We start from the raw sequence: 134,672 nt of genomic DNA, 5'->3' as shown, positions 1-134,672 counted from the left end.
TTGTTGTTTTACTCCTGTTTAAATGTTATTTAATTATTTATGCACGTTGTAAATGTGATATATACCTTTGACTTAAAAGTCCAACATTGCTTGGAGATGCTGGGGATTGAACCCAGGACCTCATACATGCGAAGCATGCGCTCTACCACTGAGCTACATCCCCTCATGGTGATAATGGTGTTCTGTTGTTTACTAATATGTCCCTTTAAATCTAAATTAACTGGTGATAAAGTTGAACAATGGAATGCATGCACATGCAGTTCAGATGTTTAAGAAACAAATGGAAAGTTCCATATTGCTTGGAGATGCTGGGGATTGAACCCAGGACCTCCTACATGCAAAGCATGCGCTGTACCACTGAGCTACATCCCCCGATTTAGCTGTTGTTTTTGTCCTGTTTAAATGTTATTTTCCCAGATGCTGGGGATTGCAGATGTTATTTTCATCTGCAATAAATGTTATTTTTATTTTAAAAATAAATGTTATTTTCCCAGATGCTGGGGATATTTTCCCAGATGCTGGGGATTGAACCCAGGACCTCATACATGCAAAGCATGCGCTCTACCACTGAGCTACATCCCCTCATCTTGACAGTGGTGCTCTGTTGTTTACAAATATGTGCCTTGGAGATACTGGGATTGAACCCAGGACCTCATACAAGCAAAGCATGTTCTCCACCACTGAGTTAAATCCCTTGATTTAGCTGTTGTTTTTCTCCTTTTTAAATGTTATTTTCTTTATGCATGTTGTATATCTGATATATACCTTTGACTTAAAAGTCCAACATTGCTTGGAGATGCTGGGGATTGAACCCAGGACCTCATACATGCAAAGCATGCGCTCTACCTGTGTGCTGTTGCTGTGCTGTTGCGCTGTTCTGTTGTTTACTAAATCTAAATCACTAAATCACGTTGTATATGTGATATATACTGTAAGCTCGCGCTAAATCAGCCCAAAGTCCGGCGTCCGACCAGCGCGGAAGGTCTTAACGTGTTACTGTCCTTATCTCGAGGCAAAGTATTTTTTTAATTAAATGCAATACATTTGAATATGTATTCTCTCGTTACTTCATGTGACTCCATAAATGAAAAGGCACTGAGCTACATCCCTTAATTTAGCTGTTGTTTTTCTCCTGTTTAAATGTTATTTTCTTTATGCACGTTGTATATGTGATATATACCTTTGACTTAAAGCTACACTGTGTAATATTTTAAGTTGATTTTTAGCAAAAAACACTTCGTTCTTTCAATATTGTACGTTCTCATTAATGTGTAATCACTTCAACCAACTAATTAAGTATTCTCGTAAGTGTATAATCTGCCATTTAGAATACATACGAGCGAGTCGCTCGAATGGCGGGAGCCATGTTGCGCATCCATCTTGAAAATATATTAGACAAAGAGGGACACACCTGGAAATTCAAGCTTCGCCTTTCTCGTTTTTACACTCAGTGGCACCGAGACGAATGCGAGAGGGAGATTACTAGCGACTGCCGGCAGATTTGAAATAATACGGCCACCGTAGGAGTTAAAACGCCCTCGGAATGGGAGGGGCTAGAAAGTAATATTCAGTTGGTATTCATAAACAATTTCATTGCTAAATGGGAGTAAATCCTACACAGTGTAGCTTTAAAATTCCAACATTGCTTGGAGATACTGGGGATTGAACCCAGGACCTCATACAAGCAAAGCATGTTTTCCACCACTAAGTTAAATCCCTTGATTTAGCTGGTGTTTTTCTCCTGTTTAAATGTTATTTTCTTTATGCACTTTGTATATGTGATATATACCTTTGACTTAAAAGTCCAACATCGCGTGGAGATTGAACCCAGGACCTCATACATGCAAAGCATGCGCTCTACATCCCCTGATTTATTTGTTTTTCTCCTGTTTAAATGTTATTTTCTTTATGCACGTTGTATATGTGATATATACCTTTGACTTAAAAATCCAATATCGCTTGGAGATGCTGGGGATTGAACCCAGGACCTCATACATGCGAAGCATGCGCTCTACCACTGAGCTACACCCCCTCATGGTGATAATGGTGTTCTGTTGTTTACTAATATGTCCCTTTAAATCTAAATTAATTGGTGATAAAGTTCAACCCTAGAATGCATGCACATGCAGTTCAGATGTTTAAGAAACAAATGGAAAATTCCATATTGCTTGGAAATGCACCCAGGACCTCATACATGCAAAGCATGCACTCTACCACTGAGCTACATCCCCTCATGATGACCAGTGTGTTCTGATGTTTACTTACATTTGCCTTTAAATACAATTTATAGGTGATAAAGGTCAAACTTGGAATGCATATATATGAGGTTCTGAGGTTTAAGAAATAAGCGAAGAAATTATTGGATAGTTCCACATTGCTTGGAGATGGTGGGGATTGAACCCAGGACCTCATACATGCAAAGCATGCGCTCTACCACTGAGCTACATTCCTTGATTTAGCTGTTGTTTTTCTCCTATTTAAATGTTATTTTCTTTATGCACGTTGTATATGTGATATATGGCTTTGACTTAAAAGTCCAACAATGTTTGGAGATGCTGGGTGTTGAATGATTGACACATAACTCAGTTTAGTATAACGTTGATTCTTTACTGGAGAACTGAATATATTAATCACATGTAGTTTTAAACCAACTACCACCGTACGTGTTTCACGTCCTAACTACGGATTACCCAAAAGTACAATAGCGATTCATATATAACTAAGAACATATAATCAATGTTCTACGTCCCCTTTCTTTAGTAATATCTCATTAGCTTATAACAACAAATATCCACATCAACTCAAAATCAAAGCATGTATAACCAAATATGCTATTGGCACTTAAAGTGTCACATTTTATGAACAAACAAAACTCAGAACATTTTACTCCAAATGCTTTAACAGTCTCTAAGTAGGTAACTAGATATACTTTAGATTTGGTTTCGAGATTCTGCCTGAGCGAGTCACATAATGCTTTTTTTCAGATTCTTTGGCAGGTACAGTGGCTTCCGATTTTAATTTAGAGTCAGTAGCAGTCACTTGTGCACTTGGGTGATCAGAGAGGAAACTGTTCTTTTCCTGGTGTACAAACTTTTGGATGTTCTGCTGGGTTGTATTCATCATTTTGTGGTGGCAAAGTTTCAGGGACTGGTAAGATGTGTCTACGATTCCTTCTATAATCCCTCCCCTCTGATTCCACCAAATACGATCTTGGTTCCTTGCAGATGTCTTTGATGACTCCCACTTTTTTGTACCCTTGAGGTGTTTGTAACCTGACTACTTCACCTTTGAAAAGAGGACGGAGTGGCTTACTGCTTTTGTCATAATACCGCTTCTGCTGATGACGCTTGTGTGCAAGTCGATTTCTGACCATGACATGGCTTTTGGTGGAAGGGACTAGCAACTTTCTGTCAATTGGGAGTGTTGTCCGTGTTTGTCTTGACAGAAGTCTTTCTGCTGGTGATAATAATTATGCCAGCAGCCATATCACCCTATAGCCCAAGACTGGTTGCCCGCTGAGCCTGGTTAGTACCTGGATGGGAGACCTCCTGAGAAAACCAAGTTGCTGCTGGAAGAGGTGTTAGTGAGGCCAGTAGGGGGCACTCACCCTGTGGTCTGTGTGGGACCTAACACCCCAGTGTAGTGATGGGGACACTATACTGTCAAAGAGCACCGTCCTTCAGATGAGGTCCTGACTCTCTGTGGTCATTAAAAACCCCTTGGCCTCTGTCCATAATGGCCTCCTCATCATCCCCATATACTGATTGGCTTCTATCACTGTCTCCTCTCCACCAATAAGCTGGTGTTTGGTGGGCATTCTGCCGCAATATGGCTGCCGTCGCATCATCCAGGTGGATGCTGCACATTGGGGGTGGTTGAGGAGATGCCCCCTTTCATGTAAAGCGCTTTGAGTACCTAGAAAAACGCTATATAAATGTAACAAATTATTATTATTATTACCAGGTAAAGCAAACTTTGTTTTAATGATTACTTCATTGTTAATCACAAGGTTCAAATTTAGTCATCTGTCTAGTTTAAAATCCCAAACTTGTTATTTATACACTCACACAACCAAAGTCAAAAGAGTATGGCAAAAATACAACATCCAAAAACACAGGACAGAACGTTTTAGTACATTGTGTTTCAAAGTGTTATCATGTTAGGCCTAAAAAAAGAAGTAATGTTAGATGTTAGGAACATGGTTAGTTTAATATACAGTTTACTATTTTATCTATTCAAAATCTACCACACTTGCAAAGCTTGAAACTTCATCTGCTGTCACATAATGAATTTCTTTGTTGAACAAGACCAGTTTCATTTGTAAGCAGTCTGGCAGACCTATCAATGGTTGCACGTTTCTTTTTATCATGTAAAACGAGAGGTTATATGCCCTTTCTGATAAGTGGCAGATGAAAGTAGCAAAGCCTGCTGTGGTTATCTCCTCACCTCCATAGCTATGAGCTTGGTCTTCTTCGATGAGCTTAAATCCTCTCCATTTTTTATTTTCATGAACAAAGCCTCAGAAATGACATTACATTTGGCTACTGTGTCTACTTTAAAATCAACTGAATGACCATTGATGTACACAGTGCTAATTAGCTCAGTCTTTTGAGGGGTTTTCTTTTCCTCAGTTCGTACAGCAGCCTCAAGTGACACTCCATCCACGTATAGGATTCATCTGCGCTATCTGTGGAAGTTTCTTTTGGTTTGAGCTGGTCTACAGCTCTTCTCCGTCTATTCGGCATGTGCTTTGGTGTAGTTTTACAGCACTTCTTGAAATGATTCAATTTTTTTTACATTTGTGGTACTGTTAAACCATAAGCTAAGCATTTATCCTTTTTTGCTTCATGCTTGCCTCAACAACTATTACAATTTATGATCTGAGAGCTTGTTCGATCAGAGTTGGATCTTTGTTTATAACTTTATATGCTTGTGTAATTTTAGTCTTCGTCTTGTTTAGCCAGATGGTCTGCCTCTTCATTTCCTTTCACTGTCCACGTTAGTGTTGCTTTTAGGCGCTGCAGATCTGTCAGTTCGTGGATTTGACACAATTCTATTGCTTTGGCTAGTGTTAACTCACTGTCTCTCAATATATTTTTTAACATACCATCATTGGTCACGCCACACACGAGTCTGTCCCTTATGAGTTCATCTGTTAGATCACCAAATCGGCACGTCTTTGCTTTGTTCCTTAAATCACACACATATGCTTCTATGGTTTCACCGGGTTTTTGGTTTCTCATTTTAAACTTATGGCGTTCCATAGTTACATTTGTTTATGGGTTGCATAACTCACGGAATTTTCGTTTTATACATTCCGGGTTCTCTCTGGTTTCAGCCTCCGCGATCATACGTCGTTGCTCTCCTCCCGTATACACGGCATCCATGCGAAGCATGTGCTCTACCACTGAGCAACAGAACTTAAACCAACTTCTTTATAATGTTCTTTATTAACATTTTCATTTCTTTTTACCTTTGTTAGGGGAAATATGGTGCTATTAAATTATGAATAAATTAAACTTAATTCTCTTTATTTACTCGTCTTTAAGTGCAGTTTATTTATAACACAATCCAAAGTTGTGGCCCACTAAGCAGGCAGAAGGTCAGAGCACAGTAAATCAGTCCAAACAATCCAGAGAGCAAGACAGGAACGGGAAAACCAGGGTTATATAGGTAGAGAGACACAAGCATAAAGAGGTGATGGGAACTGAGTCCATGATGTGTGTAGTGTCAGTAGTAAGAATGCCCTCTGCTGGTGTTCAAGGGCACTCGCAGCTGGCAGATGTAACAAGATCAGTGGAATTAAGCAAACATCAAATCATTTGGGAGTCTGTACTGGAATGATGGCAATACTCTTGGCATTGCAGTGGGTAGAGGAATATAAACCTGGAAATGTTTTAATTTGTTCTGACTCAGTTTCAGTCTTAAAGAGCTTGAGATCTTTTAAATCTAGCCACCAAGATATTCTCTTTAGTATATTACAAATTCAGGAATTGTTCAAAATGTTATCTCAGTCAGTTTTATATGGGTTGCCAGCCGTTGTTAAAAACCAAGAAGAACAGTGTGATTCATCCCAAAAAAAAATCCAATAATGAATATTAAAATGTTTGGACAATAATTGGAGCAAGTGTCTAATCAGATTCCTGTGAATGTGGATGGATTCAAAACTGAATTTATATCCCTTTTTTTTTTTTTTTTTTTTTTTTGACAAATGTAAAAAAAAAAAAAGCAATAAATGTAATGAGGTGTTTGGCAGGAGTTGAATGGGGAGCATTTCATCAGTCTCTTAAAAGTATATATTGTGCACTGATAAGAGCAGCCATTTATTACAGTATGATGTACAGTTCTGCATCTAAAACAGCTTTTAAAGATTGAGGCAATTCAATCACAGCAAATATGTTGTGGACTAATAAGATAATCTCCAATAACAGCAGTACAAGTATACTGGATTAATATAAAAGGACACTTGGATAGTCATCCAGTTAAGAAAGTTCTGAATGATTGCTGGGAATATGAGTAGGCCTATAAAAAAAGCTACCAAGCTTTGGATGGACTGCCAATGAGGAGGCACATCAATATTGCCCCTTCTGCATGTGGTAACTTCAGCAATTCCTCCTTGGCTTTATCCTATGCCTGTAGTTGATTTGCAGTTATATGAAGAAAAACATAAGGAAAGAAATAATGTTAACAAGTATAGCTGTCAGCAGACAGAAGGGTACAAAGGTGAACAAAGGGTAGACACTTTCATTTACATTTAAGAAAAGGTATAGGTCTAGAAAGAAGAAATTTTGGCAACAGGAAAGAGGACTTTTTTAATCTCAAGAATGCATATTGGACATTGTTCATTAAATCAGTGTCTGCATAGAATGGGCAAAAGCATGAAACCGGAAACTGTGACAAATGGGGTCAAGCAGAATCAGTAGAACACATAGGCTATTTATAAAGTGTGATGCATATTTTCATATCAAAGAGCAAGATTTCAACTAATTCAAGCTTAAATATGTTGAAAATAATTTGTCACTTCAGGTACTGTTGGGAAATGGCCCAAAAACAATCACGAATATTTCATGAATTATTAATTTTCTTAACCCTCATGTGGTGTTCAAAACCCTATAACACCTGTGGTGTTCCCGGTCAAAAATGACCGGCCTATAAAAAATAGCTTATAAATCACTCATTATACCATATTTTCACCCAATCTTGGATTCAATCTTTTTGTCAACATGTTCTCTTTCAATTAGGACTGGTTTTATATTTTGATTTGCATCTGAATAATCATAGGCCTCATTTATTTGAGAGTAGGCATTTCATTTTTTGAGTAATTTTTTTTTTATTTTTGAATAATTTTGGAAATATTAAATAAAATCTGAAGAAAATTGGTATTGTTGATCACACTAGTCTACTCTAATGTTTCACCAGGAATTTTGTTTTGAAACTTTTGTTTTGTAAAAAATATGGCACATAGTCACACTTGTGGTGTTCCCGGTCAAAAATGACCGGCCTATAAAAAATAGCTTATAAATCACTCATTATACCATATTTTCACCCAATCTTGGATTCAATCTTTTTGTCAACTTGTTCTCTTTCAATTAGGACTGGTTTTATATTTCTGTTTGCATCTGATTAATCATGGGCCTCATTTATCTGAGAGTAGGCATCTCATTTTTTGAGTAAAAAACTAATAATTTATGAGTAAATTTGGAAATATGAAAAAAAAAAATGAAAAAAATTGCTACTGTTGATCACACTAGTCTACTCTAATATTTCACCAGGAATTTTGTTTTGAAACTTTTGTTTTGTAAAAAATATGGCACATAGTCACACTTGTGGTGTTCCCGGTCAAAAATGACCGGCCTATAAAAAATAGCTTATAAATCACTCATTATACCATATTTTCACCCAATCTTGGATTCAATCTTTTTGTCCACTTGTTCTCTTTCAATTAGGACTGGTTTTATATTTATATTTGCATCTGATTATTCATAGGCCTCATTTATTTGATAGTAGGCATCTAATTTTTTTAGTAAAAAACAAAACATTTTTGAATAATTTTGGAAAAATTAAATAAAATCTGAAGAAAATTGGTTTTACCAATTTAATGTTTCACAAGGAATTTTGTTTTGAAAAACTTTTATTTTGTACAAAATGGCACAGAGTTACTCTTGTGGTGTTCCACTGGGCCATTGAGGGCCATTGTTTCAGTTGGCCATTGAAAGTGAATGGGAGAGACATGTGTTAGAAGTCCAAGAGGAATATCTTTAGATATGAGTGATGGATTATGGTGAGTTTGGGCTCTTTTTAATCTTAACAATCTCATGTAAATAATGATGTGCCATTTTCCACAATTTATGCATGCTTCATTGAGTTATGAGTTAAAACGCGACATAAGTGCTAGGCTACATCTATATTCAAGGCTCTGTGTGCGCCTGTTGGGGTTTGTGTGTTACAACTCCATTAGGAATATCTTTAGATCTGAGTGATGGATTATGCTGAGTTTGGGCTGTTTTTAATCATGATAGTCTGCTGAAAATAATGATGTACAGTTTTCTACGATCTGTGCATGCTTCGTGAAGTTATGAGCGAAAACCAAACGCGAGTGCTTCATGAGTATATACTTGGCTAGATGCGTCTGTGGTATTTTCTGTGTTAGAACGCCATGAGGAATATCTTTAGATCTGATTGATGGAATATATTGAGTTTGGGCTCTTTTTAATCGTGAGCTCCTGCTGTAAATAACGATGTGCCATTTTTCATGATTGATGTATGTTTCATGAAGATACGAGTAAAAAGGCCAAGTCTAAGCTACCTTAATTGGCTACGTGAGTCTGTGCGTCTGTGGTATTTTTTGTGTTAGAACTCCATGAGGAATATCTTTAGTTCTGAGTGATGGATTATGTTGAGTATGGACTCATTTTAATTGTAAGCATCTGCTGTAAATAATGATGTGTCATGGTGGGAACACCACAAGTGTGACTATGTGCCATATTTTTTACAAATATAATAACGATATCTGCACTTCTGTATGCTGTATATTTGCCGCACCTTGAACGGATCGACGGACTGCAACCGCGTGCAGTGTGAAAGCTCTAACCTGTTAGCATGGGTACATAAGGAGCATTGCTGTGTGCCACTTTGCTCTGCTTAAAGTCGCTAACAGCCATTTGAGCTTCAATTTCGCTCACAAAACCTTTGCATTCTATTACGAGCGAACGCATGCATACATGCATGTGTGTATTTATATACAAAATAATTATACACAGTACACACACATATATTATGTAAACACAAACTTTTATTCTGGATGCCATTAACTGCTGCACAGCCCTAATTGAAATATAGATTTAGAAAAATTTTGTGACGACCCTTAACCGTCTAGTATGAAAGCCCATTTTCACCACATAAAAAAACATCAATAAAAATATGACATAAAAAGACGATATTATGATATACTAATCCACAATTATGAGATGAAAAGTCAAAACTTTGACTTGCATATTCATAATAATGCAGCTGAAATTGACATACTAAGCAGAAATCATGACATTAAGTCATAACTATGACATTAAAAGCCGAAATTATGACATACGACAATTTACTTCAACAAGGCGACATAATGAACAACACACGTCTCATTCGTGGAGGTGGAAAAACAAGTTCTTTGTGACATGCAAGATTTATTTTAATAAAATTTATGGAAAAGAAAAGGCATGAGAGTCGGCTGTTTTTGTCAATTTACAGTTAAATATTTGGCCACTTGCTTGAGCAACTTAATAAGTAATGCATGGAATAATAATAGCACCACGTAACGTTGTTTAAATTGTGCTTAAATGTGCATGCGTCCATTAAAGAGTGTATATGTGTACAACGAGAATCGCAATGCTGACAAAACTTTTTTAAAATAAAAGTTGCAGCGTAACTTATGGATTTTAAATAAAAATAGTAAGTGTTTGTGGTACTGCCGTGAATCAGTTATTCACTGCAAACGCATCATAATGTGAAGCATATAGCGCGTGCTGCTCCTGCACCGCACGCACACACACACACACACACACACACACACACACACACACGGCATAATACGGCCGTTAGATCCACCTACAGTTCTTAGAAACTTAGATGTGTCACGCACATTATATCTCTTTATTTCGTACAACAGCAGCACTCATCTTGTTTGTTTACATCGGATGCCGATGAAGCGGCCGTAAACCGGAAACTGATATGCCAACTTCTGACAATAGCGGAAGTTCGTCGCGACGCTTGTGCACATAGCCTATAGGCATGATTTCTAAATTTATTTCTAAATATTATACAGATATCTATTAGGAGAAGATCAAGATAATTCAATAATTTAAGGACATTGCAACAAAAATTTAATCACCCAAGTTTTTCAAATAAAAAATATGGGACTATATTGAATATACTTGTTTGATTTTTTAAAACATTTTTAATCCAATACATTTTTAGAATTTGGTTTTTAATTCCCAAATAGGAAAATAACTCAAAAGAAACCATTGTAGGCTATATTACCTTTTATAACACCGATCTCACAATATACTTTGAAACTGTTTCAAACATGAGATTACAAAACAAAAAGCTTATAAAACAATACTATTTTTAAAGCTTTTCAAATTCATGTAACTGCCCTAATATTATATAGGCCTAGCACTTTTTATTCCAATATTTTTTTTTTTCTTTATTAGTAGTTTTATTTTTTATTTTTACATACATGTTCATTTTATATTTTAGTTGTTGTTGTTATTCTTTGTTTATGCACTCTTTGTATTTGTCTTGTATTTTTTGCATTGTGCGTGTCTAATTGAACTAAATAAATACATAAAAAAAGAACAAAAATATACATCTACAATTGCATTGATAAACACAGACAAATAAGTATTAAGCAGGGCACATATATGTTAAATAAAAATATAAAATTACATATATTTGAAGAATTTTTTTTTTTTTAAAGAAAGAAAGAAAGAAAGAAAGGGTCTCTTCATTAGAGACCATGCAAGCTCTTATTATTCCAACACATTTCTGGGCCTTTTTAATTTTCATACAATACAATGAGGGAAATTAATGACAAATAAAGTCTCTTTTGAATACAGAAAAGGTTTCATCTTCATACATTTGCATTTATAAATGAAAAATTTGCACAGAATCAACGTTAGGCTACATTAATAAAAAATTCATTTAAATTATTATTTTTTTAATCATCCAACAGTATTTCAAACATAATAGCCTATTTTTCCTAGCAAAAGTGGGCAGTGAATGAATCGTTGTCTCCAACCAATAAGACAGAAAATATTTGAAAACACACAAGAAAAAAAGAAAAGAAGATGATCACTTGTCTATGTCAACTTGACAGAAAATACAGGCATTAAGAAGAAGATCATTGCGTCCATTGGAGCTTTCCAATGTTAATTGTACATTTTGGATTAGAAGATTTCTTATTAATCAGCTGTCATCCCAAAACTTTTTTTTTTTCAAATGGAAATTAAATGATCCTTCTCTTTCTACTATTAATATATAGACTGGCATTAATAAGTTTCTGTTACCTAACAAGTGGACAGAGCTTCACTTTAAAATTCTACATCATTACTATCCCTGAACTCTCTTCTTTCTAAGTTTAAGTTAGACATCTCTTCACAGTGCACATTCTGTAACTCTAATCTTGAAACAATACCACTTTTTTTTTATTTTATTTTTTATGTGATTATGCAAAGGAGTTCTGGAAAGAAGTAGCCTGGCTTATTTTCTCTGCTTATTACAAACTTTTTACTTTTGAGATTATGAATGTGCTGTTTTTGATTTGGGACTCCGGGTCAAAGGAGATGGATGACAGATTAAAACTGCTAACTTTATGTGGCGAGTTTCATCTTCATAAATGTAAAGTCACTGATTCTAAGCCCAATTTTAGGCTTTTTTGTATTGATTTAAAGTTATTCTATTACCCGCTAAAACTGCTCTGTTGCTCAAAGAAATTATCCTGATTTCCTGAAGATGACCATTTTTGAATTATTTCTTCTCATGTTATTTATTTCTATTTATTTGTATTAATTTATTGTATGTTTAGTTTCTATTGGTTGACATGTTTTGTGAATTATTATTATTATTATTATTTTTTTTTAAGTAGACTATCTCTTACTGTATGTAGTTTACTGCCTTGCTTTACCCTGGGTTTCTTATCCTATTTTTCGTGTGATAGCCTACATGTATCCCCTGTGTTCTTTGTTCAAAAAATAAATAAAAATAAAATAAAATAAAATCATTGCGGATAGCAATCTGTACAGTCCTCCAGTATCCCATGATACCACCTGCTCAGCGCCGTGACCTCCCATGTAGGTTCTGTAAAGGAAGTGAGTGTGTGAGTTTGCGCGTTAGCTGAGTGCTGCTGCGTGGATGATGGCTGCGTCGAAGCCCGTAGAGCCTCAGTCCGGGAGTGGGCTCCCCCGCTGGCAGCTGGCACTCCTAGTAGGGACACCGATCGTCCTAGGCGTCGGGGCTGTTTACCTGTGGAACCGAAGTCGCAGCAAGGGAAAGCAAGGGAAAAAGAATGGAGAGAGGAAAACTCCCGAAGGAAGCGCTAGCCCTGTCCAGGGCCAGCACGGAGCGACTAACCCAGAGCTGGAGAACATGGTAATGTCTCCAATTATAAAGCCTAACAGTTCTTTTTCTCTTAATAGACAACATTTATATATGTGGACCTGTCATTTTGACCGTATATATTTTCTTGACACCCTAACATTACTGCACTCCCTGTCAAGGACACCGCTTGACAAACTAGCTCGTCTTAGCGAATGTGCAATAGCCAGCTAACGTTAGCTTGCAAACGTGAGCTCCCAAACAACATCTGTGATCAAAATCTGTTTAGTCGCTACTAGGGTAGTCAAATGCCCTTGGTTTGATAACCCTGATGCAGAATATATTTTGATCATACGCCGAAAGGTCGCGGTTTTATATTAAATTCTGGTGGTGTGTGCTGTATGCGAGGGCGGGGAGATGGTCAGACTGAGGCAAGCCACATGTGACAGTTTCCTTGTTAACTATTAGTCTTTTATCTGTTACTTTTATTGCACTTTGTGTTGACAGCGTCGCCTCTAGTTTAACAAAATTTAAACGTAAAAATGTTGTCGAACATGGACCTGTGCATGCTTAGATTATAAGGTATAGTATTCGTTCAGTAACAGTTACATGGTCAGGGTCGAGCTCTGGAGTCCATCTCTGTTCGCAAGAAGAAAAAACATAATGTTGTTTGATTTGCGAGTGGACTGTTTGACTTGATTCTTTTTTGTCAAACTAGTTTTTAATCATACTGCATATCAGTGTGATAAATTCTTATCCAGTAATCTCGAATGACTGGAAAGGTCATGGAAAGTCATTAGTCAAAAAAGTGGGAACCCTGGGAATCCTAATGACACATGCATGAATTACACACAGAAATGTATGCATTTAGCAATATTGAATATGACTGGGCCAGTGGAAATTGCTCAAGTTACAGCTATGGAAAATATATGTTATATTTATGTGCATGGTAAGAGTTATATAATACACATGAACTGTGATACAGCAGCTGCATTTATAGGTGTCCTATTAAGCCATTTTAGAAAGTCTTGATTTTATTTTTGGGGTGTACTAGAATAGGTTTTCTTGCCTGGTTGTTCAAAAATCGCATTATTTTTCTCATATTTTACATTATTGCAGCACCTCTCTTTCCCAGTCTGTCTCAAATGCTCTGTTTAGTTTCTGTTTCGATAAAGCCCCTCCTTCAGAAATACGAAATGTGCTCTGATTGGTTAGATGACCCTGTGTGTTGTGATTGGCACCACTTGTTATAGCGTGTTCTGGAAATGCCACACCCCTTTTTGCTAATGTTTGTAGGTTTATTTAAATGAGTGACATTGTGACTTAAGATCTGGAAGAGGCTTGTTGTAGTCCCAACAAGCCGTTTGTTGTAGTTCTTAAAGTCTTTTCTGTAAAAAAGAGAATATCTCCCTTTGGAGTGGACTTTGAACTACTTTGTAACCTTGTGCAGATCTTTTCTCTCAAACTGCAGCATTACACACTAACCAAAGTTGAAAAAACATAATAGGACCCATTTAATCTATTACAGGCTTGCTCTGACAAACAAGATCAAATAAGTAGAGCATGTGTCTCCAGCTTCCAGCCCTCATCCCTACAAATGTAGCAAAATTAACTGGGTATCATAATACATGATGAAATTCAGAGACCTCTATTTATTACACTCTCAGATTAATAGATGCAGGGCTTTTTCAGTATATGTCAGTTCATTTTTCAATAGTTTAAGGACGTTTTGGCTGGACGCTTTGCTGTTAGAATGTTAAAGAATTTATGAAAACTTTGAAAACTTAGAGCTATTTAAATATAATATTATATAATAATAAATATTTAATAGTTACTTTACAAATATTGAACCCACAGCACATACTATCATGTTGTTCTTCCATCAACATATACTTTGCAATCTGGGAATGCATATAGGTTACTCATTTCTCTGAATAGGAAGCTCACCTCTCCGTTTGTAAGATCTGGGGATTAGACAGACAGACAGACAGACGTGGAGTGGGGGATTTGTCCAGGGCTAGACAGGGGGAGGAGTCTTATCCAGAGATTTGGATTTTTATGCAATTTTTGGAGGGTTATATGTGGACATGTGATATGTGGAGGGTTAAGGTGAAATGGTTGTAAGGTTTCATTTTCATTTAGGCCTATATAGGAACTACAGGAACATCAACATGGAAAAAAAGAGTTGGTGCTTTCATTTGTAGATTAGGAAAAGACATGCTTTAGATGCACACAGAATTATCATGTAAAGCTGACTGTTGCAATACCTGCTAATCTCAGTGGCGTCTTTAACATTGACTGAGCTTATGGCACAGAACTTGGCAAACATTTGAATTTTTATATGTTGGTCTGTTTGCTGATGTCATCATGTCAGATTTGAGAACTTCTTGTATGTAGCATGCCTTCTGAAAAATTAATTGCATCTTTTTGTTTAACCAGCATATACAATTTTCACATTTTCTAATGACCGTGGCATACATTTGTGTTGGAAGTTACTATGTATGTCAATTGAAAAGTGCTCTAATTAATTTCGGTTCTGGATTAAATAAAAAAGCTTTTTCACAAAGTATTTCACTACCAATAGAGCAGATCATATTACACTATGATAGATCATGCAGCTTTGTTCTTATCATATATTCTATTCATCATGCAATCTTAATAGTTTTATTTAAAATAATTGTCTGCCCATCCAGAGTCCCCTTGACAGAGCACAATCTGCCAAGAATAAGGGCAACAAATACTTCAAGGCTGGCAAATATGAGCAGGCCATCCAGTGCTACACAGAAGCCATCAGCCTATGTCCCAAAGAACAGAAAGCAGATCTGTCCACCTTCTACCAGAATAGAGCTGCAGCCTACGAGCAACAGGTTTGTCTGTCAGATCATCATTTGTGGCATCATCACAAAGTGTTACATGTCTGAACGATTGCTTTTTGTTCGTTTTTGTGTTTCAGATGAAATGGACAGAAGTGATACAGGATTGCTCTCAGGCAGTCGAGCTGAATCCTTGCTATGTAAAAGCCCTTTTTAGGCGTGCCAAAGCACTGGAAAAACTGGATAATAAGAGGGAATGCCTAGAAGGTTAGCGTTATTTCTGGTTTGATTTTAATCGTGTTTGTTTTGAATTTTACTAGAATTTTTGCTTTGGGTGGAAGATTTTAATTTTAAAGTCATATATGACGTGTTTCAAACTTTTATATTTTTAGGTTGTTTTTAAGCACCTTATGTTTCTAAACAACCTGTTCTCACAATCACTGATATTGGCCATTAAATCAAGTTGTCATTAATTACCATCAATTGTTTTAATTCAAAAAGAACTTCCTTGAGTGCATTTACATGCACCTTCATAATGCGATTTAAACTTCACCTCATCTAAACGCAGTACTTCATTCAAACTAATGCAATTAAGTCTGTAATCATAGTAACCGTATTCACATTAAATTATGTGGCCGGTAACATGCATACTGTATGCCTATATGAGTGTGGTATAACCATACTTATTTGCGAATAAAAGAGATCTGCTCTTCTCATGTAAACGTCTTACTGCGATTAAGACCTTACTCTGAAATAATCACATTATTGGTGCACATGTAAACGTAGTCATTGACTACATTCTATTCTCTGGCATAACATGTGTTTCAGTCCCAAATATGTTTCTTATTTTTGTAGATGTGACAGCAGTATGTATTCTGGAGGTTTTCCAGAACCAGCAGAGTATGCTTCTTGCAGACAAGGTGCTGAAACAGCTGGGAAAAGAAAAGGCCAAAGAGAAATACAAGGTGGGAATGTGATGGAAAGATACAGATCTCAGACTTAAATGTGAACTGTATTACATATTTATAGAATCTACCTTATTTTTATTAATTTTTTTGCTCTGTCATGTTTGCTTTTCTCAGAACCGGGAGCCTCTTATGCCATCTCCTCAGTTTATCAAGTCCTACTTCAGCTCCTTTACTGATGACATCATTTCACAGCCCCTACAGAAAGGCGAAAAGAAGGATGAGGATAAAGACAAAGAGGGTGAGGCTTCAGAGGTCACAGGAAGGTGAGAGCTGAGGGTGTTATATTTTGCCAATACACACTGAGAGTTGTACATTCACTGTTTGTGCTTTTGTTGACAGTGTTTCCTTTTGTTGCTTTTAAACCCTAAATGTTTAGAGTGTCTTATTGTTGCATTATTATACAGTCACAGCTAAGTATAAGTCACTGTCATTCACTTTACTCAGTATAAACTTTCTATTTCTATAATAAATAAAAATGCTGTACTACTGCTAATGTATAATAGTTTTTGTTGTTGTTGTTCCACATTTGAATCAAAATCATTTCCTAAATTAAAAAAATAAATGTTTCCTCAGCTCAGGCTACCTAAAGGCTAAGCAGTATATGGAGGAGGAGAACTACGATAAGATCATCAGTGAGTGCACAAAGGAGATTGAGTCTGGAGGCAGGTACACAGCTGAAGCTCTTCTGCTGAGAGCCACCTTCTACCTGCTGATTGGCAACGCTACAGCTGCACAGCCTGACCTGGACCGTGTCATTAACATGGAGAATGCCAGTGTCAAGGTAACAGATTATAGCAAGGATGTGATTTTTCTGTATGACTCACAAATTGTGTAAATCTGTGAAAAACAGACTCCCGCCCGCAAAAAAGTATAAATCGATTTATTTTCTGTACCTCCATGAAATACTTTTAAGTTAGCCTACATGTCGCCACAACCTACACATCAGCATAAATGATTTGTTATTAAAGCATTAACATTCAGAAACCACTGTTAATTTAACATAAAAGCAAGCAGGCTACTGCGTGCATGGTTTGGCATGACAGAGTGCGCTTAAAGTGTGCTCCCTTAATAATTACTAAAAAGCTGACATCTCAGTTCATCGCGATCTCACAAATCTCTGTTATTATCAATGAAGCTGACAGCATGCAGAATTCAGTGCTGAACAAAAAGTCAAGAAATCAACACGTGTGTCTGTGATTGTCTACATTGTTCAATGGTGCAAATATGTTATAAATAGAAACTCTGGCCTGTAAATCGTTTCCGTTTTGTTTTAGTTGTTCTTGTTGCTTTTGTAAAACAGATGAATAACAATTTATTAGTTTTTAGAGGTTTTATTTATAGATATTTAGACACTATTAGCATGTTAGCTAGGGTTCAAAGCCCAAATACGAGTTAAAGTTGGCTTTGAAACTGTGTTATTTGCCAGTTGCCCGATCATCAAATCACAACGGTTGTGATGTAGTTATATAAATATATAGTCTGATGCACTGCATGCTTCAGAGTACTGTAACAGCACTGTGTTTTCTAGTTCACAAATGTTACTCTGAAAGGTTTGAGTCGCTTATAATTTGCATTTGGGAATGCAACGTTCGTTATGAGAATTGTTTAGAAATCTGTTGTTGTCAACAAAGAGAAGCAATAAGGTGTCCCTGCAGTTTTATGCTAAAAATAAAAGATCAATGGTTTAACATTTGAAAGCAAAGAAATTAAGACAACCATAAATGTTAGTATTGTAATTTTACTGTTGTTCTGTAAAATAAAATAATAATAATTATTGTTATTAACTAATAACAATTCCATTATTACTTTTATTATAACATATTGTATTATAATAGATTATATTGTTATCATGATTCAGGCATGAAAACTCCTCACCTTTCGGCGAAAATCGCCGTTTTAAAACCTAAAAGGGTCACCTACGTGATTTGTGCAGATCCGATGAGAAAATATTTATGGGGGGGGGGGGGGGGGGGGGGGTCGTGGTCGAGGCCGAGGCCAGCATTTATCCCCTATAAAGTTACCATAAACTTCGCAGCTTTAAAAAACAATCATCATTCCTAATGCCGAAACATGACAGCCAATATGAGTCAGAGTAACGTTAGGGCAGAAATGTTTTCAAAGTCTTTTACACCGCGAGTCTGACAACTGGACACACTGCCGATCAAAGAACCGCACGTCGGAAAGCAAGCCTGAGGTAAGTTAGTTTACAATGTTAACTGTCCTGTCAGATACAGACAGCAATGTTGCCAATGTCATTATTTTTAATTTTGACATAGAAGTGGGCGAGATGATATCGCGAGCGGGCGCGGGCGCCGTGATCGCTGAGCGAGCAGGAACAAGTAACAGTTAAGCAGTGTTCATTGCGCGGCTCGCGAGCCTCATGTGGCTCGCCAAGCTTTAATTTGTGGCTCGCATGGCGGTAAATAATACGGTGATATGATAATGCATTCACTAGAGATATTTCATAAAAACAGTAATAACAAGTAGCTACATAACCCGTTAAAAACTTAAAGTGTCAGCTCTATTACAAATAATTTCGATCGGATTGAAAGGGGTGGTTTTATAGAGAGAACGTGAAAAAACTTGATCGATTGAAAACCGAAACTGAAAGGACGACGTATGACGCGCGGAACGAGCTGTTCTCCTGATGAATGAAGTATCATATAAATGAGTATCCTTTCATTCTATAATTCTCCTTTCACTCAGCATCTGTGAAGTGAGGCAGGACAACGGCTCACCAGTCCTTGTTTCAGATTATCATATAGACGACTGGTTTGGGGCATTTTTAATGCGTGATAAATAGTAGTAAATAGTTTTTTTTTCTCTGACACCCGATGAAACACGTAGATCAGCGGCCCATTGGTTCTTTTCTTGATTTACACTGGGCTAGCCCAATCACATCTTTAATGTGAAGTATAGAAATATACTCTTTCAAGTATAGAAATTAGTACACAACTAATTATGAAAGTTTCCTCTATTTTTTAGTGCATTTGTTTTACAATATATGGCTATTACTATCATGGGATTAATATTATAACTATTATTGTAGCAGTAATGTAGACAGACACTGTAACTAAAAGAGTTTTGAAAATTTCTTTGTTTAATTTGCACCAGATTGATGAATTTAACATTAAAAAGCACAAAATTTTCTTACGGGGGAGCATGCCCCCGAACCCCCCTAGAGTGCCAGAGGTCCACTCATCACAGTGATCCAAAAGTCCTGTGACAAACACTGGTAATACTATGCCAATGCAGCTTACAGGTTTTGGGGGGGCATTCATCACTATGGAGTATAATTCAATTCTATTAATAAGTCAGAATTTCATCTGTTCGAGTTAACTCTTACGCGTTACTCACTCATTACATTTTTGGGGGGTGGGGGGTATATATGCCGCATGCCCGCATCCTTCTCACCTTTTTTACCCCTGACCTGTTTTCATGCCTGATGATTATTAAATACTAATTTTTTTAATTTTAAAGGACAATACTTTGTATTTTTGCAAAATTATATATATATAATTTTTTATTTGATAAAAAAAAAATTTCATAATATGAATTGCCTGGGGGACAGGTTTTCTTTTTTTGTCATGAGGCTGGTCACATGCCTGCAAGAGTTCAGATGCCTTCTCTTACTGCCATTTTTATCAGTTACCAAATTACAGATTAAATGTATATTTAAAATGAATATAATATGTATAATCAGATTTACCTGTCTCTACCTATCCTGCAACATCTGTAGGTTTATATCTTATAACCCCAAAAAATGATCAAAGATTAAAACATTTTGTTGACATTTACATTAAGGGAATTTGTAGTATGTCTTTGTAACAAGGTTTGTGTTCAGGGAAGGAGGAGGTGGGAACCGGCGAACGTTCGACATACACTTTAATGTCCAAAATAAACCCTTTAAAACGAAAGTAAAGCGGCACGGACGACTGCCGTACAAACTTAATCAAAACAACGTAAGGATCAGGCCTGGTCCTCTCTCATCCTTCACTGTCTTCACTCCTCCTTTTATCATTCCGGAGCTCCTCTGCGGGGCGCAGGTGACGCTCATTATCACTTGCGCCACCAGCCTCGCTCTGTTCCCACAGCTCTCGCCCTGCTTGTCTCTCTTCTTGATCCTATTAGTGTTAATGCATCTTTGTGATGTGTTTCAGTTGCGTGCTAATGCGCTCATTAAACGTGGAAGCATGTACATGCAGCAGCAGCAGCCCCAGCACTCCACGCAGGATTTCAACATGGCTGCAGAAATTGACCCCCGTAATGCTGATGTCTACCATCACAGGGGACAGGTATGACAACGTCACATACATGTTGGAATTTTCACCTAAAGTGCTGTTCTAGTGGTAGCCAGCGTTAGATTCTGGCCCCAACTGGGAGCCAGTGGAGTGAGATGAGGGGTGTGACGTGGGTTCTCTTAGGCTTAAATGTCCATTTACTTAAGTACTTGCGTACAATTTTCTTTTCTTTTTTCTGCAACATTCCCTTACAACTGTGTTAGGAACAACAATTAGCAACATTCCCCAACAATTAACAGCGACAAACTTTATGTATGGATAACCAATTTGGGAATATTTTCACTTCTCAGTTGAAGATTCTGCTGGACCAGGTGGAGGAGGCTGTGGGAGATTTTGATGAGTGTATAAAACTTCGACCAGACTCTGCACTCGCCCAGGCCCAGAAGTGCTTTGCATTGGTAAGTACCAGAAGTGGGTATTGTTTACACATTAAATCCTGTGCTCTGGCACTGTTTGTGGTGACATTTGAATGCGATGATAAATGACTTTATGGGTGTGTACTGCTGTTGACTTTCAACCAGAACAATCTAATATGAGAAATTCTTAATTTTACTGTAAAAGTGGTATAAAAGTGGCCTTTTTTTTGTCTCGTAGTACCGACAGGCATACACTGGAAACAACCCATCCCAGGTTCAGAAAGCCATGGATGGCTTTGAGGATGTTATTAGGAGGTTTCCAAAGTGTGCTGAGGGCTATGCTTTGTATGCACAGGTACTTTTCACCTTGATGGCATAAAACCATAAAATTGTATTTGATCAGAGTTTACTTCATATCTTTAACTATAATGTTTTGTCTTTTTTTTTTAACTTTTGTGATAGGCACTAACTGACCAGCAACAGTTTGGTAAGGCTGATGAAATGTATGATAAATGTATTGAACTAGAACCTGACAACGCCACGACATATGTCCACAAAGGGTTAGTTTTATCCTCCTTTTTGTATTTAAAGAATGTTAATCTATCTAAGTTCAACAAAGAAAATACTTATCAGTTGTGTTTCTGTTTGCAGTCTGTTGCAGCTTCAATGGAAACAAGATTTGGAAATGGGTCTTGAACTCATTAGCAAAGCCATTGAAATTGACAATAAATGCGACTTTGCTTATGAAACTATGGGAACCATTGAAGTCCAAAGGTTTGTGATGCCCAAATTGTTACATTGCCGTTTGTGTAAAAGTTGATGTGACTATTACAGCCTTATTACTGGGTTGTAACCTTGTAATAAATAAGGTTATGACACCAGATTTTTCAGATACCTGAGGAATTTTACAATTCTCGATTCCACTTTCAGTCCTTGTTATAGTCCCTTTAAAAATATTACTTTTTTTTTTTTTCACAGAGGCAATCTGGACAAGGCTATAGACATGTTCAACAAGGCCATCAACCTGGCCAAGTCAGAGATGGAGATGGCCCATCTTTACTCCCTCTGTGATGCTGCTTATGCCCAGACGGAGGTGGCCAAGAAGTACGGGCTCAAGCCTCCCACGCTATAACTCTTGCTTCCTTTCTCCACTCTCTACTGCCGGGCCAGAGTACACATCTCATAAGTTAGATATTTTTTTTTTTATTATAATTTTTTTTTTTACTTCGTCATAAAGAATCATCTTCAATTGTCAATGAAAAGAAAGACCGAACATGTTCTGCTATCACGTGTTTACACCAATTTTGAGGACTGGAAGGTGGAGGAGCTGCAAAAGGAAACAAGAATGCAAAAACAAGCTCGTGAAAAAGACTGATGGCTGCTCTGTTAAAGATAAAATTATCACTGGCATAGTTCAAATCCTCCCTCATTGAGTATGGCTATATTATTACTTACAAACAGCACTCATTTGTTCATGTTCAGCCTCCTCAATTGGTAATTATTTCTTTCTCTTTTTTTTTTTTTTTCTTTTTTTTTAAAACACCAGATTCACTACGTTAAATCAGTGTATACCATCAGCAGGACTGCACTATGTATTCATGGTTTGATACTGTAATGTGCGTAAGCTTTGTCCTTTCACTGTCACATCCTAGCAATCTTATTTGCGTTCTTTGTTGTATGGGAAATGCAGGATTAAAATTTTAGTTGAGATGTGTTTGTTTTAAATCTGTATGTTCTGATGCGTCACTGCTGTGATTACACTGTGTTTGCAAGATGGGGATTATAACAAGGAAAAGTTTGAAATTTGGCCATACAGTTATTCATTTTTGTGTTTTTTATCTTGAATTTTGGGATTTTTTTTTTAACATATATATTTTCTGTGCAGCAATGAGATTTCGCTTTAAAAAAAACTCACATAAAGTAACATCCTAAAGATAATATTCTTCTGACACAAAAATAGAGGCAAATTACACATTAATGTATAAGATAATATAACTAAAGTAATTTAAAACCCTCTTAGCCCTGTATAAGAAGTTTGCTCTGAAATCACCTTTCCCATCTTATTAAACTGAGGCACTAAAATGTTAAATGTTGAAAACAAAGCTGTGAGAAATGTAATGTTGCATTTTTGTGCAAAAACAAGAATGAACCTAGATACATTATGAAGCGCCAAAATTACATTCCTCTCATTTTATCTTTAAAACTGCACATATCTGATTTTATATGTTTAATGCAAAAACAAACACCTTACATTTAGCAACTAAGTTCCCCCATAGTTCTTTTGTTTAAATTTTGCATTGATTTGTAAAAATCTTGGAATATTGAGGTACTTTTAAAGTATGGCATGCTCTTAAATACATATAGTATATTTGTGTCTGCGGAGGAGAATTTTATAGAATAACTAGTTGTAAATGTTATATATATATATATATATATATATATATATATATATATATATATATATATATAATGAAACATTCACAGTTTAACCATTATTAATAAAAGGCAGTAAAAAGTGAAGTGTTGCAACCATGATTTCTTCACTTATCTGCATTCATTCAGCCATCTTCAGCTTTAAGATGATTTCAATATCAAAACAACAAAATGGCATTGCTGTCTTTATAGGGCTTGTCCTATGTTATTAGGGGGGAAAAAGGATGTGATAAATTGCCTATGCATGTACACATTAAGCATTGCCTAATATGTAAATGTTTACATGTTTGCCTATTTTCTTTTTCTCCATCCTGATCAATTATTAATGATTACTGATTATTAATTGGAACCAATATTGGTAGAACGTCATTCCAGTCATTCTGCTGCATGTTTGAAGATCTCAAAACGATTGTTTTAAAATAAACTAATGCAAGCTAATTGGCGCAACCTAAAGGTTTAAAAATGAATTTGTTGTGCTGAATCTGTTGAAAGTTGCTGTGCAAAAAAAGATGCCTCAAGTAAAAAATAAAAAATACATAAAGAGAGGGAGGAGGGGGGGTTGGGGTAAATGTGATGTCGGTAAAGTTTACTTGTGTAATATTAATGTATGATACCCTAAAATAAAGAATCAAGTTGTCCACAGGTATGCATAAAGCCAGCTTGCTTTCGTTTTTCGATACAGATTTACATTTATTTATTTATTAATTTAGGAGATGCTTTTATCCAAAGTGAATTAGTTTTTTTAGAATAGTTATTTGTAACAATTTTTTTTATTTAATGCTTATTACATTTGCATAATAATTAAATGCACATTCCCAGATGTAAATGAGCTATTTTGGCTTAAACTGGCCACAATTATACACAACAATTTTTATATAATATAAATATGTATGTATGTATATTAAAAAAAAAGCACAAACATATTGTGTTTAAAAGGTTTAAAGACTGATAACCTCTTATCTAACTGCTTTGGTCAAACTTTCAAGACAGATGCTATATGCAAATGGCCCCTGTGTTATTCAGTAGTTTTGTTCAGGTTTTGCCAACATCTATCCATCTATCAACATATATCTTTTGACAGTTGTTTGCGTGAAAGTGTTGAGGTTGGCAAGTATCTTCATGATAGGTATAATAAAAACAAAGTACACTTTAAAAAGCCAAAAGCACCCTATAAGAGCCATGAATGATAGACTAACTGATGATATTGTCTTTACTTCTCCTCAAGGGATTGTTGACTTTGACCCATGCTCATCAGACATCATGCATTTTAAATTAAGTTTTGGAGAATGATGTTTTGTTTAATCTTGGCTCAGTTAGAATTAGACACTTCCTGTCAATAGGAGCGAGGCCCTTTTTGGTATCGTCATCAGAATTTGCTCTGAGCAAGTGGTTTGGTGATAAATTAACAAAATGATAGGCTATCAGTTCTCAAGATTATTTTTTGCAAAACATTGTGTGAAAACAGACCCCCTTGGACATAATATTCTTCAACCAGGTGCTGAAGTCCTTGGTCTCCTGGAGGAAATTGATATAATTTTCTTGGATGCTGACCCTTTGTCTAGGCTACGTGGAATTTCCCTGAATAACTAAAACGTAGTAAGAAAAAATTAAATAATATTTTAGTGAAATAATACATATAGCGGCTATATCAAAATTATTTGTCTAATATAATAGGTTATTTTACCCTCTAATAAAAATCTTCATATCCACCCAAAAAAGCTTGAAGGCTATAGGGCGTAAACATAGACTATAGAATAAAAAACAAAACAAGGATAACCATTATGTAGCCTAAATTAAATCTCTGTAATACACTATTTGCTGGAAATGATCAATATCTGTCGCCTCTTTTGCTGATGAGGCTATTTTCGGTCACGTGACAAATAAATTAAACTTAGACCAGAAGATCCAGTCGAGTGGCTAACTATTTCGTTTATTCAATAACACATTACATATGACATAAATCATACAATAAGGGGATGCATCATGGCAGAAAATGAATAACAATTTATTTCAAATCAATTAAAAAGACAGTGGGCTACATGCACAAGCACAACAAAGTGAAAGACTAATTTATGTTAGAGGCAGGCAACAAGTGTCATGCCGACCAGGTCTAGAATGCAATTTTTTTTATTCATCAAAGCTTAAGTCGCGCGCCGCTGAATATCGCGTTCCTACGTCACGTCTAGACTAGTGTCAAGCGCGCGCATGTGGTCCTAGCGACAGGACGCTGGTATTTACGACACAGTTTGACGTGGACCGTCACCACAGCAATGGCGGATGCTGTAGGGGAAGTGCTTCAAGGCAGCTGGTAAGAAAACACCACTGATCAATTTTTACCGCAGAACGATTTACTGGTCCCAGTCTGATATTATCACTTGGAACTTGAAGTCCGTTGAAGATAGATTATTAATCACGTAGTTTTTTTTTTCACGACATCCGTTTGTGAGACAGCGATGCTGTGCTAAGCAGCTACTCTGGCTAGTCAAAGCACTTAGTGTATTGTTTTGAGACTCCAGCTGTTTCTCAGACCTTCTCAGCAGGTCGACATAGTCCTTTTATTTTTATGGTGATCTGTATAATATGTCTTCTAAGAGATTAAATATGTCATTGTTGTGTTTCCTTAGGAGTTGGCTGTGTTAAAACAGCTTTTGCTAAGTGTTAGCGTAGCTTTGGACACAATAGAATTGATGATGATTATCATACTCTGATTATATAATCTCTTATCTCCTGTATTACTTCACTATGACCATGTTTTTCCCCTACTTATATGGTATGTATGATTGTAGTTTACGGTATTCGGCTCTCCTTAAAAGTGTGAATTCTTCTGTTTAGCTCTGTAAGACATATTTCTTAGCTGTGGTAGTTTTCTGGAATTAAAAAAAAAAAAAAAAAATATTTGAAAATGGGTGGTTCATCCTTTTTTGGTACTTCCTCAAGTGATTCTTCTGAATGAATATGGACTCTTTTGTGAATATTTCAGTATGTCTTGTACAGGAGAGTTGAAATAAGTATGAACATTAGAAACTCCTCCCAAGTTATAAATGCTTGAGGAATTCTGCCCAACTACATTGACAGCTTATTGATGTCAACATTGTTTTCTGCTTTATTGTTTATCTGCACATGTGGCGTAGAAGTTCAACAGAATTATTCTGAGAAGAATTTTGAATCCTGATGTAATTCACAGCCATGGCATTTGTAAACTCTTTTTATATTGAAGGTCACCGCAAAGCACTCTTTCTCATAATCCACTATTTACCATTATAGTTTTTAAAAATGATTTTGCTTAACAAGAGAGAGCCTACACTGTGTAATGACAATTAGTTCGGCAAAAATACTTTCAATCCTAGATTTTTAATGATTCCTCTAACTTCTTTTAGTGAGCCTTTGTGTCCTCTTCCTCTTATGCTGAATATGGACCTTCCTATTTTCATAGACAATGACAAGGAAGACAAATGACTCCCTAGGAGAGATAAAAGGAGCAAAGTTTGTGGCAGGGTGGTATATATTTCAGGCTGTGATTTCTAAGTCCATTATTAACCACAGATGTTTGCATGTTAATTAGCGTGTTGCACCTTAAAAAGAATGTATTGACTCTAAAGCTTCATACCTCATTATTCAGGCAATCATCCTAAATATGTGGCAACTTGCATTTTTTCACCCCAGGTTTGAATGCTTGGTATGGCTTGTTGTTAGACAGCTTTCTTCATCTCTAGGGCGTTTTCACACGCCCCAGAAAGTCTAGTACCGAACCAAAGTTCATGTTTTGATACATTTTATACATTCGGTAAGTTTTGGTTTGGTTTCACATTGCAATTATGCGAGCGCACTAAAGAACTTTACATGACATACTTGCGTCCTGTCGTCATCATCTATGTGGGCTGCATCTTAACATTGATTGATTTGTAAACGGACGCGCACCTGACGTCAGCGTGTTGTCAATTTGGTGGATAACTTTGACAAGAATGAAAAATTATATATTTTTTTGACAAGAATGAATGAACAGACGCATATCGTTGCCACTATACTGTTACGTCATTACTACCTGCAGCACCAACTATACTCGAGGGCCGAGGCTAGTTCAAATTCGCCAAATGAACGTCCTCGTTGTGCGAACATTTTATCGTCGCCGGCAGGAAAGGAGGACAAGACTGCAAGCAATCCTGCGAGAACCACCGGAACTTCCTGTAAATGATCTGAAAGTCCGAACCATACAGAAAATGCTTTCCCACTAGAAACGAACCAAACCTTTGTTCAGTTTGACCACAGTCCGGACCAAACAGACGAAATTTGAGAAAAGTCTCGAGACTACCTCTTTTCGTCTGACCAAATTTCGTCTGTTTGGTCCGGACTGTGGTCCGGGGGAGGTTTCGCACCTGTAATTTTGATTCGGATCAAACTGAAAACAAAGGTAGGTGTGAAAGGGCCCTAAGAGTATGTCAGGACTTTAGAGTGATTATGGGAACCCATCATTAATAATCAACTTGATTTCTACTACAGTTACACCTTTACAGTGTTTAGTTTTCTTGATGTATTTATTTAACCATGTTTTTCCACTGGTGTTAATAAATGTGTCACCATGGTGATGTTGTTTAGGTCGATAACAAATGAGGTTTTGTCAAAATTGCGAGAACGACTTTTGATAGAATGGGTTGAAAATTATGCTGTAAAAAAACCATTCATGCCATTAACTACTATATTGCAGGTACTTATAAACAATTAAGTGTTTTGTATTATTGCTCTAAAAAAGAGTTTATTTTGTAATGCGTCACTCACTGGTGTTTTTGCTGAAGCTGAGAAGAGGTTGTGTGTGTGAAAGAATCGGAGCATCTGCGGTGTGTTTGTGTGAGTGATGCGCATTGTTTGATTTCAGCACAGTTGTTCTCAGCAGTAGTGTGTGTGAGAGTAGGGCTTTGTCTGCCAGTTTCTTTCCCTGGCAGTATAGCAGATGGCAAAGAGGCCTCAGAGGATTTCTTTCTGTTTTTTTTTTTTTTGCTAAAAATGCAATTTAGTGCAAGTCGAGTGTTTTTTTATTTTCTCCTGAAGAACCCTGTACCAGGTTCTTGGCTTGTTCTGCTAGTGTCTAGAATTTGTAATAGCTCTCGGAGAAACCCTAGAGGAGAGTAAAGTGCAGAAGAGCAGTGCAGAGAGACTGAATACCCTTTTGACTGAATATTGAATTTGGTAGAAGCCTCTTTCTGCAGCTGAATTCTCAGTAATGTGTATTCATCGCACAGCCGTGTCAGCTACCGTGTATACACACACCTTATTTGTTGTGGTGATATTAATTTCTGTATAGCTGCTCAGCATATTAGGCTATTGCTCATAAATGATTCATGTCACTGCTGTTCACACATGCTTTTTGTTTTTTGCCTGTGCTATTTTATGTTGTTGTTTATATAAAAATGCATCAGACTGAATAGGAATAAATTCATCAGACACTTAACACAAATTTTTTTTTTTCTCCTTAATTCTGGTATAGGTTAATTAGAATAAGTTGCCATTGTCTTTATACTCTCTTTATATTAAAGGGGATAGTTCACCCAAAAATGAAAATTCTGTCATCAATTACTCACCCTCATGTCCTTCCCTTCCAAGACTTTTGTTTATCTTTGGAAATTAAAGTAGTTTAAAAGTAATTTAAAGTAAAATTAAATTAAAGTAAAGTAAATAATAAATTTCCGTCCCTCCATAGGAAGTCTATTCTCACAAAACTTCTTCAGATCGTTCATAAAGAAGATTGTAAAATAAATCCATATGAATTAATCCAAGTCAACTGAAGAGACACGATTGCGTTATACGATAAACAGTTTTAATTTAAGCTTTTATTCACGTTAACACATTGATCAGTAAACGAACGTTTTGGGTCAGTAATTTTTTTTAATGCAATTTAAGGGTGCATTTTATTGATCAAAAAGTGACAGTACAGACATTTATGATGTTAAAAATGATTAAAATGTAAAATAAATACTGTTCTTGCAAACTTTCCATTCATCAAAAATCCTGATATTAGTATATTGTCTTACGTTTTACACAAAAATTAAGCAGCACAACCAATTTAGACATTGATACTTGAGCACCAAATTGATCATCATATTAGAATGATTTCTGATGGATTATATGACACTGAAGAATGGAGTAATGGCTGCTGAAAATTCAGCTTTGCCATCACAAGAGTAAATTGCATCTTAAAATATATTAAAATAGAAAACAGATTTTTAAAAATTTTAGTGATTTTTCACAATATTACTACTGTATGTTTGATGCCTTGGTGAGCATAAGAGACTTCTTTCAAAAATATCGTAAAAAATCTTTCATACCCCCTGCTAGGGCTGCATGATATATTTAGCATCAATATCGTGCGCATCCGCGATAGCGATAGACACATCGCAGTATGAGAAATGTCAAGTAGGGATTAATAGATCCGTGATCCGAACGGGCCAGCTGCTTCCCAGGTTCGGAACACATGATCGTGGATTGATTGCAAAGTTTAACCGTCATAGAGTGAAAGTTTATCATTTGCATGTGTTTTTAAGTCCTGCAAGTTTAAAAATCAGTTCTCTTTCTCATCCTTTTGAGCTTAAACAAATATAAATTGTATTAATTATATTAGTAATATTCTATTTATACACTGAAGACTTTGATTTTACATTTGATTATTAAATTTCTGTGCCTGAATACTGTTAGATTTACCTATACCTGAAAAACTGCTTATTTCATTTGTATCTTTCTTCCATTGTATTTTATCTATGCTTTGTAAGTATTATTTTCTTTGCAGATGCACTCCGCTACAAAATCATCCTAGAATGAATCATTCTTTACAAATAGAGCTATTAAAATCATCTGGTGAAATTGTTTTCATATCGCAGTATATATAGCAGAAACACAAAATGTCGCGATGTAGGTTTTTTCCAATATCGTGCAGCCCTACCCCCAGCTTTTGAGTCGTAGGATGAAATATAGAATTTTTATATAATGTTTTTAAAACCCTTCTGTTTCTGCTTGCATAGTTTCTGCGTACATGTAGGTAATGCAAACACTTGAATTCAGAAAACTTGAATGTGGTCAAAATCTGCCCTTGACTTCTGCTGAGTGAAATTTGAGTGATCAGGTCACAGTGTGTCACGTGTGCATTTACTGTGTTTTCTGAAGGAATCAGGATCTGGCAGACGCTCTTGACTTGGCAGAATGTGATCTGGACACTGATCAGGATGGTGTCATCCAGGTCCGAAACCTTTCCCCACCACAGCGGGCAAAGTTATGGATGGTAAGTGTATAAAGACTAAACAGCTTGACTAATCAGCCTGTGTAGCCTCATGTGGAAATATTGACTATTTGTATTATGACAAAGCTATGGAAAGATTGTAAATGTGTGTTGATGAGAGAGACAGAAAAAGTCTTATGTGTAAAATACATAAGAGATCCATGCAGGGCTTTGTTTTAAAGAATTTCCCTCAGAGTCAATGGGTCCCAAAGGGCTTTAGAGAGCCTCTGTATTGATCAGATGGCCATTAAGGAAACTGTAGCTTAGCTTGGAGTGTAGGACCCTTTAAACGTACCCCACGTGGGAGATTAGCTTATATCTAATGGTTTGCTAATTAGAGTTGTCATTTCTGCCATATATACCACCATCCAGATAATTTGTTATATCATAATTTTACACACAGGGAGGCTTTGTTTGAATTCAACTACATTTAGAAAAAAAGGCCAGTAAACAGTCAGTAATAGAATAAATAAACAAATTGCAAACAATAGCACAAATAAGTACAATAGAATAAAGAGACAAATTAAATAAACATGGCTTTAAGTTTTTCAGGTGGGTCTAACAGTAGTATTCAGAAAATAAATACTACAGAATTTTAAGTAATCAAATGTAAAATAACACTGGATAGTTTCCATTCTAAAAATTAAATACAGACTAATGCTTACAAATAAAGTTACAAAAGTTATTCTGTCAAGATCAGCGAGTGATTTTCTCTTTGTTCTTTGATTAACATGACAGAAAGCATCAGGTTTATTAAGCTGCTGTCACTATACAAGCTTATGCACGGATCCAATAAGCTGTTACACAACATGCGGAGAGAAAAGAGAGTGAGAATGCGCAGCTGGTGTCGTGTATCAATACTGCAGAAAAGGAGTATTGGAACCATTTCTGATATTTCAGTATCAATATTGAAATATCAATATTTTTGACAACCCTAGTGCTGCTGATAAAGCCTTGTTGAACTGTAGGTGTTTTCTCTGTTTAATTTTCTAAGTTTTAGTTTCATGTGTGTTGACAGATTGCTTTGAACGTGTCTGGTAAAGGAGATAGTCTGTCCTCATGGGATGGGGCTTTGGACCTAGCAGAACAGACGCTCATTCACACCCGCAGTCAGCAGATTATTGGTGAATCACCTCTCCTCATTTTCAATTTGTCATTTATGCGTGGTTATGTACTAAACATTAGGGCTAGGCGATATGACCAAAAAAATTAAATCTTAGTATTTTTTGGCTATACGGTTATGTCTCTGTATTTTCTTCTTTTTTTATTTGGATAAAAAAAATCTGTATTTATTAAAAGAAAATAAGTTATTTCACATCCTGCCCAATGTTGTTCTACAAACAATGTTCATATTGAAGGCTATGAATAACAAATATAGTGAATGTAACCAATGTAGGCTATGCTATATATTATGTGCAAAAAGGGTTAAAATAACATTACATTCTAATATTGTGACATTACATTCTAAAAACAAAAATAATGCTTTTTAAAGCAGAAGTTAAAGTCACTAAACTAAAAATTATGACTCTAATAAACTGACACACATCCGGTTTTCACCCAGTTGTTTATGTTCATTTAAGACATAACCTACTGTTTACATGAATACTCAACATGATATAACTTACTGTATATAACTGTGTGTGTGCTCACATTCAAGCGCAATAAGCTGCAAAAGATAACTGAATTTGAGATCACATGCTGTCTGAAGCCCCGTTCACACTGCCAGCGATTTTGTTGCTTGTGGGCGTTCGTAGTGCTGTCGCTCTAATGTTATTGGCAGACTACACGTCTGGCCATATCTATAGAAAGTACAACATATATAAAACTAAGATATCATTCTAATTAGGCTCAAAAGTTTTAAAAGTGATATTATGCAGTTGGAGAGTATTGTTATATTAACCACAGAAGTGCCCAGTGCATTAAATCATTAACTTGATTAACGATCGATCAATCAACAAATTAAACTCACTCATACTGTCAACAGTTAGGCCTACTAAAATGTCATTCGAATTTGACAAATAATAAATTTTCTTGTCCCTAATAACCAACATAATGCAGTGGAAACTGTAAAATGAACTGCAGCCGTGCTAAACTTGAATCATACAGTTACAACACACGAACTATCAATGCATGAATCAAACTCACTAAGACTGTCGACAGATTGTTTTCCATGCATAATTTTGCTATATTCATGTTAGTGTTGTCACGATACCGAAATTATTGTTTCGATACCGATACCAAGTCAAGTTCGTTTTGCCGTCTTAATGTTTGATGAAAATGTCATAACTCAGTCTTCCAGTGAAAATGACAGACTTTCAGTGACTTATACCGGACTTCTGTAATTATTTAGTTTGCTTGAACCCCACCTCTCCACAATCAACTGCAAGCTTGCAACCAAGCCCATTTTTGATAAGTTGTTTCAATCACAACGTCACATTGCGGAAGAAAAGCTCTATTCCATTTTATGGTGAATTCATTTTTTATCACAAATACAATTGAAAAAAAATCTTTTTTTTAGATTTCCTGTATAAAGGTTAGTTAGTTAGTTATTCTTCCTTGGTCTTTCTGTAAAAATAGCTAGTGTGGCAAGAACAAGGCATCAAGCAATGTACTACTATTTTTCCCACAAGCCGTAGTTTACAGTGTTGTGAAATACAGCCCCATAAAAACCAGTGGGTTTTTTTATATAATGATGCTAATCTTTGACCTCTGCAATCTTTGCATATAGATGAGCTGGGGATACCAGTGGAGGAAGGGCGGGACCTGGTGTCAGATGTGGAGTCAGTGATCACCTTCTACTGCAAATCCAGAAATGTCACCTTCACTCCAGATCTTAGTTGGCCACACATCCTCAAACCACTCTTGGGCTTACAGCTGTCCCGCAGAGACCTATACAACTGCTTCTATGCCATCATGAATAAATACATCCCACGGTAGTAGGAGTTGTTCATCTGTCTGTGTATAAAAAAAATTAATAAACACAACCCCCACAGTTTTGCTTTTCATCAGTTTTTTTTTTTTTTTTTTCACTCCAAAACTTACCTGATCCAGGATTTATTTCTGCAATGACAAATTTGGTTTGATGTAATTTGATCAAACATTAATAATAATAATTAATAATAATAATAAAATGTTGATGTTATGTCGAAAATCAGAATCCCTGAAATTACCATGTCTTGTCTAAAAAGGCAAAGGGCCAGTTTTGAAATGTTCAGTTTTGTTCAAGGTGATTAAATTCCACCAACTTTAACTGTGAAACACTTTAGGTTGGCAGAGGGGGGAACATGCATGCTTTGTATATCAGTTTCCTTGATTTAGTGTCATATTGTTTGTCCTTTGCAGAGACTGTTTTGTGAAAGGACGGCCGTTTCACCTATTCAGGCTCCTGTTGCAGTACCATGAGCCTGAACTCTGCTCCTTCCTGGATACAAAAAAGATCACTCCTGATTCCTATGCCATCAGCTGGGTCAGTCTTTTTCTGGCAATAGTTGATTAAATATTTGGCTTGGTACAGGAGTATCCAAACCTGCTCGTGCATGGCCAACGAATTTAGCTCCAAGCCTCCACCTTACCCCTGTACACCTTCTGGGAGTTTCTAGTAATCCTCATGACCTTGATTAACTGGTGCAGGTGTGTTAAATGAAGGTTGAAGCTAAAGTATGTAGGACAATGGCCCTCCAGGAGCATGATTGGACACCCCTAGCTTAGTAGATAAATACGTAACTTATACATGCTATGGAGCTAGTCTGGAAAAAAAGTGTTATGGTCATATTCCTAGAATGAATCAAATATACATTTTTCATTTTTGCTAAAGACCTTGACACTTATATATAATTTTTTTTTTTTTTTTCCATTCCTGTTTCCTGTAGCTGGGCAGTCTCTTTTCTAGCCACTGTCTCCCTGAGGTAACACAGGCCTTGTGGGATGTTTATCTCCAACAGGCTGACCCTTTTCTCATCTTCTTCCTCTTGCTCATCATCCTTGTCAATGCCAAGTATGTGACAGTTCAGACTGTTCAGTGCATTTAGTTGAGTAAAGGGGTCCTATTATGCTCATTCACAGGTTCATAATTTTGTTTATGGCATCTACTAAATATGTTCATACATCGTTTAATGTTCTTTTTTTTTTTTTTTTGTAAACTTTTATTTTTATAAACAATTTACATTGTTGCAGGGCCTGTTTTCACCCTCTGTCTGAACACTCTGTTTTAGTTTCAGTTTTGTTTAAAACCCACCTTACGAAAAGCCCAGTCTGCTTTGATTGGTCAACCACCTCAATCTGTTGAACAGTAAGTTGGTCTACCACTTCAAGCGTGTATCTAGCCTGGTTAAAACCAGACCATTCTCAGTAGTAACTGAGTTATGGTCTGGCAAAGCTTCATTAATAACTCATTTCCAAAGGGGCGTCACCAACGGACGTCGCTCAAATGCCTCTGGGTGCAATTGGATAGACCTAAAACCAATCAGAGCGATCGTCATCGTGTAAAGCCATATGCTGCGTCCCAATTCGCCTAAGTTACACTACGCCATAAAAGTATGTACTCTTTTTGTGAAGAAAAGGTATTTACTTTTGAATGTGTGGCAAAAAAGTAGGCAAGCTTTGGGACATACTACTTCGTCATCTTTATCGGACGGATCTGTCGCGTGCATCCTGTGACGTAAACTGCCCTGTCAATCATCTTGTCACAGTTAAAATCCTCTATTAAATCGAATTTAATTTCCTACCGTTTTGGAGAGAAATGTAGTAGCACGTTCATCTGCCAGTGGGTCTTTCATGGAGACTGTCCTCATGTGTTTGCAATTTGAATATAATAATGCATTTAAAAGTTGGTGAGCTTCACCAACGGACGTCGCTCAAATGCCTCTGGGCGCAATTGGATAGACCTAAAACCAATCAGAGCGATCGTCATTGTGTAAAGCCCGCCTCAACGTTTCTGATTGGTGCCGCGATTTCGACGGATTAGAAATGGGCTTGAATGAGCTCTTTGCCAGACTACTTGCAGAGCAAATCTAAATTTGCCGGAAGTTGTCTGGGTTTTCCCAGGCTAGCGTGTATCGGAAATGTAATGCCCTTACCATAGCCATTTGCAAGAGTTCAGAAACCCTGCTTATTGATATAGAGAATAACTCCCTTTGGAGTGGACTTTGTGCTTTCTAACTTTGCAGCCCTTTTTCATGCACAAACAGCAACATTACACAGTAAAGAAAAAAAGCATAATAGGACCCCTTTAATGAACTACACTAAGGCAGTTTTACTCGCCTGTTCATGAGATCAAGTCAAAAGATGTTTTTCTTCTTTTTCTGATGTCCAGAGACAGCATTCTTGCCCAAGAAGGAGATGGCAAAGAGGAGATAATCAGTAATTTTTCTCTTTTTTTTTTTTTACTTTTAATTGTTTAATTGAATGCATTATTTAATAATAATAAAAATACATTACAAAACCCTGTTGCATTGTGACAAGTGTACAGCTGTAATTTTTGTATTATTATTATTTTTCTCAGAAATGCTGGAGCTGTCTCCTTCATTACTAGAGGCAGAGGACATTGAAGACTTGTTCTCTTTAGCACAGTATTACAACAGCAAGACGCCTCTATCGCTTAGAAAGGTAAGCATTATATCCCTGTTCTTATTTTCAACTTCCTATAGATATGATGCACACCACAATAGATCAGGAACTGTGCTGCATTGCAATAACATCTTTTAAAAGCATATAGCATAATTTAAAAGTTTAATAATCACGTTCTCCACCCTCAAATGTAATACCTTTTTAAATAGTTAATATGTTTGTTATCCCACTTAAGATGTTTTATGACCTTACATTTCACAAAACTGAGGAGCTGCAGGCTTTTTTTTATTCACACACATTACACATACATTTTACTGTTCGCACGCATCTCTACACTGTAAAAAATGTTACTGCTATTTACTTAAAAAAATTATGGTAACAATATTACACATAATATTTTTGAGTAGTTAAAGCTTGATTTCATTCATGAAATCTACCTGAATAAATCATGTAAAATGCCCTAATTTATTTAGTCTATGACATAATGAATTAAAATTTTTTAGTGAAATGTGCTTTTTTATTTGAAACATTTTTTATTCTCAAGTGAATGGATATGACCTGTTTATATTTAACTTTGAGATATATTGTTTTATAAAAAGACTGTATACTGCTAGGACAGTACAGAATCAAACTTGTTACTGCACTATCATTAGCAGAGTTATTGCTACATGTATATAACAATATGTTTCATAATATTAAATAAATGCAGTTATTCACAACCTAACCATAAGCCCTACTCTTCTGCACAATGGTAACGATCAAAACTTTAACATAATAGAAACTCTTTCAAATGTCAAACATACCTGAACATTAAACATTAACAGATGTTTCCCTTTACTCAAAAACACATGAAATAACACTTAATTTCAAGATTTACTCTCCATTTCCAGCCATGTGCAAAGCATGCTGGGAACAAACAATGGCGTCTCTAAATAAAACCGCATAAATGAGCTAATTCTCTTAAAATAAATAGGTAGCCCCTTTTCCTTAATTTTATGAGGTTTATCAGTTCCTCAATTCAAGCCTTAAAATTGTGTATGTTTCCTTAAAAAAAATAGGAAAATGCATCTCTTGGTTTTATTAGTGAAATGTTCTCAATATTTTCTAATAAACACTGAACCACAATTTTCTTAATGAAATATACATAATATTTTTAATGATCACCTCAATTTTTTTAATGAAAATTACAAGACTCATGATTCATTTTTTACAGTGTATTAATTTACAAATGCAAGTGAATCACACTATCGAGCCCTGAGGTATTACATGCTTAAGTATTTGATGTGTGTGCAGGAAAACCATAATCTGTTTGGCAGCAGTCTGGTTGCCCTAAAAGAAGAGGACATGGACCTGAGTCAAGCACTCTGTCTGCCCGTATCCGTCCCTGAGATCCTTCAAGCCAACCAGCTACAACCTGTGAGTCCCCACTCCAAGACTACTGTTGAAGACCTCTCCAAATCATCTTTAATGATTATTAATGTTTTTGATAAGGGTTCAACATTAAAGGGATAGTTCACCCAGAAATTAAATTTGTCATTTACTCTTTTTACTCCCTCATATATTTTCATGATCTTTGACAAATGAAGATAGTTTTAATGTTTTCATACTATTCTTCAAAAAGTACATTAAGACATTGTAAAATTAATCTTTATGAATGAAGCAGTTAAGTCTCTTTTGAAGAGACTTTCAAGTCATTGTATATGATGAACATTTAATTTAGGCTTTTATTCACATATAAACATTGATCATCGCACATACATAGAACACATCAATTATGGTAAACATGCTTGATGTGTAAGAACAAATCTTTGTGAGTGTCAAGCATGCATGCTTGAGCTTCTGTTTGCCATATTTGATGTGCTCTATGTATGTATGTATTTATGTACAATGCAAAAAAACTGTTTCTTCAAATTCACACCCTCTGACCTTGAAAACATCTTGAGTTTTCAGCATGTGATGCCCTATTTCAAGTGATGCTAGTTTTACGGTTTTATGCTACTTAGGAGGGTGTGAGGTTTTTTGTAGTCGACTGCCGTCCTGCAGAGCAGTACAATGCTGGTCACCTCTCCACTGCCTTTCACTTGGACTCTGACCTGGTAAGAATTTTTGTAAGCAGAGAAGAATGCCTTTGATTTGAAAATGCAATTGCATTTGTAAATATTTGGCTTAATATGAATGTCAAATAGAGTTTCTGAAATAGAGATTCTGATCCACTTTGTTTCCACAAAAATACTATGTTTAATATGTGTAGCTGCCTCACAGAGGAATTGCACACAGCTCTGTGCACCTGTGTCCTTCACGTCCTTGTCTTGGTTCACAGATGCTCCATAATCCCTCTGAGTTTGCCCTGTCAGTGAAGTCTCTTCTTGAGGCACAGAAGCAGTCTCTGGAGTCGGGCTCTGTGGCCAGCGGAGAGCATCTGTGCTTCATGGGCAGTGGACGTGAAGAAGAGGACATGTACATGAACATGGTGCTTGCCCACTTTCTACAGGTGAGAACTTTGTCTGCTGCTACATATTGAATTGTTGTGTAAATTATTATTCAAAGAATTTCATAACTATTAGAAATGTATTTTCCTTTCCTTTGTCTAGAAAAATAAAGAGTATGTGAGCATAGCAAAAGGTGGATTTATGGGTAAGTTTTATTTTCAGCAACATGAACACTTTTTTAATCATCTGTACACTGTACCTTCTGGTCAAATTTGGAACAAAATGCAATTGATAAATAAAATATCAACAAACAATAAGAGGCACACTATGTAACTTTTCACCACTAGAGGTTGTTTATTCAAAACAATGGCGTAGCTTGATGACGCCTTGATTTCATGGAATCATGGTAGTTGTTGTCTTCACCTCTACAGCCGGTGGAGAATACGATGGAACTCGGACAGAAATCATATTCATGGATGACCGGTAATGTATTAAAGATTTATTAACGTTACGAAAGCCGTTGGAGCGAAACGAGGCCGCTGGAGTGATTGCTAATGAGAGACAAGCACGACACACGGCTCGAGAGCAGTGGAGCTTTTATAATGCCACAGACTGCTTCCGCTTCTTCCGGTCATGCGCACGTAGGGTAACGCAGCGTTGTTTTATCATATCATATCATACATTTGAGTGTGTTGAAAGTTGTTATAATGCTACTCTGTGCGTTCACTCTGCGGCTACTATATGAGGCACTTGTTGCACACCGCAGTGAGCTAGATCGATATTAGGCATGGTAAATCAAGAAAACGAGATTTCAACAAAAAGTTCAAATGTGTTGAGCTGTATAACGATTAGTTTTTTTCGATGAATATATCCAAACAGTTGGTCACCTGTCTAATGAAACACATAATATATTAAAGCGTCTTTGGTGTTTCCATGGTTTCTACAAAATATAATTAACCGGAAATCGAGGGTAACGCGGGTATGATGTCATTGATAGGCGACGCATGGGCATGGTCCACGTCCTGGTTAAAACTGCTTATTTCTCTGGATTTAAGCATTCTTAGAAACATTTGGGATAATCTAAGTACACAAATCAACAAAATATATAGCATTGTTCTAGTGGTTTTTCAATATTTTGATCCAAAAATCTTACATAGTGTGCCTTTAAATAAATAAAATGTAATGCATTTGGATGTATTTATAAAATCTGATCAGCAGTTTTACATGGTGACAGAAGCAGTTTTATTGTGCTGATGAGACTCGCTGCCTTTTTGTTTCTTTTACTCTCAGCATTGCAGCAGCACCTGGCAGATATTAATGTTGAAGGGCCGGATAATGTTTATGTTCACTGGATTGTGAGCACCTCAGGATCCCACAGTAGCCTCAGCTCAGCTGACGTGAGTTTAGTGTGTATGTGAGTGTGAGAGATGCACGTTACATCATCAGATTGTGCATTAAAGCTGTACTAGGGCATGCAGGGCATGCAGCCCATAAACCATGCTTTTGTGGCCCATGTCCTCCTCATCAATATTTTCTCAATCTGTTTTCAAGATAATTATGGTACTTCTCTGAAGATTTATCCACCTCATTTTTTACATAGGAGCATGCATGGCCATTTTTTATCTTGATGTGCGAGGCTTCCGTTGTCAGCTGCTTCCAGCTGTACAACTGATAAATGTATTATTGTAATTAAAACACAATGGCTTGTAGCTCAAATAGTTTTACTGCTTACTGCCCTTTGTTATTCTTCTAGTTAATTACTTATAGTGGCTAAGGAATCTGAAGTCTCACACACATTCATAGGAAACAGCTTACTTCCCTTTTGAAAAATAAGCTGAATACATGTAGCATCTTCCTTTCATTTTCTGGGTGGCATTTAGTGTCATCTAGTGGACATTGTATGTAAAGCAAGCCATTAAATTAAACTTCCATTCAACTTCCATTGTGATAAGCAAATGCCTCTCAAACTTGGATTAAGTTAATTCAGCCCATCTCTTATATTGATACAGGGGGAACTGAACAGCACAGATGGCAAAGGAGTTAAATCACTTGTCAACAAAATGACTTTTGCGCTCAAGTCAAAGTCAGTTAATGTGAAGGAGAAGATGATCAGCTTCATTGAAAACACTTCCACACCGGTGGACAGGTGAGCATCCTTAATCTTCAGTTCACCAGACAGGCATTCTTTCACATCCTTCTCTGCGGATATGTCCGTCTATTGATTAAAAAAAAAAGAACAATTGATGAGAAGAAAAAAAAAGTTAAATGAACAGATCTCTCTTTTTTTTTTTTTAAACCCCTTACTTAAGAAAAGAACTTAAATGATATTACATAGAGGCATTTATTTAAAGTGATTGATTTTCTGAAGTCTTCCTTTTTTAATCATCCTCCCAACCTATGCCCTGTTATTTCACACTAGAATGTCTTTCAATCTACCCTGGCCAGACAAGGGAATACTGGATCGGTAAGACTTCATTACTGTTTGTCTGTGCCCCCTTCAGCGTGCATCCGGTTTCCGCAACTTGCCCTCTCAAGGTGGCGCTGTCGGCTTTAGCTCATTGTAGGGGTTTTCAAAGCCCATATTAAACGGCACACTCATGCTCTAACACCATATGCATCTGCATCACCTACATCTATAGTACAAATATCCTATTCAGTCTTTTGAATTTCCTGTTTCCTGCTAAAATTCTTCAGAGAATATCATCAGAGTAGTGTAATATTCTAGAGTTTGTGACTTTGTCATCCACTACCAAATATTCACATGCATGTGTAGTAGAATTCACAAATACCACTCAGAATGGTGGAAGCTGTGAACCACAGGTATTTTTGTCACTTTGTGACCGTGTTGGCTGTTGTGACCTCTTTCACTGCATTTGCCACTTTGTGCCTTTGCTTGTTTTATGCCAGCAGTGTCTGTCTCACAGCCTGAAGTCTGAGTCCTCTTTGATGCCCCTTACTTGTGTGGAGGGAGACTGCAGTTCTTCATTGTTTTTATACAGATTTGATCACTGCTGTGGAAGGCTGGGGCAATTTTGATTTAATGTTAAAGTTGTTCAGTTTTACTGTAAAATGGACTCTTAAGAGATTCGCTTTGTAAACTCTGGCCTTCCACACTTTGATTCTCATCTTTGTTAAAATGCAAACATGTTAACTTCCCTCTCTTCCAACTAACAGTATTCATCTTTCTAATCCTAGAGGACACCTCATCTCACTACCATGCTCTTAGAATGCCTGTTTTAGCACAAGGAAGACAATGCCACTGTGAAGGACAAACCTTTTTTCTTCTAGTGGCTCTTGTAAGTACTTCTGATGCTTTTTCTTTTTTTCTTTAGGCACGTAAGCAGCAGTGATCGGGTGGGGAAGCCATACAGGGGTGTGAAGCCTGTTTTCAGCATCGGAGATGAGGAAGAGTATGATACAGGTAAATACATAGGTCCATCTAAACCAGGGACATTCAACCTCTTCCAGGCAACTCAACTTACACTTTCCTGCAGAGTTTTGTTCAAACTCCAATCAAACACGCATAAGCCAGTGTTGGTATTTGAAAATCCAACACAAAAACTGACACCTTTTAAGCTGAAAAACAAAATGCAAAAATATCACAGAATATACAGCTCAAGTCACATGGGATAATTCAGTGTTTGGATCGCATTTTACAGAGTTTGATGAGAAACAAACCAAAATGTTATTTATTTTTTAGTGGAAATCTTGACCTATGCCATGTCATACTGGCTTGCAGAATTCTTTTTAATCATAATTTCTATTAAGCAAGGTATTAGGGAACCAAAACAAAACATCTTTTAAAACTATATATTAACAAAATAACCTACCCTTTTTCCAAGACAATATTCAAAAGCTATCTAAGCTGACGTACCTCTGGACCTTCTGTTGTAATAAAAATAAATATACTTAAAAATATAATGTCAGTTTAATGTTGTACATCTTTGTGTGTGTGTGTGTGTGTTTTTAAGCGTTTTAATTAAGATTATTAATACAACTATTATTGTATTGGCCCCGGACCTCTAGTTGAGAACCACTGTACTAAACCTAACTTCTAGATATTTATAAATTCAACTTTTGGTACACTACACTCAGTCATCTCATATTTGGGTCCCTGTGTATTTCCTCAAATTGTTATTTCCTCCTTTTAGATGAGATTGACAGTTCATCAATATCAGATGATGACAGGAAAGAGATTGTCAATATACAGACTTGGATCAACAAACCAGATGTGAAGCACCATATTCCATGCAATGAAGTTAAGGAGACTGGACACATGTTCCCAAGGTGAGGCCACATGTCTGAGCACATCAGAACTAGACATGGGATTGGTGCTCCACTGTGAGGCGAAATCATCAAATAAAAGTTTAAGTATCAAAAAAAAAAAAAAAAGTTCCTCCATTTAAAAGAAAAAAAAGAAGCAAGGTTATATTCTAACTTTATAACACAATTATGTTATATTCTGGCCAAGGTATTCAGTGTAATTATACGTTTGCATATGAAAAACTGTGATGTTAATAATTCAGCCTATCAGATACTGAGGCTTCCCAGCTGATAGATGGTTGGTGGGTACATTTTAGAGCTGCACGATTAATCATTAAAAGATCGCAATCCCAATTCAAATACCCATGTGATCTTATTCATAGATGTCAATGATTCAGCCATGTCTATTAAACCTTCGAAAACTACTATCACGTTCAAATCTGTGTTCATGGTGCCGCTGGCCCAGAGAGAGCAGTTATCATGGGCACGAAACAGCTTAACAAACAGTCTTTTCAACCACACAATATCATTATTCCTGTCTTACAATTATTCAATAATTGACTCTTCAAATGAAGATTGTATCAATTACATTGTTATGCCAGTAGGTGGCGACAAGTGACTGTTAAAAATATATTTGTCATTAGCCGCGTTTCCATTACTCTTCAAATTGCGCAAATTGAAATTGCGAATTGAAAATACGCTCAATGGAAACACGTCAATTTCGCAAAAACTCCCATTTATCGCAAAAAAGTTTTTGCGCTCGCATGAGGTGGTTTTTCAGTCAATTCGAAAAAGGAATATTTCGCAAAACTGCAATGGAAACAGGTTTTGCGCATTTAGGCCCAATCCCAATTCTATTTTATACCCCTAACCCTTCGCCTACCCCTAACCCTTGCCCCTTGAAACAGAGTGCCAAGGCGTAGGGGTGAAAATATTCCCCTAAGAAATGGGACACCACTACTACACCGTTTCATTATACGTCGTCGCTATATATAGCGCCTACGTCACAGGAAATGCGCCAATGTTTATCACAAACTTCCAAGATGCCGTCGTCAGCTGTAGTCTTGCGTGAGTTACAGCTATTTTTTGCATTTTTCTTCTGAAGTTCGCAGAAAACAACGGAGATGACGATATCTTCGACGCCTAATGCTGCCGCGTTCACACCAAACGTGAATAGAGCGTCTGGCGCGAGTGATTTCAATGTTAAGACGCGTTTAAGCGCGTCTGGAGGTCTTGCGGCGCGAATGAGACGTTTAGCGCGGCGCGGTGGACGCGAATTCGCCTCATTCGCGCGTCCACGCCGCTTCAAACTGCTTTTTACACGCGTCATATTGTTAACGAACTTTAGCGTTTTTTTGCAACCGTTTCTTTGAAGAACATGACTGTAAATATGAACAAGATTGAATGTGACAAAGAAAATGATTATTGGCAGTCATGTTGCCTCTGTAGCCGGTGTATGCAGGTACATTTTTCATACCCCTTCGTTTGAAGTGTGGTCCCGAAAAATCTTCGTTTCAAGGGCTATCTGGCCCTTCCCCTTACCCCTACCCCTCCAACCAAAAGAGAATTGAGACAACCCTACCCCTTCACGGGAACGCGCAAAACAGAGGGGTAGGGCCAAGGGGTAGGGGCAAGGGGTGAATTGGGATTGAGCCTTACAGTCACCTGACTTAGAAGGCGTGTTTGGACAGAATACGAGACAGAGTTCTTGAGAAGAATGAATGACAGAAATACTGGATTCTAAACCTCAAAGAAATGCCACAATCAAGACTGTTGTGAGTCTTAAATGTTAAATTTAACAACTTAAATGTTGTGAGAAAAACCCAGAAACACCTCATATGTGCCGCTCACAGTATAAGGGTCTTTCCTTGCCATTAATGCTTGGATAACATGCCTACGTTTCCTTCCATTAATAATAATGTCTAGTGCGGTACGTGGCTGTGATGTGTGTGTGTGTGTATATATATATATATATATATATATATATATATATATATATATATATATATATATATATATATATACACACACACACACATCACAGCCACGTACCGCACTAGACATTATTATTAATGGAAGGAAACGTAGGCGTGTAAACGTGTAAACGTAGGCGTGTTACCAACGTCCGTTGCCATGATTTTTGGAATGATTTATCGCGAGAGGAAAAAATGACGTTTTAGTCGCATAACATCGGTTAATGGAAACGCCGTCATTTCGCAATAGTTTTTTGTCGATATTTAGAAAAAATCGCAAAAGTTTTGCGCAAATCTTTAATGGAAACGTGCCTATTGAAACATTCATTCAAGAGATTTGTTCAAAAACGCTGATTCATCCAGTGGTGAAACAACAGTTTTATTTATTGTTTATTTTTCCACAGTCACCTGCTGATCACTGCAACACACATGTACTGTTTGAGAGAGATCGCCGCCCGAAAAGGTTTTGCTTACATCCAGTCCAGGCAGGCCCTAAACTCTGTGGTGAAGATCACCTCCAAGAAGAAGCATCCAGAACTCATCACTTTTAAGTTTGGCAACAACAATGCTGCAGGAGTGGAGATAGTGGCTGTAGAGAGGTATGGTGAATATGACAACAGGACACAAAGAGACCTTTATGTATTTTAACTCCAAAAATACATTCATATTATTGTTTAAGAATATATTATTAATATTTTGAATGTGCTTTTATTTTTACACTTTCAGTTTTAATTTTAATAAGATTTTTTTCTTTTGTGCTTTTGTCATTTTTATACATTTTCTTTTCTTTAAATAGTACTACTCAGATTTAATTGTTTTTATTTCAGTTTTAGTTTGTTCATTTTTTTTATTTTTTATTATTATTTCCCATTAGTATGTTTAGTGCTTCAACTTAGTCACAATATGTAAGATTTTTGGATTAAAATATCCAAAAGCTACTAGAACAATATAATGTTATATTTTGTTGACCTGTGTACTTATATTATCCCAACTGTTTCCACAAATGTTTAAATCCAGAGAAATCAGCCATTTTAACCAGTGTAACAGTTCGTGTCATTGCGTCAAATTGACAATGATCTGCGTTACCCTCGATTTCCGTTGAATTTACTTCCATAGAATCCATGGAAACACCAAAGACGCTTTAATATATTATGTGTTTTATTAGACAGGTGAGCAAATGTTTGGATACTTTTATTGACAGAAAACAAATCATTGTTATATAGCTCAACACGGGTAAATCTTATTGTTCGAATCTCTTTTTTTCGTGATTTACCCTGAGTGACATTAATAATACAGCCATACAAACAATATTTTAAAATTAATTGCATTACATTTAGCAACACAAGCTACATGATACTCTAATATCGATCTAGCTTACTGTAATGTGCAACAAGTCTCTCATACCAGTCGCTGAGCGAACGCACAGAGTAACATTATAACATACAATTTTCAACACACTCAAATGTATTTTTAGTATGATTGTTTTGACCAAGTTAAACAGCAATACATTAGCTCATATATGAACATTTCTGAGTCCCGACGGATTGCTTTCCATCGGCTGTGGAGGTGAAGATGTGACCTCCCATGATTCCACACTCATTCATGGCATCATCAAGCCACGCCTTTGTTATTGCTTTAAGGGACCTCTAGTGGTGAAACTTGTTGTGAAAGTTGCCAAAGCAAAATTTATAATTATTCTATTAATTAGATATTTCATCCAGTTTTTTGTTTCAGATTTATTTCAATGAACAAAATTGTTTTTAATAGTTTATTTAATGATAATAACCCTGCTATATACTTAACAGTATATGCAAATGTTCTTAGGTTTTGTTTTGTTTTTTTGCAACACGGCATCTGGTGTCATTTACTTGTCTTTGTGTAGTTTGCAAGATTGTAAGCATAAGCATATTTCTTGTCTTCTCTTCTCAAGGTATTTAATTCCAGACGCTGGTGACGCCACTAAAGTCATCAAACAGCAAATCATGAAAGTTTTAGATGCTATGGAGAGCTCTTAGTGACAGAGACATCAGAAATGCTTCACTCCGGTCATCCAGGAGACAGCCACAGCTCCAACCAAAACAGCCTGAAGGGGAAGGGGGTAGTAGAGCATTCCCACACTTTTTTTTTTTTTTTGTCATGATCCTCCTCCCTGGGCAACACTGACGTGGAATACTGTCAAGACTCTTTGGGCACGCTGCCATCATGATTGACGGGAGTTCTAAAACTTTGGGCATGGAGATGTCAATATGAGCCTCCATTAGAAATGGTGATTTTGTTCATTTTGCTTTGTGATTTCGATTTCTGATTTGAGAAACTGACCTAATTAAGCAAGTTAGATTTTGTTATCTATCTGTCTCGAGCCTTAATGAGCTATAGCTGTTTTATATGAGTCTCAAACAGGTCCTCTGGATGAGAAAACGGTTTTGGAACCTCAATCAAGGAACCTCATTGCTCTTTTTCTGCTTTAATGTTTGAGCTCACTAATTATTTTGCCATTTGAAGATGTAAACATCATATATTGCTGAATACTCATGTAACAGAAAAAGTTTTGACATATTTATCAGAGCAGTGTTTTTACAGCAAACAAATTCACCTGGAGCCTCATCACAGGCATTGGGGTGAATATATACTTAATTTTCATATTTGGAAAGTATGGTTGCTTGCAGAAGAGGCTGCGCCAGTGTGACACACATAGACTTCCACACAACTCTGCTGCTTTCTGTACTGATTCACTAAAATGCCCAGAAATTGTTAACCTTTTGTTGGATCACCTGGTTCCATTAAGTTATCTTGTGATTGTTGCTTTCGAGATTAAAAGGAATGGGTTGATGAGACAGTGACAGTAAAATGAGATGGCCAAGTTTACGAGAGAATGTATTGAGAAAGTTGAAGATGTGAACCAGCATCTGTTGAGTAGTTATTCAGTAATGCAAGTATTATGTATTGATGCTGAAAGCACTAAAGAAAACCTGGCTTGTGAATCCAGTGTCCATCAAAAATAAATGTATACACAAACTATTTACCAGTATCAAACATGATCTATACACAAACCTTAACAGAGGTCAAATCAATGTGAGGAAATGGTAACCTTAAGAACATTTTGGGAAATAGTCCTGTCAGTTTCACACTATGCAAGTGCTTAAAAATGTAAGTCTTAAATGAGAATAAGATTCTTAAAATGACCTGTAAATTAAAAGATGTTCATAGGATTATCCCCAATGCTCAACTTTTCAACCTTTGTTTGTCTGTTAAAACCACAGAATGCTATTGATAATATCTCCTGTTTAAATAAATCAAAATGAGGTCCACCATGTCTGACTTCTATTTGAATGAAACCAATGTTAAATGATATGTTTTATTTTTGGTTTATATCAAAATAAGTACATTGCAACATATTTACAATAATTCCTTATTAATAGTTTGATAAAGAATTGTTTACTCGGTTGTCAAATGAAAGTGAAAAAACGAACAAAAAACTGTACAATATTGCCACAAAAGGCTAACAACGAGTATCAAGTGAATTGGAAACTGGTTAAAAAAAAATACTGAAGCCACATTGCATTGACAATGTACAAACACATTGGCCAATGAACCAATAAAAATCACTTTTATAGTTTACGGGCCAGTAAACAGCAGTTCAAGCAATTAAATTCAATACTTACACACTGCAATTTTAGTATTGGAGTGTTTGCGACTCACAAATAAAAGATACAAAGGGTTTACAGTATTACATGGAGGCTACATGACAACATCAGTCTTACACCACAAATAAAAATAGACGAATAACACTTTCTGCGAGAATAGAGAACCATGTGCGATTCGAAATACATACAATCAAAACTGACGAACGTCAGACATTGTTCAACCGCAAGGAATTCTCTCAACAATGATTACAATTAACACTAAAGCTCCTGCTGGGAGGAAAATGTTTGTTTTGTTTTTTTTATACAAAAAAAAAAAAGAACAATCACGTAGAAATATACCGTTGGCCATTTAAAAAAAAAAAAAAAAAGAAGGAAAGAAAGAAAACCCAAACGTTCAGTGTGTATTTTATGAGTAGTAACAACAGCATTTCTTAAGTGCTTCGTCTCAAGAAACAGTAAAAATGACAAAACAATCTAGCAAAGCACCATTTCCCCTCAGCCACAGCTGCTTGCGTTCAGGAAAAGGGGCTTGAAATGACAACCAGAGCTAAATCCACCAGAAGATAATGAAACCATAAAGGACTTTAAGTGCATTTTATCTGCCCATTTAAGTTTAAGTGAACTAGACTACGAGGCTCACAGTTTTTTTAATCATCACTTGCTTAGGAAAACTGTGAAACGATCTGGACCAACACCAAGTGTGTTAATATAAAACAGAGAGTGTGTGCGTGTACTGTAAATGTACACTGTTGCCGTTGTATGCGTGTATAGTGTTCATTCGCCCTCCTCCTTGATGCGCTGTTGCTTGTTGCGACGAGAATCGGGAGCCAGGTCAAAGGAGAAATCGGTCCAGTCATCCCGCGGAGGGAAGGAAATGGTCTGACGGAGAGTGAAGCGCACCGCATCGATTACGCGCTCGCCTCTGGCTTCGGTGGAGCCCACGCTAACAGTGGATGTCCCGCTAGAGGTGCGCAAGATGTGGGGAGGTGGAGAAAACTCCATGGTCTGCCGGTACTCCATGATTCCTTTCCAAATGTTGTGCTGGTATTCTGAGGGAATCTTCAGCCTGGACAAGTCCTGTGGATGGAAATACCACAGAGCTCATGAATACAGCAGCCACTGCTCTGATCTCCGAATCCTGACATTTACTGTGCTATGGTTCCATGTTGAACAATTCTAAGCGATGTTATCTTAAGGAGACACCTGACAAATAGACACTAAGGAGAAAGGCAAATTCCTCACCTCCAAGTTGTAGTTCTCAATCTGGTAGATATTGGTCAGTCCTTGGGCTGTGAAATAGTCCAAACAGGCTGAACAACCCAGCCTCAACAGGAAACTGCAATTGACAGATATTAAGCTTTTAAACAGTACTACAATAACGCCATTTCCCTTTCACGTATGTGCCATTTTAGAGAGACTTACTGCGAGTGTATTTGTGTACCTGGAAATACTGTTGTCCATTGGGTAGGGTGGCGGAGGTGTGCAGTGAGAGGAGGGCACCATTTGTAACTGAGACTGCAGGGGGTTGGTGGGGCTCAGGCCACTCATGTCCGTGTTCATGGGAACAGGGCCGCCCATCATCGGAGGGGTCACTGAAGGGAGGGGAAAGTGTTGAGACTGTAATAAACCTCAAAAAAAGGGAAATAAAATAACACTTTACAATAAGGTTCAATGTGTTAACATCAGTTAATGCATTAGGTATCACCAACTAACAATGAAAAATACTTTTACAGCATAATCATTTCTGCATATAATAATACAATTTTGACATTTCAAGTTTTGTAAATTAACATGAATGCATAATAAACAAACATGAATTAACAATGAACAATTCAACGCTCAAAAGCTTGGAATCATAACGATTTTTAAAAATAAAATGTTTTTAAAGTCTCTTAGGCTCAGTGAAAACAATAATATTGTGAAATATTATTACATTTGCAAAGAACATTAATATATATTTTCTATTTTAATATATTTTAAAGCTGGATTTTCACCATCATTAATGTAGTGTCATATGATCCTTCAGAAATCATTCTAATATGCTGATTAGATGCTCAAGAAACATTTCTTATTGGCATTAATATTTTTGTGGAAACCGTGATACGCTACCATACAATTATTATTATTATTATTATTTAATTAATTAAATTGATCAAAAGTGACAATTTATGTCACAAAAGATCTTATTTCAAAATAAATGCTGTTTTTTTGATCTGTTCATCAAAGAATCCTGCAAAAAAAATATTATTTTACTCGGTAATAATGGTAACACTTCACAATAAGGCTCCTTAGTTTGTTAACATGAACTAAGAATGAACAAAACTTATTCAGCATTTATTAATCTTAGTTAATATTCATTTCAGCACTTAGTTATACGTTGCATTAGCTAATGCACTGTGAACTAACATGAACAAACAATGAACAGCTGTATTTTTATTAACTAACATGAACAAATATTTATAAATACTGTAACAAATGTATTGCTCATTGTTAGTTCATGTTAGTTAATACATAATGTTAACTAATGAACCTTATTGTAAAGTGTTACCGATTAACATTTCACAGTATTAAAGGTATAGCGGAGGATTTTCTTTTTCCGGGTGGATCATCAAGACTATTGGTCCTCCTAAGTGTCAATCATTCTGGTGATATGTTTACGTAAGGGCGTCGTACGTGCTCGTGCACACGATTCACACGATGGCGTGCGCTCAAAACACAGGTTGGGCTTCCCACTGATGCCTCAGTCGCGAAGTTTCTACTTGACAGGTAAAGTTTGGCATGCTATTTGGAGAAATCCATTTAAAATCACTGCTAGTAAAAGTTAATGTAAGCTATGATTAGCTCGTGCATGCTCTCTTGTGCACACGTTTAATAGGCGTTCCCTCTCAGGAGCAGGCAGAGTGTTGCATGTGCATTTTTTCAAAAAGTGGAGAGGGCGGTTCTTTTCTAAAATTCGGGAAAATCTTCCGCTATACCTTTAATGATTTTTACTATATTTTTTATCAAATAAATGCAGCCTCTGTGAACATTAGAGTTTTTAAATTCCGAACTATATGTGTATATACACACTTTATCATACATATAGTATAGGCCTATATGTATTTGTTAATGCATTGTTTGTTCATGATACTAAATGCATTAACTAATGTTCCCGATTTATTTTTTTATTTATTATAAAGTGTTACCAATAAAATAAAACTATGTTATATTTCCTTGTCCCAAACCGCAATTATTATAGCCTATGTATTCTACTCTACTTTAACACCTGAGGGCACCAAATATGCATTAGGTGATTTTAGAAAACATGAAACCTGAGGCACACTTCACAATGCAAATTTATCATGTGTAAGTAAATTTTGACAGTGTGCCGAAGGGAAGGCGGATTGTCCCACAAAGATCTAGTTCAATTTTAAAAGGAAACTGTCTGTCAAAGTGACACTGAGAACTGAGAGTTTCTCAAGCCCAGACAGGATCTCCTTCACTGAGGAGAAAGGTTTCGGAGACACTTTCCCATGTAAAATTAACTTCAGAAATTGCTTTACATTGATTATAATATCTTTTGTTAGTCCTAACATATTCCATTTGTAGATAGACTGTAAGCATCTATTAATTTGACTGATGATTAAATAGAGTCCTTACTGTCAGTTAGTCCTCCAGCCATGCTGGATGGGGTGAGTGTGTTGCGCTGTTGGGGGTTGATGAGCTGACTGACTGATGGCAGCTTGTTCTTGCCGAGGGTGGGTGAGCTGGAACCGAAGGAAGGTTGGGGTGGCAGAGAGCTCCTGAGGGAGAAAGAAAGTACAGGTTCTGATACTGTCATTGGATATTTGCCTAAACTATAGTGGACGTCCAAATGACCCAATACTGAACTCTTCGTATATACAGGCAAATTAAATGTGTGCTACCTTGTCATGATTAAATGTTTTCTATAAATGTTTTGGACACTTTGTGCAAGGTCTCTAACATGTTTTTGTTGTTCTGCAATTCTCAGCAAAGAGCTATACACATGTATAAAAAATCTATATATTCTGGTGTAGAGAAAAACATTATTATTATTATTATTTTGGCTGAATTAACCCTTTAATGCCATATTACACAAATACGTCATGTAAATTAACAACAGGAACAACAGGGGGAAAAACTGATTTATTGACTCATATAACATGACATATTTGTGTAATATGGCCATAAAGGGTCAAGTAAGCCAAACAAAAAATCATTTACTCTCCCACATAAAATTTTGCTTTCTTTTCTGGAACATAACAGGAGATATTTTTAGAGACGTCACTGAAAATCAGATTGGTTTGGTTAACTACATTCTTTAAAATATATATATATTTAATATGTTCTTTAATATATATTATTCTTATAAAAATATAAGAAGAAAAAAAAAACAGATTTGGAGTGACTAGAGTGAGTAAATGATTTTTGGGTGGTTTAACCCTTTAACTTGCATATGTTGCTTTCTTTGTTCGCATAATGTATAGTAAAAACACTAGGTGTTTCAGTTCATTGATATTTTGAAATGCCCTGCTGACTGAAAGGCCCTGACAATTCAAGGAAAAAATGAGATAAAGGAGTGGAAGTGTAGGGATAGGACCACAAAAGCAGAGAAGTTATTTATTGAATAGTAGTAACTGACAAAAGTGCAAGAGCCTTTGAGAATACAACAACCAGTATTTTCATATGAAACAACAAAAGGATCTGTCAACACTGTAGCATTCACTTCCTTTTCTCTTAACTGCCATGTACATAGCAGGAAATACATTTTTTTTTTTTTTACGAAAATGCACAAATAATCAAGACAAAACGCACAAAAAAAACTGCCCAGCAGTACACTTTACAAAACATGACCAGCATTATCAAAATTCAGTCATCAATAAAGTCTATCCCCCCACGTTTATAGACAACTCAATGAGTCCAGCTCCAATAATTAAATGAAGACAGAGGCAAAAAACAAAAAGCTATTTAAGATAAACCATCATCAAGAGCTTAAAGAAAAACTATGAGTCCCATAAAAAGGTGTGTGCTTGGTTCCTGGTCAGTTTCGACATTCAGGATTATTTAGAGAGATAGAAAGAAGAAAAACAGATGGAAAGAATAGAGAGAAAGAGAGAAATAAGGTGGTCAGCTGACAAGTTGCTATACTGTTTATGTGCAATGGGTTTCTGTGCAATACCAGCAGATCATAGTAAATGCTGAGGCAACAAGCCGCCTCAGTCACAAGGGCCCTTTAAGAAACATCAAACACGAAAAATGAAATGTTTTAAGAAACTTTAGACACTTCAGATTATTGAACAACAATACTAATGCAACTAAATCTGAGTGTACGTTGAGTGTAAGCAAATTTAACACACAAACGGATCATTTCAATTGATAAACAAGCGCCATAGTCTGGATAATACACTTTTGGAGGGGCAAAATCATGCAATGGACTTTCCAAAAAAATATCTAAAACGACTTCACTTGAGAGCTCACATTTAAAACGAGGTCTTCAGGTGGTAGAAACAAAATCCTGTGTTCAACCTATTTGTGGCATGTAAAAAGTCTAGGAGTTACCACAGGTGACACTTTGGAGAAGCACAAGGAGCCCCTTGAGGGGTAGAGGATGAGATGAAGAAGAGATGGAGATAGATGAGCGAAGGATGCTCTGAGGGAGGAGGAATGGGATTCCTATTTTCAGGAAGCACTGAAGCGCCTCTTCTGCTCACCTATTGGGTCCAGAAGCTCAGAGCGCAAACGGGCCCTTATCAGACTGTAGAAAAGAATCAAAGATAGACAGTGAGAAATAGAAAGACAGGGAAATGCAGGAAGATGTGAGGAGAGAAGAGAGAAAAAGAGGTGGAGGAATAACAAAATGTCAGGAAAAATGAAAAAGATGACACCATTTAAACAGATATTACACTGTATCATGAAATAAAAGAAAGAGAGGACCACAGTGATGAGCAGTTGATGATGGGTAAATCAAATAATAATATTAATAATTAATAATATATTAAATATATCAAGTTTTAATAATATAGACTATTATATACAATGTAAACATGCATCTAAAAATCTTCAAAGCCTCATTCATTTAAATAAAACTACATTATGTGATTTAAAGGTGCTAAAAGATATGTCAACCAAAAAAAAAAAAAAAAAAAAAAGGCTCATCAAACCATGTTGAAATATTTGATATTAGGATGCATGATATATTTATTTTCCCTCTTTTAGCATGCACACAATCGTTCCACAAGATGGCAGTAAGTTGCAACTATGGAAGTAATTTCAGTATTTAAACTTTAGAGACAGTGAGAAAGAACAAGAAGGAAATCAACAAAATAAAACGACCAACCCACTGAATCTATGACAGAATGAGCTTTATTTAAAACAGAGAGAGAGAAAAAAAAAGATATAGTTAGAAAAACTTTTTTATGAAAGAAGAGGGAATTAACAGCATGCAGACAAAGCTGAAAATGATCAAACCACACTTGTGCCAGGAAATGTTAAATAAACGATCTACCTATTTAATCAGGACAGGGATGCTTTCGATGTGTTAACAGGCTACTCAGAATATAGTTTTGGAGAGTCAAACGATGCACATTTCCTTGTTCTTGTACATAGGGGACAAATGAACCCTATAATCACCAGCCTTTCTTTCACATTTTCTCACACTAGAGCTGTTTGAGCAGTTTATAGTTCTAAAACTCAGTAGAGAATTAGCACTTTTAAGCCATTGGTTCCCTTTGGAATATCTATGGGTTTTTAGTGTGGCTGTTATTTAAAAGTAAATGTGGTCTGTGGTTAATATTAAAGGATTTTCACATTTTGTCCTATAATATAGAATTGCCAAAAATATGTGAGATTATGTAACCAAATCTTTATTTTACTCATACATCGAAAAAAGGCTATTCTGAAAACCCATTAGAACTTCCCTAGGGAATCCATGGCGAATCCAGTTGACCTACAAACTGACGTCACTGAACAGCTCAGTTGGGTGTGGATGGTTTAAACGGTCTTAAGGAAATTTACAGGAAGACAATCACTGACATTTAAATTCTTATTGTCAGACATCAGTTACTGACTAATTTTCAGACATTTGTTGTCAAAAGAGAAGCTGTCAAAAGCATTCATTAATGAAGGGTGACATTTAAGGAATCATTGACAGGTCTCTCCCTCCCCCTGTTGAGCACTATTACAGCAGGTACAGAATGTGCTTCTGAGGAAATTATGCTAAAGGTTAAGGGCAGACTTAATATGCATTTACCTTTAAGACCAATACAAATGTGCTTGCAGAGTATAAACTTGTTTCTGTGGAAATTTCTGTGGAAATCTTAACATCATACAGTGAAGAAATCTGAATAAATCAAAGCAAGGTACACCCTTAATATGAAGCCAAGCAGAATGCAAAACATAGCTAATATTATGTAAATTGCTGACCATAACAGCAGGGTTTGATTAAGATCTAAGCTTTTAACCACATCATCAGTGATGCACAACACAAATCTCATGCAGATGCAATCCAAACGCATACATTCACGCTGTAACCAAGATTGTATCATCAGTGTGAGAGAATTAAACTGCCATGTTAACTTCAAGTGTTTGCACCCTCATAAGAGGTGGAAATTAATGGCTGATCAAAAGAAACAAAAACCTGAAATTGCAAAGTCAGTTCAGTCAGTTAATGAGCAATCACAAACATTGAAAGCAAACAGGCTGATCAAGTTATTAAAACACACTGCCACAAATATAAATCTATGGGTGGACCTTGCTAGCACTGTGTAGTACTTGCCTATAGTTTTGCTGTGGCTAGTCACATTATAAAAAATGATGAACTGAGGATCAATTCCCCATATTATTGTTTTTCTCAATTTTCCAATGAGGCAGAATCACCCCCATTTTATTAGGGAATCCTTCTGCATGTGTAAGGTACTCACTGTTTCTGCAGTAGGTTCTGCTGTTGCTGTCTGTATGACTCAATAGTGTGCTGAGGGAGGAACTGCATGAGTTCCAAAGACTCTTTGATTTTCACCAAAATCTCATAGATTTCACGGCCTTTAATCTGAAGCACAGAGAGGAAGAGAGGAGGGATAAGTCTGGATGTCAGACTCTTACATTATGCTTACATTATTTTTTCTTTATTATTTATTATCTTTTCAGTATCAAATATTTTTTGTAACACTTTATGACTAAAGGTATTCATAATTCATTTATTAATCTAAATTAATGTTCATTTATGAATACACTATTGTTCATATGCAATTTAAAATACTTAAAAAATACTACTAAAATAATAGTAAAAGTTATTGTTAATTGTTATCATCACCTTCAGTTATAAAACATAGCCTAAGTATAATAATGTTCAATTTTCACAGTTAAAAAGTAGCACATTATACCACAAGGTAACATGTAGTTTGGTGTTTTTAATGGGTTATATAACATAAATAAAACAAAAATGCATTATATAAGCAGGCTTCATAACAACTCTTCCTCATCGAGTGAGGGACTGTTCATTTAGGACCAATTGTCGTGTTCAAAAATAGCTAAATAGAGAGCAACAGAATGGAAGACAACAGGTTCCAAGATGACATTTCAAAGATGTCCACCTAGTGTATGTTTACATTGAAAAATAATAATAATAAAAATAAAACTGTATAAACCTATGCAAGAATAAGTCCTGTGTGAACTAAGTCTTAAATAACCGAAAATCTGATGCTGGAATGTTACAGACAAAGCAGAGATACTCACAGGCAGACAAAACACTTCCTCATCGGTGGATCTTCGCTTCTTGATGGAGGGGTGCTGAGACAGGTGAGAGGCCTGGCGGAAAGCTGTGGAACACAGAGATAGAGGAAGTGAAACGGCTGCGAAAGAAGATCTGCAAGCACAAGATGCGGAGCTAAAGCACAGAACAGGAGGAAAAGTTGCAGTGTGTGTGTTTGTTTGTGTTTGTTTGTTCAAGAGGACATGCAGTATCTATAGAGGTGAGAGGACTAAACCTAGGAGTAAGAAACATGCAATGCAAATGTATTTGTGTTAGATGAAGCCCAGTCACCAGCCCCCAGCACTACTTACGGCGTTTCATACCGTCACTGCTCTTTGTGCCATCGCTGACATGCTGTTTGCGGATGCTGTCTTCGTCAGCTTTGCGGTCACGTCCAGGACACGCGCAGATCCGAGCCTCAAAACACCGTCGGCCCAAAACCTGACCGCTGGAGAGACCAATGAAGAAATGTAAGCGTGTTTCCATTTTTTGTTCTTCACAAATTAGCACAATTTTATTCCGTACAATCCAATGCGTTTTGAAATTGTCTTACTCTCTGGTTTCCAAAGTGACGATGATAAGAATAGGCCGTCTGTTCATCCCGCCAACACAGCTGGAGTTACACATGAAATTGTACAGGATGGTTGTGAACTCTGTGCCCACCTGTTAATGGGGAACAACCGTGTCATACACCACACAATTGTTCATTTCTGTAGAGCTGTTATGCTGCTGTTTTAAATGAACATCTGTTAGGAATGATTTCAGGTGTGCAGGGTATGTAGGGAGAGCCAGGTTCACTGAGCAGTGTGTGTGTGTACCTTGTAAACCCTATGTTATGTTATATTAACCATACTAAGTGATTTTTAATTTTTTATTTTTAATGTAAATATGCTGAAAGTTTTCTGTGATAGGTAGGTTTAGGGGATAGAATATACAGTTTGTACAGTACAGAAATCATTATGCATATAGAATGTCCTCATAATGATACCAGTGTGTGTGTGTGTGTGTGTGTGTGTGTGTGTGTGTGTGTGTGTGTGTGTGTGTGTGTGTGTGTGTGTGTGTTCACCTGAGGGGGCTCATAAGGCACCAGCACACTCTGACGCCCAGTAATGGAATCTTCCATGTATTGAGCATGACTGTTCCCCTCAACCCTAATCAGGTGACTGGGTGGGGCTATTTGGCCTAATGAACACAAAAGTCAGTCGATTATATCACCAAGCTGAAGATTAAAAACACATTCAATCACATTTCTAGAATACACATTTAGAAGAGTGACATACCGTCATTGAACTCTCGGCTCAGTTCATGGTTCGGGCATCGTTTGACCACCTCAGTAACATGCTCAGCTTTCTTATAGACAGGCATGGCCCGTATAACTGCACCCTGAGGTGGATTGGTAAGGACCTTGATTTGAATGGGACAGGTTTTGGCAATCTGACAGTACAGCTTCTTCAGCTCTGTGGAGTACTAAAGAAAAGACAGAAGAGTTTGGTTAGCAACTGCCATTAAAACAACCAAAAATTACTCCTGCACTCCTATTTTAACAATATAAGCACATTTTAATCAGTATTACTAAAATTTGTCGCTTTCTTTGAGAGCTTTTGTAAAATGTTCATGTAAAGAATGTCTTTCTCTTAAACAGCCAATGCAGAGATAAAACAGCTGCAGTTTGGCAACCGTTTAGTGGAATAAGCGCCATATAACTGTCTTTAAAGGGAATAGCAGCTGGTAATCGGCGGCAGGACTTCTGGTTCTGTCCTACAGCTGTCATGGGTTAAGATATACCTGTGTTTAAGCACACTAAGATATGCTTTCTAAACCACCTGAAGCATAATTAATCTACGAAGATGTCAGGAACCATTTTGTTGCAGAAATCTGATGTAAAAATTATTACCCTGAAGTGATAATATTTCTGATGTTGAGCAGTGATAAATCCTAAATGCCCTTAATAGGCTTTGTTCATACAGAACGAATTGTGTCTAAAACAGCGGTTCTCGACTCTTTTAACCCCCCACTGTCCACAATATTTGCAGACCCCACTTGTTTTTTTTTCCAGCTTGTTTGTCATATTTTAAAAATGTTAAGTCATAATCAGTACCCCTTGGAAGTTTGCTTGAGGCCCCCTGCAAGAACAAAATGGTCTAATTCGTTAATCAAGGCTTGACAAATCAATATGTTTTGAAAATGTAATATTTCAGATGCATTTTTAAAAGACTACAGTAAAAAAAAAAAAAAAAGTATATTATATATAAATTTCAAGTGTCTAGTATGAGTGACTCCCACTGCTAAAATCCACCCGCATTTGGTGGGTTTGTGGGTGTTAATGTCAAGCCCTGATTATACTATTCTTATATAAATTGTCATGTTCAAATCAACAATTTATGTAAAGAATGGCTTTTAACACAGAAGCAGGCTCTGCTGGAGTTTCATTAATTAGGTTTATTGTTTTTTAAATGCACGGAAACAAACTGTACATATCATTATTAAAAAGAAATCTTATGAGGTAATCACAACTGCATTTCCCAATATCCTCTTCATCACTGATGACAGCTTGATGTGCTGTGTCACTGACCACAAAAATCACAATTGCATCACACAGTGTGCTTGAATCATCCTCATCACCACAGGCTAAAACTCAGGTGTTACTCATACTTACAGCATCATCAAGTGTTTAAGATACTGTCTCACCACACACAATAGGTCAAAAAGAAAAAAAATCGACGTGATTAAACAGTCTCACGAAGTGTGACCGCCAACATTGTGACAACTGCAAATCACCCCTCAGCCACCATCAATGTTGCAAATCCTAATGGTATGCCATAGATTTTGTATTGTAGATAATAATGGCTGGTTGCACATCACTTCTTTTTCAAGAAAAATAGCACAGACCATAATTTTCTTTGCAGTTTTGAAATGAATTCTTGCGCTGAAAGAAGCGTATCAAGTACATGGAAAATAACTGTGAAGAAAACTTTCCTGTCAAGTTCATTTGAAAAGGTGAAGAAGATGAAGAAAGAAAAAAGGGCTGAGAACGTTGCCCAGGGCTGTTCTGAAGAACAATGTTACATTAAATTCCATCTCTATTAACTTTTGATATGAAGTGTTCCAATGAGAGGAGCCCGTCCCAACACCTGCTTGTGAGCTTTCACAGTATTACACAATCTTGACAAGAACAAACACACACACAAATCCTGGCCATTTCCTGAAGGAATTGGTAGAACAAACTGGATGATGTAGGGGGGGAAAAACCACCATTAAAAGAAAAGAAAAGAATTTGCCTCCCCATACAGCCTATGATATTACTGATACAATAAGACCACAGTAAAGATACAAGATACTTTAACAGCATTTACTAATGTAGGATAATGTTCATTTCTACATATAACTATACATTTTTAACAGGTTTAATAAACATTCATAAATAAACATTATAAATTGTTTCATGTTTAACCTATATATTTAAAATAGATTAATAAATTGCTCAACTTATTTCATTATTATAATTTATATTATGCTGTATACAAATTCATTGTTAGTTTATGACTTATTTCATTAACTGCATCTTTTATGACAAATTTTATGTCAGCTACACTGAAAATAGGTCTGTACTGTCTATATTTTCGGCTCCCTGACTTGTCATATCACTTGCATTAGCTGATGATGTCTTCATCAGAAAATCAACAGCATACAGCACCTTCACTCATCATCTGCACTCTCAGAACTGACTTGACCCATTTCAGCTCTGACTAAATTAGCACCAGGGTGCTTTCACCGAGGGATGATGGAGGTGTTTTGTGCGTGAACTGAACGCACTATTTGAAAGGTGTTCTATAAAAAAAGAAAGATAAATAACTGTAATTGCCCTTCTGCTCCCAACTTGATATGCCCTGTACGCTCCTGTCATTCATTTAAATGAGGTGAGTGAGAGAAGGGGAGAGGGAAGATCCTCTAGGACCAATGAATGTAGACATGAATGCCAGAGGGTCAGTCACACAGAGGCCCAGCAAAAAAGCCAGAGACAGATATAAATGACATACTGACAACAAACACCATTCTTACATATTTTGCAACATCGTAAACTTCAACCTACAAAACTTACCACACAAACAAAGCAGTTGAAATACCAATTCTAGCCCTAAAGCAACACATTTTCAGAATGTGAACATGTGTGGAGGCTCCCGTGTTTGCTTAGGGCCAAATGAGCCGCTTCTGACGGAAAAACACACACAAAAAACACACACACACATACACAAAGGGTGGGGCCACACAGTGATCTGATGAATTGGAGGCATTGGCTATTTTACAGGGAGGGGCACAGTGGTGTTAACATGTAATTATGTTCCAGTCATGGGCTACAATGGGAATTACACAGCTTGAGAATGGAACAAAAAGGTTAGAGTAACTGTTTGAACAGAAAAGGAGCTTCATAACATTTTACAAAAAGGTTAAAATTGTCAACATTATGCATTAGTTATAATGAACTAATAATGAATAATTTTTTTTAATGTATTTATAGGTTAATGTTCATATATAAACATATTATTGTTATTTCATGATCATTCATACATTTTATGTTAAATATATACAGTGTTAAAATATATCTGTTGTTTCATTATTATTTATAAGCTATTATAGTATTTATTGATATTGTGATTTAACCTTTATTTTTATGTTTTCAGTTTTCTTTTTAGTTTACGTTTAAGTAAAATTGTTATGTGCTTTTGTCATTTTTATTAGTTTTTTTATTTTTTATCATTCTAGTTAGCTTTAATTTTAGTACTTCAACTTCAACTTATTTATTTCAAGGCAAAATCTTTACATCTATTGATGTATTATTTTATTTCAGATTTTATACATTTTTAATAGTTTTATTTTTATTTAACAATAACAACACTGATGTATAAGTATACTTATAAATGAACATTAATCAAGATAAATAAATGTAGTAAAAAGTACATTGTTGTTAGTTCATGACTCCCTTAATGCATTTACAAATGTTAACAAATTGAGCCTTATTGTAAAGTGCTACCCAGAATTCTACACTACAGTTGCAAGATGCTAAAAAGCTGGTTTGGTAGTTTTAAAGTGATCTTTTAGTTCTTGCAGACCACTTCTGCAGTTTGTTAGCTGACAATCAGCCTAAAGGAAACGTGCAGAATCTGCTCTGTTTTAATAATGACTGAAACGAAGCACCGTATTTAAGGTTGTTCGGTTCCTTTATTGTCCTGCAGCCTTTAATTATTGTAAAATTATGTTAAAATTACTGAAATATTAAATAAAAAGTGCTAATATGGTTCAACTGTTTCTTGAATCATTTTCAATGTCTTTGCAATTGATGATGTGCTCTATAAACATATCAGTCAAGAGATTTTTTACACATACAGAGATTTATGTGTAAAACCACAATCACACATACAACAAACGCACACACATACAGTGCTGTACATGTTGTGACAAGTTTGCATCTGTAGTGTGTGTGTTTGAGCAGAGCAGGGCTGCGGGCTAAGGCTGTATTCGTGTCTCAGCATGGCGGGGCGGGTTGGCCCAACGCTCTGGCGCCTCTGGTCTTGTCCCACCTCATACCTGACATGTACTATCACGCCTGTTGCTTCTTCCAAAACCCGTATCATTGGGAAAGAAATAAAAGTGTTCCCCCCCCTACCTTTGGTGCAGCAGGGAAAACATTATAAAAACACCTGTTTGGTGAGTTTGGAAAGCAAAACTTTTGCACCCCCTACACTCAAATCCTAATTACACACAGAAAAATGCTTATCTGTTCAAAGGCAAATTTCACAGGACATTGCCCATTACCTGTGCTTAATATATTTCATGTTAGAAATGTTGAGGGTAAAGTAGAGTTCAAACTGCTCTTTAGTCATGATGGCATGCTTTTTACACTAGAATACATGGGACACAATTGTTTGCTGTGTTGCACATTTGCTAACTTTTGATTAGCAAATCAACAGCCATGCTGAGTTCATGCCTGAAGACTTTGCATGGTGTTTATGCATATTCACTTCAACTGGTTCGAAAGTGAAAATCAGCCCTTTTGTGCACAAAAAGGATGAAACCAAAGGTGCATATCCACATTTAAACGCAATTGGTTTTCAAACCAAAATCAGTAACTCTTTTCATAGTGCATTTGGAGGGAGATTGTTCTGCAAACTACCCTCATCATCTTCATACTTTCTCGAGTGATGTAAACAAATGCCCCCAATGCTTCCTGGCACTAGTTAATGCCCTGTGATTAAATTATATGCTCTGGAAATGTGATCTTTCCCAGAAAACGTGTGACAAGCTTTGGTGTAATTATGCTGGATTTCCCCTAGTTTTGCTCAATGGTCCCCCTGAGTGCTGCCAAATTCTTTCCTCACAGCTACCTTTATTTCTTCTTTTGCTGAAAATGAAGGTGTTTGAATTTCTGTTCTCGATCAATTATGGTCTGAAGGTGTCGCACAAAAGGTGGGCTTTAAGGTCACGTCTAATAAGTAGATGCCGGGCCTTTTCAGAGAGATCCATTGTATCTCGGCTGCACGAGAAAATGGAGATTATGATCGTGAGCTATGAGCTAAAGCAGACACGTCGCTATACTGGTGCTGACAGACTGATCTCTTCTTTGACTCAGTCCAGTTCTACCTCTTGCATGGTCTTTAAAAGCACAGGTAATCTTTCATTGTATAAAACACACAAAACAACAAGAACAACAAATCTCCAAACAGAACCTGTCAGAGAAGTGTGCTTTTCCAGGTACGCCTTTCTTAGAAATCATTTCCCTATCATAAAAATCTTTTCAACCTCAGATTTTTTTATTTTTTTTAAATTAACCTCTCCCTCCTTTTCTTCTTCCTCTGCTTGCTCTAGGTTTTAGGGCTTTACGTGGCAATGTCAGGCGAGTCTCGACAAGCTCGTTGACACAAACAAGTCTGAGCTCCATCTCACGAGGCGTGGGACGGGCCTGCAGATGTTCCATGGACAAGTCGTATCTTGCCACCTTTCGCTGGAACACTCATCTCTTTGAACGCGTCTGTCCTCCCCCAACTTCTATCCTCGTTCTCATCTCCTTGTCCTGCGGCATTATGAGAGACGCAGTGGAAAAGCTTTACTCATTGAGTAGGGAACAGCCCCTTTAGCACTGTGGGGTTCAGGGGGAAGGCATGGAGTATTTACACGAGTATTACTGACCCATTCTTCTAATCCCTAGCTCACTTCTTGAGACAACAACTCTAGTGGTCGCATTCCTTCGGTCATGCCGTTCTATACAGGTGAACCAATGGGCAAACACAATCGTGCCCGTACCGTTGGATGCGTTGATAGGTTGACAGTAAAATGCAAATGGAGGCTCTGCTCTAAAGAACATCAAACAAAACGAACACCAGCCAAAAAAAGTTAACTGAAAATTATTGAGGGGATGGGTTTCCTCTGAAAATTGAAACCGAACAAAAAAGGTTCATGAATGGTTTGTCTTATCATTGACATCAACAAAAAAGCAGGATTGCAAAAGCGTTCCCGTAAATGATGAGCGGTAGGATGCAATGCCAGGAAATATGTGTGTGGGTGTGTGTCATGGAAGCAATATATGCAGGATTAGACTGAGCTGCGTATGGAGAACAAGCGTGGGTTACATAAAACTTAACCCAGAAAATGCCTTTCATTTTGCTAAACTGTTATTAAATTAAAAGATGAGCTACTCTTCATAGCATTCATATTTCCGTTTCTCACAGTGAAGAGAATGAGTAGGGACAACTTAAATGAGACAACCATGGGTGTGGTGTCTTTCTCACACCCAGAAGTCTTCTCTAAGTACGCTGAGGTGTCTGACTATTGCTGCTGTATTGGTGAAGTCAAGAAGTGAGGATGACAAGGGATCTTGTGGGAAAAGGGTAAATGTCACAATCCCACACTGCACTGTAGCCAATGAGCACTGAGCAACTCACAAACCAATCTCCGCTCAACTTGTTTACTCAAAGATATAAGACTGCATTACCGCAACTGACTCACTGGTTTTTCAGGACCACAATCTGCCAAATTCAAGATTAACACGACATTGGTTTATAATAGCTGGGATCAATTAACCTCAAATAATGATAGACATTTATCTGATTTAATGTCTGTGATTAAATAACTTCCATTGAAGGGCTCAGGTTAGCCTTGCCAGAAATAAATGTATCACATTTAGTGCAAAAATAACAACTGTTGTTACTGCTATCATAAAACACAGCAAAAAAATAATAATGAAGAAACGGTGTGAAGACAAGGTCGACAAGACCTTAATTAGCTATAACTAACTAGCAACCGCTAGGGAGCGTTGTCCAACCGAAAGCCAGTTTTTTTTTTTTACTTTTTAGTTGACAGACTTAGTGGCCTGATGGGATTGTTCCCATGTTGCTACAACTAGCCTAGCAAGTTTGGTCGGTTTGATTATAAAGGAGTGACACCTATCTGCGCAAAACAAAGTGACAGTGACACAGCTCCTGTAATGCTCACTGATGCGCATTGTTTCCGCTATGTGGACATAGCGGTCTATGAAAAGTAACAACTCACCAGCAGGGGGCAGTTGTGGCCCTTTTTGAATAGAATTTTCCTTTCGTCTTTTTAAAATATTTTTATATTTTCAAATTTTTTGTTACGGCATACAATTATTAATCAGATAATGCATTTTATTGATTAAAATTTTTTTTTTTTTTTTTTTAAATAACTGCTTATGTTTGTACCTATTTTAACTGACTTTGAGAAAATCTTCAAAAAGACGGCAAGTATTGTGCAGTAAACATTGTGGCTTTTTTTTTTTTTTTTTTTTGCCAGAGAGAGTTTTGTAACTGACAACTTTCATATAGTTCACAGAAGTGCCTAAAGCAGAGTTCAGACAGACAAAAACTTTACTATCCTTCTAGAAGAAGAACCCTTGACAGCAGAAATCACCTGCTTTAATAAGCACATCACAGTGTCTTTGTCCTTGTGTAACAGAGAACCACAGTACACTGTCATAACACAACAAAACACTCCAAATGCCATAGATGATTTGTAACCAGAGGGCAGGAGGTCCACTTTCCTGGTGCAGAAATATTTGGTTGTTTCCCTAAAGCCAGACACTTAACCCCAATATAGATTTAAGGGACAACATGGTCTCTTGTCTCTATTGGTTTGGCTCTAATCCCTTACCCCATAACTAAAAGGTATCTGAATAAAATTGTTGTTGTTGTTTGTTTGTGTGTGTAAGGGGGGAGGGGTGTAAATAAAGAGTATAATGGTATTATACTGATAATTGTCAGTGTAATGGATAATGGGTTTTGTCTGGAGTTTACTAGCAATATTTCATTTCATAATATAAAAAATGTAATAAAATTCATACATCCATCACACATACAAACAATTGCTATGACTTACCGTCCAGGTGGCTGATTTGGCTGTGCTGGACTGCTGGAAGGACACATCAAAGGTGTGTGGGCCAGCATAGTCTGTGTTGGATGGGATGGCAGGTGATGGAGACAGGGCTTCGAAGGTGGAACTGGGCTGGGCGTAGGGTGATGGTGCCGTTACATTGTTCTGAGCATGATCGTTGTTGTAGGGGCTGGTGGAGGTGGAGCCACCATTTTGATCCATGCTGTTGAGAAGCCCCAGACTTGTATACTGTGGCTAGAGGAAAAACAGGGAGTATTTTTATCAGTATACAATCTTTTCAAGTGTTTATGGTATTAGTAGTGTCACATGAACAAAGACACAATATTCATCAAAACATTAATGAGTTGTTGCCACAATACAGCTTCTTTTGATGTTAATACATCAGGCTATGATGTAATGGTGGGCTTAGAAAAACAGATGATGTGCATATCAGCCAGTGCTTGGCAGACTTAAATAAGTCTTTGTACAGTATGCACAAGTCAGAGAGAATTATGACCCAAGAGGTTATGCACTGTTCATCAAACAGCCCTGTCTGTGTACTTGTATTAAGAAAGGCAGTGCATGTCCTTCTATAACAGCATCATATATGTCAGTCCTGACAGATGAGAAGGATTACCACAATAATGACACATTATGTAACTATTATTAATTTACTGGATGTAAATTTTCAGTTCTCACTCAAATGTTTTCCAAGAGTTTTATCTAAAAAAGCACAAAAAAAAAAAGCTTAGTTGTTTCAACCCTTGTTTGAGTCCAATATGGACAAACCCAACTGTTGGTTTCATTTTTTTTATTAATTTGAAACCTAGGAATTGAAAGTAGGAAATAGGGTCTTAAATATGACACATCTAATTAGCTCAAAATGACCTACTTCTAAATTTATCCCAGTGATTTTTATTCTATAGGTGTGAAACTGCAGTCGTTTACAATGTAAACAACCATCATATTCAGGACCAATTAAGTCTTTAGCACTGCTTAATTGCTCTTATGTTGAGGGTGGGCTCTGTAGGAATGAATAAAGACACTAAATGAACTGGAAGATGCAGTAATAACAAAGGAAGGTGGGGTCAGGGAGGGGGACGGCCAGTGAATGGGCGATACACAGTTCACACGGCTCCTGTTGCCTTGTTCCAGTGAAGGCGCAGAGAGGAATTAAAATGACTGTCATTTGAGAGAAGGAAGAATGTTCTGGAGGTAAGCCAGTCTTTTCCAGCCCCACTCCTCTAGTCCATTCCTTTCCATTTATATACGCCACATTCCTGGATGAGGTGCCATGGTTGTGTGGCTCTTTAGACAGTCATTAATCTCAGCCGAGTCCCTTGTTTATTTCAGGCATGGATGGAGACAGCTGTCCAGCTTGCACGCTTCTCCCCTTTCTCTCTCTTTTCCTGTCTCTTTCTTTTTCACTCCCTCTCCATAAAATTCTCCTGATGCTGTGGGCCACAATCAAAGATGGGCCCTTTTCGCAGACTGTGATGACGTGTTTCTATAGTTATTACATCATAAATATAGCAAAGTTCTTTTATATTTTCTTTTTTTTTTTAAATGTACATTTATAACAGTATACTTGCTGTTTTCTTGGCATTAAAGAGAAAACTGGTTAATGATGCTGCGTGTCCGTGTTGCTAAAACAACGGCCGAGGGAGTGACCGCCAATTTGATCTTTCTCTCTTCTGACAAACATAATCAATCTCTTAATATTTTTTCCTCTTTTGGAAAGTCATCAAAATTCTATCATGGATTTCTGCTACTGGGGCAAATGGGAGCACGCAAATTATATTTGTCGTAGTTTCTGTACACCACCATAGAAGTTTATCCAACTATGACGACTTCTACTTCTGAGAATCCCAGAAATGTTAAAAGCGTCCATTCATTTGGACTAATGCATGTGTTAAAATAATTCATTTTTGTCTAAAAAGTTTTTAAATGTTTTTTTATAAATAGCCTATTTTGTACACACACACCCCTCTCTCAGGCCATTTGCACTGTACAGAGAGGGGTCGGTCATTGTGTGTGTGTGTGTGTGTGTGTGTGTGTGTGTACGCCACGAGTCTGCTCAGCCTCCTGGAAACAATGAGTCTCTGGCTTTTAAGAGCCTGTCTAAAGAAACAATAGACCAGGTCTATTGGTGTATGAAAAGAAGCGTATTGTAAGAGCAGACACACATACCCACACAAAGAGGACCCAAACACTAGAGCATTACCCTCCAGCCTCAACAGAACTTCTCAAACACACACGTCCTTACAATGGAGCAATTAGGACATAATGGAATCTTTTAGAGAGAGTAAGACCACGCAAGTCAGTCTGTGTGTCTGATCCCACTACAGAGGTCTAGGGCAGTGCACCGTCTACTCCAAGCCATTAGCATTTAAAATTATAATTAAAGTTGGGCTTTATCATCAATCAACACAAGCACTTGGACAACAATCAACACAAGCACAAAAAGCATCAAAAAAAGAGAGAGAAAAAGCAATGCAGCTATAAAAGAATACCCTAAAATATTAAGTTTCTAGGGAAAAAGTAAAGTTGTAAGTTTTAAAGGGTATAGAGGAATTCACAGCTGAAATCATCAAACCATGTATGGTTTAAGCTCCAAAACTGGTCTCATGTAGTGTAGTGGAATAATTTTATAATAATTTTATTAGAATGAGCATTTTACTGAGGTAAACTGAATGAGCCATATGAAGTTACCCTTTATGATTTATTTTAACGTACAAGTCACAAGTGTGAAACTACCCACACTTCCTAATTTCTAAGAATCATAAGAGCTGCTCAATTAATGTTGAAGGAAGCACTCAAAATAAAGTGAGGGGAAAGAGGGAAAGTTTACCAACTGTGCATATGCTATGAGGAAATACAACATCATAATTCAACAAGTTTGTGTAGACAAAACATCCAGCAATAACTTTTTTATTTAGCATATAGCCCACCTTTTTGATCAGTGTGTAACTTTCTCTAGCACCTTTTTATCAAATACTCTTCCACAATGCAACAACTGCTTTAGCTGCTCTTAAAAATACCACCCTGTTTATAACCTCCTTGGAGAGTGAGCCCCTGGCATGTGTGCATGCTTAAGCAGAGCCATAAATCAGATGGCCATGATGAGTTCGTCTTTTATAACACCATTGAAAGTTTGAACAATATGCATTGATTGCTGATGAACAAATTGGAATGGGCAGAAACAAAAAATCCAAAAGAAAAGGCTGCAGGTGCAATCTTTAATAACAAGATGGAGCTTTTGAAATGCCACGATATATGCTGATATGACCTTTGTACTGGGATCCTCAAATTCTTTCTTCTGGAGATCTACCTTTCTGCAGAGTTTACATTTAAAATGTATAATATAATATAATATAATATAATATAATATAATATAATATAATATAATATAATATAATATAATATAATATAATATAATATAATATAATATAATATAATATAATATAATATAATATAATATAATACATCAAACTTTAGAGTACGGCACAAACAACACCAATGTCATGGGTTTTATTCCCCGGGAATGCACGAACTGATAAAATGCAATTCAATTATGTTGAATGCAATATAAGTCGCTTTGGATAACAGTTTCTGTCTAATACATAAATGTAAATGTAATAATGATATTTTGACAAACAAAACTCTCTCCATTGCTGCCCTTGTGCCTAAATGCACACATGGATGTTTAATGATGATCAGTTACTTAGAAACGATTCTAGCGAGAGCAAATCGTAAAGATTTCTGCTTTCAATTCTGCAAAGTCTTCAAGGAATTCCAAAGAACTCATTCCATCTTTTAACAATGTGCTGTTGACAGGTGTCAGTAGAGCCAGCAGTACAGTTGATTTTCAGCCTTGCATTACACGGTTTTGGTTCTTGATTCCACAGAAAGTATCCTAATGACCAAAAACCACTAAATTACTGCTTCTTCATTCTAACAGCTACTTAAGTCTTGAGTTTGAGACCAAAATGAGGGCTCCTTACTCAAGAGCAGTGACAGGAGCTGAGGCTGCCCTGGCCTGGGGGGGGGTGAAATGGCTGCCATTCCTGGGTGTGTTCCAATGACCTGGGCAGTTTGTAACCCGGGATGGGTGTTGAGAACATCTGTGAGGCCTTGATGAGTGACCACAGGGGAAGAAAGCATTAAGTACTAAATTGAAGAAGGTGGAGGGGGGTTAGGTGGGATTGCTCTTACTCTCTTCGCACTTCATACCCAGTGGGCTGGGCAGAGCAGATGATTGTATCTGTATCCACCACAGTTAAAACAATTGCAATTCCTAGACTTCTCAGGATCACTTTGATGCACGCATTCTTCAAAGCGGCTCCGCAATCTATCACTCAGACGAGCGGGAGTTTAACCTGAAGACCCTTTGCTGAGAGAAAGATGGGCACATCTTAAGGTCCAAACTGCTCTCAAAGACCTAAACCCAACTCTAACCTAAAAGTTAAGGAACCTCTCCAAAGAACATAGCTTAAAAATAGCTAATTTCATATATTTCAACCATCATTTAAAACATATTTGTGGTAAATCAAAACATACACAGTTCTATCTCATTTGGCTTAAATTCCTTGCACCTCCATGTCTCCTCTTACAATACAAAACATGCATGTCTACGGACCCATAACCCCTACCATGATTAAAGACAGTGAGAGACGGAGCGTTTAAAAGCATTAATCAAAGCTGTGTGGGCAGTGGATTGGTTACCTAAAGACAGCTTTAAAAACACAAGGGGGTGGGGGGGATTGGGGTGACCGGACTGTGTTTCTACCAACAGGTTTGTCTCTGAGCTAACGGTGTTGTGTTGACAACAGCTTTGTGCAAGAGAATGGCAGCACTGAAATCACAGTTTGAACTACCACCTGTCAGGAAGGAATGGGGGTGCTTTTAGAGAACAAACACAGATCCGGCCACTATCTTAGATAGCTTAGAACACTCAAGTTATAAACTTAAGTTGCGTTATATTGTAACAGTACAAAGATCTCTCTGTTGTGTGAAAGTTCAGTTGACAAATTATGCAACAGAATTTTTAGAAATTAGAAATATTTTTAGAAATATATATATAAAAAAATTAAAAAAATTAAAAAGTCAAAACAGTATCATTTTGGGGAACGATTAAATGTGCTCTCCATATACAAGTGTTACCGAAGACTCAGTGTTGGCATTTACTGCAGTTCAACAAAATACACTCAGAAATTCGCTAACTTTCATCCATGACCATTCGAAAACACATTAGCAACCTGACACGAAATTCAAGCTTAGCTGTGAAACCATGATCCTTTTGTCACCTCACTCAATTATATTGGCTTAAAGTATTAATCTTCTTTTTCTTTCCTGATATAGCAATACAATGACTTCTGGATGTCTAAGTGCAATTGTACCCATTAACCCATTAAAGTAAAAAAAATTATTTGTATACGTGTAAAAAAAAAAAAAAACTTCTGAAACTGTTCGTAAGCAAAAGTAACAATACAAGGGATATTAAGGTTAAGTAAAAGTAGACTCCATTATTACTTTCTGCCCAATCGCAGCCTATTGTTCTATACAAACAAGATTATCATCTCAGACAATCCATTATTTGCCAAATACCTTGACTCAACCCGAGAGCAGTACACCGTAGACAAAACAGCAGCTAGGCAAGCCATTAAAGCAATGCATATTGATTTTTATTTGTAGACACACGTCCGATTTTTCACACCCACAAGCCATTGTAAAATCCATTATCGCAGTTCAACAAATGCAAACATTTTCTAAAGTCTCAATATAAAAAAGTCTGGCGAACATGTGCACAAACAAATCAAAACCAATAATTATTTTTAAAAAGTCAATTAAATTCAAATGCAAAGTGTCAGACCAGAACGACAAATCACAACATTTTCAGAAGTAACAGTATCCCCTCAAACGTTTTTGGTTAACAGCATAAAAAAGGATAAAAGAAAGTACGCAACATATTCCAATGCCTTTGTAAGGCCTACTTTTGATGCCACTATTGGCAATCACTCCACAGGGTTCCCTGAGAACCCAAAATTTAGCACTGGGACCAACTCAGTCTCCAGATGGGCAGTGGTAGCGCAAGGGCCTTACCTCACTGTATGATGTGGGCTGATTGGTCTCCAGGTACAACATATTGGCGCTGAGGTTGAGCAGTGCAGCCGCTGTTTGCTCCACAGGCTCCAGGATTCTTACCCCTTGTTTTCCTCCTTTTATCCCCTAAAAGTGCGATGTGGGCTACAGAGGTGAACGGGACAGGCTTAAAGTCTCTATAGGAATTCAATGGGATTGCCATATATACCAGGGACAAAAAAGGGAGGTCCTGAGAAATTACCTGTCCAATACCTGAGACCAATACCACACCCTACTTTTGGGAAGGTGTTGCTCGTCTTCAAGCTCTTCCTTTAAGATTTAACCCTAAGGAGTATGCACCAGACCTAGACGCCTTCCAATGCAAATTGCTATCGGTTTTCACTATCTATTTTTTTTAAACATAATATTTTATACAAAAAGAAATGAAAAATAAGTGATTTAAAAAAACAAAACAAAAAAAACGAATAAAGTTATATTATTTTACTTACATTTTCCATTAACAATTTTCAAATACAATATAGCAAACACTTTTCATAACATGGAAAAAATTTATCTGTGCAAGTGTGATTATAAATTTTTCAAATAAGCAAATAAAATGACTCCAATACCTAAAAAACACACATTTCAGTCAAAATAAATTCTATAATAAAAATAGTTTTTTTATGGTCAGCCATTTAAGTTACTTTTTTTTTTTTTTTTTTTTTTTTGCAGAAATATCATGGATGGAATTTTGAGATGCAGTAAATGACTTTGCACTGAAACATGGAGCCTCCAGACACATAATTCTGGAATCCTCTTTATAGTTCTACAAAGACCTTAGAGCGCTAAATTCTCTCCAGTAGTAGCATCCATAGCCCCTGTTTGCATAAGAATGAGCCTCTCCCAACCTCCCAAAGAGCCTCTAGCATGGCCCTATGAGAGTCTCATCAGAAACAATAGGACTACAGTTGACAGCTTGTATCTATCAGAGATGACTGGTGTAGATTTGTTTTGAACACACTAATATTGTTTCAGATAGGGTAGAACCAACCCACTCCTTTGTGAATATTTAAATGTCTTCATGTTAGATTCATCAGATGATACAGAAGAAAGAAAAACAATTAAACCCCTTTTCAACTTGAGGTACTTACATAATTTTACCCACTACATAAGTAACTATTACTGTGAACAAGACATGTCTCATCTGTGATATTTTCTTTTTACATATAATTTGTATCATCTGTTATTTCAGCAAATGTTGCTATCTTTGCAAATCTACCAATTTGTAGATGTACTTTTAGACCAACTTGTACCAACGGAATGTGCTAAATTCGAACTGTTTAACAGACTGAATTAAGAGAAAATTGTTCACTTATGTAGTCCAAAGGTTGGTAACCACAACCCCCTGTACATGCCAACTTAGTCACCTCTGAGAAGGGCAAACTGCCTCATTAATGCACTATGAGTCAAGAATATAGCATTAAACTAGCATCAAAATGCACATTTAAACTATTACCCCCATCTAACACCCAGAGCACACTTTAAAATTCTTCAAAACAGTAGCTCACACCCTCCTGGGGTTAGTTGTTATTCAGAGCACTTTGGATGGGGGGCAATTAGGGTTAGCTAAATAAACTTCTAATTATGTTAGAAAAACATTGGTTGCAATCTACAATAGGTGGTTAAGGCCCTCACTGTTGTAGCACTGAAATCACAGTGGGCTGCTGCTGAAAAACTCCACTGAGGTGTTGTGGTCAAGCTGACTGCAACTCTTGCAAAAGTGTGAAATCATTAAATAGACCGTAGCTAAATATTCCATGCTTATAATATACTGCTAATAAGCAATTTATTATGTCTATATTATATTTGCTATTCCTTCTGCGATGTTCTCTGAAGGAAAAAGGAAAACCTTCTAAGTAACGTATCAAAAGTCATGTAAGCAAGCAAGAAAGTTACATGTACATACGCTACCATTCAAAAGTTTGTGCTCAGTAAGATTTATTAATACTTTACACAAGGGTGCATTAAATTGATCAAAAGTGTCAGTAAACGTTTACAATTTGTTACAAAAGTTTTCTATTTCAAATATTGAAAATATGTTGTTGCTTCTATTAAAAAAATCCTAAAAAAATACATCCCAAAAATATATTAAGAAGAAAAATGGTTTTCAACATTGATAAGAAATGTTTCTTGAGTACCAAAAATCTGAAAGGTGTCTGTAGAATCATGTGACCCTGAAGACCTGCTGAAAATGTTCACAGGAATTAATTACATATAAATATATTAAAATAGAAAACAGTATTTTTTTATTTTACATATATTACAATCTTTAAAATGGTAATATTTCACAATATTATGTTTTACTGTATTTTTGATCAAAAAACGCAGCCTTGATGAGCTTTAGAGTCTTTTTAAAAACATAACAAAATTTACTAAAACTTTAAACAGTAGTGTAATTCTCCACAAAATTTGTCTGCTCTTTGATTGTTCCATATGATCTAAGATAGTTTGTGCTGTCTGTATGTTGTATTAACAGATGTTAATATGTAAAAAAAAAAAGCTTGAAAAGCTATTGGTTGAGAAGTTATTTATGTGTCCCGTGGGGGTCAGAGGTGACAGCATTAAGGGACAGCCTCAGGTGACAATAGACACGGTGCACAAAGGGTGGACCCCTAAACCTGACCCACCTAACAATCACAAATTATACCACAGACTGCAGTAAGAAGAAGTAAGCCCCTAAAAAAGGTTTTGCTTTAGGGAGGCATGGCCGTTCATGACTAAAACAAAATACGTAGATTATATTTGTTGAGACGGATCATTCCCAAAAGGTTAACTTTTCCGGTTTTGCACACACCTTGCATTCTTTTCGAGGCTTTAATTTTACATTTAGATAATGGTGTGGGCCTTCTTTTTATTTTATGTATTTATTTATTTATTTATTTATCCACTCTTAAACAGCAAACATAAGATCATGTGCTACCCCTTGTCAAATGACTAAAGACTCTACTTGGCAGGTCAACTCCGATTCATGAAGTGAATATATATATATAGTCTTACACTCATTCAAAACAATTAGGCTAAATTAGGCAACCACTGTGAGGCAATAAACAGGCTCTGCAAAAAGGTGATGAACCTGACTGAAGCTTCCCGGTGGCTCAGACAAAAGATGCTGCACTTAGATCTATGTGGACACTTAAAGGACTGTTTGGGCTTACAACTCTAGGATTAGTGAGGTGTCATGTGTCAGGTGGCTTGTGTTTTGAGAGACACCTGCTCAAGAAACTCTGAATCGCCTTTTAACAGAGGAGTGAGAAATAAAGTATTTTATTATATTTTTGTTGCATACCTTGTATATCTTGTATTTATTCTCTATTTTATTTGATTACTTATGACTATTGTTTTTATGGCAAATTATTATTATTATTTATTATTTAATTATTTTGTTTTTAATTATTAAAAAAAAAGAAGTAAACTCGAAGAAGTTGGCAAAACTCAATACATTTAAGGCAATCAGTTGCCTCAAAATATTTAAGTTAAGAAATTCAAAGTTTAAGTAAGCAGAACTTACAGATTTTTCTTAACGTGTTAACGTGAAATGTTTGAGTACATTAATCCATACATTTAACTTAGAATTTTCATGTAACCTCAATGCGAACATTTTTGTTATTATAAACTTAGCTGGTTATAACAAACTAGTTCAATAAATGCTAACATGCTAACAATAACATAGTTTAACACTTGTAGTACGAATGCAGCAATACACATACTTGCTCTCAAACCAAGCCGCATGCACCACTTGTCATCATGACGGTTACTAAAATCAACATTAACAAAAATGATTCTAAATTAGCATAACAAAACATTAATCACTACTAAATCTCCCACTTAACATTAATCTTGCACAAAAAAACAAAGATTATATTACACTTAATTTCAGCATTTACTCTCCCTTTCAAGTGCCATGGGCAAAGCATGCTGGGAAATAGAAATCCCAGCCCAGTTTCAGTTGAACTTAAGTTCGTCTAAATTAAAAGAAATAATATCATAAAACTCAAAACAATGAAACAGTTCAGTTTACTTAAAATATATCAGTTCTGTGAACTTGAAAGAAAAAGAAAGTGCTCAATACTCACAAATTTAATTTGACTGAACTAATTAGTCTAATTTAAGTTTGTCCTACTCAAACCAATGAGTTATTTTGAGCGTTAAGCCCAATTTATACTTCTGCGTCGAACTCACGCCGTAGCTACGTCGTAGGCTGTGTGTAGCGCGCGTACCCTGACGTGCACCTCTCCAAAAATGTAACAACGCGGCAACTCTACGCGGACGCAAGCGCTGTGATTGGTCTGCTATGACCGCTCCCTCGGGTTTCACATGCTCCCGCAAGTGTAATTGCGCGTCAACGCGGACAACGACGCAGAAGTATAAATGAAAACCAACGCGTTGCCTACAGCGTAGAGGCTCCGGCGTAGGTCCGATGCAGAAGTATAAATCAGCCTTTAGGGTTTACAGTGTTTTTTTGTTTTTTTTAATCTATGCTTTTAAAACTCATCTATGGGTCAGTCTGCTTTAACTGAGTTCACTAGCTCATGGGTACAGTGCTACACTTCAGGATAATAAGCTGTTTGTGATGTCAAAGACTAAACACCTGTGGACATCACAGAGCAAATGTCAACACCTGCACTCTGAACTTAAGAATAGTTTTACAGCATAATTTGCACTAGTCCTCGCTATCCTGTTTTGATCCTCGCATAGTCTTCGAGGAATGGTTATATTCTGTTATTAGTTAAAAGTTATTAGTTTCAAATCAGCATGATGTCTGACTTAAAAAAAAAAAAAAAAACGGTATCCTTTCAGCCGTTGACAAGAAAAAACACAATATACAAGTAAAAACGGTTAAAAAAACAAATTGCAGAGCCTTTCAACTAAACCAGGTTAAGGGTCACTGCTGTGATTTTCTGTATGAGACAGAGAAGGAAGTCTTAAAGATATTTTAGTTATTCAGAAATATGTGCTATAATTTCTTCATTTAGTTTTGCATTTATACTGAGTTATCTATTTGTGAAGATGATATTTAGAATTGTAACAACACTGATCTTACAAATACTAAACACTTCTTAATGCCTTGATCTATATGTATAAAGGAAGAGAGTGGAAAAAAGGAAAGAGACAGAGGGGAAAAATGCAAATGTTTACAAGGCAGTACTTTTTAATTTCGCTTGAGGCAAACTGGTGGGGTGACGAGTCAGCAGTGATTTAGCAGTCGTGATTTAAACTGTGGAGTTAAATCTCACATTTAAAAAGAGTGAACCATTATATATATATATATAGCCTATATATATATATAGTAGAAGAACAACTGTACGGACTTTGATCATCTGAACCGGACATTCATCTGCACTATGAAAACCACCACAATAAATAAAATGTAATAAAGAAAATTAACAAAATGGGGAACAATGAAAGCCACTTATTTTATAATCAGTAAAAATCTGATTTTATAATAATTTTAGAAATCACAATTTTAAATAATTTACAAGAAACAAGACAAACAGTAGCTACAGAATGCATGGATTGCGGTAAGGAAGCACGCCTTCATTATGTGTTCCTGCCTAATGCTGAGTCAGGCTCTACTTGAAAAGAAAACTACAAATGACTAATCAAGGGCTAGGACACAACACAGCCTAAACAAACCATTGCCTCACCACCTTCAATGTATTCCAGCCAAGGGATAGATTATGTTGAATTTTTGCAGCTCAGCAACACCCAGACAAAAAAAAAATTTTACTCAATGGACAGCCATTCTCTCCCGCCAATGATTCTATTTGAAGCAGTTTGCAAAATATAGAACCTGTTAATTTGTAACTTTGCTTAGATTGATATTGGTTAGATTGGCTATGACATTTGATGGGATAAAAAAAGCACAGTGGTTTGTAACTGTTGTGGAAAATCGTTACTGCCGTGATGCTTAAATCTACCTCTGACTGGAGTCTTTATAAGCAAGTTATGTGTGTCATCCACACAAACAGAAACAACTTTACACAGATGATTTAATTTTCTGTCCTTAGTACCCCAGTGAAAAATAAATATACCAAAATGTATTCAAAATACATTTATTTTTAATGCTAAGTATACTATAAATACATTTACATATTTATGTACTTGTATATTTGATTGTATACTTTAGGTACACTTTAAATATCTTGCATTTAAAGATACATTTATTATACATACTATCCTTACAGTAGTGATATTAAAACTTAATATTAAGAAATGTGCATTGTGCAATAAAGAAGTACTCCAAATAAAGTTGAATTATAATATTTATATCAGTAAGTCTCAAGCGATATATCAATGAATATGTTAGTGGATTTGTACTATACTCAGTATGAAATAAGCATATTTTAAATATATTTACATTACATTTCTTAATACATTTTAAATACATTTTATAGTTTTTTTTCACTAGGGTAACTAAAAAGTAACTTACTATGATAAGTTGTTATTTACACACCCCAAGGAGATTAATTGTTCACTAAATTATTTAAGTTGAACAAAACAAACAGCTTTGCACACAAGTTCAAAGACTGATTTTTATTTTCAGCAAGGATCCACTAAACGGATCAAAGGTGACAGTAAAGATAATTATAATGATACAAAATATTTCTACTTCATAAAAATGCTGTTTTTTCTAACTGACTTTTTATTCATTTTAAAATATATTAAAATAGAAAATATTCATTTTAAATAGTAATAGGCTAATATTTCACAATATTACTGATTTTACACTAAAAGTCAAATGTTAATAAGATTGTTAATCTTATCAATTTAACATTATTATATTACCAAAAACTAAGATTACTGTATCAAACTTTTGAACGGTAGTTTACATGAACATGCACTCAAGTGTGGTTGCACATCATCTCTTTTAATTTATTAAAATATAATTTAATTCTAATAACAATATGTGGAAAAATATAACTTCTAATGGAAAAGTGGAAGAAAAAACAATTATTACTGATCTAATACTGATTACTAAGGGTAGTAACAAATCTAAAACATGAACTGTTTGTAAAAAATAACTCTTAAAAGGTCCACACAGTAATTTATGTTTCTGTTGCACTGGTCTATATGACAGTTGTCATTGACAGAAGCAAAAAGTTTTGTTTGCTATTGTCATTGAAAAAAGGTGAATTTTAAATAATGGCACATTTAATATTAAACATGTTGTCTCCCTTTTCTTTGGCTATTTCATCAGCTACAAAAATACTAGCTCATGAGTTCACCACGTTTAGCTGAGTAACTGCTCCATCTCGCCATGATATCAGCTGAGCTGTTGGATGTCAGGACACAACCTTTCCTCTGTCACATTCCTCCATTCTACCTGACTCGACACCTCTCTCTCTCTCTCTCTCTCTCTCGCGCTCCTTCTCCTCCCTATCCCCGATCTCACACAGACAGAGTAGGACGCAAGCCTCAGTTACTCACAGCGGCAGGTGCTGCACTAAATTATTGCCCTGCAGCTACAGAAAAAGCACACCTCCAAAAGAAAGAGCAATTTCAGATTAAAAAAGGGCTTTAAACCCCATGCACAATACTATTACCGAGGACCCTCAGGGCGCTAAACAGTGCATATCATTTGATAATTAATGAAGGGCGGCAAACCTTTTCCTTAATTCTTGTTCTTTTAGTGAAAGAGTTCACAGATCAGTCATAAGCTGGTTATTAAAGGGGATAGTTCATCCAAAAAATAAATTTTGTCTCAGTAATTTTTGTCCAATGTTGGGGGTTTGGACACCATCGTTGTTCAAGATATCCACAGAAGAAAGAAAGTCATACAGGTCTGGAACAACATGAGGGTGAGTAAATGATGACAATTTTCATTTTTGGGTGAACTATCCTTATAATACCCACTGCTGTCTTTCATTAAAAGTTCTTTGAGAGTTTAATTGGCGATTGGCAGGTTTCCATAGTTTCCACCTTTTCGATCAACATGAACGCTAGCTGGCAAGGGACTGGGTGTTAGCGTGCCATGCTGCGCACCACACCCGATCTTTACTGCGAGGAAAATGGGGGCGGGTGGTGTTGTATGGGGGGTATTAATCACCAGATCAAGAGAAAAGATAATCCCTCAGGGCCAGAGAGGCAACGCGTTGCTCAGTCTCTCCCTTTTTTCCCATCTTTACTACCGGACAACTACATTCCTCTGCTGGGAGGGGAACCACAACCACCTAATTCTCCTGTGCACCCAGAGAAACTCTACAAGGCCGCAGCGTCAGGTCATACACTTAATGTCAAACTTTCCACTGCTCTTCTGTTTTGTATAAACACTATGTTAGAGCCATACGTGTTGATAAAATCTGCCCGAGGGATACATCAATTTGGCTTGACTTACATCGACTTTAAGCAAATTAACAGTTGTTAAACAGTGTTAAAGTTCACTAACTAATTTATACAAGATTTACATTTTATAAAAGAAAAGGATTAAATAACTAAAAACAAAGATAACTTACACCAAAGAAGAAATTGTCTGATGTGTAGTGATGTTGTAAATCTCCATCTTCATAATTCATTGATCCAATTCAGTCCCTTAAATGTTTATGATCATTCAAAAATCGTTTAATTTACATGACACAATGCAACAACTGAAGCACTTCAGATCGGATCTGCCATTGTAGCAAAGCAAGGCTATCGTCATCAGGACTTTTATATTTAGCACTGTTCATCCGGACCTGGACATCTCTTTTGAATTTATTGCCACTAAAACTATCCAGAATGACCAGGGAAAACCCATAACACCCCCAATAAACAGTAACACCCCCACATGCAAGTTTAAGTTAACTGTTTCTGCTGGGGCTTACCACTAAATTCCCCACTACTGAAATTATTCACTTGAGTGATCACACTAAACAAAACCAAGTTTCATATGTGATCAAATAATTACGTTTCTCTGCTTAAAAAAATTCATATGTGTATTCAAAAAAATTGTTGGCTGAAGTTCAGTATTTAAAAGCTAATTACATTTAAAAACATACGCACAGACACAAACAAAAAAAGGAGCTAAAACTATTTGGCACAAAATACAGAAATTCTTCTGACGAAATTAAAAGAGCTAATTATCTACTGCTTCCATCAAAAACAGCCTGTCTGAGACCATTCAGTGGGAGGTTTTAAAAAATCCCCATGTACATTTGTTTTTAACTTTGCAGGGGATTTTGGAAGAATTCAACAATTAAATTCTTCAGTACTACAAGCAGTAGAAAATTAAGCTAAGTATTGAAAAGATTATTAAATATTTTGTATAAATGGCTTTTGTTTATTTTAAAATATCTAAACTGTATGTAGTTTTATGCTATGTGAAATTACAGCAAATTCAACAAAATACTGCAATAGAGGCATCACTATTATATTACCGGTAATAGATGGTATATATTTGGGTGATATTTTGAGTCAATAACCAGTTATCAACTACCTGCCTTAGCTCCTCCTTTTAAAAATTGAAACTGAATTAAAATTAATATTCCCACATTTAAAGCTTAGATATGCATTCGAGAAGATCAGCACTTGCATTATACATCATCCAACATCTTGAAATGTGTCAAGAACAGGGTCCAACAGTAACTGCTCAGATCTTAATGACACAGCAATATCCTTCAGATAAGTGAAATTGTTGTTTGATTCAAATTGGTGTAGTTTCTAAACGTGGAAATTTAAGTGTGAACAACTGTGTGTTTAGTGAAATGAAGTACTCACTGTAAGGGGCTCCTCAGGCCCACGCATCGTGATGCAGTCCATGCTGATCTGTATGGTATTGGATGCTGATCCGACTGCAGAGCCCTCAGAGAAGTTCAGCTCGATAGGCTGCATTGAATGTAGTGCAGACCTGGAACAGAGACCAGCAAATGGACTGATTACTCGTGAAATGAGTAAATAATGTTGAATTTATTTATTCATTTCTTTATAAGCATTACATATTTTACATAAATATATGCAGATTGCTTGTTACATCTGAAATTGGTTGTTTGTCATATGTTTTAATGCATTATATTTTCTAAAAGTGTAACAATGAATAGATAAGTATTATAATTGTGGTTACAATTATTCACAAGACCATTCAATGCATTATAAGGGCATAATACATGACCCCAGAGATTAATTAAAAGTGACTATAAAACACTTTTATAATGCAATATATAAAGACTTTAAGTAAAGTGTGTAACTGTATTATGTATTAAAGTACAAGTGAATTTATAAGGTACTTCATAACTCACTGGTCCAGCATCTCCAGTAGCTGGTTGAGGACGTCTTGTCCGAGGATATCTGTACCCTGAGAGCCCTGGCCCTGTGACATGGAGGCCAGGAAAGAACCTTCAGCCCATGAGAGACAAGCTGCTGCGGGTTCTCTCAATCTGAGAGATGGAAACAGAAGTTAACTCAAAATGTGTGTTCTCATACAAATTGTAGATACACTTACATTGTATTATACTTATTAAACTAAAACTTTCTGAAGAAAGAGAAAGAGTGTTGTTTTTGCCCATGCTAAAGTCACTTCCAGGGGTTTGTTGTGGGTGTTTGCAAGGGTGTTGATATTGGTGTTGCCAGGCGTTTGCTAGGTTTTTTGTTTGGTTACTTACAAGAGCCTACTCTATATTTATGTCATATTTTCATATGTACACCAGACAAAAAAAAAGAAAATAATTATTTACGAACATCAGTTATGAACATCCTTTATCCTAAGTATGAGCAGCAGTAATAGTTATGTTTACCTTTGCAATCACCGCTAACTAAAGTGACAAATGACTTGAACTCAAATTTCATTTAGTAAACTGATACAGTATGCATTATTGCCAGGGCCGGATTGACCAATACTGCTACTTTTCAGGAAATGAAAAAACAAAACAAAACAAAAACATTGTTTTTATTAAAACTGTGTTGTCAAAGTTGATATTGTAGCTTTATATATGATCATACAACCTGATCTCATGGGAAAACGTACAAATTCTACGAGGTGGCTAATTCGTACGAATTCATACGACCTCACTCGTACGAATTAGTTTTTGCAAAATCGTACATATTTTACGAATTGCCCAATTCGTATGAATTCATACGAATGACCTACCCCTGACCCCGCCCCTAAACCTACCCATCACGTGGGTTTAGACAAATCGTACAAATTCGTACGAGTGAGGTCGTACGAATTCGTACGAATTAGCCATCTTTTTATCACTCGTACGAATTCGTACGAATTGGTCGAGAGATAGTGTTGGATCATACGGCCTACTTGTATGTGTAATTATATTAACATCAAGGTATATATTATATACTGTATCAACAAAATCAAGCTCAAATCAAGTTTTTGATCAGCGAATGTCCTGTTTTTTCCCCAGTCATTACAATGGCCACATCTGAGGCCATCTTACAGGTTATGAAATTTATTGCAGCTGTAGCTATGTGTGTACTTAGTTTTTTTTTTTTTTTTTTCTGTCATTTGTCCAAAATCTCACTTCTGCAATAGATGGTCAACCAAAATGTGTGCGGTACTTCATTCAAGATTGAGGCGGGGGGGGGGGGGGGGGGGGGGGGGATTCATGAGGTTTTTACCGACAGTTTGAGGAGCCAATGGAGTTACGACGTTTAGTCACAAGCTGTTTTTTATACTTTTCATTGGTTAAATATTTGCAAAACCCACAGACATATATAAAAGATATAAAATTACAAAATATGGAGATACAAGACCTGACAGTGATGATATGTTATTAGTTTATAAAGTAATTGTCTTACAGAGTTTGGCATTACACTGAAATAATAATAATAACATATAAATTATTTCTCCTTTATTGTAATTGCCTCCCTGGACCTGCGAGCATAGGCACATGAATGCTTATGCATAAATCCGGCCCCGGTTAATGCCTTAATGGTGGTAAGAAGTCACTGCACTTCTTCAGGATGTAAAAACACAACTCATTCTTAATCACCTCTCCCCCACAAAGGCCATGCTCTGTGCCTGTCTAAAGCAACACCAATAACCAGTGTTAACATGACATTCAGGAGCAGTAGAGAGAATAAGACTGTCAGTGAAAACACGACTACCCTCTCTATTTGAAATATGACACCAAGCCAGAGCCGGCGTCTCATTGTTCCTTCTGAGAAGCAGCACACGCTGAGGACCAAGCAGAGCGGAATTCCCCTTCGCTGTCTATATGATAGCAACACCACCGCTATGCAGTATTCGGAATGTGTGTGGCTGAACTGGGCTTGGCTGTGGATGGGGGTTGAAGGTAGTAAATGTATGTATGTGTGTGTGAGTGTATGTATGTGTGTGTGTGTGTGTGTGTGTGTGTCTGGGAGTTGGGGTGTCAACCCATAATCTAACGTTGGCACTCGGGTGTGGGGCCGGAATTCCCCTACATTCTGTGCATGGGGAGATATTAATAAACTAAGCTATGTAGGCATGCCTAATAAATGCTGAATGCTTTTAGGTCGAAGGATGTCAAATTACTGTATCCTAGGCAGAGATACAAAGCAACACTATTCTTTGATATCACTGTAAAGTGACACTTCGATATCAGCCTTTGAAGAGAAACTTCATTTTACAGTAGGCCTATTTGTTCTGCCTAGCATCACAAAGCTTTTTCACATAATACATTTGTATGAATTTGATATGACGAACTAGTAAAAAACTTAAATATGGTGTTTAAAAATGTGTGTTTCTTAAAGGGGATAATTGCAAAATCCTGTGTGCATTGTTTTATTTCTGTGGAACACAAAAGAGTATATATATATATATATATCTCTTTTAATCTTATTTATTTATTAATTGAGGGTGGGGGTGGGGGTGGGGGAAAACTATATCCATTTCCTAAAAGAGGGAAAATGGGAGGGGCAAAAGAAGCATTTGGAATTCTGCTTCAATACCATGAAAAAATTCCTCTTTTCCCTTTTCTTTCCATGGGCTCCCCAAACATAGCTCTTCAGAAGAAACGCAGGGTATATACTTTTTTTTGTGTGTGTGTCTTTGTTCAGCTGAAGAGGTGTGGCACAAAGTGAATGCTAGAGTTGAATTACTGGGACAACGGTGTGCTGCCAGGCCTGTCACTGGGGATAAAAGCTTTTTCATTGCTAATGTTTGCTTTAAGCCTCATAGATATTGTCATTTGGCACACTGGAAGACACACAAATGCCAAGCCCAATGCGTCAATTGTCACAGTGCGTCCATAGGTCCATACCTCAGCATTCCTACCTCCCATTGTAAGATAAAAATCTAAACCCCTCTACATTTTACACTGTCAACCTGAACAGTCTGGGGGGCTTTTAAGGGAGTAAGTAAATACAAATGAAAGCTGGGCCCTAACTTACTGACAGCTATTCATATTGTTAATGAATCCGTCACCCATTACAAGTACAATCAAAGAGAAGGTAATTCAGAATATTTATTATATGTCATTTTTATAAAATGGATCTTGCATGCACAGCAGAACTGGGTATGATATTGAGATTATTATTTATTTATTTTTTACAAAATTTTAAAAGCAACATAAGTCAATGTAGCCAACTAGAAAATACATGCATCTGGATATCAAAATAAAAAGATGCAGACACAAAACTATTTTTATAAAATTAATAATGCTATCATTCTCTATTGCAGAATTCGATTGTGTAATCATAAAAAAGCAGCATCACTGTAGGTAATATTTTTTAGTATTAGTTGATTTACTTTAGTTTTTTGTTTTTCTGTTGAAACCAAAACTAACCCCCAGTAAGGATGCACTGATTCTGACAGATCCCATATGCAAATAAACAGACAAATTTAAAATTCAACACTATATTGTCAAAATACTGTAAATGAAAAATTTATATAATAATAATAAGCATCACAACTAATGAATAGAATAAAAAAATGTCTTAATTTTTTAGATCTGGTAAAAATTGCATTTAACAGTGTTATTAAAATATTAGCATTTTTAAAAGATTGAATTTAAAAGTATAGTTCACCCAAAAATGAAAAATCTGTCATCATTTACCCAACCTCAAGTTGTACCAAACCTGTATGAATTTCTTCTACTGAACACAAAAGAAGATATTTTGAAGAATATGGGTAACCAAACAGTTGATGGGCTCCATTGACTTCTATAGTGTTGAGGGTGAGTAAATTATGACAATATTTTCATTTTTGGGTGAACTAACCCTTTAATTGGGATTAAGGAAGTTTTAAATATATGAGGCAACAATTAAGCTTCAATTAATTGTCCATGTTCTTCAATTATCTCTAAAAAGGCTCATAAACAACGCAATAAGAAGTGACAAGCTATAAAGAAGCGGAAGCAACTTAAGCAAAGTGTTTATATCATAGGGGTATGTCATCTATATCATATATCATGGAAGACTATGTTTCATTTATAGTGCTCTGAGAGTGCTAAATGGCTCTACAATTGTCAGTACGCTTAGATTTAGCTTTTGCTATCACACTCAACAAAACCACAAAACAAGATACTACTTCTCTTATGTCAGAGAATGTAGTGGTTAATAACCTTACACAAGGTTCCAGCATCTGTCTGTATAGGGATTACATGTCTCTCTCTCTCTCTCTCACTCTCTCATTGATATGTTATTGCATTTAATATTGTCAACATTACAGGTTGGTGAGAGCATGAGGACTATATAGGTCTCCAGCAGGTGCTGAGAGGCTGCTGTCTCAGGTCACACATTGCGACAGGACATGTTTCAGATCCCTGGCTGAGAGCTGGGTGACAGCCCTGGTGTCATGACATCATCATCATCATCATCATCATCATCATCATCACCTGTGCCAGGGGAATTATCCAATTAAAGTTCAGAGAGGATGCACTCTAGGCAAAAGGTCCAAAAACAATGGATGAACGGATGCTAGATAGTAGCTAGAAATACAATATGGTTGACAGGGATTTTCAGCCAAGAATGACATCATGGTCCCACAAAAGGTGCAGCACCCATGCGCGAAAATATCCAGCTTTGATTTACACCCACAGAAATGACAGGTGAAGTTTATGGGCAGATTTCTGATCCATCATCAGCTAACATGGGAATGGCCGTTTCATCAATTAAACATCTAGACACAAAAAAAATAGCACTCACAAAGCCTGATAAAACAAATAGTGCAACCTGAAAATGAGTAATTCAGGAATCACGCAGTGAAGGAACACTATGTACTTTTCTGTCATTCTCCGACAAATAACCAAAGCCTAAACATGTTAAGAATTCTGCTTTACCACGGTGGCTGCCACATCTGTCATTATGTCAGCCATCGCATCCCAAATTTAGCCAAGGAACCATGCTTCTTATCCTCATTACAGGTAATAAAAACCATAAAGGAGATTTTAGTGAGATGATTGAGATGAAATTATTTCAGGGCTTAGCTCACCTTTAAAAAAAGCATAAACTTCTTGGAGACAATAGTGAACTGTAGTTTTTCATTGTGGCTATGTGGAGGGTTGGTTTCATCTCTAGTGGTATAGCTTCTTTGGAAGCTGTGGGTGGGTGTCTGGTTACTGGGGGAGTTATGCATTCTGCCCGAGGGAGAGGCTGCACTGCGTCCACTTAAACACAGACCAGGCCCCTCGCAGACAGGACGGGGTCAAAAGTCACAGCTTAACAGGGCTGCCCATTGTCTCCTGACAGGTTGGGCACATCCAGCGATGAAAATGCAATCAAAACAAACAGAGTCCTGAAATCTGGGGAGACAAGTGAGAGGGGCTTCTCCATATCTTCATTAATCAGAGGCCAGGTAACGTTCAAAGGGATCTGCCGACCCTTCCCTCATCCCTCAAACCCGGGACTGCAGGATGGACATGGTGGCTCAGACAAAAGAATAGTGGCCCCATGATTTTTCCTCCATTTAGACGCGTGCTTTTATTGTCAATGCCCAAATTCGAGGAATGAACTGTCAGTTAGACAATCTTATATTGACTTGATTCACTCTGCACTTGTAATTTATTTGTTTTCAAAAGTATGTTTAAAAATGAATGTCAGCTTGCCAATACGGAAAAAATCATTCAATATCCCGTGTTCAAGCATAACAGAGTAAACAGGTGTGTGACAATTTAATGTTCTAACCTGTTTGGCAACTAAATATAATTTAAAAGGAATTTAATGTAGGTCAATCATGAAATCTACTCAACATTTCCCCCTATTTGATCATTTAATTACTCCAAGAGTCAAAGTTTGTTTTTTATTTAAAATATCTGAGTCGAATTTTGTAGGATTCAGTTAGAAGTGATTTGGACTTGCATGGAAATGCATGTTCATTTTATTTTGAGAACCTCTGTTGATGTTATTTTTAATCGGTACACATCTGTTTCTCTTCTCTTGTAGATTAGACCTACTGATAGGAGATGGATTAGTCTCAAAAACAACCGTCTCTGCAAGACCTAACAATATAGTGGTAAGTTAGACCGCATGTTGTCACACAGGGAAGTTGTCACAAGGGATTTATGACAGTAACTATGTCCAATAACGTGTGATTTCTCTAACCGTAGTTTTGTAAGTTGGTTTAAAATATGATGTCATAGTTTTTTCCTTAGCTGTTAGGTAAATAAATGAACACAATCAAATCACACTGGCATTCAGGCAAGTGTCAAAACTATTATTAAAACAGATTTTAACCAAGATGTTGAACTTATGTGTTTTCAGCTCAGGACAAGTTGACCCATGTGTTTTACAGATTTACACAATTTATTAAATTTGTTTTAATTCTTTCTTTTCTATCAATGTATTTTATATTTGCAATTTTCATGTTTAATCAGTTGTGGCAACCTTCCTCATATAATGTCAACATGCCTCAACGTAATAGCCAAGATTTTAAGTTATGTGCCTTTACAGAAAGTGACAACTAGCTCTACTAGTCTCTTCTAAAACATAACTTAGCATGACTGTACCAATTACATGGCTTTCACTGAAATGTACGTGTTAGAGTAACAACCTTTTTACATTTAAACAATATATTTTTGTTAATTTTACAGGCCTGAAAAATTGCATACTCTCACATGAACAGACTGAAAAGCATTTATTCTTCCACATTACCCTGTGATTGTCAACATACCAAATTACTAGATAAATATAAAATAATTGGTGTTCATTGTACATAACCTATTTAACCATAACAACTGATTTAATATAGAGATTTATATCCAAAGCAGCTAAGAAAAGCTGGCATTTGAAAATGTACATAGTATATGAAAGTATATGAAAAATTGCCTTTTTAAAGAGGTGCCAATACTCCATTGAAATGGAATACTACATTAGAACGGCATTAACGGATACAAGCATGAGAATTGAATCCCTAGCTATTAATACAGCTGTATTTAGAGTTGAACTCTGTTCAGACCCACAAAAACAAATGTCCAGTAGCGAGTGCATGAAGAGCTAACAAGCAAGCAGGCTGAGTATCTAGACAGTTCACCCTAAACTGCACAAAATGCTGACTTTCGCCATAAGAACACCACACCTATAAATACCATAGCCAGGCAGCAGCTGGAGAACCAGACATAACTGTTAGCACCTCCAGCATGTCTCAGTCCAGACAGCAACTCTTTAATAAGGAGAATAAAAAAAACAAAAAAATGGTTCTGGACCATAGAAACAGCCACATGTTGTTTTGCAATGTGCTCATATCTATTTACAAATGAAGCAACTAAATAAAACCATGTGTGCATGCCCAAGTAAGTGGTCAAGATAAACCTGGTGACCTTAAAATGGCTTTTCAGAATTGGGCAACAAGTTAGCACAAACTGTTGCTTCTGTCTTACCGTTGAAATGCTCGCTCTGGGCAGAATTGCACTGCTGCATAAGGAGAGGTCATACTGCCAGACTGGGGTCTTTACTGAGGTCGTCAAGGTTATCGGCAAGTGGCCCAAGCACATGTATTACAGCAGATCTGGAGTTATAAATAAATGAAAAACATGAAAAACAAACAAAAAAGAAATTGTGAGGCAGATTAAAGTGCTAGAAGGTCAAGTGCACAGGAGTGAATCAAGTGTGGAGGATGTTTTAATTTTGGTTTAATCTTTCTACAGCCCACAAGCAAAGGGGCGGCGTCAATGCCAACATGCTGACCAATCCCTGACAACAACTGGACATGGTATCATACCCACTCAGTTGCTAGGATATAGATATTAAGCAACAACCCCCACCCATTCCATTCCTAGTCCATGTCCCCAGCGATGTCTGTCTAAGCACTAACCTGAAAAGCACATTCCGCTGTCCATTCGCTGGCTGCCGTTTCTATCCAGAATCCCAGGAGCTTTCAGCCATGCGTGGTGATTGCATCACTCTAGCCGCTAACTTCTATTTTAACCTGACCAGGTGAAATAGATGTCACATCAAATAGCCCTCGGTGACCACGGTGGCTTCCTGACCTGTCAATAGGGCTGAAACTCTGTGTTAGAAGTTTATCACCCTGCATCCCTTCATCCACTAACACGCAGAGCAAGCACCTGTGACATGACAGGCTAATTTTAATTGGCAGATTCCTGCTCTCATTGAACAAGATGAATAAAACCAACATTATAAACTCAAAATGATGCTCTCCTGTTGATGTAAGCTTGTTGGTTGCTACCAATTCTACAATGCAAATTAAATTAGAACTGCTACTGTATGTCCTTCAATGTTCTCTAAACACAACACATAGCTGTATTGTTAGAATCATGCCATCCATAGGTGCGCACAGAAATGATAGAAAAATCTCACTTGATTCACACCTGCCGATGGCATAGACCAGAGGCTGTAAACTTAGAGGTGTTTTGCGGTTTTTACGGGTTGAATTGCAGATGAATCAGAGGTCTAAAATAAAGGGGAGGTCACAGAGGGGAGAAGGATAATAAATAGATGCTGGGTATCCAGGGAACACGATCCGGTGTGCCGGACTTTTGTACCTTTAAAGAGAGCCTCAGTCAAGTGTCTTCCTTCTTCTGTCCTATTCCACCACCCATAATGTACTATAAAGGGAAACCTTATAACGTGCACAGTGTGTACTAAACTATTGTATTCAGGGCATAGGCCGTGTGTTTGTACATTCATTCTTTTTCGCAGCCCAGTTTAGACAGGACTCAATTGTAACCATTATTGACTGGATTCTGAAAACTGGATGTCCCATTCCAGAATGGAAACAGACCCGATTGCAGATTTGCAGTATTATCCAATAGCCTATGTGAAATTATGTTAGCAGAAAAGCAAAGGTGTTTTTGTAGAAGAGCAAAAAAAGACTGAAAAAATGTAACTTCATGTTTCCTTAAATGTCAACATGAAATCAACATGGACAATTCTTGTTTTATTAAATATGTTGCAGGAATTTAAAAGGATTCATCCATGCATATCATTATGTATTTTTTTTTTTTGTTGGCATGAAACAGAATTTTACGTAAGTCTTTTCTTCCCTATTGTGACATATCCGAGTGAAACGGCTTCTCAAACAAGAAAAAAAAAATTAGGGTGGGACTCGATTTTGTCCATCGGGAATTGATTGGATTGTTGGATCGTTGTTGTTTGCTATTGCTGTGATCTCAAGAGAGTGACAGGTTGTCTGATCGTTGAATACAAACTTCTATTTCATGCCTACTTTAACCAAAGCCACTTTAAGGCAAGCCTTCAATATTACGCAGAGATGGAGACCAGAGGCCTTTTGTTTTGTAGGAGTAGAGAAGTCACAAACAATTGTTCCTTAATAACCAATCACATTACAGCCTTAATGTCTTGAATTTCTGTCAGAGTTTTACGACTATCAAATTCGATGACATTAAGGCTTTAATGTGACATGATCCAAATGAACCGTTACGCTTTCTCCAGTGGTAAAGTCAAGGACCTAATAAGAACATCTCTGCTTTAACTAACTGACCAGCAACCTCTCAATCTCATGTCCTTTGATATATCTTTGCCTACACATGCCAAGCAGCAAGTTATTTTAGACCAACCCCACAACACACACCCAACACACAGTTAAGCACACACGGCACACACCCAGGCAGATAGCTTTACAAACATCTGCAAATTGTGTGTCCTCATTTTGCCATTCCTGAGCAGAATCCAACTTTAACTAAATGTTTCGCCCAGCTGTACTTGGCTTTAGTTTATAGATGGAGGCAGATTCCCACATACCCACTACCAAAGTGAAAATACTTTTAACTTAACTGTCACTCGATACAATCCCAGACTTTCACTGTGTACTGGATATTAAATAACTAAAAGCATTAGAGAAGTGCTTTCTGCTCTCTTTAAGGAGGTAGAATATTTCAACGCCATGGCTAAATAATTATCTTACCCGTGTGGGGAATGAGTTTGCAATCTGAATTGAATTTGATCAAATTTGTATAAAAAAAAAAAAATTATATATTTTTTTTGCGCAAAATAATTGCAAGGAAACATGCCTTTCTGTAGAGTAGACTGAAAGCAAGAACAAACATACAAGAGAGTGACGCGACAAGTGTAGTCCGATTCACAAATAAAGGATAAGGTTATTTTAATGAATCATTCAAAAAGACTCACAAACTCAGGAATCATCCGTTCTAATCCTTCGCTGAATGAACTAATTGGCTGTGTCGGAAATCGCCTCCTATACCCTTAAATGGGGCACTATTTGAAGGGACAGCCATTTGCAGTGGTATCCGAAACCATTCCGGACGTTATCGAGTGCAGTCATTTATTCCCATAATGCACCGCAATAACAAGTGTGCAACCGTTGTACACTCAAAGGCACCCGAATTAATTAATCTCTCCGGAAGATGAAGCCTGCAGGTGAATCATCCATCCATCCATTTTCCAAACCGCTTGTCCAATGTGGGTACAGCGCAACATCATACAGGTATAAATTCCTTTTTAATTGATTATTAAATTGTTTAATTAAGGCTATACATAGTTTCCATTTCCATGAGTTTAATGTAAGTCTTTTCATTACTAAGCTGTCAGTTTGTTAAGTTTCAAATTATTATTAAACAGCATGTTCGAATTTGCTCACTCGTTTTCATTCACTCCTTCAAGTAGTGTAAATGGACTATATTAGTGGAGTGATGTAGGGAATAGTGAATATATAAGGGATGATTTCAAACAGCCAGTCAGACCAGTTACTGAATCCACGTCTCTACATTCCGTTCCAAAAAGAAGTTGTGTACACAAGGTTTGTGAAACTTAAATCAGTAATATATCTAATATACCCGTCTCCCATGAAATACTAGCTTTATAGATCAAAGAGAGGTATTGTTGTATGCAGGTGTTTACCATGATGATAAAATCATATGACAACAAATTAGTTGAAGATAATGATAAAATGTTTTGTTTTGATTTTTTTCTGCCAGTGTCAGCAGGTTATAGGTGCATTCTTAAGGGAGTTGCAGAATTACAGAAAACAACAACAATTATTGTTATAAGTTTGTGAAGCACAAAACAGAACACTCTATAGACGTGTTTGAACATCCGTTTTAGCAGTAGCTGTCGTAGAGAAATTAGCAGGTGCAGTGGATTTACTTATTGTAGAGTTAATGACAGTTATCATGAGCATTGTCCAAAGCGGATGTCATAACAAATAAATAAATAAAACTGAAATAATTCTATTTGGGCCCAAGGAAAACTGTGTGCTTGATGTTGACCGTGGTTCTCTTGCCCCATATAAAAACTCAACGCGCTAGAAATCTGGGCTTTCTGTTTGATCACAACCTACAGTTTGAGAAACAGATCAGTACTGTTGTAAAATCAGGCTTTTTTTCACCTTCGCCAACTCTCTAAAGTGAAACCTTTTTTTAACTCAGAGTAATTTCCAAACAGTCATTCATGCTTTCGTAACATCTCGACTAGACTATTGTAATTCACTTTATTTTGGTGTCTCTCAGTCTTCCCTCTCCCGTCTACAGCTAGTGCAAAATGCAGCTGCTAGACTCCTCACTGGGACCCGCAAGTATGAGTCGATCACCCCTATTTTATCCAAACTGCACTGGCTACCTGTCAAATTTAGAATTGATTTTAAAATTGTATTTATTTGTTTATATAGCCCTGAACAAATTGGCCCCTCAGTACCTGACCGATCTACTTTGTCCGTAGACTCCTTCTAGAACCCTGAGATCCAGTGATCACTGTCTACTCATTGTGCCTAGATCCAGACTAAAAAAACGAGGCGATCGCGCTTTTGCGACTGCAGGCCCAAAACTTTGGAACAGTCTACCTCTCTACATTAGATCAGCTCCCTCTGTTTCCACCTTCAAATCTTCTTTAAAGTCTTATTTATTTTCTTTGGCTTTTAATACTCTGTGATTCAGATACGATTATTGCTTATTGGTTTGTGTTACTTTATTGGTTGTTTTATGTTTTTTTTTTTGTTCTTTTTTTTTCCCCTTCTGTTCTGTACAGCACTTTGGTCAGCCTTGGTTGTTTTTAAATGTGCTTTATAAATAAATATTGTATTGAATTGTATTGTATTGTACAAATGTCAGTAGAATCATAGCGGTGAATGAGAGAATACATTAAATATATTTCACGAGTTCACATCTACATATAATTAGTACGATAAGTTTATGCGTATTTGGCGTGCTGTCCGGGGGGAGGGCTCCGAGCTCGGAGTTAGGCCCGAACCCAGAGTACTCCCCCCAGTTGGTAAGTGTAGATGGAACTGTAAGTGAGGAGATGGGGTGGAGGAGGGATGCTGACAAACTTTCAATGAACAGAGATAGGTCTGCTGTGAATTTATACTTTGTCATTGAGTTGATTACTGATTAATCTCCAGCTGTGCATAATTTGGTTAATTATCTGAACCTGCTCCTCCCGAACTTTGTTAATAAAACATCATTTTGTGTGTTACCATTTGCTCAAATAGCAAAAGAAAAACTCCACAACAGTGTTTTCACAACTTTCAAAAAGAGGAAAATAAAGAGAGAGAGAGAGATAACGGCAGTCAGAAGAGAGAAAGATAAGCAACCCAAACAAAATATGCAGAGATGGAGTTCCATGCATGTAAAGGATAATGGTTCTACACTGCGCTATGAAACAGAGCGCGTCAGACTTTATATGCTGTCCCAAATGCGTGTTATTGGAAACAAACAAACAGCACATGCAGAGACTGAGTTCTCTTACAAGAGTACTCTCGTGTTGCGTAAGTTTAGTTTACGCTACGGGAAAACTCCTTTTCTCGAGAATACTTAGGCAAAAAAATGATCCTTAATTTTTAGAATGTAAAACGCATTTGCTGCAGCAGGCAGACATAGGCGAGGCTGCTCTGCGGCAACTGCTGCAACCTATCAGTGCGTCAGACATGACATCAGCGCCAATGAGAGGCTCGCCTCGCGCTGTCGTCATGGCCCGCCAAAAGGGGTGTGGCTTCAGCCTATAAAAATCCCTCGCCCAGGTTGCACAAGTGATTTCGTCTCCTTTCAGCGAAGGACTTCGCTGGATCTTCGAGTGAGAAGCAATGCCGTGGAACAGCATTTCAGCGGGACGAGCTCGAGTCAAGGACACCGGCTGGATATTCACCACCTTCGCTCGCCGTACCTGCTGCGCTATCCGGCGCTCATATCCTTTCACTGCTCCATGTGTGTTCGCCGCTGCGACACACACTTTCTCTCACCTAAAAGAGCAAAGGCATTTTTCAATGCCCACCATGTCCTGCGGCTCGTGTCGAGCCGTTCTCAGCGACGCTTCCTGCCTGGGAAAAGAACACACGGACCACGCGCTCGCCAACGGTGGCTGCCGCGAATGCGAATCTTTGCCTCTCTCGACCCTGCGGGCTCGACAGGCTTTGTTCGCCATCAAGTCCGTTGTATCTACGCCTCCTGCTGGGCCGCGCCGTAAAAAGCGCCGCTCACAAAGGCCACCAGAAGTCTTTATGAAAGAGCACTCGCCGGCGGTGTCCCCGCGAGCCTCTTTCTCTGAGTCCCCCGTCTCATTCCTCGACGGTCAACGCCCCGCTGCCGCGGCGGCCGAAGACATGGAGCGGGATGTCGCGGAGGACGACAGCTGTTCGATCCTGGCGTCCGGGAGCGAGGACTGGTCGGGATCCATCCCTGACCCCGCCCCGTCGACTCAGGAATCCAGCGTGAGGGCTTCCGTCTACGCTGAGCTTCTCCGCCTCCTCACAAAGGCCGTGGAGGACCTCAGCCTTGACTGGTCTATGCTCCAGGAGCCCGCGCCTAACAGGTTGGATGGCTGTTTCCTGCCGGGACGTCGCTCTTGCACCTGTTTCGAGGCCCGCTCCCTTTCTCCCCGAGCTGCATGATGAGCTCCCTAGGTCGTGGGGAGCCCCGTTTTCGGCCAGGCTGAGATCCTCTGTCTCTTCGACGCTCTACGCACACACATAACGCATCAGCGTATGAACCCAGCTCACGCTGGCAGTGTCTCGAGTGCAGATCACGTGTCTGCCTCTCAGCGCACACACTTTGTGGAAAGCTCGCCGTGCCCCGCGCCGCGAGCCCACAGAGTTGCGCCTGTAATAAAGCATCTCCCCGTTTATACGGCCAGGGTGCCAGTTACAGAGCCTCTGCACGAAGTGCCGTCTGCCCCATTCAAAATGAGCATGATGAACGAAGTACGTCATCATGGCCGGGTCTCCGCGGCCTCAGGTCCCGGAGCCTTCTTGCAATAGCAAAACGCCTCCTCATATGGGGCCAGCACAATCTATGCTCGTTGAGAGTGGCGCATGTGCCGGGCGTCCTGAACGTGGGCCCAGATATGCTATCCAGGGCAAAAAAATACATTTTCGGCAGAGCAGAGGTAGACCTGTTCGCGTCGCAAACCAACAGTCACTGCCCAATGTTCTTTTCAAAAGAAAGATGCGCTGGCCCTAAACTGGCCCAGACGCCCTCTCTATGCGTTTCCTCCGGTCGCCTTGTTACCAAAGGTAATCAAGCGAGTCAGGGAGAGCAAATGATAGATACTCCTGGTAGCTCCGCTATGGGAGAATCAAGTCTGGTTCCCAGAACTGATGGAATTGGGGAACATAGCTCCATGGCTGATTCCGCTGAGGAAGGACCTGTTGTGCCAGGCCCAGGGCGCAATTTGGCACCCATACCCCGAGCTGTGGGCCCTACATGTGTGGGCGATCAACTATCACTATTTCACCTCCCAGAGGGAGTGCTGAACACAATCACAGAGGTTTGAGCTCCGTCTACTAGACGGCTCTATGCGTCCAAATGGTCAGTGTACGCTGAATGGTGCTCAGCTCATGACTTAAACCCGCTAGATGGTGAGGTAACGGTGGTGCTTTCTTTCCTACAAGAGCTGTTGGATAGCGGGAGAACCCCATCCACGCTCAAAGTGTATGTGGCGGCCATAGCAGCATTTACGAAACCTGCAAATGGCCAGTAGCTGGGAAAGAATGACCTCATAATCCGTTTTCTCAGGGGTGCTAGGAGGCTGAATCCTCCTCGGCCACCCTCGGTTCCAGCATGGGACCTTTCCACGGTCCTAGAGGCCATGAAAGGTGGACCATTCGAACCATTACACGCGGTGGAGCTAAAATACCTGTCATTCAAAACCGCTTTTCTGCTGGCACTAGCCTCAGTAAAACGGGTGGGCGACCTGCACGCGCTCTCGGTGAGCGCTACGTGCCTGGAATTTGGGCCTAATGACTCTAAAGTCATCCTCAAACCAAGGCACGGCTACGTCCCAAAAGTGCTTGCGACTCCTTTTAGAGCGCAAGTTATTTCCCTCTCGGCCCTCCCTGCGTCTGACAGTGAGGATGGGGTTAACCTCCTTTGCCCAGTAAGGGCTTTGAGGATTTATGTGGAGCGCACTGCCGCTTTTAGGCAAACAGAGCAGCTTTTCGTTTCGTTTGATGGCCGTGTCAAAGAGCTAGTCGTCTCGAAACAGACCCTGTCCAGATGGATAATAGATGCTATTGCGTCAGCTTATGCGTCCAAGGGCCTGGATTGCCCCTTGGGGGTTAGGGCCCACTCGACTAGAGCTATGGCCTCGTCGTGGGCATGGACAAGTGGGGTCTCACTTCATGACATTTGTATGGCAGCAGACTGGGCCTCGATGTCTACATTTGTAAGGTTTTATAACCTGGAAGTACCCGCCTCACAGGCCAGACTGTTCTCAGTCTGATTAGGCTATTAACATTGTCTACCCAATCCAGTTTGATTAGACTGTTGATATGCCGCAACGTCCTGTGGGCTTATGCAGTTTAAGGTGGTCATACTGCCTTAACTGTGTATATATGTGTATGCACCTATCTCATAACACTGAGTCGTCCCGCCCTATTCTGCCGTTGCGATTACTTCACTTATACATGAGCCCCGGGCTACTGCCCCTTGGGACATAAGTGTTGGAAACTCAGCACGCACGGCGCTTTACATAGGGTTCCCGTAGCGTAAGCTAAACTTACGCAACACGAGAGTACTCTCGTAAGAGAACGACACTCGGTTACTAACGTAAAGTTGACATTCATCTGGAAATGGAATGGCACTTCACCAGGCCTGTAACGTTGATCATTTATAAACCTATACCAACACAGCAAAACACGCCAATGTGTTTCCAAGTATGCAAATTGTTGTTCATCACGATTTCAAAATAAAAGCTTAAACCCTTGATCTGAGTTTGAATGTTTTCATGTGTTCTTGTTCTTTGGGGTAGTCCTACTATGAGACTACATAGCCTATAATAAAAGATAATGAATTTCAAACCTGAACCAAACATATTTTTATTCAAAGATCAACAGTCTGTCATTAGTCTTTAGCCTGCCACAAAAAAAACAACAACATTAAAATCATGAACTCAAATGTCATTGTGAAAAAAAATGACTGTTGTACATTAATTTAAGAATGTAAATCAGACATTTCAGGCTATAGCCTAACGCTAATAAGCCTTATGCCAAAATTATTATTACAACCAAGTTGTCGGTCATTAAATAAGAAAATTAAACAATTGTGTAGATGATTTGCTTTGTGTAACCCGACATCAGAAAAGTATTTTTTTGCACAGAAATTCATCCGACCATCCGATTGCACGACAAAGCTGAAAATCGGCCCGACCCGAAAAAGAGTCGCACGAGTCAGAATTTGGCTCAAAATCGGACGAAAAATCGCAGTGTATGCCCACCTTAACAGATTAGCACAGTACCATACCATCACAGTTCTGAAGTATACAGCCATAGTTTTTATATAAAGCAACAAATTTGTTGCAACTATTTATAGTCTTGATGAGATTAGGCCAATCCTCAAACTAACCTCAGGCTCTATCTTCACCGGTAAGCCCACAAAAAAAATAGACATAACAGAACATTAAACTCTATCTGATCTCCCCATACTAATCTTGACCAAAAACACAAATAACACTTAATTTTAACATTACCTTTTACCTTTAACAATTTATTCAGACTGAGTTCAACTAAATATAATCAGTTATTAAGTTATATTACCTTAGTTTCATATTCAAGTAATATTTGAGTAAAAATAAACTTTTGTTAACTATAAGGTTTTGGTGTAGCAGTATGAATGAAATGTATTGCAAAACTCAACAGATGACTAATGATACAGGCAAACTTCAAATTGATGGTATTGCTTAAGAATGAAGCCTACCATTCAGCATGGGATTCAGATGTTAATATAATAGCCTATGTGATTAATTCAGATTCAGTTCTGTGAGGATTCAGTGCACTAATTTGAACCGATGACTTTTACGGCTCGATAAATTAATCGTTCGAAAGAGTTATGCTCGTGAATCGGACTAGGCTACACGGTCAAACCACACGCCTGTTTGTAGCCCGTGGGGAATATTCAAAGCTAGCTCCCTAGACTGGCTGTACAATTTTAATTAACTAGGCTATAGTGTATAAGCTACGGTAACGACAAAGTGACTTCTCAGGCAAAAATAAGATTTATAGCGTGGGAACGGCGCCGCTGAGAAGGGTTGCAAAACACACTGATGTAGTAATTAGCGACACCTGCGTGGAGGCACAGGAGAAGCAGAGGGGAAACACGTCGTTGAGTGTCACGTGAGAGAGTCTGTAATGACGCAGTTATCAATTTTTGAATCCATTTTATTCCCCTTTTTGACAGTTGTGAAAACACTATTGTGGAGTTTTTCTTTTGTTATTTGAGCAAATTGGACCACAAAAAAAATAACCTTTCATTCAATGCAATAGAACCTGTGACAATTACCCACCTTTGACTACTTTCGCTTCTGTGAAACTCAGAAATGTGAAAAGGGTCAATTACTCAGCATCGAGGTTGACGACTGAAGACTATTATTCTAGTATTGATTCCTTCAGATTTAATAGACATGTAACAGGTCAGTTTCCACAAGGCAGAGCATGTGACAACACATGTGCTGCAAATAGCCTATTCAATGCAACCAAATAAAAAAATGTGCTGCAAATAGAACAAAGCTCAATGCCCTGCAACTGAAGAAAAACAACAAATTAAGATAACATCTTCTTAGGTTTGAGACCACATGTGCTGCAAATAATCACAATGCAACCAAATCCAGAAACGCGCTGCAAATAGCACGGAAATGTTTCAAGGGGACCCCAACAAGTGACGAACCTGGCTGGGACATGCTTATTGTTCAGTGTCTACTCGTCAGTGGTGTTTGTCGATTGTAATGTAAGCCTATAGTCCAAGGAAGATGAAGATAGTTCCAATAAACAATGAGTTCCTGACCAGCTGAGACGGGGCTGAAGGACTGGCCGAACTTTGCAGTGGAGGTGGGAAAGGGAGGCTAGCCTGGTAATACCAGACTCTGCTACTTCACTTTGCTTCGTAGAAAGAGTCTGGAAGGGCATAATTGAAAAGTGTTTTCTTTCTCGCGGGGGGGGCGCTTGTCTGAAGTTTAAAATCATTGGTTACCCGTAAGCCAATCACATAACGTTTGGTTATGGCGTGTGTTATGCGCATGCTCAGCCGCATCTAACTTCCACTGTAAACGCATGTATGATGCAAAAACTAAACCATCGAGCGAAATACCGGAGTGAACATGGCTGTGAACGACTTTTGCAGATTATGTGAAGTAAATCTATGCATCCACCACGGTACAATCAGCGTCTACGTCACGGCTCTCAGCCCGCCCTCTGTTCGTTGATTGGCCGGCCGTCTGAAGGCCGGTGGAAAACTGAAAGATAAGCTGCTATCTCAGACTGACTACAGGAGCGAAATGAAATTAGCGGAAGTAGGAAGTCTGACGTAGTCAGGCTAAAGGGAGGCTGAGCGGGGTCAGCGATGATAACACAATGTCAATACAGGGTGATGAAGCAGTGCTTATGCTGGGTAGGAGCACTGCCGTGATGGCACAATTTCAATACAATGCGATGAAACAGTCTTTGTGCTGGACCGGACCAGTGATGATGAGGGCATAAATGATTCAGGGCTGGGCAGAACCAGCGATGATGAGGGTACAGAAGGCTCAGAGCAGGGCTGGGTGGGTAACATAACCTCAGATTCCCAATCGATCAGCCATTCCTCCGTGTCCCACACCACCAACCCTCCCCTTTTCACAGATGTTGCCTGCTCGCACACCTGATCAGACTCACTGTAGTGCTTCGGCTCCAGGGCGGCCCCTCCATCACGGCAGGCGGAAGCTCCTCGTCTGCGGTGGGCTCTGGCGTCATCTCTGTGTCATGGGTGACAAACAGTGATGATTAATGAGTGTCCATGGAAACCGATGAGTGGCGGGAAACTTGAACAAAGGAAACACAGGAAACAGGCAGCGGATGAATACGAACTAAAAGTCAATGAAACCGAATCTAACAGAAAATAACTGTGACATCGATGACCTAAAAGGTGAGTTTTTTAATGTTTATTTTAACTTAACAACTTTAACTTGAACTTTTAACACCGTAATGGTATGTGCATTGTGAGTGTTTGCAGCGCGCTTCTGTATTTGGTTGCGTTGTGAGTATTTGCAGATGAAGAAGTTTTCCTAATTTGCTGGTGTTTGTGACTTGTGCAATGACTTATTTTCTCTGATGATGTGTATACTGGTGCAAGGGCGGTACAACCTGTCACTCACATGAGATCACAGCAATAGCCAATGACAACAATCCAATTATCCAATCAGTTCCTGATGGACAAAATCAAGTCCCACCCTACATTTTTCTTGCTCAAGTAGCCGTTTCACTTGGATATATGCCACAATAAGAAAGAAAAGACTAACGCAAATTCCATTTCATGATAACTTTAAAACAGACAAAACCTATTTGGTTACTTTCTGGTTATTAAACTTAGCGACCATATTTAATGTGATGAACTACACATTATGAATGTGGTTACTTTGTTTGGACACCTGTGTTATGGGAACTGACTTCATACATCTGCTAAAAATCACATTGAGACAAGTTCTGAGAAGAGATGTTTACTGATGCCATTTAGTTTGTTATTTTCTTATTAAATACTATGAAATTTTTCTGTAATTTAAGTGTCCAATATTTGACAAGCACTCTTTTGGCTACTGTATATGAAAAGATCATGAGGAATTAGCATAGTATAGTTTTTTTCGTTTTCACCATAAACAATTATATTTGGACAAATCACCAATTTGGACCACACACTGTAGTGGTTACCACCCCTGTTCCCCAAGCAAGGACAAAATAACACTACTAATATGATCTCTTGTTGTACAAGTGATATTGCAGATGACACATGAAACCCTTACATCACTGCAGTGTTAATTGCTCTTAACATGCAGTCATTGGATGATGGTCACTCCATCCCTATTACTTCATATGAAATACACATTCTCATTTAGAGCCCTCGTGATTACGTCAGTTTCTACAGTGGGCTGTGTCCTGTGTGTGTCTAATCTGACATCTCTAATGTGCTGATTATCTTGTTGCAGTGTAGATCACAGAGTGTTGTTGCATGATCTGCAGGGTTAAACCCATGTTAATCTGTTCTTGCATAGATGGGTTAAAAGTAGTTGTTTATAAGGCAATGACTGAAGCACATGCAACTTTAAGTACATCATCCCTCCTAATTCGTCTTTATGCCCTTTATCTTCCTTTACGCACCATGGTACGGCAGTTCACACCACCTATTACTGTCCTGTGCTTGTATACGGCTAAGCAGTTGTCGGGGGGCAGCTGGTGAGGACGGTCTTCAACATGAGGTCAAGCGTACACTGCGTGGGACGAACATACGCCAGCCACTCTCAGGCACTGTGTAGGGCTCAAGCGTATGCGTATGTGTCTGTATTGCCTGCTGTGACTAATGGTGTGGGTATCCAAATGAGTCAGAGGGACTGGTGTTCAGTGCAGTGTTTGAGAGGTGATAATTCATGGAGTACAGAGGCTTGTGAACAACTCCAAAACTGCCCGGCAACTCACCAGTGTTTACATCAGCCTGTCACATTAAACATGAAGCCGGATCATTCCTTTTACGAACAAAATAAAGGGCAAAATAATCCACTTGCTATAGGGAATGGCAAATTATCACTAGAATAGTGACAACGATACGATTTCTGATAAAGAAATAGAAAAGTCTTTAAAAAATGTATGCCAAGCTCTTAGAAATGTATTTTTGTTGGTTTCATATGGTAAAAAAAAAACACAAACAACAACTTTATATCAGTTTCAAGAAAGGTTTAAATGTAATTACTCTAAAATGTCATGTGGTGCAATACAAACAAACAACATTTTCATAACCCCTTGAATACACACAAGTGTGCACATCTTAATTTTTATTTTCAAATATATAATTTTAAAAATAAAACCAGAACTAACCTTGCCTTGTCATAAAAATGTCAGTAAGGTTTTTTAATCTTATTGATGCTGTTTTCTTCATTATGATCAGGACAGTTGTATTGTAAATAATCCATAAATAAAATGAAAAAAAAAAACATTTCATTTTAATTCCGAAATTAAAAACATGCTCATAATAAGATGTACTGCATTATATGTAAATTGCATTTGTAATGGGGTTTTGAATAAATTAATAGATCCTATTAAAAATGACCAAGTAACAAGTGATTCACACTTTTGAAACAATAACTGAAAGCGTCTTATAAAAAAAACTCCACCTCTCACATGCTGTCATTAAAGAGATAATACTAGTTTGTGCACCTTGTTATTGTTCTAAGTATAAAACTGTAGACAAAGACAAATACTTTCCCACGTTGTGAATCACACTATACCTACTACCCTCAGCTCACTTTTGTCACAGTGACTTCTCCACCTAAAATCAGTTGTGTCACCATTCATGGGAAAATTCAAGTTGCTGGTGGCAAGGAGTTAAAGGCGAAATGCCAAATTTTGAATCATCCTGTAGGACAGCTTTTGGTGGGAACCAGATTTGTTTTCTTTCTTTTTTTTTCTTTTTTTCTTCTTCTTTTTTTATATATCCTCTGTTGCATTATTAATGACAAACTGGTTTGGGATTATAGCTGAATAATTCACATCTAGTAAAAGCTGTTAGTCTACAACAAAACAACTGATTTGTTTTGTTTTGTTTTTTTGTCTTGCAGCTGTGTTGCAGCAGCTCCAAAACATGTAACCCTTCCTGAACTGTATAATACTGTTGTTTTTACACAACAAACTTCTCCTTCATTTTTCACCTTTCATATTTGTTCTTGTGCATGTTCCAGTTTGATTGCAAAAACTCAGTCAATGCTGCAAAGGTTAAAAGTATGTAAGGATCTAAAGATCATGCATGTATAACAGACAATATTCACAGGTTATAAGCAACATTTATTTAATTACAGTGCAGTAATCATCATAAGATTATAATTATGAACTGATTTTTTTTTAAAGGTAACAAACAAAAACATCTTTCAACTTATAATATAAAAAATCAGAGCACATTATGACACATGGGTAAGCCACCGTTTGTTTAAACAGGTTTTTCTGGACTTTGTTTACCTCTGCAATACAGAATCCTCTCATTTACTGAGAAAAAAAAATACTCTGTAAGCGTGACACAATGTGTTCTCAACAACAGTCATTTCAAGCCTCACATCTCAAGCCTTGTTCACACCGCCTGCATTGCTGAATATTGCAGTCAGTGCACTTGTTGGTTGTTAGTAGGCATTACTTCTGGTTTTGATCATCACCACTGCTTAGATGTCATCAAATCAGTTTTTATACCACAAAAAATTAGCATTCTAGAGGAAAATAATTTGCACCAGTGCATAATGCATCATATCAGAGACAAGAATCTATGAGCTAGGCATGTAAACCTCACTCCCTTGCCCTCAAGTTAGTGTGCCTAACTTGAGGCCTAACCTCCCATGCCAATTAATGGTTCAATCCCATTTGTAATGGTCCGAGTAGGCCCTAGTAATGTTGGTGCAGTGACCGGGATGGGGGTGAGGTTTAGGGGGATGAGTGTAATGGAGGCCAATTAATAAGAACTGTGCAGGTAAATCTCACTCCCCTGCTCTTTAAATGCACACTAGAGGCATCTTTAGTGTCCCTGTTAGAGTGGCTGCCTCCCATGATGGTTGATGCTGTTTCGAATTCCCCTTTGAACGGTGCGAGTTACATATGTTTGCATTTTCTTAACTTTGTTGTGTGGATTAATATAGACACGTCTTGCCGGCAATGGTCAGAAATCGACCACTTTGAAAATTCTCAATATAATCTTCCAATACGATCTGGGATAAAAATAAATCATCCACTTCTTCCTGACATTGGGGTCCTTCAGAAGTCTATGCAGATGCTAATATGATGTTCATATCCAATATTTCTGCTGTCGGGAATATTGCTCATGCATGTGGAGTACATCAGAAATCGAACGGGCAAATGCTGTATCCAGTGTAGACAGCGTCAGTTATTTTAATGGGTTCTATTTGCTTTTGAAGATCTATTTGCTTTTGCAATCTGTGTTACTTTTTTTTTTAAGAGGTCATTTTAATCTATGACACTAGCAGAATTAGATTTCTCATGTCATGATCCCTTTAATTTAACTTGTTGAACATGAAGCACCATGTGTCAAGTTTGAGATTTTTGATTTACGAATGTTGTGTTGTATCTCCATTGGCCAAATTCTTTATTCTTCTTTAGAGTATCAAATAAGCGGCTGCCTCGGACTGCTGACAGTTCATGTGTACCCTATGGGTTGTTGCAGTAAGGGGTCATGTAAAAAGAGATCTCTTTTAACAGCCCTTGTACACATCTGAGCAGGTGTCTCCGGCTCAGCACTTCTGTGAGGTAACCCTATCTTTGATATTCTAACTTTCAGAAAAATAGCTCATGATGTAAAACTTATGGCCTGGTGTTTAGCAACCAGGAGATTGGTATCCAGGCAACTGAGTGACAAGCGTGATTGGTTCTCCCGTCAAACCATTAAAATGAATGTTTGCGTAGTACATAATGTGGCATCTCAATGATATCTTATCCATGGTCCATGAGCTACCACATATCCATGCGTAATTTGAGAGAGGCTCTAAGGTGTCTTTTGTCACAGGATAGGCTTTAAAAATAAAACAGGGTTAAATTATGTAAAGAGCTACTTTAATGCAAGCAAATAGATCACACTCAGCTCAAGAGTTAGCTGAAGGCTAAAAGTCATTTATCAAGGGCAACTTGATTATAAAATGTGAGTTATTCCTATAAGTCATTGACTCTACATGACTATTGAGGCAGTATTTTTGAGTTGTTATGGCAACAGACTTTATTAACTCTAGAGCTAACTCAGCTTTTAGTAGATGTTTCGGCCTGTATCCACCTATGCAGGTAGATGGATTGACGCACAATGGCTACTTTAGAGTTAAAGCCATTCAGTTCACTTTGTGAAATTTCCACTGTGAGTCATCTCTAAGAAAGCATGTCGATGTGATAATGTTTAACAATAACTATGTGTTTCCATTGGCTCTCAACATTAACAATCTTTTCATACATGCAATGGGGAGTCATGGGCTCAGTTAGATGCAAAGGCCATGTAATCTGTTTTTCTAATTGGATTGGCTCAAGGAATTTACATTGCCGTGGAAGAGAATGAAAGCCGATCTGGGTGAGAGGGAGGTAATAGTGTGTATGTACATGAACACTCACACTGTAAGGTGGGCCAGGTTCCTATGAGATAACGTCACCTGCCAATCAGGACAACCAGCTGTGTGTGTGTGTGTGTGTGTATATGTGTATGTGTTTTTCTATCCCGGTGGGGACTTCAACCTGAATGCACACAGACTCATGGGGACTTGTGTCACAGTGGGGACCTAAATAGAGGTCCCCATGGGTAAACAAGCTTATAAATCATACAGAATGAGTTTATTTGGAAATGTAAAAATGCAGAAAGTTTTCTGTGATGGGTAGGTTTAGGGGTAGGGTTAGTGTAAGGGGATAGAATATACAGTTTGTACAGTATAAAAACCATTAAGTCTATGGAGAGTCCCCACAAAGATAGTAAACCAGACGTGTGTGTGTGTGTGTGTGTGTGTGTGTGTGTGTGTGTGTGTGTGTGTGTGTGCGCGGATGTTTCCAAGGGACACTGGAGGGGTCGTAAAGACTATCCATTCTTCTCAGATTTATATATTTCTGATATAAATTATATGAAGAAACTACTCACATCACTATCACCTTTAAATTACATTTTCTTCATGAAAAACTATCATGTGCTAAGAAATGCTGTTTTTTGTTTTTGTTTTTGTGGTATATTGGGAGTTTAGAAGCACTCCTTAATGGGATATGATAGATTCAGAGTTCAGCGATAAACACGTCAGCAGCTGGATTTACACCAGTCTGGATCACCATATATCTGTATTATGGTTAGCCTTGCTCTAATGTGCTAACTACACTTATTTATTATAATTGTTCATTTTATTATTATTATTATTTATTTTTATTTATTTATTCATTGAACTTAGATGTTAACTAGACACAAACACACATACAAAATATTTAATTCGATTATTTGGATTAACATATCTGTTTTTGGTTAAAATGTTAAATGTTATTAATCACTTTAGGTTTCTCATTGCTGGACATGGCATTCACAAATGAAATAGCATTACACTACTGGAAATACAAATGGTGGAGAATGGAGATCAAAGAGCAGGATATGACACGAAAGTTGATGCTGATTCATTCAGTGTCCTAGTTCTTAACTTGCAAAGTCAGGCGGATTGCATTTTCTCTTATTTTCCCCTCTTCTCTTACATTTACTAATTTTCCAAAATCATCTTCAATGTTGTTAAATTATCAACACAGCTGGAAATGTTGAGAGAACACCACAGAAGTTGACCATGACCATAACTGATGTTGATTCCTCAAGTTTATTCACTTTTCTTTTGAAGTCACCATTATGGTGGTTAGTGTTCTCTTTGGGTTGGCACTTGAAACGTATTTTGTTTTTATATAATTCTCTTCCTATCAGTGTAATGGTGTTACAAGATTATAATTATTTGTGCTTTCAAAGGAACAGTATGGGTTTCTTTTTTATCTAACTTAATTACTTTTTTTAATTTCTTAAATTTCTTTTTTTATCTAACTTATTATCTATTAAAATTGTATTACTAAATCCTGTATTATAAACTTAATTCTATTATGAAACATAAAACTATTAATGGTGTAAAGCAAAGCACTCAGTCAGCATAGTATAAGCTTAAGTTAGTCCAACATAAAAAAAGTGACCACAGCACATTTTCTTTTGTTTAACTTTTAATTTTGTCAGTGTAACTCAGAAATGAATGTCAACCTAATAAAAATTTTCAGTTTGACGTGAACTTTATTTACTTAATTTTTAAAGCAGTGGGTTTCCTCATTTTTTTTAAAAGTAAACTCAACTAATGTGTTCATTCAAAACATATGAGCTACAAAACAGGTTTGCCTGGCTTCTTCCTGGTTCTTCTTTAAGGGCTGTGCACCCACAGGGCAAATTCAGCTGACTGGAGACAAACCTACCACAGAAGACAGAAAATCCCCATATGTGAACTCTCTTTTCGAACTCCCACTTGTTCCACTATATAGTGACAAAGCAAGGACCTTTACAGGAAAAATGTTGTATGGGAACGAAGTGCAATGATCACATTTATAAACAGCAAATAAGTGCATTTTGTTATGCCAAATCTGACATTACATCATCTTAACTTGCTGTTAGTGAAGGAAAATTATTTGACAATGAAGTGATACTAAAAATAATGAGTACAATTCAAACCATACAAAAATAAATAAATACATGTTATTAAATATGATATTAAATTGTTTGTAAATCACAAAATGTTGTAAAGCTGCATTGAAATATTATAGTATCAGTTTATTGTTGATATAAGACAACTTATGTTAATTTGAAATTTAAATCTTGTCAACATTAAATGGAACTGAAACAAAAATTTAAATTGGACTAAAACACCCTTACTGTATATACATATTATATAGCTGTGATTAAAACATGAGTAATGAACAATGTGTTTTATTCTTTCTATGTCGGACGGTTTCTCTGTCAACTAGGAGTCAGAGGATGTGTCATCATTACCAGCACCTCAGTTGCACTCTTAGTCATGAAGTGCATCCGGTTACCATGTTTCTTTTACAATAGATTAAAAACAAGTCATTAATCAACAAATTTCACATGACAGTTTCATCTTAGTGGTGGTAGCATACATTTTTTGGAATATATTGTACAGTGGTGTTATGTGTAAAAAACAACAACAACTCAACTGTAGTGACTTTGCAAATGCATAAATGGTTGTATGGAACTGAAAAATATATATTTTTTAAAATAAATACAATTTCAAGACAACTGTTGTTGTTATACTTTTTAATGAAAGCCACAATTACAACAAATAACCCCACATTTTGAGATATAAAAATCACAATTGCGAGAAACTACATTTAAGTGGGATATGTCACACTATGAGATATAAAATCCCAATTATGATAAAGTAATGATAACTATAAAGTCAGATTGTGAGTTAAAATGTTGCAATTACAAGAAACATAAACGGAGCCAACAAAAGTCCAATATGGTGCTTGCACCATCGGTGACCTGGCCCAAATATAAAGTAACAGTTGGGAGATAAAGTCACAATTATTAGAAATACATTTATAATTATGTGATATAAAGTCACAATTACTTTTTTAATTATGTGATATAAAGTCACAATTATGTTTTCCTTTTAATATTACAAAAAAGTATATAAAAACATAAAAATTCTTGAAAATCATTCATTGCTGTATATCTGAGGGAATTGTTTTATTGATACATCATTGTTGTGTCATTAAGTCAGATTTAAAAATTCTATTGCTATAATAAGACTTACAGTGATGCCCCATATCAATGCTACAGATGTGAATCTACTTAAACAAGGCACCCCAGTCTCTCGGCACCACCCGGGTTATTAATGTCAATTATGAGACTAACTGTCCATCATTTCAATCTGCAATGTGTCTAACCATGCAGGTCTCGCCCGAGAGAATTCAGCTCACTTCTCTTCCCATCCATTCCTCCCCTCATTCTGCAGAGAAAAAAATATTTACAGTGTATCCCAAATGCATCCAGAGCGCAAGAGGGAGGAGTGTCTAGAGTGGCTCATGTCTGACCGAGGGTTAGCACCCAGTGGACATCTGGTGAAACTGTAACCCCCCAGCTGTCGCTCTCATCTACTCACTCGAATTTATCTCCCACCGCACGGACATCTGCGAGTGGCATGCCAACCATTTCAAGGAGGACATATTTGTATGATTTGCAAGGGGTTGTCGGGGACACAGCAGTAGAGAAACAGTAGCAGTCGAGAGAGAGAGAGAGAGAGAGAGAGAGAGAGAGAGAGAGAGAGAGAGAGAGCAAGTACACAAAACAAGGCCAAAAGAAATGAGGAATAAATGGGATAAAAATGAAATGTGTTGTGATTCTCATTTACAGAGATCCCAATCACAATGCTCTGCTTCAAGAGGTCAAAAGGAGAAAAGCTCCAGGGCACAGGGGGATGGAGAGCTGGGGTGTGTGTGGGATATGGTGGCGTGCACTTTGGGGCGTAAGCGTTCCTTTCAACTCGTGCACCCGCTGACATCTTAACCCGGCTCATAAACTCTCCCACTTGTCAAGAGGGGTTTGAGGCTTAAGGGCCACAGGGGCTGAGGGGTGAAAGGATGGCCATTGCTCTAGTTCAGGTCACCAATACGTAGCCCGAATGTAAATACCTGGGCTTTAGCTGGCTCAGGTTTTATGAGTTTATGAGTTTTTTTTTTTTTTAATTGAGCATACTCAGACCATGAGGCATGTAAGACTGGTGGAGGAAAATGTTTTTTTTACTGAACTAAGTGCTAAGCATCATTGCAAAGTAAACACACAACATGACAGAATGATGTGCTTCTTTTTAAAACTGCATAGAAATGTGGAAGCAGTTGTTGTATGGCAGCATAAGGGTGGAATAACCTGAAGAACCACAAATTAAATAGACTAACTGGGTCAATGATGTGTGCATTACAAATATCATAAATTATTGATTCATAAATATCATTCAAGTTTTGGGGGAGTCGCACCCCATGACCCTTTACGGTGAAAGTGATTTCACCACGTGCAACTTGGTCCTGGATCAACATTTTTGTTGATCCTGGAACAACATTTCAGTCAACCAGTCAGATTTGTTTACAGTTTATGTCAAGTTGGCTTACAACCAGGGTTAGCTGGTTATCAGTGTTATTCACCTATCAGTTCCCTCTGATTTTAAGGATAAGTATATGTAGGGTTAGGGGGAGGGATAAGGTTGGGACTACTTTTGCAGACAGAAATGTTGTTCCAGGATCAACAAAATATGTTTACCCAGGAACTTGTCTTGGCAAAATCACAGTGACCACATTTTACAACATGAACTATCCATGCTTTGTCATAAAAAGGTCAAATGAGATGACAGACACAGTCGTAGATCCTGTGAAAAGTGATCAGTTGACTTTAAAAAAGTGAGGAAACCCATTATAAGTAAATAAACTGCGTAATTGAAAAAAAGTTATGTGGAATTGTCAAGTTCACATTACTTAATTTTTTCAATTACACATGAGGTTATTCACTTAATAGCTTTTTTAAGTTAAGACAACTGATCACTTTTTACAGTGTTCCTGTTTCCTGGGGGTGTCATGGAGTGAGTGTCATTGATCCAACTGCTTGTTTGGTTTTCAATGACAACAAACTTGCCATAATGCATTGCACTGGATCCCATTACATTGCATTGGATAAAGGCATGCATTGCCCCCTGTTGGCAAACAATCACGTATATGAAATTTAAATATGTGGCATGCTGACTTCAAGTGGGATAAAAACAGATGATGAACTGCAGGGATGTCAAACAAACATGCAGGTGCATTGCATGACAGAACACGAGGTAATTAAATATCTGATATGTACAACTCTACAATTCTTACACTATATTTACCCACACAGAACTTCAGCAAAAATGTTAGAGATTGTGGTGGAATGCATTTGCATTTCAGCCTGCTCGCTAGCTGTGGTATCCTAAACGCTCAAACCAGCGAGGCACGTAGGGGTTTTTTTTGTGGGTGCATTTTTGGGGCTTCGGTTACACTGGGGGGCATAAAGATTGAGATTCCTTGGAGTCACAGGAGGGATGGAGTGTGCACTAACGCACCTTCAGGGCTTAGGGTGGGCCCCAGAACAGCGTCTGCTCTTTCTCGTATTGATATGCTCCCTTAAAGCGCCTGTCAGCAGGCCTCACGCCGGACCCCCGCAGTCAGCTATAGCAACAGCTTTGATACAGAGCAAATATCACTAAGGTCTATAAAACTAAACTAATATGCCGAAATGACTGTTTGGAGGTTACTTCGAATTTTTGTGCAATAATCTGCATAAAAATGCCAAAAATAAGATTAATTCATTCAGAAGTTTTAAGCAAACAGGGATTTTGCTTTTTGCTTTTTCAGGGCTAAAGGAAACACATCTATTAACGACAAGCTTTCCTTATCCCAAGAATACTTAGGGGAGCTTAAGAGGACATAAATATGTGGGTATTTTCATGAGAAAAATGACAGAAGAAAACCCTCGTTTGTCAACTTCTTGTAAATGCAATGACTAATGTCTTTCTGGATCAAAGATCTTTATCGTATCATGGTGTGTTGTTTTTCTTTCCTCTTTTCCTCTTCTTGCTAAGATAACAGGTTGCGCAAGTGGCCATTATTCACAGGATGGGCTGTCTCCCCATGGGTATTGATTACAAGATGATTTCTGTGAAGTCCCATGGGACTCTAGTTTAATCCCACACTGTACAAATTATGTTTTGAATTCCTAAATAAAACATAAAACATTACATTATTACTTGCAAGAAAATAGTATTTCAGTTGTTCTACTTTTAATTAAAAACTCATGCTTAACTCAATGTGTTACTTGCTGTTTCTTTGTAATTATTTTTGAACATTACTAGCCAGTGAAAATGAGTGAAAATGGTTTTAATTTAAATGATGTCCTGTGAATAAATATATAAAACAAATCAAAAGTGTAGCCACTTTATAATATAGGACACTTTAACACTGATGTACAACTTCCAGTATTTTTTCTTTCTTAGTTGGCAGGATGATTTGTGATATAGTTTTTATGTAGGATTTGATAATGTGTATTTTACAGTTATCATTTAATTGATATTTAATTATGTAATTGATCAAATCATTATTCATGAGTAAAAAAAGGCTTTTTTTTATCAATAAAAAAATAAAGAAAATTATTTTGTTCACCCCGAAACTAAAATTCTGTCATAATTTGAGAATTTTTGAATACTCTTGGTTTTTCTTTTTCATGCAACTAAAATAAATAGAAAACGAAAGATTTCAACTTTCAAATATGATGCAAAAAGCATAATAAAGTACTCTGTCATAATCATGCGCTAATTTCCAAGTATGCTGGTCATAGATTTGTGATGAGCAAACCCACATTTTAGTCATTATTCACTGAAAATCTCCCTCTTCAGTGGACTGATAACAGCTGTGACCAAATCATTGAGCTTATGAGAAACATATCAGTATGATTCATGAAAAAAAAAATAATAATAATAATAATAATTCAGTAGTTTTGTGAACTGGATCATCCGATTCATTCAAAATATCTAGCTCAAAATAATTTTCACACATCGATACTTCCTGGTTTCTTACATAAAACTTCAGAAGTCTTGAAATAGAGTTAGATAGCACTATAGAAATATATTAAAAATATATTATATACAAATATAGGTAATGTGGACCAATTTAAAAGTTTAATTTAATTTTAGTTTTAAAAGTGTTTTATGGCATTTTGGACCTTGACAGCCCCAGTTCTTGTTCACTTTCATAATACTGAAGAAAAAAATTATAATATATTATTATAAATAAATCACCTTTTGTGTTCCACAGTAGAAGAAAGTCATACAGGTTTAGAATTATATGGGTTAATAATACATTTCCATATATTTTGGGCATTTTCCCCCCTTAAATGTGTAGATCTTGAAGCTCTAATTAATAGAATGTTAGCTAACATAGGGCTGCCGGCGATCTTTGCGTGTCAAGAGGTTATAAGTCTCCAACAGAAAAATCCAAACTAAAAAAATTGGTATGCATTCTTAAAACATCTTTTAACATTTAGAGATTAATCAAAATAATTCATGGTTGTAAACGAAATGACAGGGGCTGTTTTTTTGCAGTGATGACGCCAAACCAGCAACTCAGCAATGGTGTCCTGACATTTTTGCCATAGCTATTGTTTTCCAGGATCTGAATCCAGGGCGTGCTCCTCTCTCCCCTCTACATTCTGCATAGCTGAGAGGGCTAGCAAAGTTGAGTCTTTTCCAAGGGTCCCATTCCCCGCTACGTTTGACACCACACTCCAGACACAACACTGACAGCTGAGGCAGAAAGGGGGTAGGGGTGGGGGGGTGGGGGGGAGATAAATAAAAACAAAGTATCCCTATCTGCGTCGCCTGCCCCGGTACATAACACACAGCTGTATGGCTGACAGATGGAACGAGTAGAAAGCGAAAAGGAAAAGGTGGCTGGGGTCATTAGGCATAATAAATGCCACTGGACTGGTCTAGTTGGCAACCCGAATTCCACAAACAGGTGCCTTGTGTTTACTGAACAAACAAGCAATGTTCAGAGACACTGAGACAGAGTGACACTAGTCTGACCTGAGGCACCTCTTCTTAGAATACTTGACACTGTGACTTCAAATTCAAACTCTTTTTTTTTTATTGAATATTGCAGTATTTCTTGTAGATTATATATTATATATCGATGCACATAATTGTTTTAATTACTTTGCCCTTGTAATCTTTAATCAAAATAAATTCCCTTCCCTTATGGAGTGACATCTTTTCTCTTCTCTGATGACGTGTTAACTGACGCGAATGCGGGACAACATGTCACTCACATGAGATCACAGCAATAGCAAACCACAATGATCCAATCAATTCCCAATGGACAAAATCAAGTCACATGCAACATTTTCTTCAAGTAGCCATTTCACTCTGATATAGATCAGAAAAGGGAAGAAAAGACTATCACAACTTCTGTTTCATGTCGACAACAGAAACTGGCTTCCATACAGAAATGAGTGGTTATTCTGTAGTTTTCTGTGAGCATACAGACCTTTACATACAGCACATATCATTTCTTCTCTAGAATCTCAGATGGGACCTGAGCAGGGTTGGTTGGAGACTGGGAAGCTACAGGCAATGTGCAACGTCAGGCTGGCGATTGACTGTTTGTATAGTATTACTCGCCCCAGGCATGCTATGTTGTGCTGGTGTTAGACGGGTCATGTGGGGTCATGGGTGTCTAGAAAGTTTCTCAACTCTTCTCCACCCTCGGCCACTTTGCCAGTCAAATTCCACTCAAGGGCAATGTGGAGTCTCTTTTCATATCACAACAAAAAGCTAAAGCGGCTGTCTAGAGGACACGATTTGCCTTTCCGCTGACGCTTGACCTATGAGAAGACACAAAACCCTCCAAGGCAATACATATGCCACACAAACACACTGTCTCTCATCCTAAATGATATTTACAAACCACCATTCAAAGGTTTGGGGTCAGTGAGATTTAAAAAAAGAATACTTACCCATTAAATTAATCAAAAGTGAAACTAGACTTTTTCATTTTCAAATAAATGCTGCTCTTTTGAACTGTCAATTCATCAAAGAACTTTCGTTTTGATTAAATTAATACATACCTGTAGCCTGGCTAACGTCAGACCACTTTCTCTTTGAGACGTGGTCTGGGAACTACATGTTCATTTTCTCGTATTTGAGGCGTGGTTTACGAATGCCCAGAGCCGTTTATTGGGCGCTACAAATGTCTATCAAATGCGCCTGTACGTAGCTCATAGCCAATCGTTTCAATTATACCAGATGACGTATGTAGAGCGACAGATATTCAACGAAGATTATGTGTTATGTGTACACCAGAGTCCTGCACGGGTCCGATTTTGTAAATCCGCACCCGCCCGTACCCGCAGTGCTTAAAACAGCACTAATTAAAATCTTCACCCGACCCGCTTAAAATAGAACCGACACCCGACCCGCACCCGAAATAAAATCAGTTTAGACAATCACATTATAGACACACTTACAAAAATGTTTATTGCCAGGTCATACAGAAGTTATTACACGACAATTAACACAAGGACAACTTCAGCCGAAGCTGTCAAAAGGCCGGTACATGAAGAACATGGCTAACGTTACCACAAAACTGAGTAGCCTAATAACAGACGCGACTACAACACTATATCTGCCACGCAATTTCGTCTAGCCTACATCTGACAATTCTGGGTTCAAACACCCCCTGCACACCACACATACTTAATAGTGTTAAATATGAAAAATACTGTTCGATAGAACTGCTTTGTTACCACAGTTTCTGCGTGCTTCCTCAGGGATGAAGTTCCACATTTGCGGCTATCCAACACGAAAATGTTTGCAGCAAAGCCTTTCACAATATTTTCTTCAGATAACTCCAAATTTCTCCCACACACTGGACTTGATTTTTGATGACGTATTGTCGACAACTTTACAATCTCCACTAGCTATTCTTTTCTTCAACTCCTCAGCATCCATCTCGACGACTGCAAGCAGATCGCGCGCTCGCAGTTATGATTAATTTTTAAAAGTGAAAGTAGCCTAGGTAACGTTATAGATCCTGGGAGGGCGTGGTAAATAATAAACTGATGTGGATTTTAAATTATTTTATCAACTTGAAATACAGGCATATTTTGTAGATGTGTTCCTAAAAATATGCATATATTTTTACGTCTGTCATGTTGGAGCCATAGATATAAACAAACTGCTTCGGTGTGTCGCATAGATGTCGTCATCGTCTTGCTGCTCCCTCCCCGTTCTGTGATTGGTTCCCTAGCTGAGGGGAAAATCTGGTCCATGGTATCCAGACTGCCTAGCAGCGTGAATAAAATCGCGCTGCGCTCAAGGCAGCATGGGGAAACCCAGGCTAACATACCTGCTCAATACAAGTATTACTTATCCGTCTTATTACTTCCACAAAATATTAAGCAGAAGTTCTTCTGAATTACTAAAACACTAAATCCCATTCTCTGAACCAAATTCTCAATAACCTAAACCAATTTGTCAAATAAATCACTCTTTCTGTAAAACATTAAACAAGTTCAGGTAGTTAAGACACTGTTTGCAAAACTCGTGCACTCTTTTTGCAAACCTCTAAACACATTCTCACTCACTAAAACACATTTCACACTGCACTTATGTTTCAAAATGCTAAACACAGGCAGGCAAAAGTTAAACACAACTACAACACAGTTTACATTGTTTGCACACAACGACTCAAAATTGTTCACACTTATTTCTGATGATGTGACCAAACCACCTGTACATAATACAAGTCAGTTCAGAGTACAAACATTTACTCAAAATGTTGCGCTGAATGTTGATACCAACAATAGATGGAAACAATATAAGAGGGAGAGGAGGAAGAGTATGTGTACAAGGAGGAAGAGGACGAAGAAGAGCAAGGTGTTGACAGTGTTGACAAGGCTAGATCCAGCACACCAGAGGGGTTTTCCCTTTGCTTGTCAAGAGACGACATTGTTTATGTGACGTGGACAAAGTCCTCAGGCTGGACCCAACACTACACCAAAGTAGCACAACACCTCAGATCATTTGCAAAATGGAACACTTTTGTCAAAACTATACAATGTCTTATAAAAACATTGTTTTGTTGTCAAAACATAAACACAACCATCATATGGGCTGATTCTGTTTGAATCAGTTAAACACTCCTGTGCTCAACCTAAAACACTTTTAGCATTTACACAGAGAAAGTGTACAAATAAATTCACCAACACCACATGACACCAATTGTGCAGACCAATGAAAATATTTATTTCTTTTCATGTTCTCAAGTCAGTCAATACTGAACATTTCATCAAAACATTTTCCAGTTTTCATACAGTATTACTGAACGTACCATTGTACTGTAAGCTTATAGTAATACTGTAACATAAATTACATATCCAGTTCAGTACTGAAAAAAAGAAAGAAAAAAGAAACCTAAACATCTCTCCGCCTAGCTGAATCTGGCCAGAGGGACATAGGGCCGGAGATCATAAACTTTCCACCGCTAAGCTGAGAAGAACTCCTCGATGGGGTTTAGGAAGGGGGAGTATGGTGGAAGGTATTGAACTGTAAATTGTGGGTGTTGACGAAACCAGTTTTGGGCCAGAGCAGAACGATGGAAAGCTACATTGTCCCAGACGACAAAGTATTGTCCCTTTGGTTTGCTGCTGTGATAATATTGTATAATCTGTCTAAAAATGTAAGAATGAGGTCAGTGTTGTAAGGACCCAAGTTGGCATGGCGGTGGAGGACCCCATTCTGTGTAATGGCAGCACAAAGGGTAATGTTACCCCCACGTTGCCCTGGTAAATTGACAATAGCCCTGTGGCCAATGATGTTTCTTCCCCTTCTTCTCACTGTTCTTCTGTTGGCAGAAGATAAGTTTCTCACCTGTGCTCTTGACGAAATGTCTGAACTACTGATGCCACCGTGTACCTGCTTAGGTTAGGCTGTACTCTTAGTCCAGCCTCCCTCAGTGTTAGTCTGTGGTTTATTACATGGTCCACAATTATAGCAATTGTGTTTTCGAATTTCGTTACACAGATTTGGTTGTATTCTTCTTTGTGCATGTCCTACCCCTCCTCCAGGTCTTCCTCTACCTTGGCCTCTTCCTCCACCTTGTTCTCTCCGGATTCCGCCTCTCATCCGCACTCTCCCTCTTCCTCTGGCACCATCCATTTTTGTTGAAGACAGGTGAACTTACCTGTTGCCTTTTTATAGAGCTTAAACCTGATTGGTGTGTCTGCAATTAAGCCCCAGTGTGTGTGCACACCTCGTGGCTGTGTTTAACAATTGGTTCATGGGTGTGTTCATTTGAAAGCCTTTGCTTTGAAATTGCAAGGAAATTACATCATAATAAATGTATGTGTCAAATGCATACAAGTGTGTTTAGTGTTTTGCATATCACTGTGTGTAATGTTTTGCAAAAAGTGTGAAGCTGACAATATGCTTACAGTTGTGCAAATCTAGGCCGGTGTTTTGCTCCTTGAGTGTAAGGTTTGGCTAATTGTGGGAAAGGTTTAATTTTAGTGTGTAAACAATTGAAAAAAAAAAACTGTAATCTCTCATTGACCTTGATTTTGCAGTTGCACAACTCTTTTGAATCTTTTTCTACTGTAACATGCTTTTCATTTAGAGTTATTTTTGTAACATTTTTGGCTTTTGCAGTTGGACTACTGTATTTACACAGTATGCAAGTGCTAAATATACAGACATTCAATAGGCCTATAATATTCAGTAAAATACTACACTTGCTGTGCATACTTACAATTTATTCACCTTACTAACATGTGATTACTATACTTTAAGTAATTGCAAAATTTGTTTAGTAATTTGTTTACTACAATATATATTCTTTGTAACTGCATGCTTTGGATTCTGTTCTCCATTTTTTGATGTAGTGTCTAATAAATTATCTGTAGTATTACAGTTTTTTTCAATTGTTTAAGCACAATTTTGAAAACAGGGCCCGGTTTGTCAAAACACTACACACAATTAGCACAACACTACACCAAAGTAGCACAACACCTCTGATAATTTGCAAAATGGAACACTTTTGTCAAAACTATACAATGTCTTATAAAAACCTTATTTTGTTGTCATAACATTAACACAAACATCATATGGTCTGATTCTGTTTGAATCAGTTAAACACTCCTGTGCTCAACCTAAAACACTTTTAGCATTCACACAGATGAACACCACATGACACCAATTGTGCATACTAATGAAAATATTTATTTCTTTTCATGTACTCAAGTCAGCAATACTGAAAATTTCAACAAAACATTCATAACAAAACATTTTCCAGTTTCCATACACTATTACTGAACATACCATTGTACTGTACGCCTACAGTAATACAGTAACATAAATTACATATCCAGTTCAGTACAAAATAAAATAAAATAAAAAACTAAACATCTCTCCGCCTAGCTGGATCTGGCCACAGGCCTTGTCAACATCACAGGCTATATTTTCATTTGCAAGGCAATGTGGGAAGAATCTTTTTGAGTGACAAATCCACCCTTGTATGGATGCTGGTTCAATTTGATCACATGCTTCCTCCATAGCTTGAATGAGGGGCATCTGGACATAGGGCCGGAGATCATAAACCTTTCCATCGCCATGCTGAGAAGAACTCCTCGATGGGGTTTAGGAAGGGGGAGTATGGTGGAAGGTATTGAACTGTAAATTGTGGGTGTTGATGAAACCAGTTTTGGGCCAGAGCAGAACGATGGAAAGCAACATTGTCCCAGACGACAAAGTATTGCATTTGGTCCCTTTGGTTTGCTGCTGTGATAATATTGTGCAATCTGTCTAAAAATGTAAGAATGAGGTCAGTGTTGTAAGGACCCAAGCTGGCATGGCAGTGGGGGACCCCATCCTGTGTAATGGCAACCCCCACGTTGCCCTGGTACATTGACAATAGCCCTGTGGCCAATGATGTTTCTTCCCCTTCTTCGCACTGTTGTCACTGCTGTACTCTCAGTCCAGCCTCCCTCAGTGTTAGTCCGTGGTTTATAACATGGTCCACAATTGTAATGAATTTCGTTACACAGAATTGGTTGTCTTCTTCTGCATGTCCTACCCCTCCTCCAGGTCTTCCTCTCCCTCTCCCTCTCCCTCTCCCTCCACCCTGTTCTCTCCGGATTCCCCCTCTCATCCGTACTCTCCCTCTTCCTCTGACACTGTACATTTCAGGTGACACACAAGACAGGTGAACTTACCTGTTGCCTTTTTATAGTGCTAAAACCTGATTGGTGTGTCTACAATTAAGCCCCAGTGTGTGTGCGTACCTGGTGGCTGTGTTTAACCAATTGGTTCATGGGTGTGTTCATTTGAAAGTCTTTGCTTTGAAATTGCAAGGAAATTACATCATGATAAATTTCTGTGTCAAATGCATACAAGTGTGTTTAGTGTTTTGCAAATCACTGTGTGTAATGTTTTGCAAAAAGTGTGAAGCTGACAATATGCTTACAGTTGTGCAAATCTAGCCTTGTGTTTTTCTCCTTGAGTGTAAGGTAAGTTTTAATTTTAGTGTGTAAGCAATTGAAAAAAACTGTAATATTATTGACTCATGTGTGTATGATCTGAAAGCATCTGAAACCCGGGACATGAGATTTATTTGTTTGTTTAAGCACTTATTTTTATTGGTATCTTATCAGGGTGTTTACTTTTTGGTTCTTTGGTTCTCCCACACACACACACGCACACGCACATTGACACAGTGCAATCTCTAGCCACTTACCCTAACCTTACCCATCACAACTAAGTGCCTAACCCAAACCCTTACCCTAAACCTACCCTTAACCTAATTATAAACTTATTTAACTTACCTTTAAAGGGGTCTCAGAAAGTGAGGACCGGCCAAAATGTCCTCACTTTACTCTCTTTGTCCTCACTCCAATGGTCTAAAACTCAAACTGGTCCTCACAAAGATAGTTGTACAAGTACACACACACACACACACACACACACACACACACACACACACACACACACACACACACACACACAAACAAACAAACAAACTACACCAGTAATATTGTGAAAATAAACTTGGAACTCAAAGCGGATAGAAAGCAAAATACAATCCTTCCATATCAACTTTTACCCATTTACTAAGCATGAAAAAAAAGGATGTCAGTTTGTCAGAGGCTGTGCTTCAGTTAAAAAAAAAAAAATTATGGAAAGAAAAAGATTCTATAGCCATGGGCAACGTCTTACCTTTTCACAGAAGAATGCAGCTTGAACCTCTCCCATTATGAAACTTCATGATGATTAACTGAGGAACTCTGTGTGCTACGTTACCCATCAAGTACCCGACACCTAAGCACAGGGATTACTGTGGATGTTTTTACATCCAGAACAGTATATTCACCTCCAAAATTATCATTCTGTATTATTCAGATATAGGGCTACTCTATCACTGCTTGATAAGGTTATATAACGCCAGTTAAGGGCTACACTGATGGCCTCAAGCTAGATTATGTATAACTTATTTGTCAAATGCGTTTAATAGACGTAAAAGTTCAAAGATGACTCATTGAGAAATATAACCACACTATGTCATGCATTTAGAATAATACAATTCACTTTCTCAAATCAGCCTAGATTATGCCACAGACTAGAATAATATTTTGACAATTTAAATAATTTCTTGGAGGTGGCACATGCACCGCTCTTATTTATTGGCTGATTTATTAATTTTTTTACTGAAAGAGGGCAATTATTGTTCAGCCTCTGTGGAAACACTGCTCACAACACAACAACGCAATTACAGGGATGACATAAAAGTGCTTACAAAATGCATGAAAAAAAAAAAAAAAAAACAGAAAGCAGACCACAAAGAGCTCAATTCACTTAAGTCAATATATGAAAATGGCACTTATGAAAAGCAGTTTGATACAATATTGGTCTCTCTGCTTTATTTCACCATTTCCAAGTGAAATCAACCAATTGAATTCTGCACAGTACAGTGAAGATAAGGTGATATATCTTGCCACTATGACAACACTAATAACAAGGTTCACTGCTAATATGGACACGCCCATCAAAAAGAGCAATATTATTTATCTTTCACTTATCCTCTTGTGAAATCCAACTCACACAGAGCAGTGTCATCACTCTGTTTTATTCTGTTTCTTTTTAAACAGTCTTAGTTTATTTGGCATATGATCCAAGGTTTACTCTGTAGATCTTTTACGAGCAGAGGTGGAGATACCATGGATGAGAAACCATGGCCTGAGGGGACAGCAGTGCCTGATCCTGGATTGCGAGACACATCCCCACATTCGTAGGAAAAGCATTAACCCTTTGAGCCTTCAAAGACAAAAATATAACCGATCATGTTGTGAACTGTACATCATTACATTAGGAAAGGTTGGTGTCATGTGCAAGTGTGTATAAGCTTGTTTAGTTGTAAATGGATATTGTGGGAGGTTGATGAATGGAAAGAATGCACATATTCACAGAGCTTCTGGTTTGGGATCTGGTAGCAGCATAGCATCATTGTGCAGCCTACAGAAATGTAATCAGATAAACAAGAGATTAACACGTAACATCTGCCAGACCAGAGTTATGGTGTACATTCTGTAAGTCTGCATTCTCCACACATACCGGTCATGAGTGCAGATCCCACTTACAGCAGGGCGCTGCATGAAGCTATAGTAAACAACAAAATCAAATCTATTAGTTTACTGTATAAAGAAATTGTTACATTTATTCAAAAACAGGTTTTGCATGTTATTTTGCATGTTCTCTTGCACAATCCATTATGCACTGTGTAAGCCACTTTTGAGCAATCTCATCATATAAAAAAAAAAAAGTTTTATATGTATTTATTATTTAAAGTCACCATGCAATCAAAATGGACAGTTCTTGGTTTTTGTGGAATATTGCAGTATTTATCATAAATTATTTATACCATGATTTTTTTTTATTAATGTGCCATCATAATCTTTAATTAAAATAACTTCCCCTCTTCTCTTCTCTTCTCTTCTCTTCTCTTCTCTTCTCTTCTCTTCTCTTCTCTTCTCTTCTCTTCTCTTCTCTTCTCTTCTCTTCTCTTCTCTACTCACTTAAATGAGATTGCAGCAATAGCAAACCACAACGATCCAACAATGGACAAAATTATGTCCCGTCCTAATTTTTTTTTTTTTGAGAAGCTGTTTTACATTGGCATACATCACAAGAATAAGAAAAGACTATTGTAAGTTTCATGATGACTTTAAAGCAAGACACCACAGCTAAATAGGGTTAAAAAAAGTATATCACCATACTTCCCCAGTTAATTAATCACAGCACATTAAGACATTCTGGAATGTTATGTTTAAATATGTAAACAAGGAATATCTTAATTATGCACTGATTTGCATACATTTCAAGACCAGAAATCTGAACACTGGATAACACTGGATTTCAAAATTCTTGTTTCATTTAGCTGATTAGAGTTACAGGTTTTTACAAAGTTTTTATCACCCCATGAAACTAGACATGTTATAGAAGCAAAATCTCAAAATTGACCAGTGCATAACAAACAATGGTTTTGCTTGTCTTGTCTTAATCCACTTATGCTTTCTTAAAGGACCAGTAATTTAATATCCAATTTCCCCAAAAGGATCAATAAAGCTTTATCTTATCTTATATTTTATTGCATAGCCTAAATAATGTTTATATTTTTGCTAGCAATGCAAAATACACTACATTAAAAAAAAAAAAACAATACTATAAAAGTAGCTGAATGCAAATATTTTCAGCATAAAATAATAATCTTTTATAAGTCTATGTGACTATAATCTTTGTTATTACTGATTGTGAATTCTCCATTTCTAATGAAATTTGAAGAGAAAAATCCTATTAAAGACAAGATTTATGATATGAAAGTACTAAAATTAGATAGCCTACTGCACAATATGTGATCCATGCTGGCAAAATGAGTCGCAATGAGCAAATTTTCAAAAATGAGTTATTGTTATTTTCCATTACAGTTTTTCTGAACTGCTAAAACACTATACCCCATTCTCTGAACCAAATTCTCAATAGCCTAAACAAATTTTTCGATTAAATCACTCTTTCTGTAAAAAATTAAACAAGTTCAGGTAGTTAAAACACTGTTTGCAAATCTCATGCACTCTTTTTGCAAACCTCTAAACACATTCTCACTCTTTAAAACACATTTTGCACTGTGATGCACTTATGTTTCAAAATGCTATACACAAGCAGGCAAAAGTTAAACACAACTACAACACAGTTTACACACAATGACTCAAAATTGTTCACACTCATTTTCTAAAGATGCGACCAAACCAGCTGTACATAATACAAGTCAGTTCAAAATGTGCCAAAATTGACTCAAAATGTTGCACTGAATGATACCAACAATGAATGAAAACAAATAAATAGGGAGAGGATGAAGAGCATGTGTAAAAGGTAGTGGATGGGGAGGAAGAGGATGAGGACGAAGAAGAGCAAAGTGTTGACAGTGTTGACAAGGCTGGATCCAGCACACCAGAGGGTTTTTCCATTTGCCTGTAAAGACAACATTGTTTATGTGACGTGGACAAAGTCCTCAGGCTGTACCCAACACGAAGACATGATGCTGAGGCAGAATGAATCTCTCATTGACTGAGATTTTGAAGTTGCACAACTCTTTTGAGTGTATTGTAGCATGTTTTTCATTTTGGCTTTTGCAGTTGGGTCACTGTATTTTCACAGTATGCAAGTGCTGAATATACAGACATTCAATACTACAATATTCAGTACAATGCTACACTTGCAGTGCATACAGTATACAATTTATTCACCTTACTATTGTACGTTGTGATTATTATACTTTTTTAAGTAATTTAAAATTGATTAACTTTGTTACAATGCACTTTTTTTTCTGTAACTGCATTGTGTTCTCCATTTTTCTCCATGTAGTGTCTAATGAATGATCTGTATTGTTTATAATAATGACTTGCTGTGTGTATGATCTGAAAGCACTGTTTGATTTTGAGCACATATAAAATGGTTTTGAGGCAATTATTTGATTTTGCCAAAAGAGTCAGAGGTTCCCTTTCAGTCGTTCACGTTCGACGTAACGTTGACGTGACAACGTAATTGGGATCACTTCAGGGAGCCCTATCACCTTCGAGTGTCTACAGAATGAGCCAATGAACGTTGGCGTGCGTGAATCGCGTCACGCGCCCCGCCCCGCAGCGCGGGTATAAACAGGAAGCGGGCACACGCACACATTTGGCGCTTTTCCACTGCATGGTACGGCTCGGTTCGGCTCGGTACGGTTCGACTCGGCACGGAACGGTTCGGCTCGCTTCGCTTTTCCACTGCGTGGTACGACTCGACTCAGTACGGCACGGTTCGGCTCGCTTTAGCTCGGTTGCTTTTCCACTGCAGTTAGTACCGCTTCAAAGTGGGTGGGACTGATCGTTATAGCTGCCGTCTCTACTACCATGACATCATCATATTAAATGCGAATTTTTCATTCCGTGTTTCCCCATCCACTCCTCGGCAACCAACGAGAGGAACGTCTGCACCTCGTCCACTGACCACGATTCAGCCATTTCTCTCTTTTTTTGAAGTTTATACTCTTTTTTTGAAGCAAATACTTTTAAAACAGGTGCTACAGCGTTGGCTGTTGTCTACTGGCTATTTAAATCTAGCGGGTTTAAGTGTCTCGTGTCGTAAATACAATGACGCTGGTAGAGATGATTCTGTCTGACCAATCAGTGATCTGCAGTGTTTTCACGTCACATTTTAGTATCGGTACGGTACGCTTGGAACCTCAACAGAGGTGGTACCATTTAAAGCGAGCCGAAGCGAGCCGTACCATACCGTACCATGCAGTGGAAATGCGCCATAAGTGAGCCGTACCGAACCGAGCCGTACCATACCATGCAGTGGAAAAGCGCCAAAGCGTGCCATACCGAACCGAGCCGTACCGTACCATGCAGTGGAAAAGCGCCATTAGTCTTTCACTTCGGAGCCGAGCTTCTGTTAGAGCTTCTACAAGACTGCTGTATATTGAAGACTTCAAAGAAGACTCTCTATCCAGTGTTGGTGTGACGGCGCGATCAGCGGTGGCCGCGAGCATTGCAGCTCACAACTGCTGTTTTCACAGCACTACAGTTCTGTGTGTGTGTGTCGGTTCGGTGGGCGTTTCCCCTGTGTGTTTATACAAACACTGCGGCTACCCCTGGGTGCCTCAGCACTGAGAGAGTTATTTAAATGTTTTGTTTTCACTAAAAGAGCAACACAAGGTGACCCTGCGTCTTTTTCAAGATGTCATTCCGCTTGTGCGTTTCTGGATGCCATCGTTCCCTGGCACCAGCAGATGGCCACAGTAGTTGCCTCTCGTGTTTGGGCATTCAACACGCTGAGGCAGCTTTTGTGGATAGTTCATGTTCCCATTGCTGGAATATGACTATCACAGCGCTGAGATCGAGACTCGCCTTCTCAGGAGGTGCAGTCCCCTTGCCTATGCCCCGATCTAGCATCTATTCTGCCCCGCAGAATAGACCTACTTCTGTGCGTGACCAGGGTGATCTGAGGATTACCGTGAGGGCTTCCCTGCCGAGACAACCTCCGCAGGCCCCTTACGCCTCACAAGCGCTGCTGCCATTGGAGCCCCTTAGTGAATATCTTGGTCCTCCTCCTGCGACCATTGCGTACATCAGCCGACAAGGTGGTCTACGCTCCCGTTGCATGACGCAACTCGCCCTCCATCTCCTCCTCTGGAGTCAGAAGCATCTGAGGTCGCTTCGCGCCATGTATGTCCCCGGTGTGCTCAACCGTGTGGCTGACTAGCTTTCACGAGCTGTGCTCCCGGGAGAATGGCGACTCCACCCCCAGGCGGTTCAGCTGATCTGGAGAGAGTTTGGGGAGGCTCAGGTAGACCTGTCTGCCTCCTCGGAGACCTCCCACTGCCAGCTGTTTTACTCCCTGACCGAGGAAACACTTGGCACGGATGCACTGGCACACAGTTGGCCTCCGCAAATATGCGTTTCCCCCAGTCATCCTACTTGCGCAGACTCAGTCAGGGAGGACCTGGTTCCCAGAACTCATGCTCCTTGTGACAGTCCCTCCCTGGCCAATTCCTCTGAGGAAGGTCCTTCTGACTCAGAGACAGGGCACCCTATGCCACCCATGTCCGGACCTCTGGAAACTCTATGTCTGGTCCCTGGACGGGACGCGGAGGTTCTAGGTGACTTACCCCCAGAGGTACTTAACACCATCACTTATGCACGGGCACCGTCCACGAGACATGTGTACGCCTGGAAGTGGAACCTGTTCGTCGAGTGGTGTTCTTCTCCCCGAGAGGACCCCCGAAGATGTTCGATAGGGTCCGTGCTTTCCTTCTTGCAGCAAGGGTTGGAGCAAAGGCTGTCTCCCTCCACCCTCAAAGTACATGCTGCCGCTATTTCAGCATATCACGACCACATAGATGGCAGATCAGCAGGAAAGCAGGACCTGGTCGTCAGGTTCCTTAGGGGGGCGAGACGGTTAAATCCTCCTCGACCCCCGTTCATATCCTCTAGGGACCTTTCCCTGGTGCTTCGAGCACTTCAGGATACTCCCTTTGAGCCTTTGCAATCAGCAGACTTAAAGCTTCTCTTCTTGAAGACTTTGCTGCTGATTGCACTGGCCTCTATCAATAGGATAGGGGACCTGCAAGCATTTTTGGTTGACGAATCGTGCCTAGAGTTCGGGCCGGGTGACAACCATGTTGTACTGAGACCCCGGCCTGGCTATGTGCCCAAGGTTCCAACTTTTGCGCTCTGTATGTGGAGAGAACTCAAAGTCTCAGGACCTCAGACCAGCTCTTTGTCTGTTACGGAGGCCAGCAGAAGGGAAAGGCTGTCTCCAAGCAGAGGACGGCCCACTGGATACCATCGCCTTGGCTTACCAAGCACAAGGCATGCCCTGCCCGCTCAGGTTGCATGCTCACTCCACGAGAGGCGTTGCATTCTCCTGGGCGCTGGCACGTGGTTCCTCACTAACAGATATTTGTAGAGCTGCGGGCTGGGCGACACCTAACACGTTCGCTAGATTTTATAGCCTACATGTAGAGCCGGTCTCCTCCCGTGTTCTCACCCTAAACGGGTAGAAGCACTGAGAGGCCCGGCTCTGTCGGCTTGCTGCACCCTACTGTGCTCCTTATTGCTCAAGAGTGAAAAACCTTTGAGTCCTCCAACACCCTCGGCCTGGACATGGCGGAGCATCCGTTGAATCCTTGAGAACCGGGTCTAGGCTGGGTCCCTACGGGGATGTGTGACCCTACTGGGATCCAATATGTGTATTCTTCCATGGCTGCTCCTAATCGAAGCCCGTGTCTTTCCCTTGGGCTAAGTCACCCAGTATTCATATGCAGTGCAATCTTCGGGCTAGTCCATATGTATTTTTCCATATAACTCCTTCAAAGAATGTGGCTTCGCAGCGTTCCCCTTTCCCATAGAAAGGGCATGCTTTCCCAGTGTTATCCAAAAATCTCACTGTGTGGGTTATCACAGAACAACAGTGACAGATACACTCTGTGTAAGCCCTCTCCTATCGACCTTCCAGGCAAGAAGGGGTAGAGGCTTGCACAGGGCGCTGGATGGGGTGCAGCAGCTGTGGCGCTTTGGTAGGGATTCCTATTCGTCGGTCACGGCGTGTGCAGAGAGTGACCGACTAGATAGGGGACATCTCGGTTACGTTTGGTAACCCTCGTTCCCTGAAGGAGGGAACGGAGACATACGTCCCGTCGTCACATCTGCTGCTGCTCGCCGGGGCGGCCAGCTTATCAGGCTTGGCTCCTCAAAAAAAACCTGCAATCGCACCTGGTGCTCATTATATACCCGCGCTGCGTGGCTGAACAGCGGATGCAAATGATTGCGCACCAATGTGCAGTGGCTCGTTTAGTTTCACTCGAAGTAGATTGGCCTCTCTAGCGAGATTCCTATCCGTCGGTCACGACGTACGTCTCCGTTCCCTCCTTCAGGGAACGAGGGTTACCATACGTCACCGAGACGTTATACAGTATAATTACAGTAGTAACAGTGCTTTAGATGAGGGAAACTCACAATTGTTACACTTATTTGTAGCCAATTTTTTACATGTACTGTATTTTTTGCAGAAATGAGAGACGACTGCCTCAGGGAGGTAAGAGAGTCTCTTGTCAGAAGACCAAGAAATTGCTAAAGAACTGCTGTAAAATGCTGTAATGAAATTTGGCCGAAGGTGCAGAGGATGCTGAATATATTTATTTTCTAGTGTACTGTAATTGACAGTATACTCTATTGAGTTGCATACAGAGTTCTTATTCAATTCTTTGGTATTCATCTACTGTAAGATCACTTTACAGTAGTGTAATGAAAATAAATTTTTCCTAAAGCTTATTGTTGTATTTTACTGAATCTGCACTCTTTCATTTATGTTGTATACTGTAATAGACAATGATCTGCAAAATCATTGCTGAATTCCAATATGAGGTGTTTGTTACAGTGTTATGAATTGATCCCACCAGTTTTCTCCAGGCAGGAAAATATTTATTTGTTATTTGTGTGATATCTGGGGCCAAAATTTGATTCTGACAAAAGAGAATTTGTTTTTGAACGAAATATTTGAGTTCGATGTGGAAGTTTGAGGGTTGTAAAAATGTGTGTGTAGTTATGTGATTGTTTATATTTGTCAGAAAATGGTGAATTGTTTCATGAATTGTGTGTTAGCAATCAAGAAAATCTGTAATAAAAAATCTGAAAAGAATCCACATTCAGTGACTTATGTACACCGTGTTCATTGGGGTGGCCATGCTGGTGCCAATTTTTAGGGGACAATTCGCATTACCTTAAATGTAAAATATACGTTTTATACGTTTCAAGTTTGTTGACACCCTAGAAATACCCAATAAATCAAAACGGAGCAAATTAGTCAGATAAATGAAGCACAGCTAAGGAACACTAATTTCAGTTTCAGCACTAATGAAGCATGTTTCAGTATTACCATTTATTTTATAAAGGCTTTACAGTTTGTTTGACATTCTGCTGAAGAAATATATCAAGACCACTGAGTGAATGTAGTAATTACACAATATGGGGAAATCCAGTACTGCATTTTGCTGTAATAATAAAACCCTAAACCATCAAACAGAAATGACTTATATACCCTTATGCATCAATTGGCAAGAAGCTTTATGATGAGGTACAATATCAGCTTAGATACAGAAAGAAAAGGCACATTACAAAACACATAGTGAGGTTTCTTCTGAGAGATAACATACCGAAAACAAGATATTTCTACACAGGAAGTCGTAGGAGGAGGGAAAACATTCTTTGTATGCTAAGACACAACCAACAAGGAAATGTCTGATTGACATTTTGGTGCTAATGTAACTAGATGAAACTGAAAGGTTTGATGGACATTAAAAGTATAGATAAACGTACAGATGGTGGACAACCAAAATGCCTATTACCGCCGCGCCAGCTGCCGCGGCGAAATCACCGCGGCGAAAATAAACCAGCCGCATTTCAAAGTCGTTCCCGAAATGACCGCCAGGTGGCGCAAAGGGACATTGTGCAAAACAGCAGCAATTGCCGCATTTTAAAATGTAAGTGGGTTAAATAAAAAACCCTAAGCCTAATAGGCATATTTTTCATACAGGCTATATAAATAGGCCTATTAGGCTACAACAGGATAGAACCAAAGATAGAATAAATTTTAGAACTGAAAAAATAGAATCAAAAGTTAAAAATAGAGGCGATATTAGGAGCAATGACGCGGAATATTTTTACTATTCTATTGAGGAATTAGATAAATGAAGAGCTCTCGTGAGCGATACAATTAGCATAGTAATTTATAGTGATTTCAAAAGCAGTCCTTAAAAAAAAAATACATGGAGTAGTGTGGCATAATTTTTGAGAGATTACTCGGAACGCGTTTTAGTTAAGATCCTGGTTTCAATGCCCTTAATCTATATAGGCTAGGCTACTGCTTTAAAAAAAAATGTCACAACGCGTTTTGAGATTGTTTTGAATTAAACATTGAAGTTTAAAATGTAGTGTTTTGGCACACCAGGCCGAGTGGCGTTACGCATTGTTCAAAAATCAGGTTTTATTCTGGCATGTTGAATTGGCGTTAGATTTTTTTTTTTTAGATTTATTAGATTTAGATTTTAGATTTCGTTAGATTTATTTTTCTCATAACAGCTAAAATAACTAATATAGGCTATGCCTTGTCTTAATATGACCTACTTAATATAGGCAATAGGCATTTAATATAATAGCCTATATAATAAATTAGCAAAACTTGGCCACTAAATATTTAATTTTCAATTATTTTAATTATCACAATTAAAGTTTTAATTTTATTAAATTGAACAAGCGCAACAATCAGCATGTAATCAAATATTCTAAAAGATGTATTAATAATAATAATGTTATTTCGTTTTTTCGACATGTGTGCGTGCAAAAAGCAAGATGTGTATTTGTAATTCCGGTGATGCGTGCATTGATTTTTATCAATAAACTAGTGTTTTCTGACAGTGTCGACTGCAAAGATGAAGTTGACGATCGCCATATTTGTAGTGAACGCACCTAGAGAGAAATGCACATAAAGACATAATCAGAGAGTAGCCTTTTTCATTTCGTTTTGAATTATTTCGTTTGAAGACATTTCAAGCTTTGTGTATTTGATGTATTTATCATGTCTGTGTGAGGCATACGCTGAGTTTCGTTAAGTTAGGATGAGATGCGCTCCAACTGACGTGCAATGCAAGTGACCGCGCGGGCGCCTCCATGATTAGTGTCTGTTATATTTGCTTCTCTTACTTATTTAAATCCAGGCAATTGGTTGATAAAAAATTGATTAAAATTAAGATACAATTTATAGAAAACGAAATTCACTTAAAAGAAAGGTTTTCTACTAACCAAAACTTAATGAAGTGGTCAAAATCATGTCTGACCCACTCCATATCCATTTCTCGATATAATGCATCCTATCTTACTCGTGCTGTTCACTTTTCATATTCAACATAGATGGAAAAAAATAACATTATAATATTTTAACAAATATGATACTAAATTAGATTAGTTAATGGCTACAACAGTAGGCTATAGTAGGCCTATAGGCTTTTTTTTTTTAGAATAGAATTTTGCTGTGCACTTGCATATTAGTGTCAGCTGGGAAGGAAATATAGAGACCAGACCTCTTGGAACTTTAATTGAATACATAGCGTTGGTAAAGCATACTGAAATTAGCAAAGCAAAGTAGCCTAAATGTTAAGACTGTAAGCCCTTTGCTTTTTTACGTAGCCTATAAAGGACTCTTATAGCCGACTTTGTGTTAATTTAATTTGTAGAGGATTTTTTTAACTCAAACATTAACACTGAAATAAATTAAACTAAATTATTGTAAATTTTTTGGCACACCACGACGAGTGGCGCTATGCATTGTTCTAAAGCCAGGTTTTATTCTGGCATGTTGAATTAGTGTTCGACAAACGCGGCGGCGCGTTCATTTGAATGAAGAGCGCTTCTCCCTCGTTTGAGCGAACACACACTGGAACGTTAGGCCATGTCGCAACGAGTGAATCGTGGCCGAGTGGTTGAACTTACGTCACGATCATTTAGATGACACGGGTTCGAATCCCGAGCTAACTTGGACTACTGATATTTTTAAATTAGCCTATTAATGCATTTTATAGTCTATTGTTGATGCAGAGAGATTTGTCTAGTTCTAAAACATAGTTTTTTGCTTATAGCCTATTTACAAAATAAAATCACCATGCATTTCCATTTTACACTAAGGAACAAATATTATCCAATGACTTTACTTCTGTAGCCTATAATAATTCCAATCGTAATTTCAAAAGCAGTTATGTTAATATATATAATATATATATATATATATATATATATATATATATATATATATATATATATATATATATATATATATAGCCTATGACGTTTAAACGACAAAC

General features: G+C 37.6%; 3 protein-coding genes across 16 annotated transcripts; 2 read left to right on the top strand and 1 right to left on the bottom strand.

The window, feature by feature from the left end:
* The first annotated feature begins 12,289 nt into the window (after positions 1–12,289).
* Positions 12,290–22,329, top strand: tomm70a (translocase of outer mitochondrial membrane 70 homolog A). The gene is made up of 12 exons (XM_084425030.1): positions 12,290–12,636; positions 15,276–15,449; positions 15,536–15,662; positions 16,251–16,360; positions 16,478–16,626; positions 16,937–17,144; positions 20,524–20,658; positions 20,955–21,062; positions 21,259–21,375; positions 21,483–21,580; positions 21,672–21,794; positions 21,999–22,329. The coding sequence occupies exons 1-12, from the start codon at positions 12,400–12,402 to the stop codon at positions 22,150–22,152; spliced, it is 1,740 nt and encodes a 579-aa protein (XP_084281156.1). The 5' UTR covers positions 12,290–12,399; the 3' UTR covers positions 22,153–22,329.
* A 3,297-nt stretch (positions 22,330–25,626) lies between these two features.
* On the top strand, positions 25,627–47,962 carry tbc1d23 (TBC1 domain family, member 23). 2 transcript variants are annotated; one of them, XM_084427031.1, is made up of 19 exons: positions 25,703–25,761; positions 30,603–30,717; positions 31,733–31,838; positions 33,443–33,647; positions 34,057–34,180; positions 34,584–34,708; positions 36,026–36,072; positions 36,215–36,318; positions 37,573–37,695; positions 38,283–38,375; positions 38,600–38,770; positions 38,871–38,913; positions 39,999–40,105; positions 40,718–40,854; positions 41,128–41,172; positions 42,041–42,129; positions 42,860–42,995; positions 45,349–45,543; positions 46,875–47,962. In XM_084427031.1, exons 1-19 carry the CDS (start codon positions 25,724–25,726, stop codon positions 46,957–46,959), a joined length of 2,088 nt encoding a protein of 695 aa, XP_084283157.1. In that variant the 5' UTR covers positions 25,703–25,723; the 3' UTR covers positions 46,960–47,962. The 2 variants fall into 2 exon arrangements, with proteins under 2 accessions (XP_084283156.1, XP_084283157.1); XM_084427030.1 differs by lacking the exon at positions 41,128–41,172 and having other exon boundaries at positions 25,627–25,761.
* Positions 47,963–48,260: 298 nt separating this feature from the next.
* On the bottom strand, positions 48,261–90,838 carry tp63 (tumor protein p63). 13 transcript variants are annotated; one of them, XM_084427022.1, is made up of 14 exons: positions 90,574–90,838; positions 83,065–83,202; positions 82,547–82,676; positions 66,719–66,967; positions 58,615–58,801; positions 58,401–58,516; positions 57,888–57,997; positions 57,658–57,782; positions 57,319–57,401; positions 56,508–56,632; positions 52,228–52,370; positions 50,030–50,216; positions 49,831–49,924; positions 48,276–49,665 (listed from the first exon to the last, which is right to left on the bottom strand). In XM_084427022.1, the coding sequence occupies exons 1-14, from the start codon at positions 90,624–90,626 to the stop codon at positions 49,363–49,365; spliced, it is 2,043 nt and encodes a 680-aa protein (XP_084283148.1). In that variant the 5' UTR covers positions 90,627–90,838; the 3' UTR covers positions 48,276–49,362. The 13 variants fall into 13 exon arrangements, with proteins under 13 accessions (XP_084283154.1, XP_084283146.1, XP_084283148.1 ...); XM_084427017.1 differs by having other exon boundaries at positions 48,288–49,665; positions 57,646–57,782; XM_084427025.1 differs by having other exon boundaries at positions 48,294–49,654; positions 57,646–57,782.
* Between the last annotated feature and the right edge of the window lie 43,834 nt (positions 90,839–134,672).

This window comes from Rutilus rutilus, assembly GCF_951802725.1.
Source record: "Rutilus rutilus genome assembly, chromosome: 12".
In the NCBI taxonomy this organism is placed as follows: domain Eukaryota; kingdom Metazoa; phylum Chordata; class Actinopteri; order Cypriniformes; family Leuciscidae; genus Rutilus; species Rutilus rutilus.
This window is presented reverse-complemented; position numbering and strand designations above follow the sequence as displayed.

What these genes read in the sequence shown, in the direction of transcription:
- tbc1d23 (XM_084427031.1), top strand. Translation starts at nt 25,724, where the DNA reads ATGGCGGATGCTGTAGGGGAAGTGCTTCAAGGCAGCTG. An exon ending in ATTCCTATGCCATCAGCTGG is followed by an intron (nt 34,181 to 34,583) that starts GTCAGTCTTTTT and finishes TGTTTCCTGTAG; the next exon opens with CTGGGCAGTCTCTTTTCTAG. An exon ending in ACTTCCACACCGGTGGACAG is followed by an intron (nt 40,855 to 41,127) that starts GTGAGCATCCTT and finishes ATTTCACACTAG; the next exon opens with AATGTCTTTCAATCTACCCT.
- tomm70a (XM_084425030.1), top strand. Translation starts at nt 12,400, where the DNA reads ATGATGGCTGCGTCGAAGCCCGTAGAGCCTCAGTCCGGGAGTGGGCTC. An exon ending in CTGCAGCCTACGAGCAACAG is followed by an intron (nt 15,450 to 15,535) that starts GTTTGTCTGTCA and finishes TTTGTGTTTCAG; the next exon opens with ATGAAATGGACAGAAGTGAT. An exon ending in ACGACATATGTCCACAAAGG is followed by an intron (nt 21,581 to 21,671) that starts GTTAGTTTTATC and finishes TTCTGTTTGCAG; the next exon opens with TCTGTTGCAGCTTCAATGGA.
- tp63 (XM_084427017.1), bottom strand. Translation starts at nt 90,626, where the DNA reads ATGACCTCTCCTTATGCAGCAGTGCAATTCTGCCCAGAGCGAGCATTT. An exon ending in AGGAAGTGTTTTGTCTGCCT is followed by an intron (nt 56,633 to 57,318) that starts GTGAGTATCTCT and finishes TCTGTGCTTCAG; the next exon opens with ATTAAAGGCCGTGAAATCTA. An exon ending in TTGAGAACTACAACTTGGAG is followed by an intron (nt 49,666 to 49,830) that starts GTGAGGAATTTG and finishes TTCCATCCACAG; the next exon opens with GACTTGTCCAGGCTGAAGAT.